At 44.4% G+C, this 139986-nt stretch overlaps 7 protein-coding genes and 2 pseudogenes across 17 annotated transcripts; 1 reads left to right on the forward strand and 8 right to left on the reverse strand.

Moving 5' to 3' along the window:
* Positions 1–875: 875 nt before the first annotated feature.
* Positions 876–35606, forward strand: TAF15 (TATA-box binding protein associated factor 15). Of its 2 annotated transcripts, none has more exons than XM_027625993.2 (16): positions 876–990; positions 7994–8033; positions 9385–9436; positions 9521–9605; positions 9688–9790; positions 13323–13516; positions 15679–15799; positions 22341–22375; positions 23000–23032; positions 24253–24362; positions 25344–25473; positions 27368–27460; positions 33032–33113; positions 33232–33320; positions 33428–33956; positions 35271–35606. In XM_027625993.2, the coding sequence occupies exons 1-16, from the start codon at positions 984–986 to the stop codon at positions 35308–35310; spliced, it is 1743 nt and encodes a 580-aa protein (XP_027481794.1). In that variant the 5' UTR covers positions 876–983; the 3' UTR covers positions 35311–35606. The 2 variants fall into 2 exon arrangements, with proteins under 2 accessions (XP_027481794.1, XP_027481795.1); XM_027625994.2 differs by having other exon boundaries at positions 15679–15700.
* A 6966-nt stretch (positions 35607–42572) lies between these two features.
* HEATR9 (HEAT repeat containing 9) lies at positions 42573–55488 on the reverse strand. 9 transcript variants are annotated; one of them, XM_027626485.1, is made up of 17 exons: positions 55271–55488; positions 55112–55195; positions 54316–54365; positions 52679–52860; positions 52294–52420; positions 52029–52085; positions 51788–51844; positions 50857–50914; positions 50357–50487; positions 46890–47072; positions 46391–46483; positions 46166–46285; positions 44991–45064; positions 44452–44503; positions 43925–44011; positions 43449–43681; positions 42573–42738 (listed from the first exon to the last, which is right to left on the reverse strand). In XM_027626485.1, exons 1-17 carry the CDS (start codon positions 55356–55358, stop codon positions 42672–42674), a joined length of 1743 nt encoding a protein of 580 aa, XP_027482286.1. In that variant the 5' UTR covers positions 55359–55488; the 3' UTR covers positions 42573–42671. The 9 variants fall into 9 exon arrangements, with proteins under 9 accessions (XP_027482286.1, XP_027482285.1, XP_027482288.1 ...); XM_027626484.1 differs by lacking the exon at positions 42573–42738 and having other exon boundaries at positions 43208–43681; XM_027626487.1 differs by lacking the exons at positions 42573–42738; positions 55112–55195 and having other exon boundaries at positions 43208–43681.
* A 642-nt stretch (positions 55489–56130) lies between these two features.
* On the reverse strand, positions 56131–63103 carry CCL5 (C-C motif chemokine ligand 5). The gene is made up of 4 exons (XM_027624676.1): positions 62973–63103; positions 62670–62808; positions 61188–61393; positions 56131–57103 (listed from the first exon to the last, which is right to left on the reverse strand). The coding sequence occupies exons 1-4, from the start codon at positions 63101–63103 to the stop codon at positions 57016–57018; spliced, it is 564 nt and encodes a 187-aa protein (XP_027480477.1). The 3' UTR covers positions 56131–57015.
* A 29710-nt stretch (positions 63104–92813) lies between these two features.
* On the reverse strand, positions 92814–96597 carry CCL16 (C-C motif chemokine ligand 16). The gene is made up of 3 exons (XM_027626395.1): positions 96440–96597; positions 93732–93852; positions 92814–93323 (listed from the first exon to the last, which is right to left on the reverse strand). The coding sequence occupies exons 1-3, from the start codon at positions 96510–96512 to the stop codon at positions 93191–93193; spliced, it is 327 nt and encodes a 108-aa protein (XP_027482196.1). The 5' UTR covers positions 96513–96597; the 3' UTR covers positions 92814–93190.
* Positions 96598–98553: 1956 nt separating this feature from the next.
* On the reverse strand, positions 98554–101273 carry CCL14 (C-C motif chemokine ligand 14). Its single transcript, XM_027626394.2, has 3 exons — positions 101059–101273; positions 99229–99343; positions 98554–98783 (listed from the first exon to the last, which is right to left on the reverse strand). Exons 1-3 carry the CDS (start codon positions 101255–101257, stop codon positions 98693–98695), a joined length of 405 nt encoding a protein of 134 aa, XP_027482195.1. The 5' UTR covers positions 101258–101273; the 3' UTR covers positions 98554–98692.
* Positions 101274–105018: 3745 nt separating this feature from the next.
* LOC113939092 lies at positions 105019–106173 on the reverse strand (annotated as a pseudogene).
* Positions 106174–114553: 8380 nt separating this feature from the next.
* LOC113939044 lies at positions 114554–114749 on the reverse strand (annotated as a pseudogene).
* A 3826-nt stretch (positions 114750–118575) lies between these two features.
* LOC113939709 (C-C motif chemokine 15-like) lies at positions 118576–123105 on the reverse strand. 2 transcript variants are annotated; one of them, XM_027626209.2, is made up of 4 exons: positions 122871–123105; positions 119820–119867; positions 119232–119340; positions 118576–118859 (listed from the first exon to the last, which is right to left on the reverse strand). In XM_027626209.2, the coding sequence occupies exons 1-4, from the start codon at positions 122944–122946 to the stop codon at positions 118757–118759; spliced, it is 336 nt and encodes a 111-aa protein (XP_027482010.1). In that variant the 5' UTR covers positions 122947–123105; the 3' UTR covers positions 118576–118756. The 2 variants fall into 2 exon arrangements, with proteins under 2 accessions (XP_027482010.1, XP_027482009.1); XM_027626208.1 differs by having other exon boundaries at positions 119232–119343; positions 122871–123097.
* On the reverse strand, positions 120588–122298 carry LOC113939710 (UPF0729 protein C18orf32 homolog). Its single transcript, XM_035724658.1, has one exon. The coding sequence runs from the start codon at positions 122167–122169 to the stop codon at positions 121939–121941; it is 231 nt and encodes a 76-aa protein (XP_035580551.1). The 5' UTR covers positions 122170–122298; the 3' UTR covers positions 120588–121938.
* Positions 123106–139986: the final 16881 nt, after the last annotated feature.

A 139986-nucleotide genomic window follows, 5' to 3' on the forward strand; every position in this document is an offset into this window, starting at 1 on the left:
CAAAATGTCCTTGTATGCTCTCTGAGCTTTCACAGCCTCATTTCATCCTCTAGAGCTCCGGGCCCCACTAGGCAATGCAGCATAAGGGTTAAACCTCACAGACAATGGTTGGTATCTGGTTACTAGGATTCGAATTCCACGTTGGCCATTTACTAGTTGTGCGACCTAGGGCAAGTGAATAATCACGGCCGTAACGTCGGGATATTATTTCATCAGTGTGTTGTGAGAATTAAATGAGATGATGCAAGGTGCCTGATAATTAGAGTTGGCCGTTACAACAGCACTTAAAACCAAAGCTCGACCTCCCACCCACTATATTCTCAAGGCCGGGTTTGTGTGTGGTTTCGTTTTAATGCACACGTTTGTTCCAGTATCACCTTGTAGCCTCTGTTTTACTTGACAAGATAGTTAGACCGGGAGGCGATCACGACTTTCTGTCCCCGAGCTCGGCGACACCCAACGCCCCCAGGTGGCTTCAGCTGTCTGCAACCAAAGCTGAGCGAACTAGGGCATACCACTCGAAATCTTAGGGGAAGAAAGGCCTTTTCTAACCAAATGGTCTGTGTTTATAAGGCCTCCCCTCTTTCGTTTCCTAACCTTTAATTCTATCGGACACGATAAAAGTCAGAAATAGGACTGTAATTGGGACCGAGAAAGTAGGCTCAGCTTCCTCCCCCATGCTAATGGCGGCATTGGTACTTTCTCTTCTCCATTCCCTCTCAATAATGGTACCGTTCGCGGAGGGGAGAACAGAGAGGGGTTCTGAAGACTTCAGGTTTCAGAGGCTGGTACTCGTACAGGAACCACCCCTCGCGCCGTGGCGCGGTGGTACCGCCCACTGTCCTCTGATTGGCTGCCGAGGCCCCGCAGTCGGGCTCAGCCCGCCGCGCCGCCCTCAGTACAGCTCCGGCCGCCGCGCCGCCTGGCTCTCGTATCGCTTGTTCTCGGCGGGCTCTGGGGGCTCCGCGCTGCGGCCGTTAGTCATGTCGGGTAGGTGACTCCTTCAGCGAGCAGCGGCAGCGGCTAGAAGGGGCCTGGCGGGGTTGGGCCGTCTTCCCGCCCACCGGAGGGCCCCGAGGGAGAGCCTCCGGCCCTGAGGGAGGCTTGGGGTGGGGGGGGCGGCCGTGGCCGCCGCCATGTTGGACTGAAGGGACGCACGCTCCCAACGCTCTCCGTCTGCAAATCTCGGCGGGAGTGCTTCGGGCCCCCTTTTTTTTGACCCTGTCCTTGGAACCTGAGGAGACGTGCCGCTCCCGGGGAGGGTGTGTGAGTTGGTGGGGGGGGGGGGCGGAGGCCGTCTACGCCATCACGGGGGCGGGGGGAGCCCGTGATTAGAGCATCCGCTGAGAGAATCGGTGCTTCTGGTTCTCCGCTCCGCCTCAGATCTTTCAGCGAGGCCTCGGGCCACTCGTCTCGCCGCCTCGTACCTCAGTTTCCCCATCTGTGAAGTGGACTGGGCCTTCCTGACTCACCCATTCATCAGGTGGGGGTCTTGACGCTCTGGGAGCCCTTTCAGAGGACGTTGCCTTGCACGAAATCCTACTTACCGTCATTCCCTCTACCGTCACCGCCCGGATTCGAATGAGGGTGTTTGCATATAATTCAGTTTTCTCCTCACCCTGCTCTCATTTTTCTCCCTTCTCCAGTTTATCTCCTGCAAGAGCCCTGAAAGTGAGCCTTTTCTATTCCGGATAGACTCCTGTAGGTACATGTGGCATTTACCTCAAAGCATACAGGCCAAAGGAAAGGCAGTCTTACACGAAACATTTAAAGTGATAGACACTTCCACCCCCTCCTTTGTGTGGAAGAGGGGAGAAAAAAAAAAGGTCGATCTTTAGGACAGTCAGTTTAGGTCCTGCTAATAAACCCGGGTATAGAGTCTGGGACACGAATGTTCTCTAGACTTAGCAGTCCTAGCTAACCACGCAAGGTCCCCTGTTGTGGGTCCCTCACAGGCTGCAAAGACCCAGCTTTCCACTTGCTGGAAAACATGAGACATCACATTTCATGTGGAAAAGCAGAACATTTCCTTGAAGACATATGATGGGGATCAAAGTGATGGCTGGCACAGTCTTTCACATTTTTTAAGGGAGTTGGGACTTAAAAAACAAACACAGCACCCCCTCCCCCAGTGCGGTCTTGCAGAAGGATGGAAATGTGTGACAAAAAGCAAGTAGCAGGCTGAGATGAGGCCAAATTAACAAGACTGGCTGGACAGGAGAATAATAAACCTTCCTTAGATTAACCTTAATATTAAGTCTGAATATTGACCTTTTGTGGAACGGGGCACCTACCTGATGGAAGAGGCTGTTAACTGCACAGGATTTCTCTCTTGCTTCTTTCAGTATTTAATCCTTGCTCCAAGGAAAAATAATTTCTTACTCCAAGTAGACATTGGTACATCTTTTACCAGGTGCATAATTTGGAATGAAGTCTGGTGAAGCTCCACAGAAGTATGTAGAAGTAGGTCCTTAGGAGGTGTGTAACCCATCCATGGTTTAGATTCTCCTACCCTCATGGGGAAATTTACCATTTCAACGGACATTAAAAACTATTGGCGTTGTCTTGAATTTTACCGTCTTTATTGGTGTAAAACAATGGCTGTTTTTACAGGACTGCGTAGCTTTTATGGAAGATTAAATTTTAGAGGTTACCATCTGTAAAATCCAGGATTTTCAGTGTGTCGTATTAGTGTGTGAGCTGGTTTATCCATTAGTACTGATCTTCAAAGTACCAAGACACTAGATTAATTTGTCACTTTGTAAGTTAAGTTTTTTAAATATCAAGATTGGCTTTCACATGTGAAAAGAACTTTATATAATTGTTTCTAAATTAAATCCATTAAAGCGAGAATCTTTAAGTTCTACTTAGCGTTATATGCTGTTTATGCATTTTGTAAAATGTGTATAAAAATATTTTTGATTTTGTATAAAAATAGTATGCTTTTGACTTGTTTTTTGGTGAATGTTTCAATTAATAAATATAACAGTAAACCCCCCTAAACAGCTGATTGCATTAAGTTTAGTTAAATCCTTTAAACATTCCAAACTCAACCACTCCAGATGCCTGATAAAGCAGACTTATAAACTTAATAAAATATAAGTGCTTATATAGTCAATAAATAAGTAAAAACTGTAAATATTTTAAATCAAACTCATTCAAATACTGTTTACAATTGTGAGTTATCTGACACCTTCAAGTTAGAATCAAACGTATCAGTTATACATACAAAAATCAAAGTTAAGATACTTCTCATTTTGGCAGTATGGAAGACCAAAATAAATTGAAAGTCCTCTATCTACAAACACCAGAAATGCAAGAATTTACAAAAAAAGGGCAAGACCTAACCACCAGAAATGAAGTAGAAGCCAGCATAGGGCTAACTTGACAGTTGCCCTGAAGAGGCAGGTATAGGTCTCATCATTTAGAGACTTGGGGTTTTTGTTTGTTTTTTAAGATTTTATTTGAGAGAGGACAAGCAGGGGTTGGGGGGGGGCGCAGAGGGAGTAGAAGGCCCCCTGCTGAGCAGGGAGCCTGACTTGGGGCTCGTTCCCAGGACTCTGGGATCAAGGCCCCCTGCTGAAGACACACACTTAACTGAGCCACCCAGGTGCTCCGAGACTGGGGTTTTATTACCCAAGTACCCAAGGAGATGAAGCCTTGAGACTATTAGAGCCAGATAATGGGAACTGAGACCTTATATAAAACCTCCTAGATGTTTGGGGCACCTGGGTGGCTCAGCTGTTAAGCGTCGGCCTTCCGGCTCAGGTCATGATCCCAGGGTCCTGGGATCTAGCCCCGCATGGGGCTCCCTGCTCCGCGGGAGGCCTGCTTCTCCCTCTCCCACTCCCCCTGCTTGTGTTCCCTCTCTTGCAGTGCCTGTCTCTGTCAAATAAATAAAATCTTAAAAAACAAAAACAAAAACCTAGATGTTTGAAAGATTGTCTTCGGTGAAAAAGTGAACTAGAAAAAAACCTTTGTATCAGCATAACAGATAACAAGGAAGCTTGGGCCCTGAGTGAAAAAGGTCTGTCCTGAGAATTTGTAACCTGGGAACTGCTTCATACAATTTGGGTGTACATTTAGGCTAATTATGGGGGTCCAGGAAAACTTAAGCCAAGAAATTAACATAAAAATTGGTTCTGGGCTGGTAATAACCTTGGGGCTCCTGGTAGAAACAAATGAACAACCTTTTTTGGAGGAAATTTCACAGCCTAGGTCACAGGAATCTTCTAGAAAAAATAGGCCTTGCAAAAGGTAGATTCACATTAAAAAATTGTAGAACTCGGGGAGACAGTTCACCAAAATGAGTTTGTGACAAATGGGGTTAGAACCCCTGATAGGTAATCTGAAAGCAAGTAAGTTTGAAATTACTAAAAACCTGAAGGAAGGAATCAACCCTAAGACCAAGATGTTACGAATAAGTTTGAAAGTACCAAAAACCTAAAGGAAGGAATCAACCCTAAGACCAAGATGTTACGAAGAAAGGCCATATAGATTTACAAAGAACCTAGTATGAGATAGAAACAGTGGTTAAGTTGAATTGCAGACCCAGCAGAAGAAATAATTAGTGAAGTGGAAGACAGATACAGTTACAATTCAATTCAGAAGGAGATGAAAAGCAAGATTTAGAAACAGATGCAGAAGTCCTCTTATACATCTAATATATATATAATATGTCTCCTAAGAAAATGTGGGAGGAATCAGGATTATAGTTGAGATTTTTCCAAGATTGATGAATATTTTGGATCAAAAAACAGTTTCAAACATGAGATACCATGTTCAGTTCATCCTAGATAGATTGATATGAAACTGCAGATTATGAAATACCGATTACCTACCAGAGGAAAATAGGGAAATGGTAAGATTGGTAGACTTAAAAATTCTAAGAAGTTGGAAAATAATGAAATGATATCGAGTCTAAAGATTTAAGAGTACCACTTTCAGGCCTTTGCCAAAAGAGCTAAAAAATGTAAATCCAGAAAGGATGCAAAAAATAGAAGGAGCAAACAGTAAATAAAAAGCAAATACTAACAGTATGGAACATCGAAGATTAAAGTGATTACATTTGGAAGTTAAAAAATGGAAGCAAAAACAAAAATTGAATGTTTTACTTCTAAAGCAATAGGGGAAAAGGGAGTAAAGAAAATCCAGTAGGAGGCAGAAAAGGAGTTAAAAGGAAGAAACCCTAGTAAGTAGAAAAATATAATATAGGCTTGTAGGAATAAATGAAAAGTAGTAAAAATGTGAAAACGCCAATTGAAATAGTTTCACATTGGGAAAAGAAATTATCTCTATGTTGTTCAGAAATTAGATACCTGAAACGTAAGATTAAGAAATGTTGGAAGTATAGAGATAGAAGAAGATGAACCGGACAAACACCAAAAGCAAGATTGATTGTTTAGTTGTTACCAGTCAAAATAAAGTTTGGACATTTTTAATCATAATGTAATGTTAAAAGAGGATTCATCATGAATATATAAATCTGTACTTTTGTGTGCCTAACAAAATAGCCTCAAAATAGAGAAACCAAAAAAATATAATTGACAAGTCTGGTCAAATGGAGTTTTTTTTAGCACACCTTTCTGTGTGATTAATAGATGGGGCAGACCAAATGTTAGAGTATGAATGGTGTAACCAGGTATCATCTAGACGTACGGAATTTACTCAACATTTAGGAAATACACAGTTCTGGGGTGCCTGGGTGGCACAGTCGTTAAGTGTCGGCCTTTGGCTCAGGTCATGGTCCCAGCCAGGGTCCTGGGATCTAGCCCCGCATTGGGCTCCCTGCCCAGCGGGAAGCCTGCTTCTCCCTCTCCCACTCCCCCTGCTTGTGTTCCCTCTCGCTATGTCTCTGTCAAATAAATAAGTAAAATCTTAAAAAAAAATAGTTCTTTTCAAGCACATAAGGGGTGTTTATGCAAGTAAAATATTTACCAAGGGGAAAAGCAAAAAACAGCAAATCCTAATAAGTACCAGGAATAATAGAGAAAATACCTTTTCTCTATTTTCTGGCTGCAATGGAATATAATTAGGAAACAATAGAATCAAAACCCTATACACTTGGAAATGAAACATTTCTAAATCATGGATTCAGACAAGGCTCAAGTGTCAAGTACTCGTAATGAGCAGTAGTTTGAAATGCCATAAATTTACAAACTCATTTTCTCTGAGTATAAAATGTTTGTACTTAAATATATTTACACTAAGGGCCGTACTTATTGGTCAATATTCTATCTTGTAGAGTTTTAATGTCAGCCAACTAAAGTCAGATTTATAATTTCAGAGAACCAAAGTGACTGGGTTAAATTACGGACTCATTCATATAGAGTTGAACCAGGGTCACATGACCTATATGCTGTGTACTACTATAATTTTGCTTGAGCGAAAGGGAAATAAACAGGTCTTGGACTCCACTCTCAGTGGGAGAACCCCCATCCATGCCTTGGGATATTGAAGCTAAAGCTTCATTTATCCCCAGGATACTTTTTTACTCATACATCCCCCCGCCCTTCATAATCCTTTTCAGTTTCTGATTTAGTTGAAGCTAATTTCCTTTCTCATTTGGTAGATGTATCTAATCTCTTTGTGGTCCAGTTAGATTCTGTGTGCTTTTCATATTTTATTTGGTTATTAGTGATAAATCTGTGGTCATTTTTTCATGGGTATGGTAGTGATACACAATTTTTTCTTCATCTTAGCCTTATGTTCTTCACATTCATAGAAGTAGTCAGGATTTCATTCAATATTCTTATGATTAAGGATTTAAAAAAATCTTGTTCAGTCTGATTGTAGATCTCTGCTGCAGAAAAGTGGCAAATCTGATGTTATCTACTTATACTGCCAATGGTGATGTTTTTATATTGTAGCTTTATGTGAATTGAATGCAAATGTCACCAATTTGATTTCTGGTGGGTTTTCAGAACTGTTTGACAGCAAATGATTTTGTTTCATGTTGGATGAGATTGGGCCTAATGGTCAGCTGTTTCAGATGGAGTTATTTTTTGCAGTTGAAAGAATATTTCATATAATATTACTCTTATTCATCACTAATAAACTTTGAGTAGAAACCCAAAGGATAGAGCCTCTTCAAAAGTTTTTGATATAACTGATGTTTTGAGGTGTTGAGAAAAGCTCATAGTTTAAAAAAAAAATTTTTTTTAAAGATTTTATTTATTTATTTGACGGAGACAAAGCGACAGAAGGAACACAAGCAGGGGGAGTGGGAGAGGGAGAAGTAGGCTTCCTGCTGAGCAGGGAGCCCGATGTGGGGCTCCATCCCAGGACCCCGAGATCATGTCCTGAGCCCATGACCTGAGCCGAAGGCCAATGCTTAATGACTAAGCCACCCAGGCGCCCCTAAAAATTTTTTTTTGACATTATTTAATTCATGCCTTCCTTGGTAGTTTTTATTGCCGAAAAGGAAGCTGGAAGTAGGTCTTGCTGAGTTGGTATGCCGATTGGCCAAGTCCCTGGAACCTTGGTAAAGTTGGAGATAAACAACTAACTTAGCTGCTTTTACCAAAGTCTTCAGAGATCTGTTTGTTGCTGCTGATGGCCAGAGTGGTCCAGTTACAGGGGAATGGTGTGTATGTTGGACTGGTGAGGATTTGCAAGTCAGTGTAATCCTGGGGGTTTATCTTGTCAAGAGTATATGTCTTCCCCCCCCTTTTTAGTCTTGATTAGTTTCACTAGCTGCCTTTTTGTATGTAAAGGTAACTTGAGTTTTTGTTAAAAGGATGGATTTTTCACTGATTGTTTTATGCTTGTTCACTTGGTTCTTGTGACCATCAGGACACATTTGTAAAGTAGTTGTTTTTCAAAGACGTAGTTACTGTAAACAAATCCTTGCACAGTAATTTTAACTAGTTTTTTTTTCTGTAGGTAGTTTTTATTACATTTTCTTACCGCATTCCATCTGTAAAAGCTAAAGTCAGCCTTTGAGGGAAGCATAATTTTAAATAAGATTTAAAATTCTTTTTATGTGTTTTAGATTCTGGAGCTTACGGTCAGTCTGGGGGTGAGCAGCAAAGGTAAAGTATACGTACACTTTAATGATACCATGTAAGACTAGAACTGAGGGAAAAAAAGATGAATTGAGTCAAGCGTTCCTTTTGAGATTTGGTATCTGGATTTCTTAGAGTTAAATGTTAGCTTGTCAAGGGGGGAAGGCCTGTGTACATACTGAAACATTTTTTCCTTTTTTTAAAAAGCCTCCTTGAATCAGTAAATACAGATGCCCCCTAGAGATTAAAACAAATCTCATAGGTATTTTAAAGAATGTTTTCTTTAAGAAATTTTTTAAATGAAACTATTAAAAGGATTTAGACAATTGAACTATAGAACAGGTTTTTAGAGAAAGCATTTAAAGTTTTGATTGTATATAATATGCTATTTTTTTCAGAGCGGATTTTCTTTAAGCACTATAATAGAAATGCTTAGCATTTTAAAAAGACTCCTTACCATGCTTACAATAAAAAGAAAAATCTGTTTTTATGTGACTGAATACAAGGAATAGGGTTCTCTTACTTGCCAGAAACATAGCCTTTAACTTACACTATAAACGTTTGCAGCTCAATGTGAGATACTCAGAATAGCATCTCAGGTATCTTCTGTCTTTAGGTTTTAAGCTTCATGAAAACAAAACTGGTTTGACTTTTCTATTCTCATAGGGTAGTGCTAACTTCATAATAGGCAACTAGCAAATGTTTATTCAGTGAAATATATAAAGTTAAAGTCTGTTAGCACTTGATAGCTCTAGAATAATAAAAATGTTTTTTTTTTTTTTGCAAGTACTTTTTGGGGGGCATATATTCAGAAAGTTTGTTTCTGACTTGTTAGAATTTACATGCTATTATATATTGAATTAAGGTTCAAATCTGAGAGAGGTACATTTATTCAGTCAACGAACTATATGCCAGGCTGTGCTGTTACGGGGATATAATATAATTATTAAAGGCAGATTTAGGGCAGACGGTAGGAAGAAATTAATCTGTCAAAACATAGCTAATTTGATTAAAGTGCTAACTTAAAAAGTTATTTTTCTGTCTCAAATTTTTATTATGGGTCTTACTTCCATGTAGTCACTCCCCACACCCAAGTATAATTCTCTTGAGATTTTCTAGTTCTACTCAAGTTTTATTTGTGTGAGATTGTCAAAGCTAAACTTTTGGGGCTTGTTTGGTATTTAAGAGGTCTGGGAGTGACTTCATTTATGTCTTAACGGTCTTTGGTCATCACCTTTCAATTTAGACTCTTAAGAAACAGGCAGTTGGCAATTTCTCAGAAGAGAAGCTTGACGGGTTTGAAAGTTGAAGACAGGGTTTTTTTTAAGCTTTTAAATTCTAGCATATCTCTTTCAAGGAGTACATTTTTCTTTTACAGTTATTCTTCCTATGGAAATCAAGGCAGCCAAGGTTATGGACAAGCACCACAAGTAGGTTAAAATATAAATCGTGCTTTTTGTAAATATTTATTTTTATCAAGTAGGTGATAAAACTTGTATTTACCTAAATTCCAGAGCTATCCTGGCTATGGACAAACTACTGATTCCTCGTATGGACAGAACTATGGCGGCTACTCGGGCTATGGACAAAGCCAATCAGGTTGGACTGGTTTGTTAATTTGCTATTTTAGAAATTAAAAAATGAGAATATTTACTAAATGGTATATCCATCCAATCTTTAGGTTATTCACAATCCTACAGTGGTTATGAGAATCAAAAGCAGAGCTCATACGGCCAGCAGCCTTACAATAACCAGGGACAGCAAAACACGGAATCATCAGGAGGGTAAGGAATCAGTAAAAGCACAGAGATTGTGTTGGGTAGTGGAAATAACACTTTGAGTATTAAATAGATTTCACCATCAAATCCTAGCTTTACACATTTTTTTTTCAGAAAAGTTTTGAAGGATGAATTTCATAGTTCTGTGTTAGGAAGAATGTGGAAATTATTAGCATTGTCATTTGATTCTTATGATGTGTTATTTGTAATATTACTGTTTAGCTGTATGAATGCAAATGATTTATTTTTAAAGATTTTATTTATTTGAGAGAGAGAGAGAGCAAGTGAGCAAGCATGAGCAGCAGGGAGGGGCAGAGGGAGAAGCAGACTCCCTGCTGAGCAGGGAGCCCGATGCGGGGCTCGATCCCAGGACCCTGGGATCATGACCTTAGCTGAAGGCAGATGCTTAAGCTACGGAGGCACCTAGGCACCCTGCAGCACGTGATTTAAATGTTAAAAAAACATTTGGAGCTCTGCTTTATACCTGAGATTAAATAAGAACCTAGCTATAAAAGGAGACTTTCAGTACTTGCTTTTATTTCCGTTTTATTTTTTAGCCATTTTTTAATGTATTACCTTTTCAGGGACAAAAATATTAAAAAGTACCAAAACTATCCACACATTTCAGATACTCTAAATATGTTTTATTTGTTAACATAGGTAGATGAATATTTACCAACAAGTTTACAGGTATTATAGCTTGTTTTTTTTTTTTTTTAATTTTTGTTTTGGTTTTATAGTTTTTTTGAAGTTTCAGATGTGAGGAGCTTGTTCTTGTTACTAATTTTAATAATAGCAACTTAATTTTTTTAAATTGTGCTTTACATTTTGTGAAATGCTTTTGCATTCTCGAATTGATCCTTAGCCATTATGAGAGAGTGTCAGTAATTATCCCCAGTTTGTAGAGGTAAAGAGAAATTAAGATTATGTAGCCTGTTAAGTTACATAGCTAAAAAAGTACGCAAAAACTGAGATCACAAGTATTCTCTCTGCAGTGAAAAAAATTATTCTAAGTGAAATTCGGTTAAATAAAACCACTGGGGAAAGATTTGTGAGGTCACATTGTCAGTCTTATAGATATGAGAGTGTTTTGAAAAGTAGAAACTGGAGTACACATGTAGGAATAATTTTCAGAAAGCATGTTACATTAGAAGGAAGAACTCTTTTAAGTCCTGTTGGTTAGTTTTAAAATTAGGAGAAGGATGAATTTTTGGAAGCATGAGGTATAAATGCAGACCAAAGAAAAGTGTTAGATTTGGTTTGATAACCATTTTATTTTTTTTATTTTAACTTTTTATTATTTTATTATTTTTAAATTTGTAAAAATTTATTTGAGACACAGAGCACATGGGCATGTGTGCACGTAGGGGGGAGGGGCAGAGAGAGAGGGAGAGAGAATCTCAAGCTGACTCCCCGCTGAGTGTGGAGCCCAACGTGAGGCTCCATCCCATGACCGTGAGATGCTTAACTGACTGAGCCACCCAGGTGCCCCTAATTTTTTTTTTGACAACAATTTTAAGATTTTATTTATTTATTTGAGAGAGAGAGTGAGAGCCAGAGAGCACGAGAGGGAAGAGGATCAGAGGGAGAAGCAGGCTCCCCGCCGAGCAGGGAGCCCGATGCGGGACTCGATCCCGGGACTCCAGGATCATGACCTGAGCCCAAGGCAGTCGCTTCACCAACTGAGCCACCCAGGCGCCCGACAACAATTTTAAAGTGAGGCACTAGAGTTCTGACTGTTGATGTGATGTGCTTTGGGTAAGGAGTTGGAGGAACATACTGAACTTTATTATTTATTAGATTGCTTTGGTCATCTGATGGAGAATAAGGTGTGACTATTAAGTTATGAGACTTTTTGTTCCCTTTTTAAAACATTAGAACTCAAATCCAATTAAATATTCCTTTCAACATTCCCATCCTGAGAACAGGTAATTAATAGTCATATTGCTTAGAACATACTTAGAAATTTCTTTTTAATTGCCAGAGATAATAAAGCAGTCTCACTTTTTTGTAGACTAGTTTCAGATAAATGGCATCACAAAGCAAGTTCCTTCCTCTAAAAATCCGATTTACTATTGTTGTCTTTTTTTGGTAAGATTCTATTTTTTAAGTAATCTCTAAACCCACAACTCTGAGATCAAAGTCACATACTCCACTGACTAAGCCAGCTAGGCGCCCCTTACTGTTTTCTGAAACTTATCTTTGAAGATATTTAGGAGAATGTACTATAGGTTCTAAAGATAATTATAAGAAAATAGTACCCTGGGGTGCCTTGGGTGGCTCAGTCAGTTGGGCGTCTGCCTTTGGCTCAGGTCATGATCCCAGGGTCCTGGGATTGAGCCCCGCATCGGGCTCCCCACTCAGTGGGAAGTCTTGTTCTCCCTCTGCCACTCCCCCTGCTTGTGTTCCCTCTCTCACTGTGTCTCTCTCTGTCAAAAAGGTAAAATCTTAAAAAAAAAGAAAGAAAATAGTAGTACCCAAAATATTATGAGATAACATTGTTAAACTTAAGTAATAGAGAGCCTTTTAACGTACCTTAAAAAGACTCAGCACTTGGGGCACTTGGGTGCCTTAGTCGGTTAAGTGTCTACATTTGGCTCAGGTCATGATCCCAGGGTCCTGGGATTGAACCCCATATCGGGCTCCCTGCTTGTTGGGGAGTCTGCTTTTCCTTCTCCCTCTCCCCCAGCTCGTGTTCCCTCTCTCCCTCTTCTCTCAAATAAATAAAATCTTTTTTTTAAAAGATTTTATTTATTTATTTGACAGAGGGAGACACAGCGAGAGAAGGAACACAAGCAGGGGAGGCGGGGGAGGGAGAAGCTGGCTTCCCGTGGAGCAGGGAGCCCGATGTGGGGCTCCATCCAATGACCCTGGGATCGTGATCTGAGCAGAAGGCAGACGTTTAACGACTGAGCCACCCAGGTGCCCCAATAAATAAAATCTTTAAAAAAAAAGAATACCCAACACTGGTTGTGATATATTTGTTAAAGAATGAGACATATTACTGTATTTTGTGGCACCTTTAATTTTTTTTTTAAGTTCAAGGGGATGGCAAAAGCCATAGTAACTTTTTGTTTCACTAATGTCTTCAAAGGTGTGTGTGGTTTTTCTCATAATATGGCACCTCTTCAGTGATAGTGAATTCCATTGCTGATCAGGAGATTTTGTAGATAAGATAACTAAATGATTTGCACCAGAAAGTGGGGGTAGGGCTGTCTGGATGGCTCAGTCAGTCAAGCGTCCGACTCTTGATTTTGGCTCAGGTCCTAATCTCAGGGTCATGAGATCGAGCCCTGTGTTGGGCTCGGGGCTCTGTGCTCACTGGGGGAAGTCTGCTTGAGATTCTCTCCCTCTGCCCATCCCCTCTGCATTCTCTCTCTTTCTTTCTCTCTCTAGCAAATAAATAAATCTTAAAAAAAAAAAGTAAGTAGTAGTAAATATGGTTGAGGTCTATCTGGTCAGGCCTCTCAGTCTCAGTCAGTTTACTACAGTGAACATAATCCTTCTATAAAATTTCAAATTCTTGATTTCTGTTTAGCCAAGGTGGAAGAGCGCCTTCATATGACCAGTCAGACTATGGTCAACAAGATTCGTATGACCAACAGTCAGGCTATGATCAACATCAAGGTTCATATGATGAGCAGTCAAATTATGGTCAGCAGCATGATTCCTATAATCAAAATCAACAGTCCTACCATTCACAAAGGGAGAATTACAGCCACCACACACAAGGTATGATATATTGACCTATTATTTTTCTTTTTTCGCCTCATAGGATTATATTGAATTTTGGATTAAAAGACCTACGTAGGATTTCAACTGTTTGTAAAAATTCAGAGTGACCTTGAATATACATGCTTCTCTCTCATGGCCATCAAAGCTAGTTTATTAGATTTCTGTTTCTGAACTTCTCAGACTCCCAAATGGTCATGTGACTTTTTGATGGCTGATGACATGAATTTCCTTTGTAGTGTCACTTAACTCTGATCATTTGACAATGCTGCTGCCGCCAGTTGTATTGATAGTGTTGGTATACTTGATTGAGGGAAATTATCCTATATTAGCCTTTTCACTTCATCTAAGAAGGAGTAGCCATTCTTTCACTTGTTCTCTTACAGCATTTGGAATATACTACTGATACTTAGGAATCGGTCTGTGCCATGGACATGAATACTTCAAGGGCACAAGTCTTGTTTTACTCATTTATACTCTCATTGCCTAGTATAGGGCCTGGGTCATAGTGAGTGCTTGATAAATATTTGTTGAATAATTGAATGAATGAATAAGTGAATGAGTAAACATGGAAGCTCATTCAATGAATATCTTCAGTGAATATAGTCACTGAATATGTCTCAGTTTGAAAATCCAGTTATTTCACCCAAAGAACAAATAATCCAATCAAGAAATGGGCAGAAGACATGAACAGACATTTTTCCAAAGAAGACATCCAAATGGCCAACAGGCACATGAAAAAGTGCTCTACATCGCTCGGCATCAGGGAAATCCAAATCAAAACCTCAATGAGATACCACCTCACACCAGTCAGAATGGCTAAAATTAACAAGTCAGGGAACGACAGATGTTGGCGGGGATGTGGAGAAAGGGGAACCCTCCTACACTGTTGGTGGGAATGCAAACTGGTGCAACCACTCTGGAAAACAGTATGGAGGTTCCTCAAACAGTTGAAAATAGAGCTACCATTTGATCCAGCAATTGCACTACTGGGTATTTACCACAAAGATACAAATGTAGGGACCCGAAGGGGTACGTGCACTGCAATGTTTATAGCAGCAATGTGCACAATAGCCAAACTGTGGAAAGAGCCAAGATGTCCATTGACAGATGAATGGATAAAGAAGAAGTGGTATATATACACAATGGAATATTATGCAGCCATCAAAAGGAATGAGATCTTGCCATTTGCAACGACGTGGATGGAACTGGAGGGTGTTATGCTGAGTGAAATAAGTCAATCAGAGAAAGACATGTATCATATTACCTCACTGATATGAGGAATTCTTAATCTCAGGAACAAACTGAGTGTTACTGGAGTGGTGGGGGGTGGGAGGGATGGGGTGGCTGGGTGATAGACATTGGGGAGGGTATGTGCTACGGTGAGCGCTCTGAATTGTGCAAGACTGTTGAATCACAGATCTGTACTTCTGAAACAAATAACGCAACATATTTTAAGAAAAAAGAAAAAGAAGAAGATAACAGGAGAGGAAGAAAAGGGGAGTATGTCAGAGGGGGAGACGAACCATGAGAGATGATGGACTCTGAAAAACAAACTGAGGGTTCTAGAGGGGAGGGGGGTAGGGGGATGGGTTAGCCTGGTGATGGGTATTAAAGAGGGCACATTCTGCATGGAGCACTGGGTGTTATGCACAAACAATGAATCATGGAACACTACATCAAAAACAAATGATGTAATATATGGTGATTAACATAACAATAAAAAATTAAAAAAAAAAGAAAATCCAGTTATTTCTTGTCCGTGCTTGATTCACATTTAAGTATTTTTGAGGTAAAGAAATAACTTGTAAGGTTAGGGTTATGCTTTTCATCTAATTATTAAGATTCTGTACCTAATATTGTACTGTAATTCAAACTGTTCTTTATCACCATCACATCAAATGGTTATATCCCTGTCACCATTTTGCTTTCTGACTATAGCAGAGTGGAATTTGACACAGATATAATTCTCAAACATATTTAATTCCAGATAGTTTTATGATAACTTGGCATTTGAGTTCACATTGAGTGTACATGTGCCATTTTCCAAAGGACAAGTGTGTGACCCAAAGAGCCATTTAAGTTTATATTATGGGAAGCCTTTATCAGAAATGACAATGGTTATTTATTCATGTATATATTCTTTCCTTTTTTTTTTGTAGATGACCGTCGTGATGTGAGTAGGTATGGAGAAGATAATAGAGGATATGGCGGGTCACAGGGAGGAGGTAGAGGGCGTGGGGGATATGACAAGGATGGAAGAGGTCCTATGACAGGATCAAGGTAAGTATTTAGGTATAGGTGTCTACATTTCTTCTCTATCTCTTTTTTTAATTTTAAAAAAGTTTTTGTTGTTTTACTTAGCTGGTTTGATTCCAGCATCTGATTTAGGTAAGATGCTTAAATAGATTATGTTGTAGAGAAGGCAGAAATTCAAAATTTATTTTCAGTCTTAAGATGTCAGTAAATTACCTCAGAATAGGCTATGTTAGCAGTTAGTTTATGTGGTGTATATCAAACACCAGTGGAGAAAATTCCCCTATTATGGTTGTGATTAAACCATTTAACTATGTTTTTCCTGCCAGAGCTATAGAGTCTAAACTCCTTTAAAAGATGACTCTGAGAAATCCAAGTATATTATATGTAAAACATAAAAGGTAAGTTAATTTTAGATTGGAGTGCAGAGAGGCTGTTCCTTAATCTTGAATCCCCTTGGGAAGGGAAAATATTAGGAGGCGATAGCAGAGTATATAAAGGTGGGGTTGGCAAATGAGAAAGATTTTATGTAATTTAACTATTGGGTCTTCCTTCTTAAGTGAATAATTATTGAAATAATTAGTGCAACATCCCCTGTCATTGCATATTTTGTTCAGACTAAGCTGTGGAGAAGATGACTTTTTAATTCAGCCTTTCTTTTCCCCATTGCTAGTATTATCAGGTTTTGGTACTTAATTTTGGCATATGTTAAGAAAGCTGGTTATAAAATTACTTTTAAATATATCTGTAAATTTAGCACTTTGGCCCTAAAAACAAGAATGAAAAAATAACTGACATTTGTTGTCCTCAGTTGAGGTTTGCAGGTTGCAAATTTATGTGTAAAATACACAGGCCTAAAAGATAATTTGTGTTCCTTGGGAACTGAAATTGTTAGTGGCCTGTTAACTTAATAACATACCAGTACCAGTTCACTCTTCTGCTCCTTAGGGGCTCTTGTTCCCTGAGGTGACCTGAGAGACAAAACTAGTTACATACAGCACTGTTAACTTCTTCAAGTGAGCCAGGAATTTGATCACCGACTTGTATTTCTCTGTGTTTAGTGTACAGTACTTCGATATTAGGGCAAAACTAAAGCCTAAACATATTTGATGAACTTTTATAAGACTGAACATTAAGTCTTCCGATTGATAGCCAAAGTCAGTTTACAATATATAAATATATTATTGTATGCTCTTCATTATCAAAGTGAGCAGCCTGCCATCATGTGGATATAAATGAACAATGTAAAATGACATGGTGCTTACTTTCTACCTAATAGCCTCCTTCCCATCTCAAACAGAATCCCAAACAAGATAGCCAATACGTATATTTAATTTTCCAGTTAATATGTTTTAGATAATTGGCTTCTTTGGAATAATGTATGTTATAGAGTATATCGTACGTTTAATTTTCTTCATAAGGAAGTTATATCCTATACATTACTTATTAAACTATGACAATGTGTGAGAATGATAGAATCCCACTTTTTAGGAGGAGGAGGGTAGGGAAATCTTTAAAAATGTGTTTTCATCTTGGAGAGATGACTCATCTTAGAGATTTGAAAGGACCGTGAATGAATCTCCTAATAAAACAGGGGAGCACCATACCTTAACCATCTTGAGAGTCCCATTTTAAATAATTTTTATAACCTCCTTGGCATCATATTTCAATATGATTTTTGGTCCAGGTACTTGATCTGGACCAAAGTTTTTGATTTTCATATGGTTTTATTTAGCCTTAGAACCTCTTTACACACTATCTTTTGCAGAAACCCACTATAATTAGGTCAGAATGATACTGATCTGGTTCAAGGTAGGATTGGGGGAGGGGGTTCTTGCCCAGTTGCTGTCTATACCCTGCTCTGCCCCCTCCCCCCAGCCAATAAATGGGATGTGCACGAAAGGCCTTTTTTAGGAATCCATGTGGATGATGATGATTCTGTATATTGGTTTGGTAAAGTTTTTATGTGAAAGGCCATGTAAGAAATATTTCAGGCTTTTTGGGCCATATGGTTTCTTTTATAACTGTTCACCTCTGCCCTTGTAGCACCAAAGCAGCCATAGACAATGTATAAATAAATATGGTTGTGTTCCAGTAAAACTTCATTTATGGGTATGGAAATTTGAAGTTCATACAATTTTCATGTGTCACAATATCTTACTCAAGATGTGCTTTTTAGCTTATTTATAGGGGTAAAGTATTTTGAATTAGAGTAAAAATGCCCAGTTTCAGGATATTTTTTTCACACTTGGTTTTACATTTAAGTACCAAAAATATCCAAACATTTTTTGTTAGTCTTTCTCAGTACTCCTATTTGTGTTTCTAATCATCTTACTTAAAAAATTATATCAAGGTTGAAAATACGATCTTTTCAGGGCTGTTTGAAGAATATCTGGCGTTAGTTAGGTTTTTATTTAAAGAAGAAGGGGCATAGTTTGTGGGTGAGTGTGGGATAAGTGGTAAAGGTTGGGACATTCTTAGACTCAAGTCGTATGATTGCTTGGCTGGAGGAAGAATACAGACCAAAAGGAAGCTGCCAGCTTTCCAAATATGGAAGAAAAACGTGTGAAAATTATAGGGACTTTAGGAACCAATGTTTTTCTTTGAAAAAGCAGTTATAGCAAAAAAGATTGAATTTCTGATTGTCATCTAAAATTGATCACTGACTTAGTGGTCTAGAAGCTTAAGGCTGTAAGTTCTCTCAGTGTTTTTAACTTCAGCATTGTGATGAATACATCGCAAAATTGCCAGAACTTTATAGATAACCATTTTTCATGATTAAGTCATCAAGTTATGTAGCTTTTTCCAGGCTTTAATATCTCAAGCCTAAAAAAGTCATCTTGAATTTTGACTGTCGTCTTAGAAGAGTTTTTGAGTAGTTCCCTTTGAATTGTGCATATGTTCTGGTGATAGTCTAGAATAGCCCAATAGAAATGTAATATGGGTCACAAATGTGAGCCACATATGTAATTTTAAATTTTGTAGTAGGCACATTAAAAATAACGTAGGCAGTTAAAATTAATTTTAATAATATATTTTATTTAATATACCCCAAATATTTTATCATATAATCAGTATAAAATTACTGAATATTGTATATTGCGTTTTTCATACTAAGACTTTGAAATCCATTTTGCATTTTATATTTCGAGTACATCTTAATTTAGACTGTCCACATGTCAAATGGTCAACAGCCACGTGTGGCTAGTGAATACTGTATTGGACATGTGGCTCTAGAATGAGAGATTCTTGGCTTCTTGAAATGTGGGTAAATGCTGAATCCAGAGAGCCTTTTTACCACACATACAAGACATGGGAGGAATTAAAACATAAGTACAGCTACTGTTGAGAATATATTTAAATCCATTGAGTCATTTACATTTGGAATTCATGTTAGTCTTCTTCACACCCAAAAAAATTGTATTTTGGATTTACTATGAAAATTCAAGCATAGCACAGTTTGTTTTTTAACTAATCTTTTCTAATTTTTAGCTGAGTCCCTTTTTCTCTCTAGATAATGGATTTTCTGGAAACAAAGATTCCTGTATTGTCCTTTTACTTTTTGTCAGTTTAAGTCCTTGAATAGATATATTTAGATTTTCTTAAAATGAAAGATTTGGAGTAGAGATTCTGTCAAAGAACTTTTTCTTGACAAGCACCTGAAATTAAATGACCTTCAAGTTAAATGACCGTCTTCTCCTCTACATATGTAATACTGTAACAATGAAAGAACCCTCAGTCTACCTTAGGGTAGGCTGTTCATTGTGGTTTTGAACTTGGGACAACAATTTCCATAGTTGAGTCAAGAATATATAGTTGGTTTTCTTATGCAGGGGACACTCAGCCATACATTTGAGGATGTTTAATCTCTACTCTAAATACCTCTACTACTTTACCTTCAGATGTCCTTACTTCAGGAATTCTTTATGTGTACACATTTGCTGCTTTTTCTGGGAGGAAGACAAATTGTTGTGGCAACATCTTGACCCAGATGTTCCCGTATCTTCATTGTCTTAATTGACTAGTGAAGCCTCAACTTGGTTTATGGAAAAGGGACTTGTAACCTGACTGCAGGTTTGAAAGATTCTTAACCACAGGCCCATGTTTTGTTAAATATTTAATAGTGAGTACTATTTGAGGTTTATTTAGTGTATTTAATATAATAAATTTACTTATAAGGGATTGTAATATAACTAGTTCATATGGAATTTCTTAGTAAGTGAAGAGAAAAATAATTGAAACATTTGAACTTGAAAGAAAGCTTCATGTAGGATTGTAGATCATCTAGACTGGTGCTTCCCAAACTTTACATACGAACTCCTTGGGGATCTTATTAAAATGCAGATTCTGATTCAGTAGGTATGGGGTGAGGCCTGCCATCCTGCTTTTCTGAGTTGCTCTCAGGCTCTGCCTGTGCTGCTATTCCCTGGACCACCCTCTGAGTAGCAGCAATGTAAACCCTTATTTTGTGAAGGAGGAAACTGAAGCCTAGGGAGAATTACTGACTTGTCCAAATTTTCAAGATTGATTAGTGATAGTAAAGAGTATACCCTGAGTCTCTTAGTTTGAAGACTAGTACTTTTTCAAATGCACTGTGATTTTTTCATATTTATGGCCATTGTGTTGAAATCTTCAGCTGCCGTATTTTCAAAGGAAATGCTCAATGAAGGTGATTTAAGTTAAAATGTCATTATGTGGAGAAATAGGAAATAATAAACGTATTAAAATGTCATTTGTTTTATAGCACTTTTATTTTGCAGTGGTATATCCTTTTTTTAAAGTTCAAAGTTATATTGCTGGCCAGAATAGAAAATACAAGAATTAGCTGTTGTATGTAGTTGCATATTTTCTCTCCACTGTGGCCAGATAAACAGTTTGGTACTTGGTTTAAGATGACAGCAAAATAAATAAGAGGTATCTCTTAGAGCACTTACTTGTGAAAATTTCCTATTTAAAGAATCTACTTTATCCTGGGGACTTTAACCTCCTGACAGGAATGCGGGCTTAATATTTTCACTGGTTCTTTCCTCTTTTTTTTTTTTTTTTTGTTTTTTTTTTTGAGTTCTCATGATCATCTTTGAAGAAACCTGAGATATCTTGGTTTCTAATAATAAGATTTTTAGCAGATGAATCTCAAGAACTCTGTTGGCTTTCCTTTCTTAGAAGAGTTAAGCAGTGATATACAGGTCAGTTAGAAGTGTAGGAAGGACTTGGGTACTGTTCTGAAAAGAGGGGTCTTAGAGACTGAATAGGAGACTATATGTATATAAAGTGGACCTGAGCTTTATATTGTCGATGTAGCCTTGAAATAGCCTTATTCTCCTTATAGTCTTCCTGGAAATTACATAAAATTAATAACGAATTAAGATGCATGTGTCTCTCCCTAACCTGGTTGCAAGGGGAGATTTTACATCAAGGTAGTAGAATAGACTTAAAAAGAAGACTGCTTTCTCATTTAGTTAGAGTGGTTTTTCTCAGGATGGCTCAGAAAAACCATCTATCTAGAGGCTAGAGGGGGCAGTGTTATCATTATAGGAGAAGCTTTTAAGCATTGAAGAGACCTTAGTGTATTGGATTAGTTTCTTGGATTATAGTAGAAGATGATTAATAGTAGTAAAATACTAGATGTCACCATCTGAAAACTGGGTGTTTTTATTTCCATGACAGCATGTGAATCTTAGAGGATTACTTAGTTCAGGCGAGAGAAACAAGCTTTTAATGTATGAGTATGTAAACAGTTTCTTCATGAGAGAGATCTTAGATTTCTTACATAGATTTATGCACACAAGGACCATTGATTTATCTGTCACTGGAAATTTGCCTAGTCATTTTCTTGTGGGCAGCTGCGATGTTGGAGTATGTTGCATTCGGTCTCTGATAACGGTCTACTGATCGGTGTACAGAGCATTTGGCATTGGTATATTAGAGTGGGTATAGAGTAAGAGAGCAGTTTTAAGTTATGCTTTCTTTTAGTGTTCATTTTTTCAGATTTCTGAATGATTTGAGATTTTTTAAGACTACTTTCATTCAGGCTCACTTTTATGTATATTTGTACCTCGCTTTTTTTCTTCATCTCATAAAACCCACAATTTGATATCAAAATAGAACATACTACTGAAATTTTTATCTCCCATTCTGCTATCAGAATCTTAACCTAGCTTTATATTGTTCTTCTAGTCTTTTTCCTTTTTTCTCATATTTAAAAAAATATCCCCCTTGGAAAGAATGTTTGCTCCAGTTTAGCATTCTTCATTCTGTGCCTCTAGCTTTTAAGTTACGATATGAATAGTATCCCTTTGGCTTGGGGTTGGGAAGATTTTAAAAGAAGAGTATATGAGATACATTCTGTAATAAGCTTGAAAAGGCAACCTTGTGGAAATAGATCCTTGGGAAAACACCTAGGTGAAAACAACATTTTGGAGTCTATGAAATGGAATTTACTGGAAAGTTAGAGGTGCTACTGTTTCCCTAGGCGCTCTACTTGTGACAGTTAAGTGTAGATTGAGCCCAGGGCTCAGCACATTAGAGACTTAAGGAAGAAATCATTTCTTCAATTTTTCCTCTGCAGTGGTGGTGACCGCGGTGGCTTCAAAAATTTTGGTGGTAAGTGCTGAGTATCCCAAAATGTTTCAGTGGAAATGCTATATAAATCTAAAAGCCACCAATATCCCGCAGACGCAGTCTAAGCCCTTTCTTACCCTGTTGAGGCTGGTGTGTGTTGTGTGCTTTAAAAAAAATTATGTATATATACATATATATATCAAAGAAAACATTTTAAAAAGCCAAAGTTGATCTCAAACAGTCCAATGGGTTTCTACACAGTGAATTTGCATGAAAGAGTCTGTGGTGACCAATGAATGAGACTTTCACTGGATTTTGACAATACATTTTTTTAATAAAGGTAGCTGACATGGTGTTGTTAAATTATTAGGGTTTTCCAATCAGCCTTCACAACCAGAGCTTAACAAAAGTGATACTAGCATAATGCCAAAGTGGCGGGTACCGTCTGGGACAAATTTAAGGAAATAATTGACTTTCATCTTGATTTCTTAAACTTAATAAAACTTAATTTATATATTTACTTTGTAAATCTGTGATGGTTGACTTTCAAGGATTTTGGAAGTATTGACTTTCATGCCTTGGTTTTTATTACTATTTTTTCATGATTTCTAATGAGTTGCCTTCAATAGCTTTTTTTCTTTTTCTTTTTCTTTTCTTTTCCCTTAGGTCACAGGGATTATGGACCCAGACCAGATGCTGGTAAGGTTTATGGTAGTTTGTGACTTTGCCATTGAGAGAATATTAGTTTTCCAACTTTTCAAGGGAAAAGTGTGTCTGTTTGGAGGAGTTAGGGCAGTAGGAAGATTTAATTTGATAGTGTTTCCAGAATTGGGGAGCTTCACTTCTAAAAACATACCAGAAAGAAAAATTCAGGGAAATTGGAAAGTTTGCTGGGGAAAATTGCTATGTTTGTGGTTTCCTATGCTCTGCTTTTTCTTTTGTGAAAAAAATACTTGATCTTGTATTGCTAATTAACATTACTTATTTAAATAACTACAAATCAGATTTGAGAGAGTTGGTATCATTGGGAATTTGAAGTAGAAAATCTATGTTTAAGAAAATTTTACATCGGATTGGTAGTCCCCTTAGTGGGCCTAAGAAACCTGAACTCATACATGGGGAGAATTGTCTTACTCTGGGCAGAGGTCACTCACTTCATGTGGCTTTTATTTTTAAAATGAAATTCAAGGCTACCTGGAGCCTTTTGGAAGTTATAACTTAGATATTAAAAATCTATTTGAGCCAAAAAATTTTAATATATATTGAAATCAGAACTTTTGTTTTTATTAAGATGCCAAAGTATTCTATATGGATGGCAATTTCTGAATTATCCCTTGATGGACTGAATTTTTGTACATCTTTCTTACTTTGTTGTACTAATCCAAAAGTGTGCGTGTAAGGTAAGGTGTGTGTCAAGGTGCCCCTACCCTCTGGTATATACAAAGCTTATTGCAATGACCGGGAAACCAGCAGTTATGCTTGGCTTGCTTGGAAGTCCAAAGTGTCAGATTTGGGGAATTTTCTACTGAGAGCCTTAAAAGTACTGATTAGCCATAAAGGGTTAAAGCTCTCCAAAGAAAGGAATGCTAATTAATACTAGCTGTCTTCATCTCTTCATGAGCTTCAGCCCTGTATCTGAATCTAAAGAGTAAGATATCTAAGATCTCCCTTAATTGGTTTTTCACATAGTGTGGACTTGATCCACTTTAACTGAAGTTTAGTTGTAAGGATTGATCTACTACCAAATAACTATGGTGACCACTTTGCATGTGGATACAAGATTTTTTGTATATTGGTCCTTTTTCCTTTTGGTCATAGAAGCAGTTGAATATTGGACAATAAATTATTGCTCTTGATTACTGAACAGGATGTAAAACCAAGGAATATGTAAAATTAACCATAATTTTTTTCCCCCTTAGATTCAGAATCTGATAATTCAGATAACAACACAATCTTTGTGCAAGGACTTGGGGAGGGTGTGTCTACAGATCAAGTGGGGGAGTTCTTTAAACAAATAGGAATTATCAAGGTGAGTAGAAACTATGGCTTATGTTGAAAATCTTCTAATTATTAACATATTATAGTTAAGATACATAGATTACATAAGATTATATCTCTTAAAATTCCCTGATACACATGCCCAGCCATGTCTGTAGGCCTTTTGCTAAATTTGCTAAATACATGAAAATTTTATTCCTTGCTTGTTTATCTTTCCACAGCCTTCTACAGCTTTAGCTTTCAGTCTTCGGCTCTAAAAATAGTCTCTGCCTAGCTCCTAAGATTGTGAGAACCAAATGAGATTGTGAGAATATTTTATAGATTCTGAAAGGCCATTATATGCAAACTGCGTTACATATCAGCCCAGTATCGGATGCTTTATTTCATAATTGTGTTGTTTATTGTGTATTTAACGTGTATCCTGCACCATTTGTTTCATGCATGGCTGAATTCAGCAGGGCTGAATATTTCTGTGAATTTAATATTTCTCCTCTCTTAACTTGGAAAGCAGCAGTTAGAGTAGTGTTAGTAGATTGTAGCATTTACCTGAAATCAGTTTGCAGTTGTCCTTATTTTGGTGCCTGTGGAATTACTCATTTACCCATGATATGTAAAAAATTCATACAGTTCTGAAGAGTAGACATTCTTATTTGTCTTCCACTCCCATCTCAGCCAGCTGCAGTGTGTATACCTTAGTGGTAATCTGTTAATTTGCCTGGTGTACATTCTTCCTGACTTTTTTTTTTATGTTTTACAAGGTATATATTTACATGAAGCATTATCTAAAAGAAATTATACATAGATAAAACAGTATACTATGTATCATTTTCATAGCTTGGGTTTACTTAATATATCTTAAGAGAATTTTCAGAACCTATAGATAACTTAATTTTTATATTAGGTACATAATATTTGTAGTACGGATATGTGAATTCCTTTAAAAAATCCTTAATTGTGTGGTTTATGATCACTTTTTTTAAAAAAAGCTAATACCAACTTGTTTGTTCCTCAGACAAATAAGAAGACGGGAAAACCAATGATAAATCTGTATACAGACAAGGACACAGGGAAGCCAAAAGGAGAGGCAACAGTGTCATTTGATGACCCTCCTTCAGCTAAGGCAGCCATTGACTGGTTTGATGGTATATCTTATTCATACAGTTTCAATATGCAGTTTGGATAAATGTTTTCTAGTCTTGAAGTCAAAATATATTCTGGTAGACTGGTTATTTTCATGTTTACTTTTGTGGATATTTTATTAAAAATAAAGGCTAGAGTTTTTACATACCTTTAGAAATGAAGTAGAGAGCTCCCTCGTTTGTCCTCAATATTTCCTTATTATTCTACCTTGTGTTTGAAGCCACCCTGATGGAGATTTCGAGGGTTGGCCTGCTTAACTCTCTTTGTAAATTTAGATTAATTTCCCTTCAACTACAAAGCTAATACATATTTGGAAGAAATATTAAGACATTCCCCCCCCAAAAATGAAAAAATATGGGAAAGTAGAAGAAAGCAGTAAAGCTTCCATAGTCCTCTACTCAGAAATAACCATTGATAATATTTTTTATTAAATTTAACTCCACTCTTTTAAAAGCATTTTAAAAAGTTTGTCATTATATTCCGAATCTAGTTTTGTCTCATGCTTTTTTCACTTAACATTTTTACAGTCATTTCCCCACGTTATTAGAAATTCATTGTTTTGTATTCTAACAAAAACCAACACTTATTGCATGTTTACTGTGGTTTATAGGCTAGGCATAGTTGTAAAAGCTTTATATGCATTAATTCAGTTTGATCCTCATAGTAACCCTATGAGACAGCCTATTATTACTGTTTTTTAGATGTTGAAACTGAGGCACAGAGAAGCTGTATAATTTTCAGGATCGTAGCATAACTGGTAGAGTCAGGATTCAAACTCAGGCAGTCTGGATCCACAGTCTCTAAAGGACTTAACCATGCTAGATTAGATTGACAGACACTTGAGGTCCCTTCTGGTTCTGAGATTATTGTACCTGTGTCTTTAAAACATAATTGCATTTCTTCAAAAATGAGATTGTGGTACTCTGTCCTCACCTTCATATTCTTTACTTTTTTTGCATTATTCTGTCAGGCCTCATCACCTTGCTCTTGAAGGCTAGGTCCTTTCTTCCTCACTTTTCTGTGAATTAAAAAACAATCTCTTTTGCTCATATGTTCTAAAATAATTGTGCTTTTTGCCCACAGGTCATATGAGCCTCTTAAACCTAACTCCATAGTTAAGGTCATTCTACAGCTTTGAAAATACTGATCCATGAGTGGCTTCCTAGGTCCTACTGTCTGATACTCTGGAAAGTTGCCAGCCATTATAATAAGCGCTTTGATTAGGGAGCTAAGGCTCCTGGAATTGTGACCATTTTATGAATCCTTTTGTTTAATATAAACTAAAAAGATTAGTTCCTGTCTCTAAGGCCCTGGGGCTGCAGAATACAGGTGTGTGTGCATGTGTGTAAGTAATCACATATGCTTTCATTTTCCTGGCATTTATTTTTAAAGATACTACCTTGCATATAGTAAAAGAGTTTCAAACTGTACCAGAAGTATAGAATAAAAAATGAGCTTTCTTTTACTTTTGACCCCCAGTGATCTCTTTTCCCCTCCTGAGAGTTGAGCATGATAGGCAGTGTATATGTAGCATGTAAGTGCATGTAAAGGCACGTGTGCACACCCACACACTCATTCCCTTTATAAAGCAGAAGTGGTGACATACTACACACATGGTTCTGCACTTGGCTCTTTTCATATTACAAATAGATGTGGGGTTTTTTTTTCTTAGTAAGAAGTAACTGCATCCCAGTGACAGATCTGCTCTATTCAATAGATTGTATCATGTTTGAGCACTGTTACTTTGACTTCTTAGGGAACACTGGTGTGTTTGAATTTGTGTGAGGATGTCTGTTACTGCTCTGAAACTGAAAATTTTCAGGACAGTTTTATATTTTTGTTGTGAGGTGGAGATGTGGAGTAGCATTTTTTCAAAACTTCTTTTTTTCTTCTTAGGAAAAGAATTCCATGGCAACATCATTAAAGTGTCCTTTGCTACCAGAAGACCTGAATTCATGAGAGGGGGTGGAAGTGGAGGTGGGCGACGAGGTAAGACACTTGTTGCTCACAGGCCTGGATATTGTACAAAGGGTTTGATTTTGAGTCTATGTTCTGTCTCTGTTGTGTGAACTACTACCTCTTTCTCCCCCTGGGTTTTTTTCCTTCTATCTTTTTTTTTTTAATTTTTATTGTTATGTTAATCACCATATATTACATCATTTGTTTTTGATGTAGTGTTCCATGATTCATTGTTTGTGCATAACACCCAGTGCTCCATGCAGAATGTGCCCTCTTTAATACCCATCACCAGGCTAACCCATCCACCTACCTCCTCCCCTCTAGAACCCTCAGTTTGTTTTTCAGAGTCCATCGTCTCTCATGGTTCTTCTCCCCCTCTGACTTACTCCCCTTCATTCTTCCCCTCCTGCTATCTTCTTCTTTTTCTTTTTTCTTAACATATGTTGTGTTATTTGTTTCAGAAGTACAGATCTGTGATTCAACAGTCTTGCACAATTCACAGCGCTCACCATAGCACATACCCTCCCCAATGTCTATCACCCAGCCGCCCCATCCCTCCCACCCCCCACCACTCTAGCAACCCTCAGTTTGTTCCTGAGATTAAGAATTCCTCATATCAGTGAGGTCCTATGATACATGTTTTTCTCTGATTGACTTATTTCACTCAGCATAACACCCTCCAGTTCCATCCACGTCGTTGCAAATGGCAAGATCTCATTCCTTTTGATGGCTGCATAATATTCCATTGTGTATATATACCACATCTTCTTTATCCATTCATCTGTCGATGGACATCTTGGCTCTTTCCACAGTTTGGCTATTGTGCACATTGCTGCTATAAACATTGGGGTGCACGTACCCCTTCGGATCCCTACATATGTATCTTTGTGGTAAATACCCAGTAGTGCAATTGCTGGATCGTGTGGTAGCTCTACTTTCAACTGCTTGAGGAACCTCCATACTGTTTTCCAGAGGGGTTGCACCAGCTTGTGTTCCCACCAACAGTGTAGGAGGGTTCCCCTTTCTCCACATCCCAGCCAACGTCTGTCGTTTCCTGACTTGTTAATTTTAGCCATTCTGACGGGTGTGAGGTGGTATCTCATGGAGGTTTTGATTTGGATTTCCCTGATGCCGAGCGATGTTGAGCACTTTTTCATGTGTCTATTGGCCATTTGGATGTCTTCTTTGGAAAAATGTCTGTTCATGTCTTCTGCCCATTTCTTGATTGGATTATTTGTTCTTTGGGTGTTGAGTTTGATAAGTTCTTTCTAGATTTTGGAGATTAGCCCTTTATCTGATATGTCATTTGCAAATATTTTCTCCCATTCTGTCGGTTGTCTTTTGGTTTTGTGGACTGTTTCTTTTGCTGTGCAAAAGCTTTTTATCCTGATGAAATCCCAATAGTTCATTTTTGCCCTTGCTTCCCTTGCCTTTGGCAATGTTTCTAGGAAGAAGTTGCTGTGGCTGAGGTCGAAGAGGTAGCTACCTGTGTTCTCCTTTAGGATTTTGATGGACTCCTGTCTCACATTTAGGTCTTTCAACCATTTGGAGTCTATTTTTGTGTGTGGTGTAAGGAAATGGTCCAGTTTCATTCTTCTGCATGTGGCTGTCCAATTTTCCCAACACCATTTGTTGAAGAGACTGGCTTTTTGCCATTGGACATTCTTTCCTGCTTTGTCAAAGATGAGTTGACCATAGAGTTGAGGGTCCATTTCTGGGCTCTATTCTGTTCCATTGATTTATGTGTCTGTTTTTGTGCCAGTACCATACTGTCTTGATGATGACAGCTTTGTAATAGAGCTAGAAGTCCGGAATTATGATGCCGCCAGCTTTGCTTTTCTTTTTCAACATTCCTCTGGCTATTCGGGGTCTCTTCTGGTTCCATACAAATTTTAGGATTATTTGTTCCATTTCTTTGAAAAAAGTGGATGGTATTTTGATGGGGATTGCATTGAATGTGTAGATTGCCCTAGGTAGCATTGACATCTTCACAATGTTGGTTCTCCCAATCCATGAGCATGGAGCGTTTTTCCATTTCTTTGTGTCTTCTTCAATTTCTTTCATGAGTATTTTATAGTTTTCTGAGTACAGATCCTTTGCCTCTTTGGTTAAATTTATTCCTAGGTATCTTATGGTTTTGGGTGCAGTTGTAAATGGGATCGACTCCTTGATTTGTCTCTCTTCTGTCTTGTTGTTGGTGTATAGGAATGCCACTGATTTCTGTGCATTGATTTTATATCCTGCTACTTTACTGAATTCCTGTATGAGTTCTAGCAGTTTTGGGGTGGAGTCTTTTGGGTTTTCCACATACAGTATCATATCATCTGCAAAGAGTGAGAGTTTGACTTCCTCTTTGCCGATTTGGATGCCTTTGATTTCTTTTTGTTGTCTGATTGCTGTGGCTAGGAGTTCTAATACTATGTTGAATAGCAGTGGTGAGAGTGGACATCCCTGCCACGTTCCTGACCTTAGGGGAAAAGCTTTCAGCTTTTCCCCATTGAGAATGATATTCGCTGTAGGTTTTCATAGATGGCTTTTATGATATTGAGGTATGTGCCCTCTATCCCTATACTCTGAAGAGTTTTGATCAAGAAAGGATGCTGTACTTTGTCAAATGCTTTTTCTGCGTCTATTGAGAGGATCATATGACTCTTGTTCTTTCTTTTTTTAATGTATTGTATCACGTTGATTGATTTGCGGATGTTGAACCAGCCTTGCAGCCCAGGGATAAATCCCACTTGGTCGTGGTGAATAATCCTTTTAACGTACTGTTGGATTCTATTGGCTAGTATTTTGGTGAGAATTTTTGCATCCATGTTCATCAAGGATATTGGTCTGTAATTCTCCTTTTTGATGGGGTCTTTGGTTTTGGGATCAAGGTAATGCTGGCCTCATAAAATGAGTTTGGAAGTTTTCCTTCCATTTCTATATTTTGGAACAGTTTCAGGAGAATAGGTATTAATTCTTCTTTGAATGTCTGATAGAATTCCCCTGGGAAGCCATCTGGCCCCGGGCTTTTGTTTGTTGGGAGATTTTTGATGACTGCTTCAGTTTCTTTAGTGGTTATAGGTCTGTTCAGGTTTTCTATTTCTTCCTGGTTCAATTTTGGTAGTTGATACATCTCTAGGAATGCACCCATTTCTTCCAGGTTATCTAATTTGCTGGCATAGAGTTGTTCATAATATGTTCTTATAATTGTTTGTATTTCTTTGGTGTTGGTTGTGATCGCTCCTGTTTCATTCATGATTTTGTTGATTTGGATCATTTCTCTTTTTTTTTTGATAAGTCTGGCCAGGGGTTTATCAATCTTGTTAATTCTTTCACAGAACCAGCTCCTAGTTTCGTTGATCTGTTCTACTGTTATTTTGGTTTCTAGTTCATTGATTTCTGCTCTGATCTTTATTATTTCCCTTCTCCTGCTGGGTTTAGGCTTTATTTGCTGTTCTTTCTCCAGCTTCTTTAGGTGTAGGGTTAGGTTGTGTATTTGAGACCTTTCTTGTTTCTTGAGGAAGGCTTGTATTGCTATATACTTTCCTCTCAGGACTGCCTTTGCTGTATCCCAAAGATTCTGAACAGTTGTGTTTTCATTTTCATTGGTTTCCATGAATTTTTTTAATTCTTTAATTTCCTGGTTGACCCATTCATTCTTTAGTAGGATGCTCTTTAGCCTCCATGTATTTGAGTTCTTTCCGACTTTCTTCTTGTGATTGAGTTCTAGTTTCAAAGCATTGTGGTCTGAAAATATGCAGGGAATAATCCCAATCTTTTGGTACCGGTTGAGACCCGATTTGTGACCTAGGATGTGATCAATTCTGGAGAATGTTCCATGGGCACTAGAGAAGAATGTGTATTCTGTTGCTTTGGGATGGAATGTTCTGAATATGTCTGTGAAGTCCATTTGGTCCAGTGTGTCATTTAAAGTCTTTATTTCCTTGTTGATCTTTTGCTTAGATGATCTGTCCATTTCAGTCAGGGGGGTGTTAAAGTCCCCCACTATTACTGTATTTCTTTGCTTTTGTTATTAATTGCCTTGTATAATTGGCTGCTCCCACATTAGGGGCATAGATATTTACAATTGTTAGATCTTCTTGTTGGATAGACCCTTTAAGTAAGATATAGTGTCCTTCCTCATCTCTTATTACAGTCTTTGTTTTAAAATCTAATTTGTCTGATATAAGGATTGCCACCCCAGCTTTCTTTTGGTGTCCATTTGCATGGTAAATCGTTTTCCACCCCCTCACTTTCAATCTGGGGGTGTCTTTGGGTCTAAAATGAGTCTCTTGCAGACAGCATATTGATGGGTGTTGTTTTTTAATCCAATCTGATAGCCTGTGTCTTTTGATTGGGGCATTTAGCCCATTTACATTCAGGGTAACTATTGAAAGGTATGAATTTAGTGCCTGTATGGCCTGGAAGGTGACTGTTATACTGTATGTTGTCTGTGTTCCTTTCTGATCTATGCTGCTTTTAGGCTCTCTCTTTGCTTAGAGGACCCCTTTCAATATTTCTTGGAGGGCTGGTTTCGTGTTTGCAAATTCCTTTAGTTTTTGTTTGTCCTGGAAGCTTTTTCTCTCTCCTTCTATTTTCAATGACAGCCTAGCTGGATATAGTATTCTTGGCTGCCTATTTTTCTCATTTAGTGCTCTGAAGATATCTTGCCAGTCCTTTCTGGCCTGCCAGGTCTCTGTGGATAGGTCTGTTGCCAATCTAATGTTTCTACCATTGTAGGTTACATAACTCTTCTCCCGAGCTGCTTTCAGGATTTTCTCTTTGTCTCTGAGACTCGTAAGTTTTATTATTAGATGTCGGGGTGTTGACCTATTATTATTGATTTTGAGAGGGGTTCTCTGTGCCTCCTGGATTTTGATGCCTGTTTCCTTCCTCACATTAGGGAAGTTCTCTGCTATTATTTGCTCCAATATGCCTTCTGCCCCTCTCTCTCTTTCTTCTTCTGGGATCCCAATTATTCTAATGTTTCGTCTTATCGTATCACTTATCTCTTGAATTCTGCCCTCGTGATCCTGTAGTTGTTTATCTTTTTCCTTCTATCTTAAAGTGAGAGTGGGTACTGAAAGGAGATTGGGTAAATAAGGTGTCATAATAGCTAAGAAAGTAGTTGGAAGAAGGTTCTAGAGATCCCTTTGGAAAGCTTCGTGGCAGTTTGTTATTCACCTGGAGATCAGGAGGCAGTTGCTTAAATGATACCTATTTAGGTAATCTGACCAGTTTGTAAGTTCTCTGATACAGTTGCTGCCGCCTTGTTCATTTCTATTGTGTTTAGTTCCTTAAATTTGAAATATGTCTTCTCTACCTTTATCATTGAGATCCTTAAACCAGGGAGAATATTATAATAGAAAGTGGACTTTGGAAGTTTTTTAGTGCATTGTTTGCACTTTAATATGTGCCTGGGATCTTTTCCCACATTTTTTGGATTTACTAAGTAAAGCCTCAAATAAAAGAATCAGAGTTCTTGGGGTTAATTTTGGGGGTGGCCACCCAGTTATTGATGGTTACTTGCTCTTAATTCTTTCATCTGGTGCTTTTCTTCTGCTGTGTTAATGTCGGCTGCTGATTTTTCTCTCCCACCTTTCTTAACCCCAGGCCGTGGAGGATATAGAGGTCGTGGAGGCTTTCAGGGGAGAGGTGGAGACCCCAAAAGTGGGGACTGGGTTTGCCCTAATCCGTAAGTATCCTTATTAACTCTGGCGGTAGTAGGAGTTGGGATTGGGGTTGGAGGATGCAAGAGGGGGTTCTGATTCAGTTGGAAACTATTGAACATTTTTATTTTCCTCCTTTCTCAGGTCATGTGGAAATATGAACTTTGCTCGAAGGAATTCCTGCAACCAGTGTAATGAGCCCAGACCAGAGGACTCTCGTCCCTCAGGAGGAGGTGGGTTGCTTTTTAACAGCATCTGCATGGCATTTATCTTCTGACTAGCATTAAGGGTGGTTTATGTTATCCTGTTGGCCTCACTGGTTTGCATCTCTACCTTGCAGACTTCCGGGGAAGAGGCTACGGTGGAGAGAGGGGCTACAGAGGTCGTGGGGGCAGAGGTGGAGACCGAGGTGGCTACGGAGGAGACAGAAGTGGTGGCGGCGGCTACGGAGGAGACAGAAGTGGCAGCGGCAGCTACGGAGGAGATAGAAGTGGGGGTGGCTATGGTGGAGACAGAAGTGGGGGCGGCTATGGTGGGGACCGAGGAGGCGGTTACGGTGGGGACCGAGGAGGCGGTTATGGAGGAGACCGAGGCGGAGGCTACGGTGGCGACCGAGGAGGCGGTTATGGAGGAGACCGAGGAGGTGGCTACGGTGGCGACCGAGGAGGAGGCTACGGTGGCGACCGAGGAGGAGGCTACGGTGGCGACCGAGGCGGCTATGGAGGAGACCGCAGTGGGGGGGGCTATGGAGGAGACCGTGGTGGCGGCGGGGCCTACGGTGGAGACCGAGGTGGCGGCTATGGAGGTGACAGGAGTGGGGGCGGCTATGGAGGAGACCGAGGCGGCTATGGAGGCAAAATGGGAGGAAGGTGAGTATTAGAATGTACTTGTTAACCATTTTACATCACCGCTCCTAGGCTTTAGGATCTGAACCCTTTTTGTCACATTTTCTTAAGGTCCGGTTTTTTGGAACTTGAATTTTTCATCGGAAGCGTTCTCAGTGAGGATGGGGAAGATTCATTTAGTTTCCCATTTAGAAATTTCTAAAACTCATTGTGTTTTGGAAATTTTGTTTCAAAATCTTTATATTGGTGTGAATGTGTGTATATGAATATGTGTTATTCTTCCTCATGGCTAAAGATAATTGAGAGATAATTTAAAATTATATGTAAACCAGAGGTTCTTAATTTAAGTGAGGGGGAGCACACATTTCATGGGGGTAGGGGTGTGTTTTCTGAAATCTTATGTGTTGTGCCACCCTGTAGTTACTTCTCTGGAGATTCTGGTAATACCTTTTCCAGATGAAAATCACTGATGGTACTGATGGGAATGTGTTGTGCATGTGAATGGTGTAGAGGCAGAAAAAGTTGAACCAGTTATTACACTAAGCATCTGTATGCCAGAGACATTATAAGGTATGAGAATTAGTATAGCATGGAGTTCAGAGATAAGACTTCTCTGGGTTCAAATTCTGGCTCCACCATTTACTATGTGACCTTAGGCAAGTTACTTAACCTTATGGAGCATCAGTGTTCTCATCTATAAAATGGAGCCAGTAATACCTCCTTCGAGGAGTCAAATTAGATTACTACACTATGGCAGTTCCTGGCCCATGGTAAATGCTATATAATTGTTAGCTCTTAGTAATTATTATCTTTTGAACCCTTCTTACTGTGTGGCAAATCCTGTGGAAGTATCTGTATTCTTTAGTTCTAGTCCTTCTCTCAACCCCATGAAGTAGATGTATTTCGCATTTTATGGAGTAAGAAACACTGAGTAACTTTTCCAAGGTCACATAGTAAGTGGCAGATCCAGAATTCTTACATGACAATGTTTGCTTGCTTAATTCTGTTACGCCACTCTTTTGTTTAGAGAGCTGGAATTGGCACAGTCTCTGACCTCCTGAAATACCACAGTGGTTTGGAGTCCTTATTCTAGATGGGAAGTTTTTAAGAGAGTTAATGATAGCAAAAAACTTCTTCTAGGAACTTTGTGAGTCTTAAAGCTGTTAAATTAGACCTTTATTAAGCACCTTCTAGGAGTAGAGAAATAAATTAGGTATGGTGTCATTCTTACAGAAATTGTCAAACAGACGCCATTCGCCAGCACCCTGAGGAAGTGTCTGATGCTCTCCCTTGGTAGAAAATTAGAATTTAGTCTGGCTCTTTATTTTTCATTCCTAGAAACGACTACAGAAATGATCAGCGCAACCGACCATACTGATGACTGTTTTGAATGTTCCTTTGTCTCTGACATGATCCATAGTGAAATTGCCAGAGTTTTGCCTGCTGCTTTCCTCGTGGCCTCTTCTTGGGTAGTGAAATTAAGTGACATTTGGATTTTTATTTGGGTGGGAGGGCTGGGACAATTTTTCTTTTAGAAATGTCCATTGAAATTTTCCCGTTTAGTTTCCAACCTCCTTTCCAACCCTTGAAGCTAAGTGCGTTGTAAAATATTGCCAAAATGGAAAGTGTTTTGTATTACTGCAATAAAGGCTGCTTGTTTTGTGGACTCTTGTACATTAGTGCATTGTTCTGTCACACTCAGGATTCAGCTACAGCAGACTCTAACCCTAAAGAATTAAGAGATGCATTGTTTCATGAACTGATAATGTTACTTTCAACAATACTGAACTCCTACTCTGTTTAGAGTAGTAGTTTGCAAGAATGACTGCATGTCAGAATTACCTGAGGAGGTTGTCAAAATTACAGATTCCTAGACCTCACCCCAGGTCTAATCAGAACTTGTTAGGTGTGGGAAGCTAGGCCTAGGAATCTATATCAAGTTTACCAGGTGGTTTTGATACAGTCCGTTTAATTGCAGTTTATAGTTGTGAACCATTTATTTAGGGCAGTGTTGTAGATGCTAGGAATGTGAGGTCTAAGGGCTAGGTAGGAAGAGTAAGGATTTGACAAGCCGAGGTCCAGATACCAGTGTGCATGGTATGTTACTTAAAGAACTACCTCTCCTACCCTTAACCAAGGGTGAGGCATTGCATGAGATGCTGGATGTGTTGCCCATCAGGCAAACAGTATACAGTCTGACAAGTACTCCAAGAGGAATAAGTACAAGTTGTTTGGAAGGCTGATTGAAAGGACACTTAATCCAGTCACATGGGGTCAAGAAGGCTTGGTAAGTCTTGAGGGAAGAGTAGGAGTTGGCCAAGTATGAAGGCTGGGTGAGGAAATGGTGTTCCCAGCAGAAAACGAACGACATGAACAAATAAGTCAGGAATTAAGAGAAGAAAGAGTGAAGAACAAGCTCTGCGTTTGAGAATTGTATGTAGTGCATTGTGATTAGAGGGAGGAGTTCAAGGAGGGCCTGCAAAAGGTAAGACTGGAGCAAGCTTGGTGAGAAGGTCCTTGCATTTCATTTTTACTCTGCCTCCGAAAAGGGAGCTATTAAAAGATTTTAATCAGGGGAGTGGCCTGACCTGAGTGGCGTCAACTGAAAGATGCTTATGGCTGCCTTGTGGAGACGCTGGATTGGAAACAGAATGGTGAGCCAGGTGAGAGAGATTCTGGTCTGAGCTCAGACAGTGACTGGATGAGGAGGAGAGAACTAAATTGATTTGAGAAATGAGGGAGGGACATTTGACAGGATTTGGCTAGATGTCAGAAATTGTGGGGAGAGAAGCCAGGTTTCTGGCCTGGTAATGGGTAGATGTGCTATTCGTTTAAATAGGAGACACTGGGAAAAGGAACAGGTTTGGGAGCAAGATGAGGGGAGTGATTTCAGTAGGCAGCTGGGTGTGTAAATCTGCAGCTTAGAAAACAGTGGCACTCAACATTATGCACCCTGATTTTTTTTCTTTACTGACTTCTGTCTCCTTTGCTAATTTCTCTACTTGACCTTCACATGTTGGAAGTTTCTCAGGGCTTGTTCTGATCACCTTTGTCTTTCTGTTTACACCCATTTTTATCCTGGAAGAATTCATTCAGACTGTGGCTTTAAATACCATCTAATATAGTGATGACTACCAAATTTAAGTCTCTAGTCTTGACCTCTGCCCTTAACTCTGGATTATATTCACCTTCCTACTTGACCTAGTCTTTTTTTTTTTTAATTTTTTTTTTTTATTTGAGAGGGAGCGCATGTGCACATGCATAAGTTGGGAGGGGCAGAGGGAGAAGCAGACTCCCCCTGAGCAGGAGCTGGACATGGGGCTTGACCCCGGGATTCCAGGATCATGATCTGAGCTGAAGGCAGACACTTAACCAACTGATCCACCTAAGTGCCCCTCTGCTTGACCTTTTCATTAGGATGTACTGAACAGAACATTCTTTTTTTCTTTTGGTGACTGCCGGACTAACTAGAACTTTTGATCTCCCTTTCCAGATCAGTTTCTCTTTTCCTAGGTTTCCTCATCTCAGTAAAAGTCTTCACTGTCCTCCCAGACCAGAAAGAAAACTTAAGAGTTTACACTTGATTTCTCCTTCATTCATCCTATACCTGCAGGTCTTTTTAATTCAATCTCCAAAATATATCCCGAAACCATCTTTATATTCTTGGTTACAATCCTGGTACGAACTATAATTCTTTCTCTCCTGTACAGTTGCAAAGCCTATTAATAGGTCCCCCTACACAATCTTGTTCCTCTGAAATCTGTTTTTCCCACAGCAGCCAAATGATACTGTAAAGATGTGAACTGAATGACTGTGTCGTGCCTTCTTAAAAGCCTTTCGCTGACTTTTTTTTTTAAATTTTTATTTTAAGTAGTCTCCATGCCCAATGTGGGACTTAAATTCACGACCCTGAGATTGAGAGTCACATGCTCTACCGACTGAACCAGCTAGGCACCCCATTGACTTTTATTACATGTAGGCTATGTAGGCTATAAATTCCTTACCCTGGCTTGCAAAGCCCTTATGATCTGGCCTCTGTCTCCCTCTCCAACCTTATTATGTAACATTTATCCATACTTACCTTGCTTTAACCACACTGGTCATATTCTTAATGGTACCAAATATGCTTCTGCTTCAGTATCTTTGCACACTAGGATTCTCCTTCCTCAAATATTCACATGGCTGATTCCTTTTCACTGCAATGTTGGGTCAGATTCCAGCCCCTGTCCTTGGCCTTCCTATTTTTTTTTTTTTAAGATTTTATTTATTTATTTGACAGAGACAGAGAGGGAACACAAGCAGGGGGAGTGGGAGAGGATGAAGCAGGCTTCCCGTGGAGCAGGGAGCCCGATGTGGGGCTTGATCATGACCTGAGCTGAAGGCAGACGCTTAAGGACTGAGCCACCCAGGCACCCCCATCCCTGGCCTTCCTATTTAAAACACTGCCTCTCTCTCAAAAAAAAAAAAAAAAAAAAAACTGCCTCTCTCCAGTGACTCTCATATCTCCTCTTATAATGTCATCACAGTATCTATCACTATTTGGAATCATCTTTTTGTGGTTGTCAATTTCTCTCTTCTCCATTAGAATATAAACTCCAGGAGAGTAGGGAACCTTGTCTGTCTTTCACTGTTCTACCCTACTGCCTAGAACAGTGTTAGGCACAAGAGTAGGTACTCAATGAATATTGACTAAATAAATGAATCTGTTATAGATAGAGATTTGAGATTAATGAGAGCTATTAACATATAAATGGTAAAGTGCCGAGTGGATATAATTACAGTAAGACTGTCTAGAGTACTGTTCACCATCCAAGCTGTATATTAGAATTAGTGAGGAAGTTTTTTAAAACACAAGGATGCTGGGTTCCACTCCAAGACAGTGAAATCTGTTAGGCCTGGGCATTTAAAAAAATAAAAGAGCCTCAGTTGATTTTAATGGTTTGGGGAGATAGTATGTAGAGAGAGAAGAGCCTAGGACAGGACCCTGAGAAATGCTAATACTTGAGATAATAGAAGAGGATCCTGAGATAGAGACTGGGAATGTCCAGTGAGGAATTGATAGAACCCAAAGGAAGAGTGGATTTTAAGGAGGGAGAAGCTAGTGGTGTCAAGTGCTCAAGCCAGGCCAAGTCTGTTAAAAAGGATAGAAAGCAGTCATATTTAGTGATAATGGAGGTTGTAAATTATCTTGCCACAGAGTTTCTCAACCTTGGTACTACTGACATTTGGATTGGATAATTCTTTGCTGTGGGGGGCTGCCCTGTGCATTGTAGGATGTTTAGCAGCATCCCTGACCTCTACCACAAGACACCAGTAGCAGCCCCCAGTTGTGACGATTAAAAATGTCTCCCAACATTGCCGAATGTCCTTTTGGGGGCAAAATTGCCCCTTTTGAGAACCGCTGCCTATCAAAAGCCTTTTTGGTAGAGAATTGAATTCTGAACTCAAAATGTAGTGGGATGGTAAGTAAAAGAAATTAGAGAAATGGAGACCAGTAATATGGGCAACTAAGAATCTTGATTATGAAGGGTGGTTAGAGGGGGGGTGAGTTAAGAGGAGGAGGCATCTAGGCAGGGATGTGGGTTTGTGGGAGATTATTTTTTAAGATGGGTGAGTATTAAGCATGTTTATATACTCCTTGCAAGGAAATGGGGATAATTAATATTCACATCCCTTGAAGGAATGGTGACCAGAGCACTGGTGAAGGATTTGCCTTAGAAGAGGAGAATGCTTCTTGCATTGTTACTGGAGGTAAGGATAGTTGCAGATGCTGGTAATAATGGTAACAGATGATTAACATCTATTGGGAGGTTACCATGTGCCAGGCACTGTTACAAGCAATCTGTGTGTTAACTAATTCGCACAACAATGCTGTGAACCAAGGAGGTAAAGGGAACATTTCAGGGAAGGAGGTGAATGGTATAAATGATTTTGATTGTCACTTGGAAGGGGTTTTCCTAGGGTACAGTGAGGAACAGAGGCACTGAGGCTAAGCAACTTGCTGAGGATCACATCTCTAGTGTATGGCAGAGTCAGGATTCTAATCCAAGGATCTGGCCCTGTGCTCTTTACTATGTAGAAGGATGCTTATAAAAGAGGTGGCAGGAAGTTGAGGTAATTCCATCTGATGTCTTTTTCCCTTCCAAGTATAGTAAAGTGTAATGGTCTGCTGAGAGTTGCGGAATATGATAGAAGGTTTGAAGAGAATGTAGTAAATGTGAGGCTAGCAGAGAAGACTTGAAACAACCTACAATTTCCTATTGTAGGAAATAGGAAAGTATGGAACCCATAAAATTGGCAGGCAACAATACAAGCTCAGTTAACATAGGGAACAAGTGTTCTGTGGGTACAGTCTGTGTGGATATGTGACTTTTCTCCATCTTTAATCAGCAACCTGCTTATAGGAACAGAGGCAGTTTGATCCAGGGTTAAGGATATTACTAGTCAGAAACTAGTAATCTGAATAAAAATTTCAAATTTGTCTCATACCTACTAGAGGTATGAGAAGAGTGAGGATAGTGGTTGATGGATGAAGTCCAGGCTTGAGTAGGAAGAAAAAAAGGAAGTTAATGAAGAATGTAGGGACATTAAGAGCATAGTGTTATTGATGAGGTTCAAAGAACTGGTAGTGGGGATAAAAAGAGCTGCATAGACAGCTTTGGGTCCGCAAGTAGATGTTCAGGATTTTGGAGATGAAGTAATTCCCGGGGATGACAGGGGCTAGGTGTGGTCATGGAAGTGGGTGGCTGAAGTGAATGGAAGGGAGGAACCTTTGTAGTTGAGATCAAGAACTGAGGAGATGGGGTATTGGATGGTTGTTACCATCATGGTGATAGGAACACTAAGGTCCAGGCGATGAATGAGAGCAAACGAGAAGTGGACCAGAGGGTGGGATAACTGGAGATCCAAGACCCTCAGAGAAGCAGTGATTTTTATATGAAGGCATAGGGCAATGGCGACATTGAAAGGAATGGAGGAGGTTGAGCAACACCTAAGACTTTGGGAAGAGGCTAGTTCAAGGGAGAGCACCAGATTTCAGTTATAGCACAGAGATGGATGAGAATGTTGGAAGAGGAGGAGGGTGTATATGCCTTTTGTTGTTTCTGCTGCCATCGGAAAGTGTATTCAGAGGTTTCATTAGAAAGAGAGGAGGAGAGAGAAGGGGGGGGAACTTATATTTTGGATGGTGTCCAAAGAGCAATACCAACAGATTCTGTTGGCTGAGAGAAGTGGGCTTTCAGGCTTCAGAGAGAAACTGGCCACAGCGTGGATTAAGCATTTTGGTCAGAGTGTTGAATCTAGGTGGCTTTGTTACTGGGAATGCTCTAGTACATTGGTGGTGTACCAGATGGTGGGTGCTCTCTGCAGAGCTTTTTTTTTTTTTTTATTGTTATGTTAATCACCATACATTACATTAGTTTTTGATGTAGTGTTCCATGATTCATTGTGCATAACACCCAGTGCTCCACACAGAACGTGCCCTCTTTCATACCCATCACCAGGCTAACCCATCCCCCACCCCCCTCCCCTCTAGAACCCTGTTTGTTTTTCAGAATCCATCGTCTCTCATGGTTTGTCTCCCCCTCTGATTCCCCCCCTTCATTCTTCCCCTCCTGCTATCTTCTTTTCTTTGTTTCTTAGCGTATATTGCATTATTTGTTTCAGAGGTACAGATCTGTGATTCATCAGTCTTGTACAATTCACAGCGCTCACCATAGCACATACCCTCCCCAATGTCTATCACCCAGCCACCCCATCCCTCCCACCCCCCACCACTCCAGCAACCCTCAGTTTGTTTCCTGAGATTAAGAATTCCTCATATCAGTGAGGTCATATGATACATGTCTGCAAAGCTTTATGTTCAGTGCTGTCTTAAATCTTCTGATATGAGGATTGGTGAAACTAGGATTGAGGTGTTGAGCAGAGACTGGTATCTGGTCAAGTAATAAGACCATCCTCTAGAGAGCCAGAAATACGGAGGAGGAGGAGCAGGGGTTGGAGATCTGTGGGCAGGATTTTGCAGGAGTTGAGAGCCTGAATTATGTAGTTATTAAGCCCTTGTTTGTACCCACAGGCTGTTAAGGCCCAGGGAAATTTGGGTTAGATTGTTCATTGGCCCAAAGGTGCAGAGTGGGCAAGAGAGGAAGATCATTTTTACCATCTTTGGGCTTTGTGCCACACTAGTGGAGGCAATGTTGCTTATACTCCAGAATAGTTTCACTACTCTTTTGGTTTTTACTTACGTTTCTATGAGGCAAAACATGTATCTGGAAGTGGTGGGGTAGGTAGGAAGATACATCTGAGTGACACATATCATGTTGGATTCAGAAGAACTGGACTACTCTAGAACCTGGAGTGTGGAGAAATGGAAAGGAGCATCTATTTTACTTTGACCTTTTTCTGCTTAATGGGAAGAAGTTGACCTCACATTAGATCACTTCAGTCAGATTGGGGGAATTAATAGGGGTGGCGGGACGTTTTTAACCTCTGGTGGTCATAGGCTTACATGACAACACTGAAGAGAGGAAAAGAGAGAAAAGCAGCTCACATTTGAGTGCTTACTATGTGATGCTAGGCACTCTATTAGGATTTATATTGTTTACTCCTCAGAAGAGCTCTCTGAAGTAGTGTACATTACTCTCATTTTATTATAGGTGAGGAAACAGAAAGATTAACTTGTCCAAAGTCAAAGTTCAAGAAAGTGATGGACCCTAGGATTTAGACTTCAGATTTTTCTGACTACACAAAGTCTGGGCTTTTTCTTTTTGATGGAGGATGTAGATTGTTGGGATTGGTGTGGCAGGTCCTATTGGCAAAGGGAAACAAGCCTTTAGAACAAACAAGGGAGAAAAACTGAAGCAGTTTTAGAGTGTAAATAGGGCCTGTCACAGGGCATGGCCCTGAGGAAGGCAGAAAGCAGGTGGTGAAGAGACAGCAGAGATGGTTGGTCTTGAGTATAATCTCGTTACCTCCTGACTACTGGGAAGTGGTAGTGAGGGGCAACATGTTAGAGGAAATGGTCTAAGAGCCAAGCTTTCCAGGATTTTCTCCTACTTTCCCTTCTGTAGCCCACTCTGGGCAGAGGCTCATCAAATTCTGGGCATAAACAAGGGCTTGATTTAGGGAGGCAGGTTGGCCACTGGAGCAGCTCTGGCTCTTTCCCTTTGTGAAAAGGATATGTGGCTTGAGTGAATTAACACTCAACCAGGAGTGAGGAGACCTGAGTTTCCATGCAGCCTCTGACAAAGGGACCAGCAGTGATAGGTAGAGTGATATTTATTTATGGAAGATAGGTATAGATTGTTTTCTCGGGGGAGCCTGAGACGCAACCTCAGGGAGAGAGTGGGGACTTGGGCCGAAGAACTGAGCTATTGGGAGGTTTTAGCAAGAATCTGGAGCTGCTTCCTGATCCTTGGCACCCAGGGCCCTGTGGCTGGTTCCTTGTGTGTTGGTTTAGAGAAACAGGGTGGGAAGGAAGAGGTGAGGTAGAAGGCAGAATCTCTCTGGGCACTCAGCTTTTTCTGTTGGTCTGATGTGGCTCTGGACTTTGCAATAAACAAGGGGTTCAGCTGTGCAAGTTGAAAGTCTTGGATAGTTAACTCTTCTGGGTTCTCAGGCTCTTTCCGGAACCTTGTAGGCCCTTCCTCCTCATTAGTCTTAAGTGCCTCATATACAAAGAGAACCTTGTTCTTCAGCTTGTTTTGGATCCAGGGATCAGTTGAGGCCAAGAGAGTTAATGTTTCTTGTAGCTGCATTGAAACAAAGGTCCCATGGCTGGCTCACTTCAGGCTAAGGCTAGGAGCGGAGGGGGTGCCTCAGGGAGGGAATGCTCTGGCCACAGGCCACTATGGCCCCAAGTAATGAAGTCAAGGGATAATGTCCGAGGTTCATTCCCCTTTCCTCCCTCCTGACAAAGAGGAAGTGGTGAGGATGGGTGGGAGAGGCTTAGAGGAGGGGTAGGAAAGTGGAGGAGGTGGGCGGGAATGCCTTACGCTTTTCTTCACAGCCTGGCTCTTTTCTGTGTCTAGCATGTCCAGGAGCAAGTGGAACACTTGTGGGTTGCGGATCCCCAGGACGCCCTGGCAGAGGCAGAATGAGAGTGACTAAGTAGCCAGCCTAGGAAGATGCACATCTGTGCTCTTTTTCATTCTAGTCCCCCTCTGATAACCCTGTGGCCTGGAGAGAGGGGGCGTTATGGCTCCCCAGCTGAGGTATCCCTTTCTTTCCCTTTTGGGGCCACTGCATTGGGTTCCAGCGCATACTGTTCACCAGGAAGAGTCAAGACAATTCCTGCAAATTCTAAGCAACGTCTCTTATACCCATCTCCTGTCCCTTATCCCACCTACCTCCAATCCTGAAGAAGAGGTTACCCCTGAATTCCTGGTAGGGCCGGAATTCTAAAACAAGCCAGCAAACCTCCCCAAACTTTATAGCCCTTTCTGCCGCTAAGTAATTGTGCTCAGCTGCCTACTCCGCTGGCCACCAACACGTCTGGCCAGAGAAGCAGAGCTGGCCTTACCAAAGAGATGACTGCTTCCTGGCGTGCAGTGGCATTTGAGTTCATCAGTTGCCTATGTAGAAGGGAATGAGTGTGTTATCCAATTAGAGGGTAGGGGAGAAAGGCTGGTTGTTTCTTCTTGCAGCCCAGAGTGAGTCAGGCTTAAGGCCAATGAGTGATGCTAATTTCATCAATTGCTCCCTCTTGTTACTTAGGTCAGGAAAGGGGCGAGGAAGGGAAAGGCAGGTACTGCAGTTTGCCAGGAGGCACTGAATGACAATTAGGACTCACATCTGTCCAGAATTCTACTTTTTATAGATTCCTTTCGTGTCCTCATCTTAATTTGAGCTCTTATATTTTATAGCAACCCTGAGTGGTAGGTATTATTGGCCCCCTTTTACAGATAAAGAAAAATCCTAGGGGTCAAAGAGTGACTTGGCCAGGGGCATAGGCAAGTGAGAAGTAAGAACTGGGATCAGATTCTCAGCTCTTTCCGACCCTGTGCCCCTTTCCCACAGCCTAGGATTTGGCTCTGGGAGCTCCCAGCCTGAGCCACTCACGCCTCCAGCAAGTTCATCATTGTAGGCTTCATCTTGAGCTCTTCCACCGTTTCAGCCACAGCCTGCCTCATAGCCTGAAGGGGGATTAAGGTGGGACAACAGAGAAAGAATACAGGAGTGTACCTTGAAGTGCTCACCAACCTTTACCGAATGTTGACCTTTGTGCTACATACGGTCCTTGTCTTGAGGGGCTCATGGTCTGGTAGGGGAAGCAGACGAGTAGGCCGTCACACTACCGTTTTAAGCGTTACAACTGAACTAACTATAGGGTGAACACAGGAGGGTCTCCTTAGTCCAAGTATCAGCAAGATTTGCTGGAAGAAGTGATGCCTCAGCTGAAGCCTGAAAGGTGGATAGCAGTTAACCAGTAGAGGGCTGGGGGCGGGATGACTTTTTGGGCAGAGTGGAGGGCATGTACAAAAGCTTAGAGGCAGGAGAGAGCACACAGAGGTTGGGGAACAAAATATTTCAGTTTAGCTAGGTGACCACAGTGAGACCCTTCAAAGTGGGGTACTCTGAGGAATTACACTGGGATAACAGGTATAAATGAGGACAAGGTCATTTTTAAGCTTAGCTGGTGTGTGGCCCTGAGCAGGAGTGGGGAGAGAGAGATGAAGCTAGAGAGGGAAGCAGGCCTTGAGTGGTAAAGGGCAATGTAAGCCTTCCTGAGGGCGTTGGGGAGCTACTGAAAAGTTTTATGCAGAGGTGAGACACAATCTGATTTACATTTTAGAAAAATGTCTTTAGAAGTTCTGTGGCTGGTTCTGTAACAAGCTACAAAAAGATGAAAGCAAAGGAGCACAGAGGAAAGCAGGATTCATTCTGTTGGAGGTGATTTGGGAAAGGTTCCCATAGAAGGTGGACTGGCCTTGCAGGAGCAATCACTGTGACAGGGCAGAAGGAGGGAGGCGTGAATAATAGCATGAGGCAATTTTTACCTTGCAGAGGGAGGGAGGGATGACTTGGCACTTTGCGCTGAGAGAACTGCCTGAGCAAAAGCAAGGTGGCTTGAAAACATGCGCAGTATTAGAGGAACAGGGAGTGCTTTAGTGCCTTAGAGTGAATATGATACTTTGTGGGGCAGTGTGGTGGGAGCCAAGCTGTGGGAGGTCGTCAGAGAAGAGAAAGGAGGAGGGTTTGGGCTGCCTGGGCTTGGGAGCTTTGGTCTCACTTACAAGGAAAGGTTCATTATATGTCTTCCTCCAGAGCAGGTCAAATGTGAATCCCTCCAGCTCTTGTGCCTGGATCTTTTCCAGCCCAATGGCCTTGAGCATCTGGGTGGCTTCAAAGCGGTGCTGAGAGCAGAGGTGGGAAGGTATAAAGGGTAGACTCTCTTCCTTATCCCTCACCCCTGTGCTAGTGCTGGAGAAAGAAGGGTCCTAGGCAGTTGGAGAGCTTACCTCCAGGACACTAGAATAGCACAGCTGGTCTAGAATGGCCCTGGTGACTGTGGCTGTGTGTACATGCATCATCTTGACCAGCATCCTGAGTGCCTGTGGGGGGCAGGCAGGGTAGGGTGGGGTGTACAGGGCCAAGAGGCATCTGGGTGGCCAGGTAGGCTTGAGGGCTGAGCCTAAAACTCATGGGGAACAGATGGGGTCTGTCTCCTGCCTCCTCGCCTTTTGAGTGAGAACCTCAGTTCATGTGGGCACATACGTGCACATTTATAAATGAACGTTCATACAAATCAAATATATACAGACACATGGACACTCACACATCTATGTGACCCCGTACTCATGCATATACATATTCATAGACACACAGGGCCCCGCAGTGCTCCCTGCTGAGACTTCTTTTCTCTGGTTGAGTATGACGGGGTCCAGACTATACCAAAGTCAGCACTGGCCTCTGGTTCCCCAGTGCTCCCCAGGGAGCCCAGCCTCCTGCCCTTCACACCTTCATCTGCTGGGCTTTGGACCCTTGGCTCAGGCACTGCAACAAGAACTCTTGAGCTGTGTTGCTGCAGGGCCTCAGGAAACCCAAGCACAGGGCTGCCTCCACAGCTGCTTCGTCCGATGACTTATGTATCAGCATCTGCAGCACAGGTACCAACTTCTCTTCATCCCCGACCTGAGTCCTCTGAGGGAGACAAGAAGTGAAATGGGCAGGGGGACTATGTCTTTAGCCAGGCTTTGTTAAGAGGGCAATTCACTGCCATTTCCACAGCATTGTCCCTCCTCCCCAGAATGAATCTCATGTCCTCAGATTATTTTACCCACTTCCCCTTATTTTTGTTGTCCTCTACTTGCTCCTAGGTCTTATCTCATTTCTCTACGACTTTATCTTGTGGACGGATGAATGTCACTCTCGAGCACTTCTGCTATCTTAATTCCTGACATTTAAAAAAATACACACGTCATTGCTCCTTCTGTTCTCCAATAATCTTGTCCTTGTCCTCCATTCTATGTCAACCATTAATTTTCACAGAGAGGTTTTTATCATTATCTCTTACTGTGACTTCTCCATGATCTCCGTTTCATGGATCCCACTCTCTGACCATCACCTCCTATCTTTCCAGCTCCTATCTTGCCAATAATTATTGGACTTCCACAAGGATTAACAGTCCACTGAGCACCTTTTCATTGCTCCTCATTTTCTTCCCTCTCTACCCAGCTTAAACTCCATGGTCCTACTATAGTCACTTGCTTGCCTTACTCAACTCCTTTACTGCCTCTTGCTTCATTGTAGTCAACTCTCGACTTACTCTGTGCCTGCACCTCCTGGATAAAAGCACACGGTTATGATGACTGATCTCGCTTTGAATGTGTGAACACAAACCTCGTGTAGACCCTTAGTGCTACCTAGTAACCATACTGTTTTTCCATGGGCAGTTCTTTTTCCCGCGCTCCTGATTCACACCCTGTCCTCTGGAACCTCCAACACTTCTTCCTCCATTCTTAACTCTCAGCTGATGACCTTGTTTCCTACTTTATTGAGCAAATATAAGCAACTGGAAAAGAAGTTCCAGAGGCACCTACCACCATTTCTGTCCAACACCTGCAGCCATATATTCTTCCCTCCTCTTATTAGTATAGACTGTGGCCATCTCCACTTGTGTGTTAGACCTCATCTCTTTATACCTAATCACAACTCTTTATTCTCTCTTCCAAGTTATCATTTTTCTAACTACTGGACCATAGAAACATGCTATTATTTTTCTTTTTTCTTAAATCAACCCCTGGTGCCAGCTACAGTCCTTGCCAGCAAAACTTGGAAAGTTGTCCATTCTTGCCATCTCTAATTTCTTTCCTCCCGTTCACTCTTAAACTCCTTCTGTCAGACCTACACTGCCATGACCCCACCAGACTTGTTAAGATAATCAAGGATTCCTACATTGTTAATCTGTGTATCAGTTCTCAGTCCTTATATTATTTGATGTGGTTGATTTGTTTCCTTTCCTTGATATATGTTCTTCACCTGATTTTCAGAATACCATACTCTTGGGTTGTCTTCCTACCTGATGGCCTGCTGTCATTATTTACTGGTTTTTCCTCTTCTCCCTGAGCTCTTAATATTGGGATGCCCCAAGATTTCCTACTTGGTCCTTAGTGATCTCATCTAATTGAATGACATTAAAGGCTGTCTATATGCCAACAACTCATAAATTCCTTTCTCTGGTTCAGACTTCTAAACTCAAAATCGTGTGCTCGCTTTGGCAGCACATATACTAAACTCAAAACTGTACATACAACTCTACCTGCTGTCTCCGTTGGAGGTCCAGTAACATCTTGAACATAACTTGTCCAAAACTGGACTTCTGATATTACCTCCAAACCTGTTCCACTTGCAACTTTATCCATCTTGGTTAATAACAACTCCACCCTTTCAGCCACTAGGCCAAAAACCTTGGCTTCATCCTTGTTTCCTCACTGGCTTTTGTAGCTCACATTCAACCTGTCAAGAGTTTTACTAATCCCACTACGACCACCGTGATCCATGCCACCATTATATCTCACCAGGATTGCTTCAGTAGCCCCTAATTGGTCCACCTGCTTCCACCTGATGCCCCACCCCCACCTCCCATCTTTTCTCAGCACAGCAGAGTGAACCTTTTGAAATGTAAGTTAGATTATGTCACTGCTTTGTTCCTTACTTCAGACAAAGTAGAAGTCCAAGTACTTGAAGTTGTCCAGAAAGCAATGATTTAGTATGATTTAGTCGATCTAGATCTAGTATAATTGAGTCTCCTGTTAACTACTTTGACCTACCTTCATTTTTACTACTTTCTCTATTTCCACTCCGCTGCAACCACTCTGGCCTCCTTGCTGTCCCTGGACCAATGCCAAGCACCCTCCTGCCTTAGAGCCTTTGCACCGATTGGCCCTTCTGCTGGGAATGCCTTCTCTCAGATATCTGCAAGGCTAACACCTTCACCTTCTTCGGGTCTTTGCTCACATGACACCTTCTAAATGAAGCCTTCCCTCCCTTCTGTGTTTAAAACTGCAGCTTAGTCCCATCCCCACTTGGCATTCCTGATCATCCTCACCCTGCTACCTAATTTTTCCACTGCACTTGTCACCTCTAACATACTATATAATTAAGTTTACTGGTTATTATATGTCTCCCCAACTAGAAGGTAAGCTCCACAAGAGCAGGGGATCTTAGTCTGTTTGGTTCACTGATGTATCTTAAGGGCCTGGGACAGTGCCTGGCATGTGATAGCTGATTTAAAATATGTATTTTTGTTGAGTAAATGGATGAATGATGACTTCTATTTCACACGGAACAGTGATGGGCTCAGAGTAAGAGGACCCTAAAAGGGAAAAAATTTGAGTAGTGTTGCAGACTCTCTTGATCCCTTTCCCCTCTTGAGAGAGGTTTTTTCTTTAGTAGGTTATTTTAAGGATGATAATGGTTACCATTTAAAAAGCACAGGCATTGAACGAAGTGCTTTACATACATTATCTCATTTAATCTTAACAATGCTATAATTACTATCCATTTTGTTTAATCTGTTGATGAATTTTTATTGAAAAATAGAAAAATTTATTGAAAAATTTTATTGAAAAATAGCTTGTTGTATCAGTATAGTTAACGTACAGCGTTCTGTTAGTTTCAATTCAGTGATTTAGCAGTTCTGTACATTACTCAGTGCTCATCCTGATGAGTGTGACTCTCCCCCATTTTGGAAATGAACAGACCGCGGCACTGAGAGCTGGCTTGTCAGGGGTTGTGTGACTCCTACGTGGCCCTGCCAGCGCTTCTATTCAGGGAAACTGTTCCACAGGGAACTCCACGAGGGCAGTGTCTTCTCCCATCAGGGCTAGGAGCTAGGGATTACCTTCTCCCTGACCTAACCCCAGCCAGCACCATCAATTACCTTGTCCTACCCTGCCCCAGTTACTGACTCTTCTCCCAATCACCTTGTCTTTGGGGACAGCAGCCCAGGAGTTCAGAGCCTCTCGTAGCCCTGTCAGAGAATCCATCCTTTGCCCCTCATTTTGCCCCTTCAGCTGTGTGATGAGAACCTGGATCACGTGCTTACTCAGGCAGCCTGGACAAGGGAGGTCCTTGGGTCAGGGCAGAGCCTCAGGGACTGTTCCTCTCTGCCAGGACCTATTTGACTCCACTGTGCCCTCGAGACAGAAGTTCTAAGTACTGGATCCCCGCGTGTTGCCCGTCCTCCCAGGACACTGGTGCAGCTGGCTGAGCATGGCTGGAGTTCCAGGGACCCACCCACTCCCTCCCAATCTCTTCTCCTTTTCACCCCACTTTCCTCTCTCTGCCCACAGTACTAGGCTAGCTCCCAGATCCTGCCAAATGCTAGGTAGAAGTGGGGTGTCCTTACCCAAAGGGGAAAGGGGCTGCACTGCTTCCTTTCTCACTTTCTCCCACTTGCCCCTCAGGGAGGGGACATACTCACCCAGCATGGCCAGGCTTCGACAGGCCTCATACTTGACTTTCTCTGGACCGGTTTGGGCCTGATTTAAGAGGCAGGTGGTGGAGATACGCCATAAGGTGATGGAATGTCAGAGCGTTAAGAATCATCTCAGCTTTTCATTTACAAGTGAGGAAACCAAGGCCTAGAGAGTGACCTTCTAAGCTCAAACAGAGTACAACAGGCAGGATGGTGCAGTGGAAGGAACACAGCTCGGGAGTAAGACTTTTGTTCCGATCCCTATCTGGTATCTAGTAGCCATGGGACCTTGGGCAAGTCGCTTGGCTCACTCTCAGAGCTTCCATTTTTTTGTTTTAAGTTTTTTTTTTTTTTTTTGACAGAGAGAGAGGGAACACAAGCAGAGGGAGTGGGAGAGGGAGAAGCAGGCTTCCCGCTGAGCAGGGAGCCTGATGTGGGGCTCGATCCCAAGACCCTGGGATCACGACCTGAGCCGAAGGCAGATGCTTAACAACTGAGCCACCCAGGCGCCCCACAGAGCTTCCATTTTATCATTAGAAAAATACAGACACAAATGTCTATTCCCAGTTTGTAAGATTTAAATGAGGATATGGATAAGAACGCATGTTCCCCATTATAAGTTGGCCTATAAGCACGGGGCATTGATTCAGTTAAGGTAGAGAATGGACTCAGTCCCAGTTCTTTTCTGCTTTTCAGTTGAGGATCTTTTCTGTTCAACAGAGGGGAACTTCAGATTCCCCTAGCCCCACCAAGCTGCCCTTCAAGAAAGCCAAGGGCATGAGATGGGGCATGCTGCACACTGGCAGCTCTCTCCTCACTGCATCTGACCCAGCATCCTTGCACCTTGGCGAGCCTTGTCTGTGCCCCTGTGCCCATGCTCCACATACCTCAGACCCCGTTTCCTCCTCTCATGAGCTCCATGCAGCCCTAGACTCACCACCTGCCGTAGTGCCTCTATGACAAACTTGTCACTGACACCCAGGCATCCCAGAGCCTGCAAGAACAGGGGGTGGAAGAAAGGGAAGAGAGCTCAGATACCACCCCCATGAGTTTCAGCCTCTGGACACAGCTGGAGTTTTGTCTTGGAATGCACCTCCCCCACCCCAAGCATCTTTCTGCTCCCCAGCTCAGCCAACTCCTACCTGTGGCCATGCTCCACCACCCTTGCTGCCTCTCACCTGTGCTGCATAGAACTGCTCATGCTCTCTGGGAGATTCTAGGCTTTTGGTGAGTTCCTGCCCATCCAAGGGAGCCAGTGGAGAGGAAGAAAGGGATAAATACAGTTGTAGAACTTCAAACAGAGAGGAGCTCATCCAATCCCTTTTCCTTTCCTCCCTCCATTTTGTAGGCAGGGACTGAGGGCTGAAGGATAATGTGAGCCCAAGGTAAGGGCACCCACAGAAAGGGAGTCTCCCCAGTCTCCCTCCCACCGTGGTCCCTGACCTTTAATCTTTGCCACTTCAGGGGGTTCCCAGTAGGGTCTGAGGGCTTGGATGCCATCCGAGATTTTATAGTCAACTTGCTCATAGGGAGATGGAATTTTTGGATGGGCGTGCCCTCTTTGAGTTGCCTGTGTGAGAAATTGCACAGGCAGCCTTGGTCCCCTTGTTCCCTCCCTCGTACTTCACAAACTTTCCTCTGCCCTTGGTCCTCAGCCCAGCTCAGAGATGGGACCATCGGAAGACAGATGCACCGCCTCCTACCCCAGGCTCCTCTCTGGGATCTGTAAGCTGGATTTGCCCCACCCCCTACCCCACTCCTTCCTTCTCCTTCCTCTCTTTCCTAGAAGGTATGAAGGGTGTGGAGAATAGGGAGGAGCAAAGCACACCTAGGGTGATCTCTCATTTTCCACAACATTTTCTGGGCATCCCGTTCTTGTCGCTGATCATACAGAGTGTGCCAGTGTGTGTAGATCTCAGGCTTCTTGAAGTAGCAGTAAGGCACTGAATGTGGCTTGCTCGGGTGCTGCCTCCAGCGCTCTGGGCTTGGGGGAAACTCTTCCTTTGGCATCTGGGGGGTGTGAATGGCACAGCAGTGGGAGGGGATATTCCTCAGCCAGGAAAAAGACCAGGATAAGAAGGGACTAGGTGAGAGGGATGCCCTTTAGTCTCTCAGCTAGAGTCAGAGACCTCCTACCCATTGTGTGACTTGGGCAAGTGACTTCACCCACCAAGATCTCAGTCTTCTTCTCATCTGCAGAATGGAGCTAATAATCCTTGTTTTTTTCTGTAGCCCTTGTTGCGAAGAACAAATGAGATCAAGATTGTGAAGCCCTTGTTGATCTGTAAGCCAATCCGAGTACACTGGTTATTTGAGGATTTCGAAGCACTTTGAAAAGGCTCTGGGTGGCTCTGTCGGTTACGCGTCTGCCTTCGACTCAGGTCATGATCCCAGGGTCCTGGGATCGAGTCCCTCATCGGGCTCCTTGCTAGGCAAAGGAGCCTGCTTCTCCCTCTGCCTGCCGCTCCCCCTGCTTGTGCTCTCTCTCTCTCTCTCTCTGACAAAATAAATAAATCTTAAAAAAAAAAAGAAAAGGCAAGGGGTGAGGGAGATGTGAAGAGGGGAAAGACAGGCTATTCATTCAGGCATGCAGCAGATACTCACCGAGCACCTGCTAAGTGCCAAGCACTGTGCTAGGTGCTGGGGAGGCAGTTATCATCCCTGCCCTTCGTGGAACGTCACAGTTTAGTTGGAAAAGCAGAATTTCCTTAAACAACCTATCTCTTAAACGGTCGTGAAACTGCAGCTGTGATTGTAGTGGAGGGTGGTGGGTGGGTCAGGGGACTTTCTCCACAGATTTGGCTAGAATTCCCTCCTATCTCTGCCCCAGCCTTTGTCAGAGTCAGTTCTCTGAGCAACAAGAGGGGCTCCAGCCAGTGTTTTTCCCTGTGGTGATGGAGAAGATCATAGTAAAGGTTGTCAGATGACTGCCATGATTTCAGAAAGTGGAGTATTGACTCGTAATGAGTAGGGATGTCAATGATTTAGTGAGAACCAAGCAAATAAAAAACAAAACAAAACAGGACGCCCAGGTAAATTTAGATTTTAGGTATTGGATACCATATTTGGGACATATTTATACAAGAAGTTACTTATCTGAAATTCAAATTTAGTTGGGCATCCAGTATTCTATCTGGCAACTCTAACTATGAGGATCCCCGCATTAATGAATAAAAATGACTCCTTATTAAGCACTGCCTGCGTTAAGCCCAGGCCTTACAGATAGTAGCTCATAGCATCTCCACGAATGGAGCGGGATGGGGGTTGGCCTGTGACTGAGGAAGCTCCTGAGGCCCCGGGGGCGGGGGGCAAGTGACTTGTCCAAGGTCACACAGAACTAGCGGCAATCCCAAGGATGAGTGTAAGGGTTCTGTGACCTGGCCTTAGAGGAAAGGGGCAGTCTGCTGCCCCTCCCACTTTAACAAAGCTTCCGGGGCGGGGAGGGGCAAAAGTTAGGGGTCTTACCTGGTAGCAGGACAAGGGCAGGTGAACAGGAGCTGTGACTTTTCTGAGTTCTGTGGTACAAATGGTGGGCTAAGAATCATCCAGTCAGGCATTCATTTATTCAGCATTTAGTGAATGCTGCATGTTAGAATTATTTGGGGGAACTTTTAACCTGCCTTGGCCCTACATCAGACTAATTGAATCTGATGCTCTGGGGATAGGGCCTAGGCCTTTCAGAAAGCTCCCCAGAGGATTCTAATGTGCAGCTGATGGTGACAACCAGTGGTCTCGTTCAGTGGTTCTCAGACTTGAGTGTGTTGTAGGATCACCTGGAGAGCTTCCTTTTTTTTTTTGTTATGTTAATCACATTCCCCTGGAGAGCTTCTTAAAACCAATTTCTGGCACTCATCCTGAGTATAGATTCAGCAGATCTGGGGTGGGGGCTGGGGATTTGCCTTTCTAACAAGATACTGATGCTGTTCATCCTGGGACCGCACTCTGAAAACCACAGATCTAGCTGGTGAGACAGAATTGTTTACTAGTGATTAACAAAGGGAGACAAATGTGAGGATACGGGCACAGGTGGTACAAATGAGGCCCCTAACCTGGCTGGGAGGATCAGGGAAGGTTTCCCAGAGGCTCAGTCTTTAATCCACGTTGGGGTTAGCCCGATAGATAAGGGGGAAGAGCGCTAGACACGAGGAATGACTTCTTTCAAAGACCGGGAGGTGGGGAGTTGGGTAGAGAGCAGGGTGCAGATGTGGGAGCGGAAGCTAGAGAGACAGATGTCCCATCTTTGCGGGTCGTGGAGACTTACCTTGAAGGCCTTGGGGAGGCACCAAGTGTCCAGTGGCCTGCCCTGACCCTTCCTGTGGGTTTGCTGCACTCACCAGACCCCTGTCTTGGGAAAGGGAGCCAGGGAGCTTTTCTTTTCAGGCCCCACCCTTGACTTTGTTCCTGTCTGTTCCAGCCTCACCTTTGGTCCTTTCTGGGTATTCCAGCCATGGGTACTTGAACATGGACCTGGAGATGTCAAAGATATCAGTTGATTTTTCATAGGCCATCCTCCTCTTCTTCTGGTGAGGCCAGAGGGAACCTAGGTGGGGCCATGCAGGGCTGTTGGGAGCGTGGGGGCACAGCTGGGGGAGACCTGTCCTCTGTGGCACAAGGGGAACTGGTGAGGGACTGGGGCTTCTGCGGGTAGAATCTTCTGAGTGTTGAGCAACCAGATCTCCTAGGTAAATGGAAGACTCCAGTTCCATTCTTGAGCCCCGCCCCCCCCAGCCCCCACCCCTGGGGTCTCCTGGCCTGTGGCCTTGAGCTAGTCACCTGACCTCCGGGAGCTTCCGTTTCCTCATCTGAAAAGTGGGAAAGTCATGCCTGTCTGGGAGCCAGAGGGGCTGTGGTGAGGCATGCACGGGAAAGAAAGTCAAAGCATTTGGTGAACTGTCGAGCGCACATCAGCCCATGGGAGGGGCAGGGATGGTTCTTAGGATTAGTCATCAGGAAAATGGCAGGAGCGGGAAAACCCCGTTTGTACACACACGTCCCTGCCTGGCTGCAAGAGACTGAGCTCTTCCCTGTGTGGTGAGGGAGCTGCCTTCCGTACCTCCTACTTTTACATATGCTGTTCCCTCTACCTGTCAGGCCTTTCCTACCTGCTAAACTGTTTCTCCAATCTTCCAAACCTCATTTAAATGCTGTCTCATCTCTGACATCTCTTTTCTCCCCCAGGCACCCTGCCTCACCTCCTTCAGTGGTGTCATCCCCCCCCCGCCCCTCCCACTCCCAGTGTGACCACAGCTTTTTGAACCGTTGCTTCCCTTTAGGTGTTTATCATATGTTTAATCTGCCTAAAGTTAAAGATTGTGGCTTGTGGCTCATTCATCTCTCTACCCGCCAACCTCCCATGCCTGACATAGTGCCTGTCACACATCAGCGAGCTCGCTGTGGCAAGAAAATCTGGACCGTCAGGCCATCAGACTCAACATCACCAGTAAACCAACATGTACCCTGATGTGCTGCACTGAGAAACCCAGTGTCACCCATGTGGTGTCCCTGCCAGAAATGTTTAACCCGAATCCAATTATAAGGAAACAACCAGGCAAATCCAAACTTAGGGAACAGTCTACAAAGATTTTATATGAACTCCTAATAAAATACTTGAAGTCACACAAAAAAAGTCTGCTAACGAACACTAAAAAAGGCAAGACAGTTAAATTCAATATGTAGCGAATTGCTTAATGCTCACGAGGAAGGAGAGTTCCCGAGGAGGCAGTCAAATCAGGATCCAGCTTGGTAACTGCATGGAGAATTTTAACGGGAAGCTGATTTCTCACATTTTGCCAGTCAGCCCTTCCCAGTGAGGGGCTGAGAGAGGAGCTGTGGCTGCAGGACTTTACCGAAGGAGCCCAGTCTTCCTCCCTTCTTCGCCTCCAGAGGCAAGCCGACTTCCTTTCTGATTGCAGAGCCGGGGCCAAGAAGCCAAGGGGCCTAAATGAAGCTCAGAGCCGAGAGACTGTGTGCACAAGGCAGAGCCTCAGGAGCCTTGGGAGCTTTAGGCGGAGGAGGCTTTTATAGCTGCTGCTGGCTGGTGGAATCTGTGCCCTCCCAGGAGGGAGCGGGAGCAGGGGTTTGTGGGGAGTCTCCCAAGCTGGTTAGGACAAGAACAAGAAGCACTAGGGAAGTTTGCATGAGTTCAGGTTCAAGACACCCTCCATCCTAACTCATCTCCAAAGAGCTGATGTGGTCCCGCACCCATTTCTTCTGTGGGTTGGCACACACCTGGCGGTGCCTCTGGGTGCTTCTCCTACAGAGAAGAGGACAGGGTGAGACCTGGTCAGCACCCAGACCAGCCAGTTTGGGGGATGAGGCGGACTGAGCCACAACGGCATGAAGACGATGGTACCGGGGTGGGGCATTCTTGGAGCTCCATAAGGTTGGATTTGTAGCTTTTAAGGAAAAGGCTCTTCTCCTCTTCTGTTGGGTCATAGGGCTCCAAACCAAAAGCAGATCTGTGTGCATGTTAACCCCCACACAGACCCATGCAACCTGGAGAGCTAAGGGCACATGGACCCTGAGGAGTCTAGGATCGCGCTGGTCAACCACTAGCTTTCCTCAGCGCATCTCGGTTTCAGACTCTATGCTGGGTGCTCAAGGTACAGAGAAAAAGAGGCGTCTTCTAGGAACTGAGTCAGGGTTGACTAAGTGAGAGATAAGAAGTGGTAAAAAAAAACAAAACAAAAAAATAAACAAAGGCACGATTTGGCTTTAGATCATACAGTGCCTGGCACAGGGTAGACACTCAACAAATGAATACATCTATGCATGTGTGCATCAGTGACAGAAGGACGTGAACTTGAGTCTTGATTTCACTACTCATTAGTGGATTCACCCTGGCAAATCACTTCAGGCCTCTGAATCTAATTTGTTTACCTCTAAAATAGAGATAGAAATAATTCCTACTTTGCACCGTTGTTGTGAGACTCAAATGAGATAGTATTATGGAGGTATGGAAAATACCACACACGTATTGTTAATTGGGATGTTATGGGATTCTTCTTTGGGAGGGATCAGAGCCACATGACAAAGGTCCTGGTACTGGGTATCAGTGCCCAGCGAGGTCGAAGGCCCCGAGGTATAGCTGTTGTCAAAGCACTTCTACCAATGAACCCCGCCAGAACGTGGAGGCCTCTGGGAGGGAGAGGCCTTATTTCCACAGGTGTTGATGGTAGGCATTGGAGGTATAAAAGCCTGCAGGGCACGGCCTCAGTCCAGCTGCCTGCCTCGCCTGTTTGCTAGGAGACTGGCTCTATCTGGGGGAGACCGTGGGTGTAGTGAGCGGTGCTGTGCATTAACATGTTCCTTTTGGGCCAGCCCTGTCTACTTGGACCTATCTCCTTTCAGCTTCTTTAGGATGTTTTCCTGCACCTTTATGAGCCTAAAGTTTTTCAGACAAAGTGAGGACTTAGGTCGTCTGGTGAGAATGAGGGTTTCTCGGTTTCTTTTCAGGTTCTATCCTGGATAGTGTTTGCTCTCGAAGAAGCTGCCTCCCCTTTTCTGAAACTCAGAGCCACTCGACCATCTCTCTTTCTTCCATTCTAGTGTGCAGAGGAGAGAAAGGGAGCAGATGGAGTATTCTGGGCTCTCATGCCTCCTAGTGTTTGTTTGCTTATTTGGGGTGGTGAGGGAGCTTCATACCAAGCCCCTGTCCTTGTTCAGCCACGAGTCAGACAGGAAATCCTACAGACTTGCTATCCTCTCTCCTCGGCCCCCCTCAGCCTGTGGCCAGGAAACCAAAAGGGCAGGAAACGAATATCTAGAGTGAGGGTTTCTCAGGCCTCCATTTCCTCCTGAAGAACGTGAGACTGAGGAACAACCCCTCCTGGCTAAGCTAAGCTTCTCTCCCTGCCCCCATTTTGGGGACCCCCTACTTGCCTGACTCCCCTCCTGCCTCTCTTCCTGCCTGTTCTCTTGGGAGCAACCTCCTCCGCCTGCCCCTTGAGAGCAGGTGTTCTCAGAATTGCTGCCCTTTTCTGTTTTTCTCCCAAGTCTCTGGCCCTCGGTCTGGCACAGTGCGGGGGCTTAATGGGTGTTTATTGAATGAGGTAGTGAATGAACTGCATTCACTCATCAAGTTTTACTTGTCACTTCTGTGTATATAATAGTACATTTGGAGAAGGAGGAGGAGGAGAAGTTAACACTTATCAGGCACCAACTGTGTGCCAGGATATATTCCAATTTCGTTTTTCATTTCCTTGTTCTCCCTTTGAGCCAGTGAGGGAAGTACTTCTTTTTCACTCCACTTCGCAGATGAAGAAATGGAGGCTCAGAGAGGTTAACTGCTGGGTCCAAGCTCCTGCCACTGCCAATTCTAACCAAGGTTGACTAGCTCTGGGGCCGTTGTTCACCAAGACTCTGCTAAAGATTGCCACTCTCATCTCAGAAGACCCTTTCGTCCTATAAAAGAATGTCCTGTCTCTAGCCCCAACGCTCTTTTCTAGCTACCAACACCCCTTCTCACGCTCCCTGCTGGACATTGCCACAGGGTTTTCATGCTGGCACTTTGGCTCTTTCCTCTTTAAACAGCTCTTCCTTGAGACTTGCGGGGCGGAGGTGGGGGGGGGGGGGGTGTCTGTACTTCTCCAGCCGTCTGTGTAGAAACCTGTCATTTAACCCCCCTCTCGTCCTTGCTCCTGACCTCACCTCACCTGCCAGGGCTTGCTGACTCCACCTGTGACTTTTTCCTACCCCATCTCTCCTTCCCTTCCCCTTCAGGTCGTTTAGCCTCAAAACTGCTCACATAGATAACCGTACCAGCCTCTTAACTGGGTCTGATCTTTCTAGGCTTTCCCGGTGCCAGCTCATCTCACTCGCTCTAACGCTTTTTTTTCATTGTGCTGACACTTGAGGCCCTCATTGCTTTTCTACATGGGGACGCTGCATCAACCAAAGGAGAGTCCTGGTGACATTCGCTCTGCCTAGTGTACCCAGTCCCTCAGGCTTTTCTCAAACACCTTTTGCAGCAAACTTCCCCTTACCCCCGAGGCTGGATGTGCTCCCTCTCTCCTTTTGTAATTTTTTTTTTATGCAGTGTTACTCCAGTCATTCTGCATCTGTCTTTTCCTTGTATCAGACTGTGAGTCCCATGAGGGCAGGGATTGTGGTTTATTCATCTCTGCCTGCCCACAACAGGTGCTCAGAGAAGGATTTTTTTCTTTTGAAAAATATTTGTTTTCAGAGATAAAATTAGTAGTGCTAAATATTACCACTATACTTTGAAGGACTCACCAGAACAAAAGGTAATTCTGAATACCTATAGCTTTGCAAGTGTCACAGGAATTTCTGGATTAAAAAAAACTTCAAAGGATGCCTGCGTGGCTCAGTTGGTTAGGTGTCTGCCTTCGGCTCAGGTCACGATCCCAGGGTCCTGGGATCGAGCGCTGCATCGGGCTCCTTGCTCAGTGGGGACCCTGCTTCTCTCTCTGCCTGCTGCTCCCCCTGCTTGTGCTCTCTCTCTCTCTCACAAATAAATAAAATCTTTAAAAAAATTTTAAAAACTTCGTTATATAGGAAACTTCATGATTACCCCATTTTCATTCTTTAAGTCTCTTATCATCTTAAATTTCAACCATCATTGTTGACCTTTCTGTAGTAGAAAGAGGAAGCCCCAAACACAGGCTCTATCCCTCGCTTACTGTGCATCCTTGGGCAAGTCACCAAACCTCTCTGGGTCTCAGGTTCATTATCTGAAACATGGAGAGAATTATGCATACCTGTAAGGGTTGTTATGATGAAATTTAGGGGTAATCCATGTAAGACATTTGATACACAGTAGGCACTTTCTAGGTAGTAGACTTAATTTTTTCAAATATATTAGTTCACATATTTAAAGGAGAATCTCATGTCATTATTTCTTCACCACTTGATAATTTTCTTTTAAATACACTTGACTATAACTAGGGCTCTGGCCTCTGACCTCTTCCCCTTAGATCCTCTGAGGTTGTAAGTGGATTCAATTGGGTGTGGGATATGGGGGAATGTGGGGTTCTTAGTTGGAGAGAGATGACTGTGTTGATCTTTTCTCCATGCAGGAGCATTGTAGGTCACGTTAAAGTAAAAGTCATACTCGTAAAGATCAGAGACCTGACCCAGTTTGACTGAGTGGGGAGAACCGCCCCGGGAGCCCCTTGTCTAATCTACGTGATAGCAGGTGGGGGGGGGTCTGAAGCTACAGAAGGAGGGACTATGGCTAATTGAGCAGCCGGAAGATGGGTAGGAGTGGATAGGGTGCCCTCTTAGAGGGCTCCTGTGGGGGGCTGGCTCTGGGACAAGAGGTGTCCCTTCCTCACTCCCCCTGCCCCCATTAGAAGGTCCACAGGGCTGGGACTCACACGACGGCTGGCATGGAGCACTTGCTGCTGGTGTAGAAATACTGCTGGATGTGGGTGAAGGGCAGTCGGCGGGAGATGTAGGCAAAGCAGCAGGGTGTGGTGTCCGAGGAGAAAACCAGGAGACCCCCGTATTCATTGCTATTGCACACGGGGTATTGGGCTGCGTACGTTATCTTGGATAGACTCTTATCCTCCTTTAGCTGAAACTGAAGCTCAGAGAGGTAAAGTCACTTGGCCGTGGACACACAGTAGCAGAGTGGGGGATTCCAACAGAGGATGGAGACGATCTCTGCAATCCTTCATCTAATCCTCGAGTCTTGCTTGTATCCTTCCCTCTACACTATAACCCTTTGCCTTTGGCTCTACGGATATTCTGGGCTTCCTCCTAGCTCGTCTTGGGCCCCTTGCCCTTATTCTTGCCCTCCCGGAATCCTCAATGGATTCAGAACTTTGTGTCTTTGAGACCTACAGTGGGTTGGGGGAGGCTTCCAAAACTCAGACTTCATGGCTCAGCCTCAACCCTCAAGAGGGGCCTGAAGATGTGTATTGCATCCTGGGAGACTCTGGCTGAGGCATGATAAGGGCTCTGAACAGAGAAGGACTCTTTGTTGCTCAGTTAATTCAGGATGACCCTGGAAAGTGTCAGTTGCCACTTCCCAGTAAAGTAGGAGTGTTAAAAGCCGGATAGAACTGAGTTTGAACACCAGTGTCCCTATACTCCCTGTGTGACCTCCGGCAAGTTACTTAACTCTGCTCTGTTAAGTCAAGCTCAGCAACTCTAAGAGTAGTGGCAAGTATTAATTGACATGGTACATGCAGAGCAGTCAGCATGATACTTGATACACACTAGGCTTTTAAAAATCCTCTCCCGGGGCACCTGGGTGGCTCAGTTGGTTAAGCGTCCCACTGTGGATTTCAGCTCAGGTCATGATCTCCGGGTGGTGGGATCGAGCCCTGAGTCAGGCTCGTTGCTCAGTGGGAGTTGGCTGGAGATTTTCTCTTTCCCTCTCTCTCTCCACCCCTCCCACTCTCTCTCTCTCTCTTCCCAAATATATCTTAAGAAAAATTAAAATAAAAAAAATTAAAATCCTCTCCCAAGCCCCACTTCTTCCATCTATGAAATGGGGAGAATATCACTGTCCCAAACTTAGAAGTTTCTTAGGAACCCTACTGGTGATAGGCATAAGTTAGCTGTGTTTCAAGGTCAGTTCAAGGCTGCCTCTGCCTGCTAATATCCCCAGCATCGGTCCGCACTCAGGACCTGGAGGGCTTGGGTGTACATCTTGAGGACAGAAAACTTGAGCAGAGAGGGTCCCTGCCATGAAGTGGCTCCAGGGACAGCTGGACATCTGGGTAAAGCAATATCTAGAAATATAAATCACTGGGTTCCGACAGCATAAATGCTGCAGCTGGAAAGGAGGGCAAAGTCTGGGCCAGTGTGAGGGTCTGGCCCCAGGCGGCGGTGGTCAGGACCTGACTTACATGGGGAGGCAGAGGCAGGAGCGCAGATGGCGACGGTGGCCAGGAGGATTGCAAAGGTAGCTGCGGGTGGAGGCTCCGGGAGAGCCACCTGCTGTCTTGGGATCCTCTGCAGGGATCCTCTGCTGCCGAGAGGCTGGCTCTTTATAGTCAGGCCAATAGAAGGGGCGCCCCCCCCCAAGGGGAGTTTCCAAAACAGCAGCCACGGACTGCTTGATATCATAAGTGAAATTGCACAAAACGGAAAAGAAAACTGAAATAGCCTCCGGAAATTTGAGTCTCTTTCTCTCTCTCTCTCCTCCTCACCGCCTCTGGTCCAGAGTGAGCTCATCGGTTCCTTCTTTGCCCTCCAGAAGAGCTAATATAGGCACTGGTGGTGGAAAACCTCCTCCTCTGATGGCATCTTCAACTTCCTCTTCTGGGGCAGGGGTGCTCATGAGAGGTCAGGATGCTGCTTCCCTGGGGGCAGAGGAGGGCAGTTAGGATGGATTAGAAATAAACCCAGTGTTTATTTGGTTGCTTTCAACGTTCTTGCTCGTGCATTACAGATCCGTATTTCCCCTCTCATCCATGGAAGGGAGGGTTCTCTGACATATAGCCCCCAAAGGAGGTGAGAACACCCACCCGATGGTACCAACCACTATTCTAAAGGTTTTACAAGCCAAGTCATTTACTGTTATTATGTTCATCCCCCCCCCCATTTTACAGATGAGGAAATTCAGTAAATGCTGGGATCCCCTCTCCTTTCTCAAATCTTCTTGGATACAAAAGTTACAGAATTTGAAAGCTGCAGAGGACCCTAGGAATCATTTCTTCCATGTCCTTCAATTGCAGAGGAGGAAACTGAGGCCCAGAGAGCAGAAATGACTTGCTAAGAACACACAGCAAATGAACGATGGGATCAGAACCTGGGTGCCCTGGTTCCTGCTTCAGTGCCCTGTCCACTCAGTACTACCTACCATGAAAATGTTCGTGGTTGGGGACATCCGTGAACTGAACCCATGTGGGGTCTTGATTAGAGACAAGTTCCTTACTCCATTCCAATGACTTGGGTTCAGTAAATCTTCATCCATTCCTTTTGTTGTTGTTGTTGTTAAAGATTTATTTATTTATTTTTGAGAGAGCAAGCGAGCATGAGCTAGAGGGGAGGGGGGAGAGGGGGCAGAGGGAGAAGCAGACTCCTCGCAGAGCAGGGAGCCCGAGGCGGGGCTCCATCCCAGGACCCTGGGTCATGACCTGAGCCGAAGGCAGATGCCTAACCAACTGAGCCACCCAGGCGCCCTCTTCATCCATTCCAATTCGGATAATTCAGAATAGTGACAGTTTGGCCTGGGCTGGGCTGGACTGAGGTTGAAATCTGAATTATCTAAGAGAAAATTATCTATGGACAGTGACAAGAGCAAACACATTTAAAAAGAAAAGTAACTTTAAAAAAATCTTCTACCACGAATATTTTCTTGCTAGCTCTTGTGACAAACGTAACTTGGGGGCTGAGGGTGACTGAATGACCTAGAATGGGAAGACCTCTCGTTTCTCCTCACAGGGACTTGAGGAAGGGTGGTTATTCTCATTTCACAGAAGAGGTCATTAAGATCCTCAGAGTCATGTGGCTGATCAGTGGGATTGACCCGAAGTGCTTCTGATGACCAGGCTCAAGTCTTTTCCACTGAGTCACATCAGTCAGGCAGTTAGCCGTCACTGTATCCTGTCTAGGTGCCGGTGGCTGTTCTAAGCCTGTCCTTGGAAGACTCTCCTCCCTGCCTCATGACTCATTCACCCATTTACAATAGAAACGCAATTTTGAAAACCATGGCCATCTCATTTAAAGAAACACATGGAAGCACTTTTGAAACATTCATCTATCCACACAAAAATGGTCTGCCTGTTTTAATTGTTCCCCTCACACAGTCAGTCCCCTTAGTTACCAAACATGTGGGAGGCCGTGTAGCCTGGTGGCCAAGAGCAGGGGCTTTGGTGTTTTTCCTGTTTATTAGACAGCCTTTGGCCAGATACTTAATCTCTCTGGCTTTAGTTCCCTCATCTCTAAATCAGGGGTAATAATAATGGTCCTCCCCACAGCTGTTGAGACAGTTAAGTTCCTATGAATGTGTTCGTGTGCCTAATGCATGTTAAGTACTTAATAACGTTAGCTATTGTTATCATGTTATTATAATGGCAGTCCCTTTAGGGATATTCTCTACTTAGGCTTTTCAGCAGTCTAGATCAGACTGCCAATTAATATGGATTAGTGAGCTTTATCACAAAAAGTGTTTGTTTTTAAGCAGACGGGTCGGTTAAGGTGTAGGGTAAGCGACTTGCTGAGGTCGCATAGCCCACAGTGGTAGAGCTCGACCTTGAACCCAAGTCTGTCTGGGTTCATAGACTTCCTACCACACCGCATCGTTTCTAGAGAAATCCTGAAACTTCTGCTAAGATTCAGTTTGTCCATGTGAGCTCTATTTCTGTTTCCTTTCTCTGATCTCAGTTTCCCTCTTTGAGGAAGAAAGCAAAGTATTTTCCTAGATACCAAATATGCTGAGTTGGGACACTAGCTGAGGTAAGAAGTGAGATGGACCAACATGATCCTCATCCTTAAACCCTTTCTGCTGTGTGTGTGTGTGTGTGTGTGTGTGTGTGTGTGTGTGTGTGTGTAGGCGGTAGTGGGAATGGGGTGTAGGTAGGATGGTGGTGTTGCTGAGCAGGAGTAGGCAACGAGTATAGGCAACAGGAGTATATTTCGTCCCTTTTGGTGATTCCAGTGGATTTTGGGAACCAGAGAGAGGGTAGACCCTAACTGTAATTCCATTTCTACCCCTCATTACCTCCTGTGCAAAATCCGGTCCGGACTCATGGAATCAGTATATTCTCTGGTTTTAAGGTACTGATTCCATGAGGAAATCAAAGTGCAGGTTCGATGAATGACAACTATCCTTATGATTCACCCAGCGTTTTATGTCCCTGAAAATGAGGGATGCCTGTCTGTGTGACCCACGCACGGATGGTTGAAAGAATCAAGGAGAGTAATGACTGTGGACGTGCTTAGGGGACTGTAAGGTGAGGTACGAACATCAAGAAGCCCTCTCTGCCCTTCCCCCACCTCCCGCCAGTGCGTTTGGTCTACACCCACTCAGTCCTTGTTCACCTGCAAACTATTCCTGTGGATTGCTGTGAGCCAGGTACTGTTGTGGGTGCTGCAGATGCCATGGTGAGCAAGTCAACCACCTGCCCCCTGGAGCATGCGCTTGTGTGTGTGTGTGTGCATGTGGTGGGCGGAGAACTGGACGGTAACAAGTAAAAATATGCTTCATTGTGAGTCACCTTTGCACTGGTCTTGTCTTAACTACCTGGAAAAAATAACAATGTCCTATGGTTTTTCTTTTCCAGTTGCTTTTTGTATTCTCCCCCTGCTTTCCACCAAAATCTTGGACACGATAGATGCTGAATTCATGCTGGTTTAATCTGAATAACTTTTTTAAAAAAAGATTTTATTTATTTATTTGACAGAAAGACACAGCAAGAGAGGGAACACAGGCAGAGGGAGTGGGAGAGGGAGAACAGGCTTCCCGTGGAGCAGGGAGCCCGATGCGGGGCTCAATCCCAGGACCCTGGCATCATGACCTGAACCGAAGGCAGACTCTTAACGACTGAGCCACCCAGGTGCCCCTAATCTGAATAACTTCTTACAGCATCTTGAGTAAGTACATGGGCTCTTTAGAGTCGGACTCCTAGGTTAGCACATGGCTCTGTTACTTATCAGTGCCAACCTGAGCAGATTGCTCACCTTCTCTGGGCCTCAGTTTTGTCTGTGAAGTGAGAGATTGCTTCCAACCCATTTTGGACAATGGAGCCCTTTAAGAATCTGAAGAGAGCTGTGAACGCTTTCCACAAACACTTGGAGGCCCACACAGACACATGTAATTTTGTGTCAATGAGGTTCACAGACCCAGCAGGCTCATTGACAGGCCTCTTGAGTCCACAGGGCTGGTTGTCATCAGCACCCCCTCCTCCTGGATGTGAGTACATTCCTCGCTAGAGCTAGACGCACTCTTTCCAGCCTAGCTCAGGCCCTCCCTTGCCCTCCTGGCCCAGTCTCCCTTTTCCTCTTTCATTCCTTCCCTGAGCTCAGCTGGCTGCCTGCCCAGCCTCACACTGTGATGTTAGGAAACCAAAGGCCGGCAAAGAAAGCGAAACCTCATTCCCTCTGAGTTCCAAAGCTTTGCTCAGACCCGGAGTTCCCCTCACGATCGTGTGGGGAATAGCTTTGTTTTTTCTGGGTGCTTTAAAAAAAAAAAAAAAATGTCCAAAGCAGGGAAAGTCCCTCCATTCTCTAGGAATGCCAGTCTGGGCCCCAAGAGAAGCCTGAGGCAAAGCTGTTCCTCCTGAGGAGCCTTGATTTTCTCCATCTGCAAATTGGAGAGCTGCTCTCTGGCTGCGTCCCTCCTCTGTCCTCGTTTACAAATATAAGTATTTCTCCCAGGAGCCAGCTAGCTGGTCTCTCACCCCTGTGTCCACAGGGCCCTGCCTGGGGTAGGTGCTCTAGCAGTGCTGTTGGAGGGTCTGAAGGGGTAGCAACATGGAGGAATTGCCCAGCTGGAGGCAGGATTCAAACCCCTATCCGGATAGGACTCTTTCTGCTGCACCTTGTCTTTCCTTTTGGTCTGGTTTGTTCTTTCTCTGCCATTCTATCCTGCGCCTCTGCGTGCACCCCCCACATGCACCTCCTGTGCATTTCACCAGGTCAGGGGGACTAACTGTGACAACTGCTTTATAGTTTCAACCACATTCGGGCTGGAAGGCTGCAGCTCGGCCTGCCCCCACGCTTCTCACCTTCGCCACACGGGACAGTCAGCTGTGTACACCCGCTTGTTTTCTGCAGCCTGTGGTGTGTTTGTTGATACGCTCACCGCCTCAGGTTACTGGAGGAGCCCGCCACAAGATGCCTTGGGGATGGGGCAGCCCTGGGAGTGGGGCCCGGGGAGAAGCATCCGTTCTTACAGATTTGCTGAGTTGACAGCTGATCTCAGATGCGCTCCTCCTGATACTTTGGAGTCTGTTTTTTGTTTTTGTTTCCCTCAGCATGTTTGCCAGAAGCAGCCCTTTTCTTTGCTCCTACTTCCAGAACATAACCGCCCCCTCCTCTGAAACAAATAATGCAATATATGTTAAGAAAAAAAAAGAAGAAGATAGCAGGAGGGGAAGAATGAAGGGAGCGAAATCGGAGGGGGAGATGAACCATGAGAGACGATGGACTCTGAAAAACAAACTGAGGGTTCTAGAGGGGAGGGGGGTGGGGGGATGGGTTAGCCTGGTGATGGGTATTAAAGAGGGCACGGTCTGCGTGGAGCACTGGGTGTTATGCAGAAACAATGAATCATGGAACAGTACATCAAAAACTAATGATGTAATGTATGGTGATTAACATAACAATAAAAAATTTTAAAAAGGCAGTCAACTGCCCAACACCATTCCCTGCACAAACAGAGGCAGGGATAACAGTTCCTTCCCTTTCTTCCTCCAGGGCTTCTCTACTCCATGTCTTCTTCCCCGCCCCCCTCGCCCCCACACTCCTGAGTGGGGTGTTCATCTCAGCTCCGTGTTAAGGATCATGGGGACGGGTGAACCGATTTTAGGGGCAACAGGACACCTATCCTGTTGCCCGTGGGGGAGTTGACTGTGTTTTCCATTAGCTGTTAGGCACCGTGCTGGACACGTTAGGCATTATTTCACTTATTAGGAAGAAAACATGTAGAAAACGGTGATGACTCAGGCCTGCCCTAAGCTTTCCCACCCTCTGTGTCTCGGACTTCAGAGACTCGGCCTCCATGCTCTGTCCTTCACTGGATTTGTCTCTCGCTCCAAGCTTGGCTGTGGAGTGACATGTGGTCCCCCCTTTTCCCTTCCTGGCTGTGCCCGCAGCCAGCATGCAGACCCTTTTACAAAGAGTTTCACAGACAGGCTTACAAAGGAAGTGACACAAGTTTCAGAATCTTACAGGACTCTTGTGGTTGTGGTCTGGATTCTGCCCCTCTTTTGAGCTGGCCTTGGGAAGCCCCTTCTTGCCCTGCATCCATTCTCAGGGATGGGGGTCCCCAGTCTCTTGCTTCTCCTCTATGCTGCTTCCCCAAACCCCTCCACCAACCCCCCTCAGCACAGAGGTCTGCAGAACATTCAGGTTACAGTAGGGGCCTCAGAACTTCCTGAGGCATTGACATTTTTGAGGACCTTCAGCCTGGGTGAGGAAGTCCCCTTGGGGAATTTCATCAAAATGGAATTTGGAAATTCTGCACCTTAGTCATTCCTCATAGAGGCAGCTTTCATGAGGCAGTGAAAACAGCAAGGGACTGGGAATTAGGACCTGAGTTTTAGTCCCAGCCCAGCCTGAAACCTAGTTGTACGATTTTAGGGAATCATTTTCCCTTTGTGGGCCTCAGTTTCCTAATCTAGGAAATGGAGGCATGACAGTATTTCTGAAGGCTTTTCAGTCAAAAGATGCAAGACTAAAGGAGGACATTTGGGGATAGGTGTCCTGTTGTCCCTAAAATCGGTTCACATCACTCCCCCTGCAGGCGAGGTTGAAGGGTCATCATGCCTCCTCTCCCATCCTTCCAAGGCCTGGGACTCAACACTTAGTTCATCAAGTCCTTCCCCAGGCAGTGCTGCATTTATCCACATGCTCACCTCTACCCTTTTACTCCTCCACGTTCTCATCTCTTTCCGTTCCTCCACCCATCCACCCATCTCTTCATCCACTCATTCATCTCTGCAACTGTGCCATTTAAAAGTCATTGTTAAGTGCAGAAAACAACTTTGGCTCATGTAAGCAGGAAGGTAATATACTGGGGGTACGATTGAGTAGCTTGTAGAATGGATAGAGCATTGGAGAGCCTGACTTGGAAAAAGAGTAGTAAGAAACCAGAAAAGCTCTGGGTGTTTGGGCAGCAGGTGCTACCTGACAATCTCATCAGGGTACCACTTCTGAAATAAACATACTCCAGCCATTTTTCCTATCCACATCCCCGTCTACTAAGGATTCATAGTCCTAGGGGAGAGAGGATGTCAAGGTGATATTTGGAAGGGGTAATGGATGCTGTGTAGAAAAATAAAAACATAAATAATCAAAGAAACAAATTCAACCAATACTCCATCCACCCATTCACCCATCCATCCACCGACCCATCTGTCCTTTCAGCCAACAGAGCAATGCACCTTTGTGGAGCACCCGTCATATTCCCTAGGCTGTCCAGACACTTAGATATAGTGCAAATCTGCCCATCAGAAACACCCCAAGAGTCTCCTTAAAAGGATGTATCTATGGAGCCGGAACAAAGATGAGAATCCAGGGAAAGGAATTCATGTATATCCATGCATTGCAGGGTCCCAGACCACATTGCTAGGGGACACAGTGACTCGTTCTGGACGTGGGCAGATAAGGGATGGTTTTTGCAGGTGCTTCATCTGCCAGGAGGTTGCTTATCATGGGGGCAGAATAGTCTGTGGCCAGATTAGACACCAGAAAGCCTGGGTCTGCCTCTAGTCTCTGCTCCTCCAGAGCAGTAGGCAAGTCCTACCCCCTTTTCCTTATCTCTGAAATGGGAGGAATGAATGTAAGAATCCCTGCCTTGCTGAACCCAGAGAACTATGAGTAAATATGAGGTAAAATGAGTAAATAGATGTGGAGGTAAAATGAGTTAATAGATGTGAAGGTTCTTTCTAAGTACAGAGGCGGAGTACTGTTTTCACCATGCTTGCTTCTATTTCCAGAGTGACTGATGATACCACCCTCGACTCATGTGTGACCCTCACTTCCGTCATGCCCTCACTGTCCACCACCAAGCAGGAACCATGGAGAGGGTCTGTTGAGTTTTTTCAGTTCCTTAGGCTGGTGGATGAATGTCCACCCCAGAGAAGTAGAAGTTCAAGGCTCCGTGGGCCCCAAGTAGGCTGGAAACAGCAGCTGGGTGAGTGGGTATGTGTGGGAACAGGTCCTGGTTTCCTGTGGGTGGGAATGAAATGACAAGTGGAAGCCCAAACCATGTGGATGGCCCAATTATTTTCAGCTCACAATAGGAAGGCTTATGTAGTTCAAGTCAACACAGGAGACCACAGCTGCGACCAGAGGGAAGGAAGCATGCGTGGGCTGGGGAAATGGGCCCTGGACTGATGGGGTTCCAGGCCATGACCCTGGGTGAGGCATGTCAGCTCTCCGAGCATGTTTTCTCATCTGTGAAATGGGTGGCTTGCGTGCAGGGAGCAGCCTGTTGGTGGTGCTGGCTCATTTTTGTCACTTGCTGTCCTGGGACAAATATCTGGGCGAGGCGCTGGCTTGCCTGCCTGCTCCTCAGCTCATCTCTTCCAGCTAAAAGTCTTTTCTTCATATAGAAATCACTCCTTGTGCTGCCCTTCATTGGCAGGGGATGACACATTGCTACAACCTTTATGGAGGAAGGGCAGTTTGGCAAGATCTATTAAACACCTAAAAGCACATATTGTATTTAATAAGCTCTATCTAGCAATGCTACATCTAGGGATTTATCTTACACAAATACTCGCATGTATGACATGATAAGTACAAGATATTCATGGTTTGATAATAATGAAGATTAGAGACAATCTCATTGGCCATCAGTAAGGGACTTATTAATTCTGGTACTTCCATATAATAGAATGTCAGGCAGCTGCTAAAAAGAGTGAAGCAACTTCCTACATGCAGGAATGGAATGATCTCTAAGACATACTAAGTAAAAGAAGCAAGGGACAGAATGGCTTATGTAGTATGCTACCCATATGTGTAAAAAAAAAAAAAAGACTCAGCTATGCTTATAAATGCCTAGATGCTCATTTGGAGGTTCATAAGAAACTACTAACAGTTACTTTCCTTTCTGGTTAGGAAGGATAATGGGGGGCCGTGGGGGACAGGGGTAGGAGGCAGACTTCTTTTTCATTGCATATTTTTTGTATCTTTAGCATTTTATATCCTGTGCATTTCTGATCTGTTTATAGAGAGTAATCTGGCAGGCCATGCCCAGATGTTGGGGGACAATCCCCATGGAGTTTCCAGCCCCAGTCTTAGAGCCTCTTTTATCCCTCAGTCCAGTGAGAGTACCAGGCCTCTTCGTGCTATTCTCTGAGGTGGGTTGACTCACCCAAGGGCTCCTCTCTGCACCTGCCTCACCCCAACCCCCACGACACCCTTCACCCCATCAGGGAAGTGGGTTTTAGAATCACATGTTGACACTGAGAATACAGCCTTCCGTGCCTTTCCCCCAAAAGGGGTGACATTTGATCCCTGGAAAAGGAGAGTAGATCATTATCTCCCCTGACTGAGGGTGTCTCCTAGTGGAAACAGCAGGGGCCTTGTTATTGCTCAAGCTTTGGTTCGAATTTCAGCTTCTGCTTCTTGCACTATGGAAGCTCAAGGAACTGCCATGATCTTGCTAGATGGTTCTCTCCTCTGTGAAATGGGCTGACTGCTACTGAACTGAGGGGATGGGGGAGAGGAGATGAGCTCATTGTGTAGAATGCCTGGCATGCAGCGGGTGCTCAGGAAATGGTCAAAGTGAAGTGACCTCACTGTCACTGAGGTCCCTTCAACCAGCTGGGCACCTTACCGTGAAAGAGGGAAGAAACTGTAATGGTTGGAACCAGGCCTAGTTCAGCAAACACTGATGGCCCCTCTGGGGTTGGCCCCTTGCCTAGTAAAGGTGGAAAAGGTACAGTGGTGTCTTCCAGGGGTGCATGTCGATCAGAGAGATGGTCTGGGAGAGTCTCAAGTTTGCAGCTTGGGAGAGAGAGAGCCTGTCTGCAGGTCTGAGGTCTGGAGACAGTGAGGTCTGCCCCAAGGTGACTGTTTACCGGAGGGACTTGGCACTGGGGTTGGCAGTGGGGGCTCTCTCGTCAGGGAAGAGGCTGACTTGGGAAGGAGCAGAGGTCCTGGAGGATGGGACCTCGGACCAGTAGGGACCCTGAGAGCAGCCTCCCCCGCTGTCAAGGGTTCACACCTCCTGGCTCCACAGATGACCTCGCAGCATGGGAATTGTTCGTGCCTGCCACAGAGGAATTGTTCTGAAGATGGGTTCACCTCCCAGCTGTGGAAACATAGCCTTTCTCCCAGGATGAGCAGTGGTGGGGAGCATGGGCCTTTAGAATAAGGCAGGCCCGGGGCTAAATTCTTACCTGGTTATTGATTCACTCAGTCTTGGGAAGAAAATCAGGCTGGGGGAGATGAATTCCTTCTGTCAGAGAATGGCCAGTGGATTTTTGAGGCAGGGATTTTTATGGCTAATAACCTAGTTCAAGTACTCATCTAAATTATTCTGTGCTACATTCATGCTACATCTTCTTCAGAACCAACCCATCCTATGCCCAGATTTCCAGTGAATATCTGTTGACACCCAATAGACTTACATCAGTGTTCTTTTGGGGGAATGAAGGAACCAGGGCCCTGACCTGCATGGGGTGAGGCAGCACGTGAAGAAATGGAGAATCAGCGGAGGTGGACATTGGAGGAAGGGGTACCAGGATAGAACACTGGCCTTCAGTTCTCCTTGTGGATGTGGATAGGGTCTAACTCATAACTGCTTGCACCATCTGAGATGGGGAATGGAGCAAGTGTTTTTGATATTCTGGTGAGGTTCCCGATGACCCCATCACAGAGGCGGCCAAATGGGTGGCTTAAAAAACGTGGAGGACATGCTGAGACTTAGGTCGATGAGGACTGCATGGGGCTGAGGCAGCAAGGGAGGGACCACGGGCCCCACCACCCCCAGAGAACAGACCACCGGTTCCCCTAGCTGTAGCACTGTGGCAGTCAGGAGGGTTCAGGGGCAAGGCGAGATGAGCCACACACACCATTGCACATCAACCGAAGCCAGCAGGATGAGAACCACTCACCCGCAACCGGGGCCACAAGGCAGCTTCAGTGCCCCCTGCATCCTGAAGCCGTCTTGGGAGGTACAAAACAGCCCTGATGAGGAGTCTGAACTTCACACTGGCCGTGACTATTTCCCTGAAGCACACCTGCTCTATTCAGGGGAAATGGTTTCCCTTGATTGTCATTGCTTAAGTGTTTCTTCCACCATGCCAGTGTGATCAGTTACTGAAAATAATGAGAACAACTTTCTTTTTTTAAGGATATGTAAGTTGTAACATGTACATTTTTGACACCACCACATGATTGATACTGAAGAAGCGCCACCACCACCACATAAACACACACCACCTTCCCGCCAAGAAACCACCCTCTCATCTCGCAGACTCTGGCTGATTTCTAGCCTCAGCACTGCAGACACTCAGACCCCCATGATCTCTCTTCAAACCCTGTTCACGCTTCTGAAAACAAGGGGGAATCTCTGACAGCCGTGACTCTCCCTTTGGTGTCCTACGGCTGTCCTTTGATTGCTTCAAACCTCCTGAGGAGGCTTGATTTCTCTCCAGGGACCAGGCAGGAAATGCTCAGAAAGTAGGACGTGGAACTGTTTTCTTAGGGGGAAAAAAAAAAATCAGAAGAAGTGGAACACACAGAAGCTGAGTCACAGTGAGGAAGGGCTGGAGCCCGGTCCATGGGTGGGGGGTCCCACTGGCTGGATTGGCTCTTTGTTGTTCTATAGAACTTGTCCTTCCCCACTTCTGTTAAATGGGCATAACTTCAGACAATCCTTCCCCCAAGGCTTGTGGGAAGTGTAAATGGGATGACCTAAAGAATTTACCAGTGCCCAGCACATTGTCAGCTCAGTACAAAATAGCTCTTATTATTTTGATTATTCTCTCCTGCGCTCTGTACCTTTTCCCCCCCTCTTGCATTCACTTTCTCCATCAGTGAGAAGGTGAATAATAGGGCTATTAAGGGTCTCTACTCTACTGTTAGGAAATGGAAACTTTCCCATTGGAAGTGAGGGGCTGGCACATGGAAGCAGGGATCCTTATGAGTAACACATTTTGGGCAGCCAAATGTCAAAGCAGCATGACCTTTCTACCTCTCCTACCCCCTGCCCCTTGAAAACCAGCTCTGCCACTTTCTAGCTGTCTGACCCCGGGCAAACGGCTTTACTCTTCCGAGTGTGTTTCCTTATTGGTAATATGGGGATGGAGATGGTGGTACGACGTAATGTGGCGGGGAGAATTAATTGGCATACTGTGGGTAATGGGCCCTGCAGAATGCTTGGCCCATGGCAAACACACAATACATGTAGCCACTTCCGCTAAAATAATGAAGCTTGACTGGTCAGGCCAGCAACCTAGGAGTCAGGAGTCATTCTCGACTTTCCTTCCTCTCACACCTTTCTTAGGTCAGGATTCCCCAGAAGTGGCCATGAAATAAGGATGTGAGGGCAAGTAGTTTATTGGGAGGTGATTCCAGGAAGTTCCAGTAGGAAAAGCTGCAGCCAAAGAAGACCCTGAGGCAGAGTTGCATGAGGTTGCAATAGAGGGCTTGGCCAGGAGTTATGTGGCCCTAGATGAAAACGATGACCTGGGCCAATTAGATTCCTCTGTTGGGGCCTTGGAAATCGGCAATCAGAGAGACTGGGCAGTGGGGGCATGGGACCCCTAGACGCTGAGATGGGGGTGTAGATTCTAGGAAGATAGCCCCCAGGGCCCGAGGGGAGGGGTGGATCAGGCACTGGCAGGTCCCATTTGGGGGTTTGGAGTCAGACACAGACTTGAATTCTGGCTTGTTCACTTGCCAGTGGTGTGAGCTGAAGCAAGTTAACAAACTCCCTGAGCAACCCCTGGTTTTCTCCTATGTCTCATATGGCTATAATCCCTGGCCTGCAAGGTGGAAATTAGGGTTAAGGTGACACGTGTAGCCCACTGGACACGTAAAGGATGGCCAGTGAGTGTTTTCTTTTTCATTTCCAACCACCTCACCTCTTGCTCTTTAAAGCTGGACAGTGACAGGGTTACAGGGTCAGAAATGAGTTTGGGAACAGATGTTCTTCAGGAAGTGATAGGGAGAACTCCAGCTAGAAAAAGGGAAGCAGAGGCCCTTCTCTGACTCAGAACGTCCACTTTGGGGTTCCGAGGCAGGATTGGGAGGACAGCTCCCTGCCACTGTGAGATGTAAGCAGACAAGCTCAGAACTTGCACTCAGGAGGGCGGGGGATTTCTGGAGAGCAAAAGTCTCCTCTTCCCCCAGAGGCTGGCAGGGATTCTGTTCTGCAGTTAGGTAAGAAAGGAAGTGAGTAGGCATCCTACCAGTCCTGCGGCCAGCAGCCAGGCGGGAGGCAGCTAGAGGTCCCACTGTGGTTCAGCCTCCGGATGGGGTGTGGGCTGTCTGTAGTCAGACCAGAGTCACAGGGAAGCCACAGTGGGAACACTCTCAGCTGAGTACTGCCTCCCTCCTAGGTTTCCACTCCAGGGACACAGGGTAACAAACACTTAATGAGGATTATGCAAGGAAAACACTAACCTAGAGAAGATTCAAATCATAACAGAGTCAATTAATGCAGAAGTATCCAGAATTGTAGCTGGAATCAAAGTCTACAAACTCAGGTTTATAGGTAAGAAAACTTTACTCCTGTAACTTAATTTAATGTAACTTTGTATCCTGCCCTTTTGCTGGCCTGGTGGGAAACTTTAACCTCAGACTTTCTGGGGTGCACCTGGGTGTTTGGAGAGTGCATGGGTTACTGCTGAGCCTTCCTACCTGGGGTTAGTATGGTCTGTGGGTCTGATGGCATGCTGAAGGTTTGGGGTCACGTTTGAAGACCCGGAGAACTTCCCCAGGGCTGCTGTGGTCCACCTGCCTGGACATTGTCCATAGCCCTTTCTCTTGGGGTCTCCCTGCTTCCTGGCTGTGCTGCTGGGATGCCCATCCCTCCAGACCAAACCAGGACTCTCTTTGGCTGGGAAGAAATCCACAGTCCTTAATAACTCTGGTGAAGACATTTAAAAAAGTTTACTTTGAATCCTCCTTTATCCTTTCTGCAAAGGGCTTAGGCTTTTAGAACACACAAGCCAAAGAGACTCATAGTTTTTTTTTTTTTCCCCCAAAGATTTTATTTATTAGAGAGAGACACAGCGAGAGAGGGAACACAAGCAGGGGGAGTGGGAGAGGGAGAAGCAAGGCTTCTTGCAGAGCAGGGAGCACGATGCGGGGCTCGATCCCAGGACCCTGGGACCACGACCTGAGCTGAAGGCAGATGCTTAACGACTGAGCCACCCAGGCGCCCTGAGACTCATAGACTCACTGTCCTGTGTCATGTGTCCCCTGAGATGGGTGGATGAGCTGCATGGTATGGATGATCTGCCTGAATGAGAAAAGGGAAGAGGAGATGAAAATAGGAAAATACCTCAAAAATGTCCAGAGAATAAAACTTGGAAGCCCGTCTTCCAGCAGTACTCCCTTAGCCAGTGGAAATGTCTATGAGCAATTTGTCCCGCATTCCCATGCATAAATATTTGGTTCTCTGAGTTAGCATCTAAGGTTGTAATGCCCTCTGCACCCAGGGGGATTTCTCTACCTCCTCCCCAATACCCATTTGACCATTTTAAAAATGCCATGCTAGGGAGCAGTAGAGGATAGCCTGACAGGTCTAACCAGCCTAACAGGTCAGCCCCCTCTGCACAACCCTGGCTTTTTCCTGAGAGACATGCAGTTCCCAAGGGAGCAGCATAAAATTACTATCTCTGCTTTGCCACACCCTCAGTCATCCAAACCTCAAGGTCCTTATTAAAACAAAACAAAACAAAACTGGGGTGCCTGGATGGCTCAGTCAGTTAAGCACCTGACTCTCGATCTCAGCTCAGGTCTTGATCTCAGGGTTGTGAGTTCAAGTCCTGCGCTGGGCTGCACACTGGGTGTGGAGCCTACTTAAACAAACAAACAAACAAACAAAAAACTATTAAGGTATAACATATAGAATAAAATGTACACATCTTATAGCTCGATGAGTTTTTTTTTAAAGATTTATTCATTTATTTTAGAGAGAGAGCACGAGGGGGAGGGGCAGAGGGAGAGAGAATCCTAAGCTGACTCTACACTGAGCACAGAGCCCAATGGAAGGCTCAGTCTCATGACCCTGAGACCAGGACCTGAGTGGAAACCCGGAGTTGGACGCTCAGCCGACCGAGCCACCCAGTTGGCCCTAGCTTGATGAGTTTTTAACAGACATGTATATACTCATGTAGCCATCACTCTGATGCAGATAAAGGGCGTGTTCATCTCAGAAGTTTCCTTCATGTTCTCTTGTAGTGAATATCCATCACCCAGAGGTAACCACTGTTTGATGTCTATGACTGTTGTGATTCCCCTGAATTTCATATACAGTATGTACTCTTTTGGGTCTGACTCTTTCGCTCCAAATCATAATTATGAAATTCACTCATATTGTGTTTATTGGTGGTTTGCTCTTTTTCATTGCTGTGTAATATTCCACTGTTTGGGATACACCACAATTACTAAAGCTGAGTGCAATCATCTCTGATTTCAAGTTTCCCTCCAATCTCTTTGTTGAAGAGAGAATTTCATGGCACATTGCTATCTGCTTGTTTGGCCTGAGCCCTGCCCTCTGTCTTCTGCCTACTCCTCTGGGGGTAGAAGGGGCAGGGTTTCATTTCTCTACCTGGCTCTCCATTATATCTTCCTCCTTCTAAGGAGGCACTGGCCCTGCCTTCTTTCCTGGGGCCATCTAACGAGGGGTAGCTTACTGGGGAGGGGCTCCAGCAAAGTGAGGCCTGCTGCTGAATTTGTGTGGGACTCCTGACTGGTCCGGGAGGCTGGAGAGAGAGAGAGAGAGAGAGAGAGAGAGAAAACCGGCCAAAGGAACAGGAGGAAATCTTGGGAGGGGCTCTGGACTTTCACAATGCTGTGGTATTGGGATTGCACCAAGTTTAACCAGATCTCCAGGGTCTGTGGACCTAGAGCTGGAGTCTTGATTATGTCCAAGGATGCCCAAAGACAGGAGTCATTTTGATTCTTAGCTCAGTTCAAAGCAGGGCAAGCAGGATTCACTTGGAAAGGATTTGGAAAGGGCTGGCTGGACTAGCTGGGAAAGCAGACCCTGCTGCTGGACTGGAGAATAGGACTTTACTTGGGAGGTCCCTGTCCCTAGGAGGCCCTAGCCAGAGGGTGCCTGACAAGCTCCATGGCCCTCTGGGGCATTAGGGAGCTTCTGAGGATCCTAGAACAGCAGACCACTATTTGTGGACCCTACTTACCAGTGGGACACACTCTACTGATACCTCCCAGGTGATACTGGGGAGGGAGGAGTTTGTCTGCAGAGGCTGGGATAAGAACTGGATTGTGGCGGGAATGGGTACCTCTCCTCTCCAAAACTTTCTGCTTCCAGGCCTCCTCGTTCAAGTGCCCAATTCAAGCCTAACCTCTCCAGGAAATCGCCCCACAGTCCATAATTACTACTCTCATCTATTTTTCAAAACTTTCCTTCTCTCAGGATGGTGTGAATGAACAACAGAATAAATGTATTAGCTTCCTAAACTTGCTTGCATTTCAAAACATTTAGAGAGAGGAGGCTTGACATTGTACGTAGAGTCGGGCACAAGGTCACGAATGCATCTTAAGGAAACATGCCTATACATGAATTGCATGTTATGTAAATGAGGCTTGTGCTCCTCCCTGGGCAGAGATTTTAGTATTATAATGAGGTGAAGGTAACCATGGGTTGCTTCCAACTTCTGTGTGTAAGTCTTCCTGACAAATTGTACAAACTCTGATATTCGAGCCTGGCCTGACAGGGTCAATGGCTTGGTCTTTGGTTTTCCTGAAAAGGTTTTTAGGGTGAGCAGCTGCGCTTGACATCAAACCTAAACCACAAAAATTAGGAACTCACTCCACGCCTGTAGCCAACTCCAATTTCTAACCTCCAAAACCTGCCGGCTTTTGTACAGTCTCTTGTGCTCTCAACTGTATTTTAAACATTTTGTCTGGAGTTTATAGCTTTTATGATCATAGAATGATCAGTTTACTAGATGTGTTTGGTATGCCGTCCTCTGGGCGGCAAGCAGAGCCTAAGATGCCTAAGTGCCATTTGCACTCCTCACTGTTACTTTTACTCGGCTTTGTTCTTTGTAGAATTTATCACTGCCCGATGTGTATATTTGTGTACGATCTCTCTTTCTCCCCGCTAACATGTAAGCTCTATGACAGTAGGATCTTTATCTGTTCTGCCTAGGTGGGGACCGAGAGCCTCAGCTCCCTGCACAAGGGGAGAAATCAGGGAGGTGGGAAGGCATAGGCACCAGAAGGAGCCATCTCAGCACCTGGGTTTATGCATTATGCATAAGCTGATCTTGCTTCTTGGACACAACCACGTGTGTGAGCCCTTTAAGGAATCAGAGAGTCTAGTCATTGTCGTTCTCAACCACTGGGTGGCACTGCCCACTAATTTTCCTAAGATCAAGTCAGACTAGACCAGCTTCGCAGTGGCTGCAAACCCTCACCCTCCAGGACCCAACTTAACATGCCATCTCCGCGGTGACACTTTCTGACCTGACCCCCTGACTCACAGCCTAAAGGGCTCATCACATTGAGCCCTTTAGGGCTCAGAGTAATTCTGGATTGTGGGGGGATTTCCTGGAGAGGTCAGGCTTGAATTGGGCACTTGAACGAGGAGGCCCAGAAGCAGGTTCTGAACACACCTTCTGTCCAGCCAGCCCGAGGCCTTTGTGTGAATTTCATGCATAGACGTTTAGTGAAGCCTACTAGGTGCAAAGGGTAAATTCAAAGTGTTGGTCCCTGCCTCCAAGGCAGCCTTTTTTTTAACTGAGTTTGTTCAAAGACCTGCATTGGATATAATGGATTGACTTCTCTCCTTTGCATCTAGGATGGTGCTAGGTATGCATCCTTGGGAGAATTGAGAAAATACTCCCTCAAATCGTCTGTGTTCTGTGGTTCAGATGAGAAGCCCCATGTTACAGAGTCTGGAGGGGAAGTCTCCTTTTTGGGGAGAACGCAAGGGGAAGGGAGAGGGAAGTTCTGAGTGTGTGTTTAGGGTGAAAGCCGCTGTGCTCACAAATGACTTCTTGATCCTGCCATTCACGACGTGGTTCCTTTCCCCCCAGCTATTCCTCTGCTGTAAAGGGCCATGTGGAAACTGAGAACCGTCCTCTTTCCTTTACCAGTGAGAACTTGCTGGGTGCAAGCATTCTTTCTCTGGCATGGGAGCCTTAAGTGCTGACCCTGCTGTGAACCAGGCACAGGACTGGACACTTTGCATATGTTAACCGGTGTGATTCTCCTAATAACCTACAGTTGTAGGTGCTTGTTTTGGTCTCTGATTTATAGCACAGGAAACTGAAGCTCAGAGAGGTTGAATACTTTGCACCTTCACACCCAGACACACTCTAAATTCCCACATTAAAAAAAAAAAAAAATCCTCCCTTAAGCCCATTCCTGCTTCTGGCTCCAACCCTAAATTCTGTTTCCCTTCCCAAAATAGCTGTTAGAAGAGTTACCTATGTAGAGTCCTGATCCCCACTTTTATAGCCCCATTCTCTCACCCCCTTTGATTGGGCTTCTGTCCATGCTTGTCCAGGTCACTGGACATTCATGGATCAAATCCAATGGCCATTTCTCTATTCCTCTTTTACTCTTGGCTGCACTCATCACGTTAGACTCCTCCCTCTTTCTTGAATTATTTTCTTCTCTTGGCCAGCAGGTCACCACACTGTCTTGGATTTCCTGCTATCTTACTGGCTACTCCTCCCTCCCATTTCTGTGTGGCTCGTGCTCTGTTCTATCTCTAAGAGTGCTCCAGAGCCCATTGCTCATCCCCTTCCTGCCTGACCCCATCTGGTCCCATGGCTTTACATCTCCAGCCTGACCTTTCTCTGGCATTCCAGATTCACAACCAACTCCCTGCTCAGGATGGCTACATAGACGCCTAACAAGTGGGAGACTTTCAAAATTGTCATGTCCCTATCCTGATTCCATTCCCTAACTTGCTTCCCCCCCCGCCAGGCTTCCCCATTTCTAGAACTTGTGCCAACATCCACCTAGTTGCTCAAGCCCAAATCTTTCTCAGTATTTCTTTTCAATTCTGTCCCCCAAACCGTTCCCTAATCTCCTTTTCATCTACCTTCACCACTTCCTCCCTGGCCCCAGCCACCCTCACCTGTGACCTGGATCGTTGCGGGGTTGTCTGGACGGGTCTCCCTCGCCTCCAGGAATCCATGTCTGCACAGCAGCCAGCTTTCTTTAAACAGGTGGATCAGATGATGCTACTTGGCTGCTTAACACCATCATCCCTAATGGCTTCCCACCTCCCCTGACATAAATCCCACACCCCTCACTCTGGCTTACAAGGTACCCCTGTCCTGCTCATGCCTTCCTGGTTCCTCATCCGCTCTCCCGGCCATATACTCCAGCCACACTGCTCCCGCGCCCCAACCTAGTTCCTGCTCAGCGTTTTGCACTGGTGGTGTCCCCTGCCCCGAAAGTTCTCTTCCTCACGTGGCTGTCACTGAGCTGTTGGGTTGCACGTCCCCTCCTTGGTGAGGCCTTTCCTCGCCACCCAGTCTGAAGTAGCTATGCTGGGCATGTCCCTGGATCTTGAGAACTGCTTGGGAGCCTTTTTAACCGCCCCCCGCCAAGTTCTACCATCTAGGGCAATCCAAAATTTCTGCAAGACTTCTGTGACTTTCCAAGGACTGACTTCACATTTCTCAATCTCTAATTCCCTGTTCTGGGGCACTGGCCCTGTCTCACATCCATATGAACCTCAGCGGGGAGTGATCCCCCTTGTCACTTCCCCCCAAACCACTCACATCAAGTATTCGGGGAGCTGCATAATTGATGGGACTCTTGAGGGCTTCAGGGAAGAGGAAGGTCCCAGTGTTGCCTGCACTGGCTCTAGCCACTCCCCTGCTGCTCTCCGCAGCCATCTCTGGCTCTCAAAGGCAACGCAGTCCTTCCTCTTGGTTCACCCCTTCCCCTGGTCTGGGCCCCAGTTTGTAGGCCTGTCCTGGGGGACTTTCTGGCCTTAACATTTTCTTTTTTTTTTTTTATTAGTAATGTAATTTTCTATTTTATTTTATTTTTTTAAATAATTTTTCATTGTTATGTTAATCACCATACATTACATCATTAGTTTTGGATGTAGTGTTCCATGATTCATTGTTTGTGCATAACACCCAGTGCTCCACGCAGAATGTGCCCTCTTTAATACCCATCACCAGGCTAACCCATCCCCCCACCCCCCTCCCCTCTAGAACCCTCAGTTTGTTTTTCAGAGTCCATCGTCTCCCCCTCCGACTTACTCCCCTTCATTCTTCCCCTCCTGCTATCTTCTTCTTTTTTTTTCTTAACATATATTGCATTATTTGTTTCAGAAGTACAGATCCGTGATTCATCAGTCTTGTACAATTCACAGCGCTCACCATAGCACATACCCTCCCCAATGTCTATCACCCAGCCACCCCATCCTTCCCACCCCCCACCACTTCAGCAACCCTCAGTTTGTTTCCTGAGATTAAGAATTCCTCATATCAGTGAGGTCCTATGATACATGTCTTTCTCTGATTGACTTATTTCACTCAGCATAACACCCTCCAGTTCCATCCACGTCGTTGCAAATGGCAAGATCTCATTCCTTTTGATGGCTGCATAATATTCCACTGTGTATATATACCACTTCTTCTTTATCCATTCATCTGTCGATGGACATCTTGGCTCTTTCCACAGTTTGGCTATTGTGGACATTGCTGCTATAAACATTGGGGTGCACGTACCCCTTCGGATCCCTACATTTGTATCTTTGGGGTAAATACCCAGTAGTGCAATTGCTGGATTGTATGGTAGCTCTATTTTCAACTGTTTGAGGAACCTCCATACTGTTTTCCAGAGGGGTTGCACCAGCTTGCATTCCCACCAACAGTGTAGGAGGGTTTCCCTTTCTCCACATCCCCGCCAACATCTGTCGTTTCCTGACTTGTTAATTTTAGCCATTCTGACGGGTGTGAGGTGGTATCTCATTGAGGTTTTGATTTGGATTTCCCTGATGCCGAGCAATGTTGAGCACTTTTTCATGTGCCTGTTGGCCATTTGGATGTCTTCTTTGGAAAAATGTCTGTTCATGTCTTCTGCCCATTTCTTGATTGGATTATTTGTTCTTTGGGTGTTGAGTTTGATAAATTCTTTCTAGACTTTGGAGACTAGCCCTTTATCTGAGATGTCATTTGCAAATATTTTCTCCCATTCTGTCGGTTGTCTTTTGGTTTTGTGGACTGTTTCTTTTGCTGTGCAAAAGCTTTTCATCTTGATGAAATCCCAATAGTTCATTTTTGCCCTGGCTTCCCTTGCCTTTGGCGATGTTTCTAGGAAGAAGTTGCTGTGGCTGAGGTGGAAGAGGTTGCTGCCTGTGTTCTCCTTTAGGATTGTGATGGACTCCTGTCTCACGTTTAGGTCTTTCAACCATTTGGAGTCTATTTTTGTGTGTGGTGTAAGGAAATGGTCCAGTTTCATTCTTCTGCATGTGCTGTCCAATTTTCCCAGCACCATTTGTTGAAGAGACTGTCTTTTTGCCATTGGACATTCTTTCCTGCTTTGTCAAAGATGAGTTGACCGTAGAGTTGAGGGTCCATTTCTGGGCTCTCGATTCTGTTCCATTGATCTATGTGTCTGTTTTTGTGCGAGTACCATACTGTCTTGATGATGACAGCTTTGTAATAGACCTGGAAGTCCGGAATCGTGATGCCGCCAGCTTTGGTTTGCTTTTTCAACATTCCTCTGGCTATTCGGGGTCTCTTCTGGTTCCATACAAATTTTAGGATGATTTGTTCCATTTCTTTGAAAAAGGTGGATGGTATTTTGATGGGGATTGCATTGAAGGTGTAGATTGCTCTAGGTACCACTGACATCTTCACAATGTTTGTTCTTCCAACCCACGAGCATGGAACGTTTTTCCATTTCTTTGTGTCTTCTTCAATTTCTTTCATGAGTATTTTATAGTTTTCTGAGTACAGATCCTTTGCCTCTTTGGTTAGATTTATTCCTAGGTATCTTATGGTTTTGGGTGCAATTGTAAATGGGATCGACTCCTTGATTTGACTCTCTTCTGTCTTGTTGTTGGTGTATAGGAATGCCACTGATTTCTTTGCATTGATTTTATAGCCTGCCACTTTACTGAATTCCTGTATGAGTTCTAGCAGTTTTGGGGTGGAGTCTTTTGCGTTGTCCACATACAGTATCATATCATCTGTAAGGAGTGAGAGTTTGACTTCCTCTTTGCCGATTTGGATGCCTTTGATTTCTTTTTGTTGTCTGACTGCTGTGGCTAGGACTTCTAATACTATGTTGAATAGCAGTGGTGAGAGTGGACATCCCTGCCGCGTTCCTGACCTAAGGGGAAAAGCTCTCAGCTTTTCCCCATTGAGAATGATATTCGCTGTAGGTTTTTCATAGATGGCTTTTATGATATTGAGGTATGTGCCCTCTATCCCTATACACTGAAGAGTTTTGATCAAGAAAGGATGCTGTACTTTGTCAAATGCTTTTTCTGCATCTATTGAGAGGATCATATGACTCTTGTTCTTTCTTTTGTTAATGTATTGTATCACGTTGATTGATTTGCGGATGTTGAACCAGCCTTGCAGCCCAGGGATAAATCCCACTTGGTCACGGTGAATAATCCTTTTAATGTACTGTTGGATCCTATTGGCTAGTTTTTGGTGAGAATTTTTGCATCCATGTTCATCAAGGATATTGGTCTGTAATTCTCCTTTTTGATGGGGCCTTGTCTGGTTTTGGGATCAAGGTAATGGTGGCCTCATAAAATGAGTTTGGAAGTTTTCCTCCCATTTCTATTTTTTGGAACAGTTTCAGGAGAATAGGTATTAATTCTTCTTTGAATGTCTGATAGAATTCCCCTGGGAAGCCATCTGGCCCTGGGCTTTTGTTTGTTGGGAGATTTTTGATGACTGCTTCAATTTCCTTAGTGGTTATAGTTCTGTTCAGGTTTTCTATTTCTTCCTGGTTCAATTTTGGTAGTTGATACATCTCTAGGAATGCACCCATTTCTTCCAGGTTATCTAATTTGCTGGCATAGAGTTGCTCATAATATGTTCTTATAATTGTTTGTATTTCTTTGGTGTTGGTTGTGATCTCTCCTCTTTCATTCATGATTTTGTTGATTTGGGTCATTTCTTTTCTTTTTGATAAGTCTGGCCAGGGGTTTATCAATCTTGTTAATTCTTTCAAAGAACCAGCTCCTAGTTTCGTTAATCTGTTCTACTGTTCTTTTGGTTTCTATTTCATTGATTTCTGCTCTGATCTTTATTATTTCTCTTTTCCTGCTGGGTTTAGGCTTTATTTGCTGTTCTTTCTCTAGCTCCTTTAGGTGTAGGGTTAGGTTGTATATTTGAGACCTTTCTTGTTTCTTGAGAAAGGCTTGTATTGCTATATATTTTCCTCTCAGGACTGCCTTTGCTGTATCCCAAAGATTTTGAACAGTTGTGTTTTCATTTTTATTGGTTTCCATGAATTTTTTTAATTCTTCTTTAATTTTCTGGTTGACCCATTCATTCTTTAGTAGGATGCTCTTTAGCCTCCATGTATTTGAGTTCTTTCCGACTTTCCTCTTGTGATTGAGTTCTAGTTTCAAAGCATTGTGGTCTGAAAATATGCAGGGAATGATCCCAATCTTTTGGTACCGGTTGAGACCTGATTTGTGACCTAGGATGTGATCAATTCTGGAGAATGTTCCCTGGGCACTAGAGAAGAATGTGTATTCTGTTGCTTTGGAATGGAATGTTCTGAATATGTCTGTAAAGTCCATTTGGTCCAGTGTTTCATTTAAAGTCTTTATTTCCTTGTTGATCTTTTGCTTAGATGATCTGTCCATTTCAGTTAGGAGGGTGTTAAAGTCCCCCACTATTATTGTATTGTTGTCAATGTGTTTCTTTGCTTTTGTTATTAATTGCCTTATATAATTGGCTGCTCCCACGTTAGGGGCATAGATATTTACAATTGTTAGATCTTCTTGTTGGATAGACCCTTTAAGTAGGATATAGTGTCCTTCTTCATCTCTTATTACAGTCTTTGTTTTAAAATCTAATTTGTCTGATATAAGGATTGCCAACCCCAGCTTTCTTTTGGTGTCCATTAGCATGGTAAATCATTTTCCACTGCCTCACTTTCAATCTGGGGGTGTCTTTGGGTCTAAAATGGGTCTCTTGCAGACAGCATATTGATGGGTGTTGTTTTTTAATCCAATCTGATAGCCTGTGTCTTTTGATTGGGGCATTTAGCCCATTTACATTCAGGGTAACTATTGAAAGGTATGAATTTAGTGCCATTGTATTGTCTGTAAGGTGACTGTGACTGTTTATTGTCTGTGTTCCTTTCTGATCTATGCTGCTTTTAGGCTCTCTTTTTGCTTAGAGGACCTCTTTCAATATTTCTTGGAGGGCTGGTTTTGTGTTTGCAAATTCCTTTAGTTTTTGTTTGTCCTGGAAGCTTTTGATCTCTCCTTCTATTTTCAATGACAGCCTAGTTGGATATAGTATTCTTGGCTGCATATTTTTCTTGTTTAGTGCTCTGAAGATATCATGCCAGTCCTTTCTGGCCTGCTAGGTCTCTGTGGATAGGTCTGTTGCCAATCTAATGTTTCTACCATTGTAGGTTACATATCTCTTCTCCCGAGCTGCTTTCAGGATTTTCTCTTTGTCTCTGAGACTTGTAAGTTTTACTATTAGATGTCGGGGTGTTGACCTATTTTTATTGATTTTGAGAGGGGTTCTCTGTGCCTCCTGGATTTTGATGCCTGTTTCCTTCCCCATATTAGGGAAGTTCTCTGCTATTATTTGCTCCAATATACCTTCTGCCCCCCTCTCTCTTTCTTCTTCTTCTGGGATCCCAATTATTCTAATGTTGTTTCATCTTATGGTATCGCTTATCTCTCGAATTCTGCCCTCGTGATCCTGTAGTTGTTTATCTCTCTTTTTCTCAGCCTCTTTATTTTCCATCATTTGGTCTTCTATATTGCTGATTGTTCTGCCTCATTGATCCTAGCAGTTAGTGCCCCCATTTTTGATTGCACCTCATTAATAGCCTTTATGATTTCAACTTGGTTGGATTTTAGTTCTTTAATTTCTCCAGAAACGGTTTCTCTAATAACTTCCACACTTTTTTCAAGCCCAGCTAGTATCTTTAAAGTCATGATTCTGAACTCTAGGTCCGACATCGTACTAATGTCCGTATTGAGTAGGTCCCTGGCCGACGGTACTACCTCTTGTTCTTTTTGCTGAGGTGATTTTTTTCATCTTGTCATTTTGTCCAGAGGAGAACAGATGCATGAGAGAACAGAATGCTAACAGTTTAACAACGTCCCCAGCAAATATACTCTATACAAATCAGAAAAGACCTGAAACCAGGGGACAAGAAAGGGAAAGAAAGAAGAGGAAAAAAAAAGGAAAAAGAAAAAGATAAAAACAAACAAAAACAGAACAAAACAAAAAAAACAGAATATGATCAAATATGATCAGGCTAGTGCATAGATCAGTGCCACACACTAGCTTTTGGGCATATTTTGGTCTGTTAGAAGAAAGTGCCCGCTAAAATTTTAAAGGAAGAAAGACTTATATATGTACAAAAGAAGGGTTGATACAATGAAGGGATGGCAGATGACTGTAAAGATGAAAATTATAAAAGATTTTATAAAAGGAATTGGTAAGATAAGAAGTTGTTTTTAAAAAGAAAGAAGAAGATTTAAAAAGAAAAAGAAAAAAGAAAAAAAAGAAAAAAAAAGGGAGAGAATGTGATCAGGCAGGAGAATAGAACAAAGCCATACACTAGTGATTTAGGGTATATTTTGATCTGTTAGAAGAAATTGTATCTCAAAACTTTAAAGAGAGAACAACTTATATATATATGCCAAAAATAAGGGTAACTACTATGAAGGGATAAAATATGACTCTAAAAATGAAAAATAAAAAATGTTTTTTTTTAAAAAAGGGATTGATAAGATGTTGTTTGAAAAACGGAAAAAGAAAAATTAAAAAAAACAGTTAAAAAATTAACTTTGAAAAACTAATGAATTATGGTAAAAAAGCCATGAATTCTATGTGCAGTATTCCCCTAGCGCTGGAGTTCTCCCGTTCTCCTTGATCGGTAAACTTGGTTTTGGCTTGCTGGCTGTTCGTGCTGATCTTCTGGGGGAGGGGCCTGTTGCCGTGGTTCCCAAATGTCTTTGCCGGAGGCGGAATTGCCCCGCCCTTGTGAGTCCGGGCTAAGCAAGCTGCTCCGGTTTGCTCTCAGGAGTTTTTGTTCCCTGCAAGCTCTCAGTACAGCTTTGGAGGACAAGGGTGAAAATGGTGGCCTCCCAATCTCCGCCCGGAGGAGCTGAGAACTCAGGGCCCCGCTCCTCAGTGTGCCCCCAGAGAAAAGCAGTCACTCCCATCTCCCTGGTCTCTGGCCGCACTCCGTGCTCACCCGGCCTGTGACCGTGCGTTTCTATCTCTGGCACCCGACCCCGTGTGGAGTCTCCAAACCCAGCAGATCCCTGCGGTGCGCTTCCGCGCCGCTCCTCCCACGGGGAGGAAGGGGAGTCTCCCCGGCTCTGCCGCTTGTTGGGTCCCTGCTGGAGGAGCAGTGGCCCGACTGGGCCGCGGATCACAGTTTATGGCAACCCCGAGCTGAGAGCCCGCGCCTCAGCTCCATCTCTGCAGCCGGCTTCCCTGCTCCGATACCTGGGAGCTCTGCCGCACTCAGGCACCCCCAGTCTTTCTGTGACCCCGAGGGTCCTGAGACCACACTGTCCCGCGAGGGTTCCACCCCCCGCTTAGCCACTGGAGCGACGTCCCTCCGCGGAGCCGACTTCTAAAAGTTCCGATTTTGTGCTCCGCGGCTCTATCACTTGCCAGAAGCGGCCGACGGAGGCCCCCTCCCCCGCCGTCTATCCTCCCGAATATCGCCTCGGATTCACTTCTCCGCACGTCCTACCTTCCAGAAAGTGGTCGCTTTTCTGTTCAGAGTGTTGTTACTCTTATCTTCGATCTCCTGTTGAGTTCGTAGGAGTTCAGAATGGTTTGATCCCTATTCAGCTGAATTCCTGAGACCAGACCAAACCCAGGTCTCCTACGCCTCCACCATCTTGCTCTGCAACCCCCCCGCGCCTTAACATTTTCTTAACAGAGGTTGTTTCCTACATGAAAGGGATTCTTTCTCTAGCTGCTAAGAGAATAACAACATTTTCCATTTTATTATAGTGCTTGTTCCAGACCCTGCTGTTGGGGATTGTCACAACAGCCCTGTAAGGGGTCAGCTCCATTTTGCAGACGAGGAAACTTGGCTCAAAGAGGAAAAGGCCATCACTGGTAAACACCAGGCTCTGGAATGATACAGCGTCCCTCCCTGTGTCTGCCCGTTTCTTCCTCAAAATCTCCTTGGCAGCAATCACAGGATAGCCACATGGAGGTCAGGGGCTCGGGAGCCCAGATCACGGGAAAGGAGGCTCTCAGGCCTTGAGCTATTGCTTTCTTTGTGGGGTGGATCCAGTTTTCCCCATACTCACACAATCCTCAGCCTCATGGAGACCAGAAGCTTCTTCTGTTTAAAATATGGCCCCCAGTTCTAATGCCAGATCTGCCGATGACTCATAGGGTGGCCTGGGGCAAGTCACTGTTCCTTCTCTGAACGGTGGTTCCCTTATCTCACAATGAGAGAAAGCTCCTTTCTGTCCCACATTCTACAGTCTTAAAGAAAAGTCAGATGCCGACATAATAAGGCTCATTTACTGAGCACTCGCTCTGTGCTAAGCATTCTCCTACTCCTCTCCACATCTGGAGGTAGGTCCTGTTATTTGACCTATTTTATAAATGTCGAAACCACTAAATCCTTAGAAGGATTTAGTAGTTGCCCAAGGTATCCTAGTAAATGGCAGAGTTGGGATTTGAACCTAGATTTTGCCTTTCTGAATTTGGAGCATTTAAACCATTGCATCAGCCCTGTCCCGCTAATGCTAGATCTGGCTGCTGACGACTCTCCACTGGTCACTCACACACGCGCATGGACATATGTCCTCTCTTGTGGGGAAAAGGCATGTTCACCTGGCCTATCTTCGAAGGCCACCCTGGAGGCCACCCAGCATTTCTTACTGGCCTGCCGAAGCTAGCCTCAGGACATCCATCATCTGGTCCAAATCCTCATGGTGCAGGAAATGACTGCACGGAGAGGGACACGTGGCCAGACCTCTTCCCTGCATGTGAGTTCTCTTTGTACTACACACGGTTGCTTCCCCGTGTTCGTGCCCTCCTGTGCTACCCACTGGTCTCCCCATGTTGCTGTGTGTGGTCTTCACCTGTCCTGAGGCGAAGGCCTTTCTCGGACCTAGCAGTGAAAGTGACCCACTATTCTAGGCCTTATTTTCCACCCCCCACCTCCCAATCAATCCCCCCTGCCCCACCCTGACCCACAAGGCTGACAGTCATGTGAGCTGGTTTGGTTTATGTGGGTGAGGTGTTTGCTTTAGGATGATCAGGGCTGGCAGACCGCTGTGTGTCCCAGGGAGGGGGTCCTGTGTGTGTGTGTGTGTGTGTGTGTGTGTGTGTGTGTGTGTGTGTGTGTGTGTGTGAGAGAGAGAGAGAGAGAGAGAGTTTAAGGCCAGGCATATATCTACTTTGAAAAGACTAGGAATAGCTCTCTTTAAAAACAATTGGAAACTCCAGAGGAAAGTATTTCCAGTGTTAAACCATTGGGAGTTTCTGGCAAGCTTTATACGATGTGCTAGGATGGGACTTTGACTTTGTAGATAGACCTTCAATTAGGTTTTCAGACTGACCTCTCACCTCTGAACTCTGATGGACCCAGAGAAAGAGAGAGAGAGATAACAAACAACATTTCCTGTCCAGCTTGTCAGCATCCTGGCCTTGGCCTCTGTTTCCTGTTTTCAGCCCCATCCCCACCCTGTCCTTTAGGCTTTTAAACTCTGGTTCCCTGATTTTGACCCTGGTGCTGGCTCAGGACTTAGAAACTTCCTGCTGCCTTGGGTGTACATGCTGAACTTGTTTTGGCTCCTGTGTCAGTCTGAGCCCTGCTACCCCTCCGTGTCCGCTCTGGCCTCTGCAAGCAAAGGTCCGGGCCTGACTGTATCGTATTTGTTAGTGACTCTGGCATCCCTGGGCTGTGAGCTACTAGAGGGAGGCGTTTGATCATATTCAGCCGTAACACCTCAGCTCTGATAGCAGGGAGGGTAGAGAGAAACCCCTGGATCAAGGAGCAGGAACTCCCAGTCCAGGAGGTTCTAATGCAAGCTCCCCGTGAAGGGACAGGAGCAGGAAGCATGTGGGTCAGAGCCTCAGACCCTTACCTGCCTCTGAGCCCCTAGCTGGAGACTGATGAGTCACCGTACAAGTTAAAGTGCTTTGGGCACAAGTAATAGAAACCAAGATCCACTAACCCTGGCTAATGTAAAGGAAAAGGGTATGGACACCGGGACGTCCACCAATGGATGAATGGGTAGACAAAATGTGGTACATACACACGATGAACCATTATTCGGCCTTAAGAAGGAATGAAGCCCCTGACAGTGCTGCAACCTGGGTAAGCCCTGGAGACATGACGCTGTGTGACACATACCAGTGGCTCAGCGTGGGAGCTGAGATCCCTACTTCTCTCCGTTCCAGCCCCGCCTGGGGAAGACCACAGAGCTGCATATCGGAGGATCTAGCAAAACCTCTGTGGCAAGGACAAAAACTATTAACATTATTAATAGTTATCATTATTTGCCCACTCTGACCTGCAAAAAAAAAAACCCAACTATGTTTCAAAAGAAAAGAAGAAGAAGAAGAGATCTAGTCAAGGGATAAAGATGGACAAGAAAAGTCAAGAATTCAAAAAGGAAGAAGAAGATAGCAGGAGGGGAAGAATGAAGGGGGGAAATCGGAGGGGGAGACGAACCATGAGAGACGATGGACTCTGAAAAACAAACGGAGGGTTCTAGAGGGGAGGGGGGTGGGGGATGGGTTAGCCTGGTGATGGGTATTCAAGGGGGCACATTCTGCATGGAGCACTGGGTGTTATGCACAAACAATGAATCATGGAACACTACATCAAAAACTAATGATGTAATGTACGGTGATTAACATAACAGTAAAAAATAAGCAAGAAAAAATTATTAGTACAAAATTGATCAAAACAGTGTAACTATAATAATTTTATTCATTATTAAATATACAAAGTAAAGTGTTAAAAAAAAAGTCAAGAATTCTGTGGGGCTTTTAATGAGTCAGAGGCCAGAGATGTTCTGGCTGGTTGGAAGCCGAGCATAATTATCTGGGACGGCTGGTGTGTGGGTGTGCGGTGAGGCACTGAAAGAGCGGGAAAAAGGATGTGAAATATGTATTTCTGTGTATTAAGAATGCATGTATCCCCGTCCCCCTTAACTTTGGCATTTCCTCCAGAGACTGAGAACATGTTTGAAATACATTTAATTAGCATCTCTGATTGCAACTGTCATTCAGACCACACGCCCCCCCCCGCTCCCCTGCATTTTCACAGGGCTGCACCTTTCTTTCCCGAACCTAGACTCCCACCGGGCCTGATGGTCATGGAGAGCTGTGATGTTGTGGCCTTCCTAAGGCCTAATGCTTTTGACCTGGGCCAAGTTCCTGGGAGGCAGCAAAGGTATATTGGGATCCTTGATGTACTCTTGGACCCATTCGTTTTGGGGGTTGGCGCAGATCTCTCGGTTCTTTTTGGTGACAAAGCTGTGGAGGCAGAGTTAGATGGTCAGTGGTCATGGAGTGGGGTGGGGGGTCCAGTCCATGCTTCCCCATTTCTAGCTCACCTGGGGCTCGCCTCATACTCTTCACTGCCTCCCCGGGCCTCCCCCACAGGAGTTCCCTCAGAAGGCCTCCCTGTCTGTGTTGTAGACCTCGTCATCCCGGTTTCAGCCTGTTCCCTGCTCAGCCGAGATGGCTGCCATTTATTGGGCCACACAGCTCTAAGTGGCAAAATCAAGAATTCAACCCAGGCCTTCCCTTTGAGAGTCAAAGCCTGAGTCCTTAATCATGACTCCTTTCCTTCTCCCATGGAGACTTCCTGGTTCTGTGCATCTCATCCCCGCCCCGGGTTCCCCTTCCGCCTCCACAGAAGTATCTGCAGGGAATGCTTACATGATTGCCGGCAGGTAACAGTTGAGGGCCTTTCTGTATCCCACCACCAGTTTCTTTGGAATTACTTTCTCATGGTACTTCAGGCAGCAGGTGTGAGAACTGTTCAACGACTCAGGACTTTCTGAGGGAATCACATTGAAAGCTGAGCCAAGTAGGTGTAGAGGGAGCCCATGGTTGCCTACCTTCATCCCCCATCCCTTGCATTCCCCGCCTCTGATGGCAAAGCCATCTGTTAGCAGGGGCTGATGATAGCTTGATGGGTAACAGAGAAAGTGAAAAAAGTGGGGGAGGACACATTCGTAGAACCTTCAGCCTCTGAACTGAGTTTCATCAAGTGCAAATGTCTCGGTTATTTCATTTGCTGGTGAACCAGGGCTTGGTTTGGCAAACACGTATTGGGCTCCTATTACATGCCACGCTCTAAGGGGGCAAAAAACACGAGGGAGACACAGTTGTTACTTTCGAGTATCTCCCAGTCTAGTCAGGGTGAAAAGGGAGAGTGAAAAATACTACAGTGGAATGTGGTCTGGGATAGAAGAGAATTTGGCACAAGGTGCTTTGGGAACAGCTTTGGGTGGCTGGGGAAGAAGTCCCATAGCACGCATGTGCATGCAAGTGCATGGCTTGATTCTTGAAGGCTGAGCAGAATTGAGACAAAGGGCTTGTAGGGCCTGGAAGAAACGAAGGTATGAAGGCTTAAAGGTGGCGGGAGCTGTCTGTGTTGGGGGAGCACTGAGCAGCTGCAGACGGCTGGAATGCAATGAGAGAAGAAAGATGTAAGAAGAGATGAGATTGGGGCTCCTGGGTGGCTCAGGTTAAGCATCTGCCTTCAGCTCAGGTCATGATCCGGGGTTCCTGGGATCGAGCCCTGAGTCAGGCTCCCTGCTCAGTGAGGAGTCTGCTTCTCCTCTCCCTCTGCCCCTTCTCCCCCCACCGCACTCGTATGCTCTCTCTCTCTCAAATAAATAATAATCTTTAAAAAAAAGAAAATAAAAAAGAAAATGAAAAAAAAAAGATGAAATTGGAGAGCGGGAGGGGGAGGACCAGCACACCTTCCTTGGAGGGGAGTGTGGACTCTATCCTAGAGGCATTAGAGGGGCTAGGGTCAGGGAGGAGGGCGAGATGAGCAATGAGCCAGAGAAGTTAGGGTGGGAAGAAAAGTGTTCTAATTTAGGCTTTAGGTCAGAGATCTTAAATAGGAATATTGACTAAATGATTTGAATCATGGGCAAATTTTAAAAATCTCTCTAGGTCTCCTCATCTATGAAATGAGGGTAAAAAATGCTTATGTCCGAGGATCGGGGTGAGGGTTGGCGGAGAAAATGCTGGTTAAGCCCTCAATTCAGAGCCTGGCCCATAGAAAGGCTCAGTCACCAGTTGTTATCATTAAGAGCAGGTGGTAGGAATGACCATTCTTCTTGCCCAGAAATGCCACTTGCCCGCCTCTCTTTGATGCTGACAGAATGCTGGCCTCGGTTGTTAGCACTGTTTCCCTTGAGCTCCCCTGACTGCTCATCAGTTGGGGATATCACACAGGAGGGCAGGCAGAGACCTCCCCCAGCCCCCAAAACTGCAGAGTGCAAATCCCTCTGCAGCCTGACCCTTACTTCCAGCTGGTGGCCAAGACTGGAATATCTCGAGAGTACAATTTGGCCGATCCATGCTTCGGGTGGGCCATTTTCTCTTTTTGGAAGACTGAACCCACTGCAGTGGTCTGTTTGACCTTCCCTAAGGGCATTGTTGCCTCCTGCCACCCACCAGATGCAGCTCTGCTCATAGTGATGGCCATGACCCCGGTACTCCAAGCAGAGTTTACAAAGTTCAGGGGCATTTTGAGAGTGTGTGGGCAGATTACATGGTGTGTGGGTGGCCCTTGCTCCCCTGAGAGTTTATACAGGCAGAGTCCAGCCAGACCAGGTGCCCGGGGTAGCTTTAGAGAGAAAAGAAGGGCTGGGACACCACACCCTGGGGTGGGTATGTGGTGTCTTTCATAAATGGTGGTTGAGTTGGGGGTAGAAAAAGGGTTAAACCAACCTTTTTCTCCATAGGTCCCAAGCATCCTGTGGCTCCACAACCTTTCAACCCCTTTCCTCTTTTCCTCTTTTCTATGGACTTTTCCTTTTTCTATGTGGACTTTTTCTATGGACTTTATCCCCATTCCCCAGACCTGGGCTGGGGAATGGGGATAGAGGCCATGAAATTCTCATATGCACACCTGGGCATCCCACTGGGCCTTCTTTTGGCTGCCACGATAGTCCCAGCAATCTGTGCCAGACACCACAAGGAAGGGGTGTCTAGGTTTAGAGTCCCCACCCCTGGGCTTAGCCGCCTCCCCAACGCTTTTTGTCCTGCTCTCCCAGAGCATCTGCAGCACCTGTCTTGCTCTCCTTTCATTGCTCATGTTTATTATCATCTCTTCTGTTACTTCCTTGGCTCCCCCTAAATGATCATTCCTGTTCTCCAACCTCGGGACCCCTGACGTGACCTTGACCCAGCTTCCTGAAACTGCCTGATGACCCCAGAAGGGGTTGGGACCCCAGCCCAGCTCTACTTGCGAAGGGGAGAGTTTGCGGACAGCAGGTGTGCCTGCAGGAGGGGAGAGGCCCTGCGGCTGATGACAGAGACCTGACAGGGCTCTTGGTGTCACCCCACTGCCAGCTACCTTGTCCCCCTTCTCTTTCCTGCTCTACAGGGACAGGTGGACTCACTTGACTGGCCGTGCAAAGCAGGAGTGGTGAGGATGAGAATGAGGAGAAAGAGGGCAGCCCCGGAGACCTTCATCCTCTCAGGGGGGCCCTTCAGCTTCAGGGGAAAAGCTGGTTGTCCACTCTGACTTCACGGCCTTCTGGACTCTGACCACTTCGGAGCATGTGGCAGAGAGAGGAGCGGCCTCCCTCAGTGTTTGCTGAAAGGGGGGGCGGGGCCTGGCGCAGGTGAATTAATATGATTTAAGTTCAGGAGGAGGGGAGTGGAGAAGGGAGTGAGTGATTCGTGTGCGCTGGGTGTCCGCCACCTTGTATGCCCTGTTTTACTTAATCCTTGCAGGAGTGAAGCGGAGATTATGACTCTGTTTTATAAATGAGGCCACCGAGGCTTGGAGAGGTTAAAGAAATTCTCCCTAAGGAAGGAGGCAGGCAGTTCTGAAAACCGGATCCGTGTGATTTCACCACCTTACGGGCCAGCCATCTCTATTTTGGGGGAGGTGGAGGGAGGGTGGAACCTCCCCAGTTCCCCCAGGTGATCCGTCATTGGGAAGGTGAACATAAGGCAGGATTAGAGAGTGCACAGACTGGGGCAAGGGGTAGGGTTTAGGCCTCTGAAAACAATGTCCCCCATCCCCCGTCTGACACATGACTGAGCTCAGAATTTTTCCTGTCACAGATTATGTTACTAATACATCGAGAAAAACAATGTGCTGATCCTTGGGTCCTCATTTATTGCTGAGGTGTTTGGCTTGTTTGTTGATTTTTTTTTTTTTTTTTAATATCTTTGGACCTTGGACTCTGAACCAGTTTTAGGTCTAGTTGGCCATCCCTTTTGCGTCCCCGCGGTATGGGTTCCTCCAACCTGCCGCTGTGGCCAATCATGGCCAGCAGAGGGCGCTCCAACCGCACACGCACCTGGCAACCCGCTTCTGTGTCCCACAGTTCCAGGTTCCGGGTCCCCGGCCTTGACCAGGGCTAACCTGTCCCTCAGCATCTTCTCTCTTCAGACTGCCTCAGGACCCCATTCCTGGGGTTGAAGGCAGAGTTCAGAGAAGAGATGGAAGATACGGGATTTTGCTGTGGATGGACTGTGAGCTCTAGAGGCAGAGGGGGGAACGTTTCAGTAAATGAAGAGTAGAGAGAGGCAGGGGCGGATTGAGACCCTTATGGGGCCTGCTGTTCGGCATGACTGCTCATAAATAAGGAAAAGTTGTATAATGTATTTAGTCCTGCTGGGTTCAAGGCAGTTAGTGGTGGGGAAGCTGTGGCTTTTTATGAGGGTAGGAAGGGTATGTCTGTGGGGTACCCCCTTGGCTGCTATTTATGGAGGCAGGGAGGTCTGGAGAAGCCTGGTTGTGCCTTTAGCATACAAGCCTCCTCTTGGCCCTGGTCTTGGGAGGCCTCCGGCCAGGGAAGGATGGCCACAGAGCCTACGCTGGGCATGCTCTTCTTCTGAGTACGCAGAGCTCCCCCTCAAACCCTGAAGATGGGTCTGAGAGCCTTTGGGGGCAGCTGGGTGTTATTCATGGAGCATAGCCTCCTCCTGATTCCTGCCTCATTCCAACCATCCATCCATCCATCCATCCATCCATCCATCCATCCATCCATTTCCTGAGCACCTGCTCTAGGCCAGGCTTTCTGTTAGGCCTTTTGGAGGGCACAGAAATGGCCCTAACAATAGAGTACAACCTGCTGTATGTAAGTGGAGGGGAAGGGTTGGATAAAATATGTCCACAAATCATTCTTACCCCAGATGGCTGGGAACAAGGGCCTTGGGAGCAGCTCGGAACAAAAGATTTTGAAGTATGGCTGCTATGAAAAAGTCTTTATGAAGATTTACCTGCAAAACCAGGTGATAACTCTTAGCTTTACACTTGTGTAGTTTATATAAGATAATACACACAGGCTACTTAGCAGACTGCTTGGAAGGTAGAAAGTGCTAAGACAATGGTATCTGTTCCCATCATGATGATGATTGTGTATCCCCATCACAGGCCCTGACCTGTTTTTTGTACCCAGGGCTGACCACACCTCTGCAGAACAAAGGCTGATGCCGATGGTACCACCCCGGCTGGGCTCCAATGAGTAGATTCAGTAGAAATGAGTGACGGCAGGGAGGGCATGAATTCAAGGTCTTTAATTCAAGGCAAGGCAGCTCCTGAGAGGCGGCTGGGGCTGAGAGTTGGAGCTGAGAGGGGGGGCCCTCTCATCTTCTCTTTAGGATGGTCAGCTGTACCCTTCTCCACTACTTCTGGGTCACTCATTTCTCCCCAGGTCCTTGATGTAGTCCTGGACCCAGTCATCACTGGGGTTGGCACATATGGAATGACCCTTTTTGGTGATGAAGCTGTGGAGCAAAAGGGAGAAGCGTTACCAACTGAGGCATCCAGCAGCTGGGAAGTGAAAGCTGGTCAGCCCTCCCGAGCAAACTCCTCACCCACCTAGGCTGTTTCTCCTTCCTCTGGTAGAGGCAGCCCAAGACCAGTCTCCTCTCTGAGACATACTCTCCAGCCCCTCAGGGCCCCCCTAGACCCATCTAGTCTCCGTGCTTCCCCTGCCCTTGGAAGTGCCCCCCCCCCCGCCCCATCTCCTTCCCTGATGCCTCCCCATCCACAGGGTCTGCTTCCTCCTGGCTTCCTGCAGGCTCAGCCAGGCCAGAAAGCCCCCAGTTTGCCCCTCTGGTTGCTGCACCTGGGAGGTGCTCTGGGAAGTCCCCATTCCAGGTCCTCCCTCCCCCACCCCCAGCCTTGCAGGCTCCCTGCCCCCCAGTAGGGTGTGCGGGTGCCACTTACACAACTCCAGGCCTCGAACACTGGCTGCTGGTATCATAATAATCTGTGATCCGGGGACGTGGAATTGCCTGGGCAATGTAGCTGATGCAACACTCGGTCGGGTGGTAAGGTCCTCCTGAGGAGACAGCAGGGAGCGAAGCTGAGCCTGGGCTCTTTGTTAGAGGCCAGACCTGCTGGCTGCTTCTGCATTACAGAGGGTGGAAGAGGGAAGGAAGGAGGGGGTGGCCCCGCTGAATTCGGACATAGGATTGTGCAGATTCTCTCCTCTTTCCCTCCTCCTGCATCAGCAATCACCTTCCTTCCTGTTCTTCAACCTCTTCTAGAAAGACTGGCTGATGACCTTCAGCTCTGGATTGAAGATTAGCAAAACCCAAGTCTTCTTAGTGAGTACACACCACCCCTGTGGGGCAGGCTCGCACAGATGTTCCACATAGGAGGAATATTTGGAAGAAATCTCCATGAGGGACAGGGACACATGCCAGTTGGCCGTGCAGACCCAGCCCCTCCCAATCCGCCCATTCCGCCTGTGTCCCCATGCAACCCCTGTCCTGCAAAGAGGGAAGGAAGCTGACACCAACGTCCAAGGACAGGGAGTCAGGACACCCAGATCCCAACCTCCCCTCGCCTTTCCTGGCTTTGTGCCCATGGCAACTTTATTCCCCTGTTAGTTTCCTCATCTGTCAATGAGGTTGTTGGACTGGATTGGTGGTTTTTATACTGAGCTTCCTGGGGGTCTTGGGGCTTTGGGGTCTCTTTCAGAGATACTGATGCATTAGGAGTAGAGTTTTGGAGATAGTATCCCTTTTGGCCCTTTTTGCTGTTTTACATATTAGGTTTCTGAGTAAGATTTTGCTTGAAGAAGGGTTCCACTGTCTAAAAAATGTTAAACATCACTGGATTAGGTGAGCTGTCCAGTTATTTTCTGATTCTGCAATTCCACGGCTCTCATTGGAGGTGTGGGAGGGGGACAGTGGAAATCACATGTTCAGTCAAGCTTGACTTATGGAGGTAGCAGGAAGGGCATTTCTGACCAAGGGCCCTGGAGAAACAAGAAGGCACCGTGGTCATGGAGTGGAGGGATGGGGGTGTGCACATTATGTGACCAACCTGGATAGGACTGGGAGTGTCCGGGCAGTGGCCTCCGAGGTCGCCAGGGGCGGCTGCATGCGTGGGTGGGAAGGGAAAGGCCTGGTCTTTTACCCAATTAGCATCCTCCCTCCCCAAAGGATGGGGTAAGGGGTCCGCTGGTCCCTGCCCAGATTCTCATTGACGTTAGACCAGCTTTATTTCAATAACCTCCTCTTTTTCCCTCCCAGTTTCTGAAAAGGAGACAAGGTAAAATTGAAGGGTGAGGCATAGTTTTGGTTGTGTGTGAAGGCAGCTCATCCTAAGGAATAAACTGGGAAAGGGTGGCGAGATGGGACCTGTACTGTCGTGGTTCCCCTCAGCGCACACTGAAGCAAGGCTGCCCTTGCGGGGTGGGTCTGACTCTGGAAGGAAGTGGCCCCAATCTCAGGAGGCAAGCGGACAAATGGCTTTGAGGGTCCCCCCAAACTGCTCCTCTATCTCCCTGCGGATAATGTCCCCCAGATGGGGTGGGCCACTCTTATTTAATGGCAGAGAGAGATGAACTGAGGGAGTGGAGAGGCAGGCCTCACTCCATGGCCTTGGTGGGCAGGCGGACTGGTCCTGGAGGGCGAGGACGAAACCAGTTTCAGAAGACCCCAGACCTCCTTCGAGAGCCCCTCATCCTTATTTCCCCAAAAACCTTACTCCTGGTTCTTTACCCACAGGGGCCAAATTGGAAGGAAGACAAGGTGTTGTACTCACGTGGGGAGAACCCAGCCTTGCGCCCCAGGGTGCAGGTGATGAGGAGGATGACGAAGAGGGAGATGGCTGCCATGGAGACTTTCATCCTCCTGGTGGGGGAGAACTTTATCCTCTTGGTGGGGAGCTGCTGCAGGAGGAGAGCTGCCCTGGTAGCGACTTCGGAGGATCCTGGGCTGAGGAGTTGTTGAGAAATGATCATCAAGGCAAAATATTTTTTTAAAATGAGGGAACTAAGATGACAAACGGAAGTAGGGAGTAACAATGCCTCAGCAATTTCAGATCCTGAACGTTTGTTGAGGGCGGAGCGAGGGAAGCCTGGAGAGCCAAGATTTCAGGGAGGACCTTGCCTTCCATCCCTAGTGGGAATAAATTTAACTCCTTGGATATAAGCCCTTCCTTTGGTGTAGGCCACAGCGCAGGGCCTGGGGGTACTGTTGTGCACTTAGTGCAAGACCTCAAGGCTGGGATGTGGCCTGTGCCCAATTCCAGTTCTGGGCCTGGAACAAGGCCACGTGGGGAGGTTCAGGATCGGTTTGTCTGGAGATCAGAGGGGATTTGGGGTACCAGGATGAGGCCTGGAGCCCCGCAAGTCCGGTCTTACTAATCTGGGGTAGGAACTCCTCACTTAAACACTTAGGCAGAACCTCTAGCTCCCAGCCTTATCACTACCCTCTCACCGTACCCTGGGGTGAAGAAGTGCCACGATGCTCAGTAGATAATTGATTTACCAAACATTACATAATGGTTATATGCCCTAGGCACTGTCCCAAATGTTTAAGGAATATTAGCCCATTTAATCTTTAAATCAGCAGTTGAGGAAACTGAGGCAGAGGGAGTATAAAAAACTCACCCAAGGTTTTTTTTTTTTAAAGATTTTATTTATTTATTTGAGAGAGAGAGAATGAGAGACAGAGAGCACGAGAGGGAAGAGGGTCAGAGGGAGAAGCAGACCCCCCGCTGAGCAGGGAGCCCGATGTGGGACTCGATCCTGGGACTCCAGGATCATGACCTGAGCCGAAGGCAGTCGCTTAACCAACTGAGCCACCCAGGCGCCCCAAACTCACCCAAGCTTTGACAGTTGATAAGTGGAATCAGTGTTCAAACCTGGGCAATCTCGTTTCCAAGTCTGTGTTCTTAACTGCTGTGGCCTGGGGAAACATGGGACCCCCCCGCCCTCCTTGCCCCAACGAAGCTGTCTCTGTAAGTGTCCTGGCTAGTGTGGCTTTTCTGCAAAGCCTTTAGTCTGAGCCCTTTCTGAGCTCAGGTGGATGCCTTTGGGACCCTTTCCTGGTTTCTGACTTTTGTAACAGAGAAGCTTGAGGGGTACCTAGAAAATGCCCTGTTCAGGGATGGTTAGTACACTTCCCTGATTCAGGGTGGACCAGAGTTCTGTGTTGGAGACCATTCTGAGGCCGTGTCCACACACCTCAGAGGGAGTGCTGTGGCTAACATGTGGTTCCTGCTAGGGTGCAGCTCACAGGCTATGTATTGCCATCCTTAGATTAGTCTAAACTGGCCATTTACGGAGGAGGAACTGGGGCTCAGGAAGGGCCAGGGGCTTGCTCATATTTACAGGATGACTAGGATGCAGAACAGATCCGCCTTAGTCCAGTGGCCTTTACCATGCTCTTCTTGGGGGCCCTTCGCCCATTTCGCTTGCTGCTGTGGCTGGAAGGCTGTTCATATCTTCTTTCCTTGACTGGACTCAACAGGGCAGGGAGCTTCTGTTCTTTATCTTTGCCCATTCACACACACCTGGCAGGGAGCAGGTAATTTATAAAGGCATGTTTTAGAAGAAGCATGAATAAATAAATTGAGCAGGTCAAAGTAGGTACATCTCACAGGAAACATGCTGGGGTTCCAAGATAGCCATTTGTTAGACATATTCTGTATTTGTTATCATCGCTAACAGTACTATTTAAACTCTTCAAATCAAATAACAATTGCCATTAGGAGCCATCTAAGGAAATAAGTTTTAGGGTGAACGTGAATTGGAAGGAAACAGTGTTTACTTTGTTTTCCTGGAGACTTAGCCTCCCTGCGAAGTTGTTGTTAGGAGCTTTACAGGAAATCCCTTTATTTTCTAAGAAATTATTAAGTTCCTATCTATGTTAATCTGTATATGCTAATTGCTATAATAAACAACCCCTAAATCTCAGGGGATTAATTAAATGAAGGCTTATTTCTTGCTCACGTCACAGTCCAATGTGTGTGAGCAGTAGGATGAGGGTGTGTGTGTTGGGGAAGGCTGTTCATGCACCTGTTCAGGGACTAAGGCTTCCTCTATCTGTGATTCCTGCAGTTTCAACACAAGGCCTCCAAGTTTGCTACAAATGGGAGAGGCAGAAGAGAGCTGAGAGATTTTCACGTACCAGTCCCAGAAATGATATAGATGACTTTCTTTTTTTTTTTTTTAAAGATTTTATTTATTTATTTGACAGAGAGAGACACAGCGAGAGAGGGAACACAAGCAGGGGGAGTGGGAGTGGGAGAAGCAGGCTTCCCGCCGAGCAGGGAGCCCGATGCGGGGCTCGATCCCAGGACCCTGGGATTATGACCTGAGCCGAAGGCAGACGCTTAACGACTGAGCCACCCAGGCACCCCTGATATAGATGACTTTCACTTAACACTCCATGGCCAGAATGAAGTTACCTGGCTCCAAGTTAATGACAAAATATGGAAAATATAGATCATCTGTGTGCCTAGGAGGAAAATGGAATGGGTTTATTGACTACATCACTTCTTTGCCACAAGACCAAATGCCAGGTACTGGGCTACGCTTGGAGGGTGGGAATGAAGATGACCCTGACCTCAGAGGACTCACAGCTTCAAGAGAGACTCAAAAAAGTAAATGAAAATTACAATACAGTGGGATGAATGGAATTTGTTAGCAACATGGAGACATTAAATATTCTGTTGCCCACCAGTAAGTATGTAGTACCTTTTTAAAAAATATTAAAAATGTTTTCCAAAGCAGCACATACACATGGATTTAAAAAAAATCAGAGAATACAGAAGGAGTGTGTGGGACATACATTTTTCTGAGTTCCTGCTTGTCTGAAGATGTCCTTACTCATCCCTCATGCTTGATGGATATTTTTGCTGGGTGTAGAATTCTACCTTGAGAGTAGAATTTTTGCGAGGGGGGACTCATATTTGTGTTTTTTCCCTGGTTTTTCATCTCTCTAGATATTTTTTTAAAGTTAATCGTCTTTTTATTGGAAAAAAAGACTAGCATTTACAACTTGGCATGGACATAAATTGTAATTTCTTGAACAGCAATGTTGATGGTGTTCCACAGCCTCAGCCTACTCTGCTGGCTCCAAGTCATGGTTCAGAAGGTTTTAAAAATGGAGTCCAAAGATAGTCCCTTCCTTTTTAAAACTTGGTGTGAATGGTGACAGCCACACCCACTTTGCTCTAGTACAACGAGGACAAGGCTAACCCAACACACGCAGCCCGCTACCAGGATGAGTGTCATCATCACCATGGGTCAAGGCACATGGAAGTATGAGAGGGCCATTCTGCTAAGTGGGGCTATGTTTAGACTATCCTTCATCCATTTTTCTGCACAGCATCCTGAGGTAAACCAATTTTAAATGTTTGTTTTCAGTAAACCGGCCATGACAGTTTATACTAACAAGTTGAACTAGAACACATTTGAATATGCTTTCAATCTGTTTTTTTCATTTATCATTTTTAACACAAATGTTTCTTGATCATTAAGATAGTACAAGTATTTATACTATAAAACTGATGGGAGCTTGATCTTTAAAGGACAGGACCACAAACCAATACATGCAGATTTTTGAGTGTGTGGACCTAAGGTAACTTTGACATTCAGTTTTGCTGTAGAGAAACAGAATGAAGAAACGAACTTTTTTTTTTTTTTTTGCAAGCAGGTAAGTAAAAGATTCAGTTGGATTCTTCTGGAGGGGAAAAGGAATTGAAAGTAGGTCTTCATTTTACAATCATCATCTATATGAATTCTTCATAGTCAACTTGTCCATCTCCATCAATATCTGGTTCTCTGACCATTTCATCGACTTCATCTGTTCGTTTTTCTCCCAAGTTTTTTATGACATGGGGTAGTTCTGCCACACTGATGCAACCAGGGCCATCCTTGTCAAAGACTGGGAATGCCTCGCAAATTTCTTCTTCACTGTTTGTATCTTTCATTTTTCCAGCCATCCTAGTCAAAAATTCTGGCTAGTCAATGGTGCCGTTACCATCGGCATCCACCTCGTTGATCATATCCTGCAGTTGGACTTCTGTTTGGTTCTGACCCAGTGACCTCACGACAGTTCCAAGTTCCTTTGTTGTGATGGTGCCATCACTGTGTTTGTCAAATAGGGAGAAAGCTTCCTTAAACTCAGCAATCAGCCATGCTGCGAGCTAAAGGAGGGGGAAGCAGAGGGAGCCAGGGGGGTTGCTCTAGTGCAGGGGCTGTGGTAGTGGGTTGCCCCCGCCACTGCCGCAGCTAAGGCACATTGTGCACTCAGCCTTGTGAGTAATGGCCCCCTGCCTGCGAGGCTCTCAGCACTACTGCCCCATTCTCTAGAAGATTTTAAGATTTCTGATTTATCCTTGTTTTTTTTGCTTTTTGGCAGAAAAAGATGATCCGAGGCTCATCTTATACTTTGCCCCAGCTCTAGAAATCAACCATTTCTCCAATGAGTCCTGGTTCCCATTAGTAAAGGATGGTTTTGAGAAATCTGGGTGCTTAGGGTGCTCACTGCTTATGGGAAGGGCATAGCTCTTAAGACTGAGCTCTTAGTGGACAGAACTAGGAAATATATCGAAGCATGTATGTGTGAATGTGTATGTAAATTTATATCTATTCTATTATATCAATCTTACACATTTATAGCAATTTCTATATCATCAGTCTCACTATATGAAAAACCAAAAGTTTATACCAATACATTCAATTCCAAATCAACACCACAGGGTTTATTTTAACCTTCCCTGTCTATGTGTTTCCCTCTCTACTTTATCAGTGAGAAATCTGGCTCCCATTAACCTCAATATGTTTACCTCTTTGCACTGTCCCCTGTATATACCAAATCCTCTGGCCGTACTGGCTGTATCACAGGTCACACTGGCCTCAACCATGTGGGTCATGCCCTCTGCCCCAGTCCTAGCTGAGTTCTCAGGTGAGCCCCGTGGTTCACAGCAAGAGAATGAATACATGAGGGGTGGGGGAAGGAGAAAAGGGAATGAGTTGTATATTTAAAATCTTCACTGTGGTTCTAAAAGTAGAAGAGTAAAAATGTGAATGTTCCCATTTGCTGTTTTATGTCTTGATGATTTCTGTTGCAGCTCTTTGAGGTTTTTGTTTTATTTTTTAAAGATTTATTTATTTGAGAAAGGGAGAGACCAAGAGAGTGAGCATGGGAGCATGGTGGGGAGGGGCAGAGAGAGAAGGAGAGAGAGAATCTCAAGCAGACTCCCCACCAAGCACAGAGCCCAAGGCAGGCTTGATCCCAGGACCCTGAGATCATGACCTGAGTGGAAATCAAGAGTTGGCTGTTTAGCCAAGTGAGCCACCCAGGTACCCTGTGTTTTTTTTTTTTTTAAAGAACTTTTAAACACAATTTTTCTAGCTATTTTGCACTACTCCCAAGATTTTTACTTCAAAAAAGATAAAATTTTTAAACTAACCTCTATATCCGATGTGAGGCTTGAACTCACAACCCCAAGATCAAGAGTTGCTCACTCTACTGACTGAACCAGACAGTGCCCCCCTAAGATTTTTGCTTTTAAAATTGAAAATTGGTTGCCAGACTTATTTAGCCATGTTTAAACTTTCCCCAATTGCATATTTCTTTTATAATTAAACAGCTCTGATAAGCTTCATCTTAAGAGAAATCAAATATCAACACAAGTCAAGAACTGGCTCATTTTGTTGTTTGTTCTTTTTTTTAAAATTTTTTATTGTTATGTTAATCACCATACATTACATCATTAGTTTTTGATGTAGTCTTCCATGATTCATTGTTTCTGCATAACACCTAGTACTCCACGCAGAACGTGCCCTCTTTAACACCCATCACCAGGCTAACCCATCCCCCCACCTCCCTCCCCTCTAGAACCCTCAGTTTGTTTTTCAGAGTCCATCGTCTCTCATGGTTTGTCTCCCCCTCCGACTTACTCCCTTTCATTCTTCCCCTCCTGCTATCTTTTTTTTTCTTAACATATATTGCATTATTTGTTTCAGAAGTACAGATCTGTGATTCAACAGTCTTGCACAATTCACAGCGCTCACCATAGCACATACCCTCCCCAATGTCTATCACCCAGCCACCCAATCCCTCCCACCCCCACCACTCCAGCAACCCCCAGTTTGTTTCCTGAAGTTAAAAATTCCTCATATCAGCGAGGTCATATGATACATGTCTTTCTCTGATTGACTTATTTCACTCAGCATAACACCCTCCAGTTCCATCCACGTTGCAAATGGCAAGATCTCATTCCCTTTGATGGCTGCATAATGTTCCGTTGTGTATATATACCACATCTTCTTTATCCATTCATCTGTCGATGGACATCTTGGCTCTTTCCACAGTTTGGCTATTGTGGACATTGTTGCTATAAACACTGGGGTGCAAGTACCCCTTCAGATCCCTACATTTGTATCTTTGGGGTAAATACCCAGTAGTGCAATTGCTGGATCGTATGGTAGCTCTATTTTCAACTGTTTGAGGAACCTCCATACTGTTTTCCAGAGTGGCTGCACCAGCTTGCATTCCCACCAACAGTGTGGGAGGGTTCCCCTTTCTCCACATCCCCGCCAACATCTGTCATTTCCTGACTTGTTAATTCTAGCCATTCTGATGGGTGTGAGGTGGTATCTCATTGAGGTTTTGATTTGGATTTCCCTGATGCCGAGCAATGTTGAGCACTTTTTCATGTGCCTGTTGGCCATTTGGATGTCTTCTTTGGAAAAATGTCTGTTCATGTCTTCTGCCCATTTCTTGATTGGATTATTTGTTCTTTGGGTGTTGAGTTTGATAAGTTCTTTCTAGATTTTGGAGACTAGCCCTTTATCTGAGATGTCATTTGCAAATATTTTCTCCCATTCTGTCGGTTGTCTTTTGGTTTTGTGGACTGTTTCTTTTGCTGTGCAAAAGCTTTTCATCTTGATGAAATCCCAATAGTTCATTTTTGCCCTGGCTTCCCTTGCCTTTGGCGATGTTTCTAGGAAGAAGTTGCTGTGGCTGAGGTGGAAGAGGTTGCTGCCTGTGTTCTCCTTTAGGATTGTGATGGACTCCTGTCTCACGTTTAGGTCTTTCAACCATTTGGAGTCTATTTTTGTGTGTGGTGTAAGGAAATGGTCCAGTTTCATTCTTCTGCATGTGCTGTCCAATTTTCCCAACACCATTTGTTGAAGAGACTGTCTTTTTGCCATTGGACATTCTTTCCTGCTTTGTCAAAGATGAGTTGACCGTAGAGTTGAGGGTCCATTTCTGGGCTCTCGATTCTGTTCCATTGATCTATGTGTCTGTTTTTGTGCCAGTACCATACTGTCTTGATGATGACAGCTTTGTAATAGACCTGGAAGTCCAGAATCGTGATGCCGTCAGCTTTGCTTTGCTTTTTCAATATTCCTCTGGCTATTCGGGGTCTCTTCTGGTTCCATACAAATTTTAGGATGATTTGTTCCATTTCTTTGAAAAAGGTGCATGGTATTTTGATGGGGATTGCATGGAATGTGTAGATTGCTCTAGGTACCACTGACATCTTCACAATGTTTGTTCTTCCAGTTCACGAGCATGGAACGTTTTTCCATTTCTTTGTGTCTTCTTCAATTTCTTTCATGAGTATTTTATAGTTTTCTGAGTACAGATCCTTTGCCTCTTTGGTTAGATTTATTCCTAGGTATCTTATGGTTTTGGGTGCAATTGTAAATGGGATCGACTCCTTGATTTGTCTCTCTTCTGTCTTGTTGTTGGTGTATAGGAATGCCACTGATTTCTTTGCATTGATTTTATATCCTGCCACTTTACTGAATTCCTGTATGAGTTCTAGCAGTTTTGGGGTGGAGTCTTTTGCGTTGTCCACATACAGTATCATATCATCTGTAAGGAGTGAGAGTTTGACTTCCTCTTTGCCGATTTGGATGCCTTTGATTTCTTTTTGTTGTCTGATTGCTGTGGCTAGGACTTCTAATACTATGTTGAATAGCAGTGGTGAGAGTGGACATCCCTGACACGTTCCTGACCTTAGGGGGAAAGCTCTCAGCTTTTCCCCATTGAGAATGATATTCGCTGTAGGTTTTTCATAGATGGCTTTTATGATATTGAGGTATGTACCCTCTATCCCTATACTCTGAAGAGTTTTGATCAAGAAAGGATGCTGTACTTTGTCAAATGCTTTTTCTGCATCTATTGAGAGGATCATATGACTCTTGTTCTTTCTTTTGTTAATGTATTGTATCACGTTGATTGATTTGCGGATGTTGAACCAACCTTGCAGCCCAGGGATAAACGAAGCAGCCCACTTGGTCGTGGTGAATAATCCTTTTAATGTACTGTTGGATCTTATTGGCTAGTATTTTGGTGAGAATTTTTGCATCCATGTTCATCAAGGATATTGGTCTGTAATTCTCCTTTTTGATGGGGTCTTTGTCTGGTTTTGGGATCAAGGTAATGCTGGCCTCATAAAATGAGTTTGGAAGTTTTCCTTCCATTTCTATTTTTTGGAACAGTTTCAGGAGAATAGGTATTAATTCTTCTTTGAATGTCTGATAGAATTCCCCTGGGAAGCCATCTGGCCCCGGGCTTTTGTTTGTTGGGAGATTTTTGATGACTGCTTCAATTTCCTTAGTGGTTATAGGTCTGTTCAGGTTTTCTATTTCTTCCTGGTTCAGTTTTGGTAGTTGATACATCTCTAGGAATGCACCCATTTCTTCCAGGTTATCTAATTTGCTGGCATAGAGTTGCTCATAATATGTTCTTATAATTATTTGTATTTCTTTGGTGTTGGTTGTGATCTCTCCTCTTTCATTCATGATTTTGTTGATTTGGATCGTTTCTCTTTTCTTTTTCATAAGTCTGGCCAGGGGTTTATCAATCTTGTTAATTCTTTCAAAGAACCAGCTCCTAGTTTCGTTAATCTGTTCTACTGTTCTTTTGGTTTCTATTTCATTGATTTCTGCTCTGATCTTTATTTTTTCTCTTTTCCTGCTGGGTTTAGGCTTTATTTGCTGTTCTTTCTCCAGCTCCTTTAGGTGTAGGGTTAGGTTGTGTATTTGAGACCTTTCTTGTTTCTTGAGAAAGGCTTGTATTGCTATATACTTTCCTCTCAGGACTGCCTTTGCTGTATCCCAAAGATTTTGAACAGTTGTGTTTTCATTTTCATTGGTTTCCATGAATTTTTTTAATTCTTCTTTAATTTTCTGGTTGACCCATTCATTCTTTAGTAGGATGCTCTTTAGCCTCCATGTATTTGAGGTCTTTCCGACTTTCCTCTTGTGATTGAGTTCTAGTTTCAAAGCATTGTGGTCTGAAAATATGCAGGGAACGATCCCAATCTTTTGGTACCAGGTGAGACCTGATTTGGGACCTAGGATGTGATCAATTCTGGAGAATGTTCGCTGGGCACTAGAGAAGAATGTGTATTCTGTTGCTTTGGGATGGAATGTTCTGAATATGTCTGTAAAGTCCATTTGGTCCAATGTTTCATTTAAAGTCTTTATTTCCTTGTTGATCTTTTGCTTAGATGATCTGTCCATTTCAGTCAGGGGGGTGTTAAAGTCCCCCAGTATTATTGTATTGTTGTCAATGTGTTTCTTCGCTTTTGTTATTAATTGCCTTATATAATTGGCTGCTCCCACGTTAGGGGCATAGATATTTACAATTGTTAGATCTTCTTGTTGGATAGACCCTTTAAGTAGGATATAGTGTCCTTCTTCATCTCTTATTATAATCTTTGTTTTAAAATCTAATTTGTCTGGTATAAGAATTGCCACCCCAGCTTTCTTTTGGTGTCCATTAGCATGGTAAATGGTTTTCCACCCCCTCACTTTCAATCTGGGGGCGTCTTTGGGTCTAAAATGAGTCTCTTGCAGACAGCATATGGATGGGTCTTGTTTTTTAATCCAATCTGATAGCCTGTGTCTTTTGATTGGGGCATTTAGCCCATTTACATTCAGGGTAACTATTGAAAGATATGAATTTAGTGCCATTGTATTTGCCTGTAAGGTGACTGTTACTGTATATTGTCTGTGTTCCTTTCTGATCTATGCTGCTTTTAGGCTCTCTCTTTGCTTAGAGGACCCCTTTTAATATTTCTTTTAGGGCTGGTTTTGTGTTTGCAAATTCCTTTAGTTTTTGTTTGTCCTGGAAGCTTTTTACCTCTCCTTCTATTTTCAATGACAGCCTAGCTGGATATAGTATTCTTGGCTGCATATTTTTCTCGTTTGGTGCTCTGAAGATATCTTGCCAGTCCTTTCTGGCCTGCCAGGTCTCTGTGGATAGGTCTGCTGCCAATCTAATATTTCTACCATTGTAGGTTACATATCTCTTCTCCCGAGCTGCTTTCAGGATTTTCTCTTTGTCTCTGAGACTCGTAAGTTTTACTATTAGATGTCGGGGTGTTGACCTATTTTTATTGATTTTGAGAGGGGTTCTCTGTGCTTCCTGGATTTTGATGCCTGTTTCCTTCCCCACATTAGGGAAGTTCTCTGCTATTATTTGCTCCAATATACCTTCTGCCCCTCTCTCTCTTTCTTCTTCTTCTGGGATCCCAATTATTCTAATGTTGTTTCATCTTATGGTATCGCTTATCTCTCGAATTCTGCCCTCGTGATCCTGTAGTTGTTTATCTCTCTTTTTCTCAGCCTCTTTATTTTCCATCATTCGGTCTTCTATATTGCTGATTCTCTCTTCTGCCTCATTTATGCTCGCAGTTAATGCCCCCATTATTCATTGCACCTCATTAATAGCCTTTTTGATTTCGACTTGGTTAGATTTTAGTTCTTTTATTTCTCCAGAAAGTGTTTCTCTAATAACTTCCACACTTTTTTCAAGCCCAGCTAGTATCTTTAAAGTGTTGATTCTGAACTCTAGGTCCGACATCGTACTAATGTCCGTATTGAGTAGGTCCCTGGCCGACGGTACTACCTCTTGTTCTTTTTGCTGAGGTGATTTTTTTCGTCCTGTCATTTTGTCCAGAGGAGAATAGATGAATGAGAGAACAGAATGCTAACAGGTTAACAACGTCCCCAGCAAATATACTCTATACAAATCAGAAAAGACCTGAAACCAGGGGAAAAGAAAGGGAAAGAAAGAAAAAAGAGGAAAAAAAAAAAAAAGAAAAAGAAAAGGATAAAAACAAAAACAGAGCAAAACAAAAAAAATCAGAATATGATCAAATATGATCAGGCTAGTGCATAGATCAGTGCCACACACTAGATTTTGGGCATATTTTGGTCTGTTAGAAGAAAGTACCTCCTAAAATTTTAAAGGAAGAAAGACATATATGTACAAAATAAGGGTTGATACAATGAAGGGATGGAAGATAACTGGAAAGATGAAAATTATAAAAGGTTTTACAAATGGAATTGATAAGAAGTTGTTTGAAAGAAGAAAGAAGAAGATTTAAAAAGAAAAAAGAAAAAAAAAGAAAAAAGGGAGAGACTGTGATCAGGCAGGAGACTAGAACAAAGCCATACACTAGTGATTTAGGGTATATTTTGATCTATTAGAAGAAACTGTATCTCAAAATTTTAAAGAGAGAACAACTTATATATATATATATGCCAAAAATAAGGGTAACTACTATGAAGGGATAAAATATGACTCTAAAAATGAAAAATAAAAAATGTTTTTTTTAAAAAAGGGATTGATAAGATGTTGGTTGAAAAAGGGAAAAAGAAAAATTCAAAAAAAACCCCCAAAAAACAGTTAAAAAAATTAACTTTGATGAACTAATGAATCATGGTAAAAAAAGCCATGAATTCTATGTGCAGTATTCCCCTAGCGCTGGAGTTCTCCCGTTCTCCTTGATCGGTAAACTTGGTCTTGGCTTGCTAGCTGTTCGTGCTGATCTTCTGGGGGAGGGACCTGTTGCGGTGGTTCCCAAATGTTGTTGCCGGAGGCAGAATTGCCCCGCCCTTGTCGGTCCGGGCTAAGCAAGCTGCTCGGGCTTGCTCTCGGGAGCTTTTGTTCCCTGCAAGCTCTGGTACAGCTTTGGAGGACAAGGGTGAAAATGGTGGCCTCCCAATCTCCGTCCGGAGGAGCTGAGAACTTGGGGCCCCGCTCCTCAGTGTGCCCCCAGAGAAAAGCAGTCAATCACTCCCGTGTCCCCGGTCTCCGGCCGCACTCCGTGCTCACCCGGCCTGTGACCGAGCGTTTCTATCTCTGGCACCCGATCCCGTGTGGAGTCTCCAAACCCAGCAGGTCCCTGCGGTGCGCTTCCGCGCCGCTCCTCCCGGGGGAGGAAGGGGAGTCTCCCCGGCTCTGCCGCTTGTTGGGTCCCTGCTGGAGGAGCAGTGGCCCGACTGGGCCGCGGACCACCGTTTATGGCAACCCCGAGCTGCGAGCCCGTGCCTCGGCTCCATCTCTGCAGCCGGCTTCCCCGCTCTGATACCTGGGATCTCTGCTGCACTCAGGCACCCCCGGTCTTTCTGTGACCCCGAGGGTCCTGAGACCACACTGTCCTGCGAGGGTTCCACCCCCCGCTTAGCCACTGCAGCGACGTCCCTCTGCGGAGCCGACTTCTAAAAGTTGTGATTTTGTGCTCCGCGACTCTAGCACTTGCCAGAAGCGGCCGACGGAGGCTCCTCCCCCGCCGTCTATCCTCCCGAATATCGCCTCGGATTCACTTCTCCGCACGTCCTACCTTCCAGTAAGTGGTTGCTTCTCTGTTCAGAGAGTTGTTGCTACTCTCTTCTTCGATCTCCTGTTGAGTTCGTAGGCATTCAGAATGGTTTGATCCCTATTCAGCTGAATTCCTGAGACCAGACGAAATCCAGGTCTCCTACTCCTCCGCCATCTTGCTCCACCTCTTGTTTGTTCTTAAGAAGACCATAAAGATTTATTTTTTTCAATTCTTTGAAATTGTGTTTTGGTTACTAAAGAAATGTGCTTTTTATAAAAGCTGCAAACAATGCTGAAATTACAAAGTCAAAAGTGAGAGTTCTTCAAATTTCCAGTCCACCCTGTAGCATCAGCATTACCTGGGAACTTGTTAGATATGCTGATTTTGGGGGGCTCCACTCAGTCCTACTGAATTAGAATTTCTGGGGATAGGATCCAGCAATCTGTTTTTAACAAGCCTTCCAGGTGTTTCTTTCTTTCTTTTTTTCACCTGCATGGTTAGTGTTTTATTCCAAGAATGGTTCTGAAACATTACACTAAGTCAGGCTGAAAGGTAAAGTTTAAAATAGTTTTATAAGGATATAACATATGACTGTTCATTCCCCAAATTTTGACCATAGAGCTTATGATACATCTAGCTGGCAGTAGCACCAGGTTTTTCCAAATAGTCATCATTTTTCTCTTGTATGCATAGACTTCTTCTCGCTAGCCGCCTTCTGCTTTTCGTTGCCTTATCTCAGAGTCCCTCTGCTTTCTCCAAGAGGTGGTCAAGCTATCCTCTTTTCTTTTTCCCCTGCTAATTTCCTGGGATCTCTTCATGTTTTTCTGGTGGGCACGTTCTTGCTAATTTCCCTACTCACGGGCCATGCCCACCTGGGACCGAGCCTGGAAGAGTGCCCTCCAGGTGATTCTTATGCATACTAAAGTTTCAGCTTCCTAACTGGTGTGCTTCAATATAGAGTTGACCCTTGAACAACACAGGCTTGAACTGGTGCAGGTCTACTTACATGTGGATTTTTAAAAAATAAATACAGTAAATGCTGTAATGTCTTTTCTATGCCTGATGATTTTTTTTCCTTCTCTTTAAATATTTCATTTGTTTGTTTGTCAGAGAAAGAGAGAGAACAAGCAGGGGGAGCGGCAGGCAGAGGGAGAAGCAGAGTCCCCACTGAGCAGGGAGCCCAATGTGGGGCTCAATCCCAGGACCCTGGGATCATGACCTGAGCTGAAGGCAGACACTTAACCGACTGAGCCACCCAGGTGCCCCTGCCTGATGATTTTACAAAATATGTGTGTTTTATGTTTATGTTATCAATGAGGCTTTGGCGATAGTAGGCTATTGGTAGTTAAGTTTTTAGAGAGTTATACTTGGATTTCTGACTGCGTGGAGGTCAGTGCCCTAAACCCTACGTTGTTCAAAGGGTCAGCTTCAGCCTTTGGGTAGCCGGCATGGGGCCTGGGGAGGTATATGACCCAGGCTGGTTGCCCCTCATATAAACGACCTCATTATTTTAACCCAGTGTTGCATAATAACTTGGAGATTTAGAGATGAATTATACATATGATTCTTGCACACAGAGGTCATATTTTATTCTTATTTTCAATCTTCTCTATATCCTGCCTACCACAATGTAAAACATAAAGTAGCCATTCAGTTGTTTGAGTGACAATAAATACCTGTTTCAGGATTCCAGAGAAAGGGGGGGTGGGTGCTCTGGATGGGATAGCAGGGGAAGGTTTTACAGGGACATCTAAGTTGAACCTTGCAGGCTGGGTTGAGTTTTGCTGAGAAGAGTTGTGAGGAGGAGCATTTGTGGCTGAGGCACCACAGAGAGCAAGGAAGCATAAAAGAACACGCGATTTTTGAGGAATTGTGAAAATAGAGTAATGTATTATGTAATTGACCTAGACATAACAAGCCATTGTCCACTCCAAGAATTCAAAGACCTTCTATGAGTGACCAGATGCTTGGTCAGAAAGGAACGTCTCAGTGTCCATCCCCCTTTCTGTTCAGCTGCCATTGTCATGACCCAAAGCCTTGCTGTGGAGATACCTGGTCCTCTGCTGTCCTGACGGTCCAGTGGTCTGAGCTCTCCATTTCATTCCATTGAGCTAACAACTTGGCCAGCCGGAGAAACCAGTGAAATCACACACCTTCCCCTTGGGTCTAGCACGGTTTCAATCCAACAACTTTTTGAGATTTTCACCGTGGCTCTGAAACAAAATCTCTACAGAGAAGCCAAAATTTGCTGTTTCCATCACTCAGTTCTCAGTGGGCTGGTGTTAACTCGAAGCTGCTGAATTTAACAGAATACAGTGAAGTGGATGAGAGCAACAGGAGAGATCAAAAATGGGTCATATTATAAGCCAGAACCCTGAGCATCTGTATTTGCCTCTTTTACCTCCCCAAATCCCATGGAAATGACTGGAAAAATATGAAAACAAAAATAAATTTGTAGTAGCAGAAGAAATCAGAAAAGATGACATCAGCTGACTGTAAGAAGAGAAATCTCTGTATAAAGGACATGGGTCAGCTTGATGGCAAAATAAGGAGGCTGCAAAACCTGTTTCCTCATATAGGTGAAGGAGAGATCATTGAAAAAATACTTTCTCAGCAGCACCCTAGGTAACACAAAGATCAGAGTCAGTGGTGTTGGGAGAAGAAGCTACGACCTTGCCAGTACCCACTTCAGGGCAGGGGGGTTTGGGGTTTGCCCCAGGATAAAGCTATAAGCACAGTTCTCTATGTAAGAAGTCTATCTGCATGGGAGTCTTCCACAAGGGATGATGGACCGGAGAGAGAGCTGGGCAGTACCCAGGACAACTTCTGGTCAAAGAAAAGAAAGAAGTCCCACCACCTCCGCCCCCTAGAAATGAAGCTCTCCGACAACCTCAGTGAAAGCCGGACCAGTCCCACCCCGCCTTCCTCCTCACCTACCAGAGCCAGTGCCCCCATCCTCGGAATCTGCATTCACAACCAGGGAACTAGGGATTCCCACTTCCGCTGGGAAAAAAGAGAGGAATCCCTGAAGGAATGAAATTTACCAAGGCACAGGTCCACCTGCTAGCCTGCCTACATTTTTCACCCACACCTCCTAAAATGGTGTCTCTAAGTGAGGTCCTTCCTAAGACCACCTGCATAAGAATTACCTGGAATGCTTGGCTAAACTGTGTACATCTGTGCCCTACCTTTTACTCCCCAGTCATCTTCTGTCTACCCCCTACTCCCAAATGATGAAGTGAAAGAAGCTTTTCTACACTGTACCTCCAAAGATGAACTATTCTTTGTGGAGAGAATAAGATGAGACAAAGTGTAAATGTGTATTTGATCCCTTTAGAGTTATAATAGTTCCCAGCTTTAATCATTGTCTCAGCTGTCTTCTAATAGTGTTTATGATTATGATGGATATTTGGTTATCAATCAGTTTTTTCCCTTACAACTCTTTATGGCAAATCACCCAAAAAGCAAGATAGGTTTTTTTTTTTTAAAGACTTTATTTGAGAGAGAGAGAGTGAGCATGAGCTGGGGGAGGGGCAGAGGGAGAGGGAGAAGCAGACTCCCCACCGAGCAGGGACTCGATCCCAGGACCCTGGGATCATGACCTGAGCCGAAGGCAGACGCTTAACCAACTGAGCCACTCAGGTTCCCTGAATGTAAAATTGATATTCACTCCAACTTTATTTTTTTTTAAAGATTTATTTATTTATTTGAGAGAGAGAGCACTCAGTGGGTTGAGGGGCAGAGGGAGAGGGAGAACATCAAGCAGACTTCCCGCTTGCGGGGCTCGATTTCACCACCCATGTTCGGTCCACCTTGACATGTTTTTCTTAATGTTGTTTAACTTTAGCCCCAATGCAGGGCTCGATCTCACCACCCGTGTTCGGTCTAACTTTAAATGTTTTTCTTAATGTCCTTTAACTTTAAAGAGGGGAACTTATGTCTGTTGAGGGAAAATATCCAAAATGTAGAAATAAGGCAGAAGGATGACTGCAGGCAGGTCCTCCAATGTCATTTGGAAGAGTGTCCACAAAGCCCACCCCAGAGTTCCTGTAGGGGAATGTTCTCTCCAGTGGTGGTCTACTTACTACTGATGGGGCCCCTGACTTTGTGAAATTATGTTAACTTGTAAATTTTTATCTAGCACAGATGTAAATGACTTTTGTCCAGTAGAAAAGATAATTACCAGGGGCACCTGGGTGGCTCACTTGGTTAAGTGTCGGACTCTTGATTTTGGCTCAGGTCATGATCTCAGGGTTGTGAGATTGAGTGCTGTGTTGGGCTCTGTACTGGGTGTGAAGTCTGCTTAAGATTCTCTCCCTCTGCCTCTGCCTCTACCTACCCTCTAAAAATGAAAAGAAAAAAAAAAAAGAAAAGATAATCCCCAGTGTTACAATTTTATTTTCCTATAGGATATTAATCTGTTTTTCTCTGATTTAACATTTCAGAATGCCATCCCCAGCTAACTGTATAAATCTCTGTTCCTCAGATGATCTTTGACTCAGTTTTCCCTCATTGAATGGGTTAAGTACATTTTGACACATATTCAATCTATGTTTGAATGAGTTTGAATGTTTTTAGCTTTTAAAAAATTCTATTATGACACATCATTTGGAAAAAAAAACCCACAGAATCCAAATTTCAGCAGTTCCTATAGTTTCTTTTTCCTTTTAAAATTCAAGGAAAGTTACATTGTTACATCAGATACTCTTTATTAATGCATTGCTTTTATGACCAGAACAGAAAGAACAGTAGTTGTTGCTTTTCGAAAAATAATTCAGGCCAAGAAAATCCCAGGAGGGAGTTGGGACAAACCAAGTGGAGGTGGGGTGAGTGGCCCCTGGTATTCCTTCTTCTCAAGCAAGCCTCCTCTTTCTCACATCTGCATTGTTAGGTTCTTCCTCAGGGACCTCATGCAATTCTGAACTTCCAAATCATGGGGGTCAGCACAGACAAGCCTCTCCTTCTTGGTGAGGAAGCTGGGGAGCAAGGCGGAGAAAGATTACAAACTAAGGAGCATTCAGCAAATGGGGATGGGGATCCCCATCCTCCCCGGCCCTGGGATTCCCCCACTTGGACCAGCCTGTTCTTTTCCTTCTCTGCTGCAGGGACTCAGGGCACCTCCTCTCTGAGACCCTGCCTCACTTAGCCTCTGAGACTGCCTAAGTGACTCATGTGTGTTTCCTCAAGCTTTCTTCTCTCTCCATCTGTCCCCAGTGTCCCTCTTCACTGGAACATCTCTTACCTGATGCCCTGCAGGATCCTAATGAGGTCGCAAGCCTCCCGGGACCTGGCAGGATCCAGACTGGTGGGACTTTTCCTAGACACCCCTCCCCAGATACGACACTTACATGACACCTGGCCGGGAGCACCCACTGCTTGTTTCAAAAAAATCTTTCATGTTTGCACATCGAATTTTTCGTTTGTAGTCAAGGCAGCAGTCAGTGGGACGGTGAAAGCCTGCTGCAAGGGGAACGAGACATTTAAGGACTGGGTCTCTTTTTAAGGGAGACTAGATCCTTTCCCCCTTGCCTCCAAAGTCCTGCGTAGGGTGAGCAGGCACAGAATTCCAGAGGGATGTTCTCCTCTGCCTGCACTTGCTTCGCTCTCCTCGGGGCTGAGCTCTATGTCGCAGGGCACCCAGGCAAGGCCACAACAGGGCCACAGCCGTTTCTGATAGAAGAGGGAGCGTCTCATGCCAGCAGGAGGCATCAAAGAGCACCTCTGCCCCCAGGTGAGCCAACTCGAGAGACAGTTGGGTGGAATAGAGGTGCCCTCTAACGGTCCATCCCGATCTTCCTGGGGACATTCGCCACCTTCGGGACCCTCCTCACCTGTCCCGTACCCCCGCCCTATAAATGAGGTGTTTTGAAGCCATTGAACAGATCTGTGCAGCTGCTACTTTCAAGCATATGCTATGATATAACATATAACTTTACCTTCCATCTGTATTAAGGGTTCATGCTGAAGTTTCGCCACCATGGGTTCTATTTGGGAGAAAAAGACAAAGAGGGGAGAGAAATCACTGAGGCAGCCTCGTCTCGCTGTCTCCACCGGTCTCATGCCTCAGCCCCATCCCCTGGTAGGGAGGTGATGATGCTGGACCACTGGACACCAGTCTGGGTTCTAGGTCTGCCTCCAGGCCCCTTTTCTCGTCTCAGGGCCCTGGGATGTTTCAGGGAACTTTGAAACTGTCTGAGACGTGAAACCATCCGATTGACTTTGAAATACAAAAAGCAAACTGTAAATCCGATATGAATAAATCAGTTGAATGGGTACATAATGTGATACATGCCACAATACTTTCTATACATTTCTGCAATCCACAACGGCTCAGGAAACAGAAGAATGTTTCGTTAACTGATTTGGTGGCACAAGGTCACCCAAAGTGAAGTGAGGCTATTCACAATCATTATTTATCCCAGTAGTATGATTATTTGTGGTTGCTGCAGAAATACTGCCCTGTTTGATTGAAGTACACTTCTCAGACTCTTCCAGTGACGTTAAGTAATGTCCAAGTATGTGTTACCTTTTTAAAAATGTCATTTATTTTCTTGAAAATGTAAAATATACATAATAAACACAACTGTAAGCACGTTTAAAAGCATACGGTTCAGTGGGACGAAGCACATTCACCTATTGTGCAACCATCACCACAATCCATCCACAGAACGTTTTTCATCTTGCAAAACTGAAACTCTGTACCTGTTAAGCAATAACTCCCGTTTTCCCTTCCCCCAACCCCCAAGCCACCACCATTCTTCTTTCTGAATTCGGCTAATTTAAGTGCCTCATAGCAGTGGAACCATGCAGAATTTGTCCTTTTGTTACTGGTTTATCTCACCTAACATAATGTCTTCAATGTTCATCCATTTTGTAGCACGTGTCAGAATTTCCTTCCTTTCTGAGGCTGAATAATATATCGTATGTATATGCCCCATTTAAAAAAACTCTATTCATTTGTTAATGGATACTTGGGTTGCTCTCACCTTTTGGCTATTATGAATAATGGTATGATTAGCATGGGTGTAAACATATCTCTTCATGTACCTGCTTTCAGTTCTTTTGGGTATATATCCAGAGTGGAACTGCTGGATCATATTGCATTACCTTTTTAAAAATTGAATACTTCCGCCTTCCAAAACACATCTAGCCCCAGAGTTTTGGATAAGGGATTGTGGACCTGCATTATGCTAATTAGGCAAAGACAACTGAACTTTTAGATCATTTCTTATAGAGTTACACATGAATTCTATTTAAGAAGGCGTGTGTGTATATTTGATATGCTTGCTGTGATGTGTGTGGGGCTTGCAAAATAAAATCTTAAGTGGCTTTGCCTTTCCATTGCAGCTTCCTAACCAGCTCCTACCCTCATTCCACCACTTAATAGCTATATGATCTTTTTTTTTCCTAAACTGAATATTTAATATACTTTGTAAGAACAGAAGAAATGCAACAAGGATTAGGATTTTATAATATACATTAGATATTTCTGTCAAAGGTATTCCATTTTTCAAAGGCGTTTCCCCGACTTCCCTGTCTTTTCTATTTTCCTCAGAGCAATAAGCAGGAATTACGACTCTCAGAAGTAGGCTGCTCCATTGTATCGGACAGTAATTACATCTTTAGGTTTCAAGTCCTCATCATCTCCCCAAACCCCTTTTCCTTTCACCGCACAGTCTCACCGCACTGCTTCACGGTAACATTGTACTCTGCTCAAATTCAAAGAGCCTGAACGAAAGCTAGAGGCCCAAGGATTTTTGAGTACTGGTTTAGTAGCAGTGTCTATTGGCACAAACCTTCTATTTATTCATAACTACGATAATAGAAATGGAAGCGACTTTAATGAAACAGGAACTCAGGAATGAGATCATTAAATATAACTAGACACATTTTAAATAGAAATACCATGTATTTCCTGATTAGTATCAGGTAACTATCTAAGCTATCTATCCCCTATTCTGGTCTCAGAGAAAAAGGTCAGAGACAATTACAAGCAAGGTGCTTCATATTATCAGGTCCATTTTTAAAACAATGAGATCCTTTGGGACAATCACTTTAGTCTTTCTTTTTATCAGAGATTTCCGTTGGTCCTTTTGTTGGTAATCCATTTATGTCTGCGTCCTTACAGTCTACCTTGCCTTTGTTTTTGTTGTGGGATTCTCGAAGAGCTTTTCTAGGCCACATACGACTAACAAAGGGGGAAATCAGAGGATACATGTATGGCTCCAGGAATTTTTTGTAGATCCAGAGCAGAATCGGAATGACGATGCAAGGAAGGCACACCATCTGGGATGCACATCTGCTGGAGTTCCTGAACCGCAACCACGGGTCCGAGTGTCTAGCTATATGATCTTGAACAAGTTGTCCAGGTGTTCTCTCATTTGTAAAATGAAAATAATAATATAATATGCAAAACTATACAAGTTGCTGCTAGTCTACCCCACAAGGTTGTTAGGAGGATCTAATGTATTGAGTCCATAAGACACTTAGAACAGTGCCTGCCTGCACGTAAGAAGTACTAGATATTTATTTGTTAAATAAATGGAATGGTTAGGTAGACTTGGGTGAGGCACTTTCCCGGCTTGTTACATTTCCTCTCCAAAATGATAGTTTTATACTAACATTGTAGAATTCTATGCTTCTTTCTGCAAATTTAGAATTTTACTATAGTTCTTTTGATTTAGCACATGACAGTCCTGTCAGCTAAGAGAAGTCATCAAATAATTCTGGTCATGAAAAGGGAGAGAGTTATTTCCCCAAGGGGGGGGGCAGTCATTTGCATACAGTTTTCCCCAGGGCCCAAGGCCTGCAGAGAGAGAGAGAGGTCTACAGCCTATTGCTGCTGCTTTTTAAACAAGTGCCGAATTCACATCCCTGTCTGAGACAGGGAACAGCCTCAGTAGGACAAAGGTATCCTTCTGCGTTTCCTCCCCAGCTCGCGAGTTACCGTGGACCTCGTCACCAGTGGGAAGGTTCACCGAACTCACCATGAAGGACGTGGACCCGGGATCCAAGGGCGGTAGCAAGAATGAGGAAGGGGAGGGCAGCCACGAAGAACTTCATCTTCCCAGTAGCAGGCAGAGCCGGTCTGAGGACTCCTGGCTTTCGGCTCTCTGACTCTGTGGGATCCCAGCTCTGCCCTCGTATTTATAAGAGAGGAGGATCAGGAAGTCACAGGGCAGAGGTTCAGAGTGCTGTTCTTTGGCTATACGATAGACAGCATGCTATTTCTGAAAGAGGGAACAAGGCTGGGAATGCAACAGGAAGTAGATGGTAAAGGAGACCTCATGCTTTCCCAACTGCCCAATGGATACAGGCAGAGAGGGAGACTATTTCATGAAGAACCCTTCCTCCAGGAGGTTAATTTCATCCCCTGGGTCAGAGTGTTTTCCTCAGGAGCTAAGCACCTTCCACTGCAGGAATAGCCTGTAAACCGTCGTGTGATTCCTCACACAGACTCCTGATCCTGACTACTCCTCCTCGCTTTGTTTCTCACCCCACATCCAATCCATTCATAAATACGGTTGGCTCTACTTGCAAAAATGTATCCAGAGTCTCATTATTCCTCACCATCTCTCTGCTGGGAGTTTTTTTGAAGAGGCTTATGAATGTATCTCAGAATATTTTGCCAGGGGGAAGAGAGGGGAAGCATTTATCTTTGGCTTTTATCCCTGTGGAACTTTTAAAATATCGCCACGGATTTTTTGACACTCCTGTCATCCAGTGGTGGAGTCTATGTTCTCTGCCCTAGAAATGGAGAGGGGCTTGTGGCTGGTTCAATCAATAGCATATGCCATGTGACCTTTGAGGCTAGGTTGTGAAAAGTCATGGACTTCAACGTCGGTCACTGGAACATTTACTCTTGCAGTCCTGAACCACCAGCTGAGAAGACTGACTAGCTTGAGGCTGCTAGGCAGTGAGGAAGCCCAAACCACAGGCAATGTTCTGGTCAGTGGTCCCAAATGAGCCTAGCCCTCAGGTCATCCCAGCCTAGGTGCCAGACATGGGTGTAAGGAAGCCTCCAGATCTGCACTGGTCAACCTAGCAACTACTCTCCACATGTGGCTACTGAGCACTTCAAATGGGGCTAGTCCACATTGGGATGTTCTGAAAGTATAAACTTCACACAAGGTTTTAAAGATTTAATTACATGCCCGCTGCCACGTAAAATATCTGGATAATTTTTTACATTGGTTACATGTTGACATGAAAATAGTTTGGATATATTGTGTTAAAGAAAATATATTATTACAGTTCATTTCATCTGTTGCTTTTTGCTTTCTTAACATGGCAACTAAAAATTTTTTTAGATTATGTATGTGACTTGCGTGGTGTCTCTATTGGACAGCAGTGTTCTAGACTCGAGTCCCTCCTTGCTATTTGTGTCTTCCCAGCTGAGATCTCAGGCATCACGGAGCAGAGACAGTCCATCCCTGCTCTGCCTTGTCTGAATTTCTGACCTGTAGAATTTGTGACTAGAGCAAAATAGTTGTCGTTTTATACCATTAAACCTTGAGTGGTTTGTGGCACAGCAACAGATGATGGGGACAACACTTCATTGGCCAACAGTGGACCACAGAGGTTTCCTTGCGCTTCTTGTTTGCTCTTGCGTGTGTGTTATGTCCTTGCAGGGCCTCCACGCCTCAGGATCAGAGAAGCCCCTGGTCAGGAAGCTAGCGTTCTCAAAGGCAGGCTGAGGCACACCTGCATGAAGCTTATGTAAATCTAGGAAAAGTGAGGGCTGAGCAGCGGCTGAAGTAAGCAGTGGGACAAAAGAACGTGAAGTAGTACAAGGTACAGTCCACCCTGTGCTTCCCTCCACTAGGTTTGTGGCTTTATTGTGTTGAATCCGTCACAAAGCCTCCTTCAAGGTGCTTGTATTTATTAATTCTTTCAGGTTCAGTGGAACCCACCCTGTGTACCCGTGCTAATGCATCTCCACTGCTTCCATCTTCCCCAGGATTCCTGCAAAGCTGAATCCAGTCTAACCCAGCAGAGCCTTATGTTGCAGGGATGGGAACCACGGAGAAATCAATAATCACCGGGAATCATGAAGAGAGGGGCTAATCCTACATCAGCCCCTTGGTTCCTACGTATTCTAGGTGTTGGGAACATACCATCATCTATCAGCATTTGGTTCAGCGGATATACTGCATTCTGGAGAGTCTCAACCCTGAGTTTGTCGTCCCCTTAGCAAAATCATTAACACCCCACCATTCTCCTGGTCTGGCTGCTTCTGCGTGATTATGTCTATGCTATTGCCAGTGGATCTCCTATGCCCACTGACTCACATTACCAGCTATAAAATGGATCCCTTGGCCCAAGGCAATGTTGTATAAATACTATCTCATCAGGCATTCTGTGAATCTTCGAATGTTTGTGATGCAGGCAGGTTGGGTCTGAGGACCCAGTGGGCTTCCTGCAGGACCAGGAAGAGAGTCCTTGGCTTCGCACAAGAGAGAAATCAAATGCAAGCCAAGAGGAAGTGAGAGCAGAGTTTGTTGAACACAGAGAGAGAGAGCAGATACAGAGTTCTTGGAGACTCAGGAAAGATGAATGAGTTTCATTCATCTTGGTGTCCAGGGTTTTTATGGAGGTTAATGGGCTGGTGTATGTGTCCTCTCAGGCATTTGGGAACTAGTCAAAACAAGGAGGAGTGCTCAGGCTTTAGCTCATCATGCCCTGGAGCCTGGGGTCTTGGTGTCAAGGTGTCTGGAGTCTTGGAAAACACACATGATGATCTCTCCCAGTAACTCCTTAGATGTTATCTATCATGCTGGAAGACTCCAACGAAATCATTAACTCCTTGACCTTTACAAGGAGGACATATATTATCTGAACTATAGGCACGTGTAAAGGGCAGGGGTGTAGGTCCTAGCAAAAATAGAAGCAGGACGAGGGATCTCTTGTTTCCATGTCTCAGTTGTGCTGGCAAAGGCGCTACTGGTACAGAAAGAAAATCCATATCTGGAGTCGGTGACGGTTCTGCTAAGGTCGGATTGTTCTGTCTTGCAGGATGGCAGGGGTCCAAGATAATCAACCGACATGTTACCATATGGCTGTATTTTTTCCTGGAGGGTCGGTGCCATATGGAACCTTGACTTCTAGATGTCAGCAGGATGGTAGCTGCTGGTCATGGGGGACTGACACTCACTGTCGAAGCGCCTCTTGCTCTGTCTCTTCTCTACATGAGTAAAGTGTCGTTCCAACTGGTACTGCGTAAATAGTGTTTCTCATGGCAGCCCTGACACCTACAAACCACGCAGGAGGTTGACTTCCTGGAACTGCTGCTCCTGATGGTAGCCAGCAGGTATCACTTGCTGAACATATCTCAACTTTCAAAGCTCCAAGATTGGTACTGCTTTTTAAGATGCAGGCAGGAGGGGACTGGGCCCTGGACCCCATGCTTTTGAGGATGCCTCATTCACAGACACACACAAAAGAAATTTGTCAGAGGACACAAAGATACCTCTGTCTCTTGGGAGGTGGTGCTCAGGGCTGGCCCAACATGGCCTGCCACTCTCCACATCCGTTCTTATGACACACACACACACACTTCATGGCTCAAGGTAAAATGATTCTCCACTTCTCTTGCCCTACATCCTTGAAATGGGACACTCCCGAATCTAAAGGCTACAAAGGCTTGTGGGCGGTGTCACTGCGAGCAAGGACACAGACACTCCCTTGGACTGTGGGAAGATTTCAGCTGTAGGAGCTTAAGGTCAGAGGAAAGATAAACCAATTAGCTTGTCAAAATCTTTCCTTTCAGCAGAAACGCCACCATACGCTTGCATTCCTGGGTTGTTCCCATGTGGTGTCTAGGGTTCATTTTCTTGCATCTTTTTGTGTTCCATCTGACAGATAAATGGCCAGATGAGGGCTGTATATGTAATAGTTTCACATGGTTGCAATATTAAGCAATTCATTTTATTTTTAAATTTTTTGTTAGCTCATTTATAATTTTAAATATTGGCATACCTGATGTGGGACCCTTCTTATGGATTCTTGCCTTGGGCCCTACAAATGTTAGGGGCAGTCCTGACCAGGACCCACAGGGACATGGTGGCTGGTGAGGTGACTGTGGACTACCCACCTTGCCCACGTCCTTACTGTAATTATCCGCGACTGGAAAGAATCTGTGTATGTCTCTTCCTTCCTTGTGTATGATCTTAAACATCCTCACTGTTGCATATGGAAAACCTTTCTCTTCAAGTAATAGGGAGAAAAACGGATCCTACCAACTCGTTTTGTGTCTCCCGCTGTCTGTTTTTAAGTCTGAGCCCAAGCTCTCCTTAGAGAGATAAAAATTTAAACAATAATATCCCTTTAGTGAGTCTCATAGTTAAAGTCTATTCTGTGTTGTAGAATTGAAACTGCTCCATGGTCACAGATGGTTTGATGTCCCTGAGATAGATACCTTCTGACCATTTCCTATATGCCTTGGTGATATCAAGTCAAGTAAAGAGATTTCAGTTGGGGACCAAGCACTTCAACAAATTCTAGCTCAGAGATTAGGTCTTGGTTTAAATATTTGACTTATTCCTTCCTTTAGTAGATTATTTACAAAAGTGGCTGTAATAATTCCTCCCATCCAATATGCATGCACTTGGAGAGTCCCTTTCCATTCTGACTCTGGTCTCGGCTCTGTGACTCACCTTGATAAGTGGAGTGATAGAAAATGTGATGCAGAGACTTGGAAAGTACTGGCACATTGAGGCTTGTGTGCCATTTTACTGCTGAGAGTCTTTATACTGTTGCATGTACCAGCCCATGCTAGCCCTTTGAAGGTTGAAAAACGTCATGGACAGAAGGATCCCCCGATATCACAGCGATCCCAGCTGAGAGGTCATCCTAGACTGCTGAACCCCAGCTAGGTTGGCTCAGGCCAGGAGAATTATCCACTTAACCCATAGAGTTGTGAGAAATAAAAAATGCTTGCTTTTAAAAAATTTTTTCATTTTTGGGGCGCCCGGGTGGCTCAGTCGTTAAGCTCAGTCGTTAAGCGTCTGCCTTCGGCTCAGGTCATGATCCCAGGGTCCTGGGATCGAGCCCCGCATCGGGCTCCCTGCTCTGCGGGAAGCCTGCTTCTCCCTCTCCCACTCCCCCTGCTTGTGTTCCCTCTCTCGCTGTGTCTCTCTCTCTGTCAAATAAATAAATGAAATCTTAAAAAATTTTTTCATTTTTTATTAAGACTTTACTTTTTAAAAGTAGATTTAGGTTCATAGCAAAACTGAGGGGCGTATAGAGATTTCCCATATACCTTCTGCCCCCACACATGCATAGCCTCCTCCATTATCAACACCTGCCACCAAAATGGGATATTTGTTACAATTGATGAACCTACACTGACACATCATCATCACCCACAGACCATCATTTACATTAGGGTTCACTCGTGGTACAGGACGTCCTATGGGTTTGGACAAATGTATAATCATGTATCCATGGTTCACTCTTGGTATAGTACGTTCTATAGGTTTGGACAAATGTATAATCGTATGTATCCACCATTATGGTATCATACAGAGTATTTTCATTGCCCTAAAAATCCCCTGTGCTCTGCCTATTGACCCCCTCTGCCCCCAACCTCTGGCAACTACTGATCATTTTATTGTCTCTTTAGTATTGCCCTTTCCAGAATGTCATACAGTTGGAATCATGCAGTATGTAGCCTTTTCAAATTGGCTTCTTCACTTAGTCATATGCATTTAAGTTTCCTCCTTTTCTTTTTCGTGGCTTGATAGCTCTTTTTTTTTTTTTTTTTTTTTTTTTTTAGTGTTGAATATTTCACTGTCTCGATCTACCACAGCTTATTTATCAATTTACCTACTGAAGGACATCTTGGTTGCTTCCAAGTTTTGGCAATTATGAATAAAGCTGCTATAAACATTTGTGTGCAAGTTTTCGGGTGGACAAAAGTTTTCAACTCCTTAGGTAAATACCAAGGAGAGCAATCGCTGGATCACACAGTAAGGGTATGTGTAGTTTTGTAAGAAACTGCCAAACTGTCTTCTGGAGTGGCTGAACCATTTTGTATTCCCGCTGGCAAATGTATGAGAGTTTCTGTTGCTCCACATCCTTGCTGTGCTTGATGTCAGTGTTCTGGATTTTGGTCCAGTCTCCTATAGGTGTGTGATGGTGTCTCGTTGTTAATGCTTGTTTTAATCTACTCAATTTTAGGGTGATTTGTGATGGAGCAAAAGCTAATTGATAATTTCTCCTTAGGGCTGTAAAGACTGCCTCATCTTCTTCAGACATTTGCCGAAATCAAGAGTAACAGTCCCTCATTCAAAAGGTGGCTTGCTGTTGTTACTGAGGCTAAGATCATGTGACATAATAGTAACCGTGTGCAATTAATTTAGCGGCTTCTAGTACATTCGCAATACGTGTAGCTATTGCCTCTATCTAGTACCAGCACATTTTCATCACCCCAGAAGGAGTCCCTGTACCCACGAAGTAGTCACCTTGATTCTCCCCTCCTCCGACCCCTGGCAACCACTAGTCTGCATTCCTTTCATGGATTTGCCTATTGTGAATGCTCCATATAAATGGAATCATACTGCATGTTACCTTTTGTGTTTGGATCCTTTCACTGAACATAACATTTTCAAGGTTCATCCATGTTGTAACAGGTATCAGTACTTCATTCCTTTCTATGGCTGAATAATATCCCATTTTATGGCTATACCACGTGGCGTTTATCCACTCATTAGCTGATGGACGTTTGGGTTGTTTGCAATTTGTAGATATTACGCACATGCTGCTATGAGCATTCATGTACAAGTTTTTTTGTGAACATATGTTCATATATCAGGGTAATGCTGGCTTCATCGGATAAGTTAGAAAGTACTACTTTCTCTTTTATTTTTTGGAAGAGTTTGTTATATTCATCCTTCCTTAAATATTTGGTACGTTTCATCGGTGAAGCTATCTGGCACAGAGCTTTGTTTTCTTTGTTGGGAGCTTTAGGTTTATTGCTTTTAATTATACTAGTACTTGTTAAGAAGGACTAGTGTAAGCATTAGTAAAGATGCTTTTATTCTAGTTGGGATAGAAATGGAGGGGACTGGAAGGTCCCTGCCATCCCGAGCTGTGGGGCCCTGGTGGCCCATGAGGATTTCAGAGGAAGAAGAGAGTGATCCTTTTGAATTAGGACGATGAGAAAAAGTCACGAAAGAGATAGCATTTGAAGGGGGTCTCAAAAATTTGGACCAAGACTCTATACCATTTTAAAATGCAGAGAAAGGAGGAGGAACATTCTAGTTAGAGGTAACTGCAAATAGTGTTAATAACCAGTAGGTGCAAGACATGAGCCACTTATTGTTTTAACTGTTTTGCAGATATTTTATCATTCTATTCTCCCTACACCAGGGTACAGACGCACAGAGCAGCGAAGTAATTTGTGCACACAGCTAGAAAGAGGCAAAGCTGGAATACAAATCCAGGTCTTCTGATACTAGAGCTCACCCTTTAGACAAAGGCATGGAAATGATAACATTTGGGGCATGTTTTGGGCATGTCCATACTACACGTGTAATGTATAAGTGAGCACAGACATTTACCATGGTAACAAATACTTTAAGACAATTCCTTAAAGTAAATCCATACTTTAAGACCAAGGGTTTTTGTTTTTTTTTTTTTTTAATAAAAAGCAAAGTAGGGGGTCACCTACTTTGATGTCAGTGTTCTGGATTTTGGTCCAGTCTCATAGGTGTGTGATGGTGTCTCGTTGTTAATGCTTGTTTTAATCTACTCAATTTTAGGGTGATTTGTGATGGAGCAAAAGCTAATTGATAATTTCTCCTTAGGTGGCTCAGTCAGTTCAGCATCTGCCTTCAGCAAAGGGTCCTGGGATGGAGCCTCACATTGTCCTCCCTGCTTAGCCAGGAGCCTGCTTCTCCCTCTGCCTCTGCCGTTCTCCCTGTTTGTGCTCTCTCACTCTCTCTCAAATAAATAAATAATAAATAAAATCTTAAAAAAAAGCAAAGTAAGGAGCTTCACATATATTTATTTTTTCCCACACCTTTCTTTCTTCTGCAAACTATGCCCCCCTTCTCTGAGGGAACTTCTCTGCCCATGCAGCTACGAGGTTCTCTGGGCTCAGTACACCCTTTGTCGCAGGTGCGGACCCACCCTCGCAAGCCTGGCAGGCGGGTCCTTCCCCAGTAGTTCTCTGCTTGTAAGGAAGGGGAGAGGCAGCCCCATCCTGCTGCACCTGCGGAAGAGCTGGGGAGTCCTTTGCCCTGGGGCCAGTTTTCCCTGAGCCACGCCCCCGGCATTTGTTCTTTTTAAGTACCTAAACCAAGAAACTATTTTTATTTTCCCATAGGACATTTTAAGTGGGCTCTCTATCACATGGGACTAAAAGTAAAGAAGCTTCCGTTCCCCACTCCTGGACTCTTTCTTGCTTTCTGCTCAAACAGAATTCTGTACAATGAGTAAGAGTGGAAAGAAACCGATATTGGGGTTAAATTTAGGGCAGGACAATTCCCAGGGGCTGGCAGAGGGGAGAGGGATGGGGTAGGAGATGGCCTCGGGCCTCTGCTCTTTGTGCATCCAGAGCTGAAATGCCCCAGCTGCATCGTGGTTATTTCGCTTTGAGCCCTAAGTTGAGGCCTGCTTCATGGGTGTGTGAGTTGTATGGCTGTAGAGCCCCACGCTCAGGGGGCCCTGTGCTTGGTTTTACGTTCTGAAATTGAATGGAAGTTCTTAATTTTTTTTTTAAGATATTACTATTTTTTAAATTAAAAAAAATTTTTTTTTAAGTAGACGCCACACCCACTATGGGGCTCAAATTCACGATCCTGAGATTAAGAGTCACATGCTCTACCAACCAAGTCAGCCAGGTGCCCACTTAATGGTTTTCGACCTGTTCCAGGTCATTGTGTAGTTGTGGATCCAGGCACCATAGGAGTTGGCCCAGATGCACTGGCTCTTTTGGATGATGAAGCTGAGGAATAAGAGGCAGAGGATTCGGAATGAAACTTCCCTTCAGCTATCTTCCTTATGGAATCCTGGAAACTTCTAGATTAGGGCCAGTCTCCTTTCCGGGGAATTGTCTTCTTCCCCAGGACCACCCTCCCGCCCCAAGACAGGGTCTTCCTCAGTGATTCATGTGTCCCTCAGCCAACTCCCCTCTTCCATCTTCTCCCTCCCGGACTCAGGCCCTCTCTACCTGCAACATCACACCATTACCGTGCCCAGGAGCTCAAGGCCCCATTCCCCCCTGCCCTCCCTTCCATCCTTCCTGGGTGGCTTGGGTGATCCAAATCCCAGAAACCACCAGCTGTTCCCCACCTCACATCTGATTCCCGATTTCTGGTTTGGGCCTTTCAAAACCTGTTAGAGCCTTGGTTAGTCATTCACACTTTAGTATGAAAAGAGACTCAGAGAGCTAATTTTAGGTTGCCACCAGAGGAGAATACAATTGAGGACACTGAGCAACTAAGGACTGAGGCTGTGGAGATGCCCCAAAGAGGCCCAAATGGGGAAGCTGAGAGACACAGAGACAGATTCTACTGATTTCCCGATTTTCACCTTTACTAGATTGGTAACTGCCCTCCTCTTTCCAAAAGATGTGAAAAAAAGATGGTAAATACCACTCATCTGGGCATGATGCCACCTTGATGCAGCTTCAACAAAGAAGGTTCATTGTAATTTTTAACCCTTGAACTCACATTGGAAGTATTAAAGTTGGGAGGGAGTGGGAGATTAGGGAAGAAGATTTCAGAGAGGCTGTGGTAATGCTGAAAATTCTACTTCTCATAGGGAAGGCTGGGGATATTTTATCTCTACACCTAATGTTGGAAAGAGGGGCTTCAACCAGATGACTCAGCAATTTGGGGGACACAGTGGACAGCTGCCTGACTCTTGTCTAGAAAATCTAGAGGAAGAGAGATAGAGGGTGGCGCAAGGGAGAGTTGTTACGTTGGACGACTTGTTTGGGGCGAAGAGTGTGCGTTTCCCATGGGCCAGGCGTAAGCCTTGAGCCAGAGGAAGGACCAGTGTGGGGTTTTCTCAGGTCCTGTCCAAGAGGACCACCTGGAAGGAAGAACAGCCCCTTACAAAGAGAAGGAATTAACATGGTATTTTTCAGGGCCGAGAAGGAAAAAGCATCCAGCCTAAACAAAGAAGCACTTGACTTGTGACCGGTCCCAGGGGTAGGTGGTGAGTAGTGGGCATTGTAAGAGAAAGAGTCAGCTTCAAATTCCTGCCGAGGCCAGAGCATCAAGGCTAGATGTCCAGGACAGAGCAGGCAAGTAGGAACCTCCTAGTTCCCCTTACCTTTTATTTCTATTGAGATAAAAAATCACATACCCTAAAATTCACCTTTTTAAATCCGGTGGTTTTTTATATATTCATAAGGTTGCGCAACCATCACCACTATCTATTTCTTGGACATTTTAATCACCTCTGTTGGGAGTAAAAGCTTTTCCTCTACCAACTTATGTCTGGTGATCGGGAGCCTGCGAATTAATTGACAAAAGACAGATTAACAGGGGAAAAATTTATTTCGCCTTTGGAAGTACTCTATATAGAGAGAAGCTCCCCTACACAGTTAGGGTAAAAGTTTACATACCAGCTTAAGGGGTAGGGGCAGGCTAGAGCTTCAGGGGATGGAAGTTCTAGTGATGGTTGTTTTTTTTAAGTGCTCCTGGAGGCGGGTTTTGGGGCCGCTGACTCCGAAAAAGCTCCGCTTTAGTCAGTAAAGGATGCTCAGATAAGATTTCTTTCTGCATCTGTTGTAGCTCAGATGTTTTAACTTTGAAGGAATCTTTTTAAAAAAAGATTTAATTAATTAATTAATTAAGAGTGCAAGTAGGGGGAGGGGCAGAGGGAGAGAGAGAGAATCCCAAGAGACTCCGTGCTAAGTGCAGAACCTGATTCTGGGGCCTGATCCCATGACCCCGGGATCAAGACCTGAGCTGAAATCAAGTCAGACGCCCAACTGACTGAGCCATCCAGGTGCCCCTGAAGTAATCTTTATTCCATTACTGGCAGGTCACTGGTCCTTTCTCCCCCCAAAGAAACCCTGTACTCATCAGCACTCACCTTCATTTCCCTTCCCCATGGCTCTCGGCAACCACTAATCTACTTTCTGTCTCTGTGGATTTGCCTCTTTGGGACATCTGATATAAATGAGACCCTATGAGGCCTCACCTTTCCTATCTTCCAGCGTCCCAACCCAGACAGGGTCGGAAATGCAAAGGCAGGGGACGTCCAAGGACTGGGTGGGGAAAGCCCTCTGTCCCTGACTGCAGGCTTTCTGCCTGCAAGGGGCCCAAGGGTGTCACGGAAGCGAGATCAAAGTGGAACTTTCACACGGGATTGTAAATTTTCTTCATTTATTTATATTGATACTGTGTTTTGTGACTTAAGTGACTGCAGAATGGTTGGTATTATTTGAGAGCCACTAGGAAAATTGTGGGGACTGCTGTGAGTTTTATCCAGGAGCAGAGGACAAACTAGCCCCCAGAATCCAAGACCGAGAAGGAGACTGTTGTGTAATTTGCTCCCCAAAGTTGTCCCCATCCAAGAGATCTGTGACACACAGGGGCTCTGATCTGTGTATATCACGGGACATCTGTCTCTTCCTGGGAGTGGTCAGCAGGTGCCTCCTCAAGGGCTGCTCCTGGGTATGCGCTGGACACAGATGCCCCTTCAACATCCCTGAGACCCTTCTCTGGGGCTTACTCGGGCCTCGGCACCACGTAAAGAGCCTCAAGCAGACCTGTTCGCTTCCCACCAACCTTTTTCTTACTGCCCCCTCCCTTCCCCCCTGATATCTGCCTCAGCACTTTCTGTTTTTGGACCTCTGGAGGCTCAGAGAGGAAGAGAGCAGTGTCCCTGACTCATCCAGCTCCATCCCTGCCCAGGAATTGGTTTTCTCTGAACTTTTGATAACACATCCTTCTACTTAAAAGTAACAAACCTCGCAACACGTAATTGGATCATTGCTTCTGCTTTTTGCAACGCTGTAGAGTAAAAGCCAAACCCCAGGGTCTAGAGAGGAGGGATGAAGTTGGATTTTATGATCCGGCCCCTTTCCCTTGGCAGCCAGGCAGGACTCAGGGGGAGGAGGACCCTGTTATAGAACAGCCACCCCACCCGGCGCTGGAGAGAGTGTGGTGACCATCTGGACACCCAGACGGGAGTCCCTGTGCCTGGTTTAACTTTAGTTGGGGTTAGAATTTACAAAACGTCCCTGAGTCTCCTCCATGTCGTCAGTGAAAGACAGATGACAGAATTACAACCCTTTGAGTCAGGTACCGTCACATTTTATAGGGAAAAGGACTGCAGCTTTGGGAGATTAACTTGCTCCTGATCCAAAAAGGGGAAAAAAAAAAAAAGTAAGTGGCATAGTTAAAACGACAAGCCAGGATGCCTGGCTCCTCAGCTTGTTACTTGAATTTCTCCAGTGCCATTACTAGCTGGGTGGCATGTGGCAAGTCACTTAACCTCTCTGAATCTCAGTTTCCATGCTCATACATGGGATAATAATTCCTGTTTTGGCAAATTGTTGAGGTAATCAAAGTAAAGTAGCCTGCACAGTGCCTTAATATGGTACTTGCTCACTGGAGGCTTTCTTAATACCATCACCGGGTGCCTTCTCCTAAGGCCCTCACTATGTGGTTTCCAGCAGGTAAAGAGCAGCCCAATGTCATGGCCTCTTCTCTTGCTTTCCCCCCAGTCCTTCTTGTGCTCATTCCTTTTCTCCTTGCCACAGACTCAGGGCACCATCCTTCACTCTCTATGTCTTGTCCAGCGTCATGTGACAGCATCAAACATTCCTGGCCGAGTCGGCTCCCGCCGTCACCAGCCTGCCCCTCTGCAGCCCTGGACCCCTCAGCTGGGAGGGATGTGAAGACTAGTACCCGAGGAGCTTGTTCCTTACACTTTATGGGAGGCGGGCAGACAGGGGCTCTCCCGTCGCCACTGCTTTGGAGGTGTCAAAGCAACTTAGGTCAGAGCACTAACAAGAAAAGTAGATATTGAATTTTCTCCCTTTCTTCCTTCTTCCCTCCCTCCCTTCTTCTTTTCCTTCCTTGCCTCCTTAAACATCCAAAGTTAACCCCGAGTTAATCCTGCCCCTGAATTCATGACCCCTCCCCGGCATCAGCTGAGTCCAGATCACTCTAGGATTTTATTGTTTTCCTTCTTTCTCCTACAAGTCTGTGCCCACTCTCCTTCTCCCATGGGCTCTCACTCTGATGTATTCAATGTGTACCTTTGTTTAGATGTGTATTCTTGAACACTCAATAATGCTTTGTGTGATTTTAATGTACGTAGATGGTGGAGTGTGATAAATTGCAATCTTTCTGTTCCCTTTTATTTTTATTTTTTATTTTATTTTTTTAAAGATTTTATTTATTTATTTGTCAGAGAGAGAGAGAGAGAGAGAGCACAAGCAGGGGGAGCGGCAGGCAGAGGGAGAAGCAGGCTCCCCGCTGAGCTAGGAGCCTGATGCGGGGCTCGATCCCAGGACCCCGGGATCATGACCTGAGCCGAAGGCAGACACTTAACCAACTGAGCCACCCAGGCATCCCGCCTCTGTCCCCTTTTAAATAACTCAGCAGCAACTACATAGAAATCTAGGGCATTGATCTGGATTGCTGCCCACTTTCCTTTGGATGCATACACTTTTCTGTTCTGGGTTGTTCCTAATTTCCTACCATCTCAAACCACATTTGATGACTCTCTGGGTGCAAGTGTGCTCTGGGACCTTTGGAAGAGTTTCTCAGGGATTTCGATGCAGAGATGGTCTTCTGGGACATCTAAATCCACTAAATGCCAATATACTTTCCAAAGTTTTCTTTTGTTCACTTTGATATTTTGTTTCAAAATTTCTCTCTAGAGAATTCTATAAAATTTCAATAAAAATACGGGCAAAATCAACTCCCCTTTCGTACTTAGTATTAAGGAAAGATTATATCAAAAAATGTCAAGGAAAATATATACCAAGCATTACTTTATCTGTGTAATTCAGGTTGATCCATTCCTAGAGGCCAATGGCATTAGTGTAAGGTCCAAACAGAAATCCCATTTGTTCAGAAGATTGTCTCTGGTGATGCTGTATTGGGAATGACGAGGCAGTGCATTCATCATCCACTGCCTGATATATTGAATCACTGACTTGTGTACGCTCAGCCATTCAGACATTGAACAGGTAGGTTCTGTGAACCCGCCATGCTGTGGATATGGTGCCCGGCAATGTGAGCCGGGGGGGAGGGGGTTGGTGGTGTTACACAATGCTATCTAACCTGGTGGATTATAAAAGCAGGGGGAGACAGACATTATACATATAACCACACAATCTTGCATGGCAAATTATTATATATGCTATAAAGGAAAATCAGGTCATGCTGCAAGCAGGGCTGGCTTCATGGGCATGCAATCTGTGTAGTTACACAGAGCCCTGTGGTCAGAAGGGCCCTGTGCTTGATTAAAGGCTTCGCTGTTGTCTTCTTAATCACCGTTGGACAAGGAGTGCTGTGTTTTCATTTTCTGCTGGTCCCCGCAAAGTATGTTGCTGGTCCTGGCTGTGAGAGGGTACGAAAGGAGACTTTGATTGGTTGGGGATGTCAGTGAGGGTGCCCTGATAAGCCCTCTCAGGTGGTTTCTGGAGGTGGGTGCAGACCGGAGGGGAGGGAGATTTAGTGGAGAAGTAACGTTCGTGAAGACCCTCAGTCCAGAGAGAACTTGATGTGTTTGAGGAACTCAGAGAAGGGTCCTGTGGTCAGATCACAGAGAGCAAGGAGCAGAGAGGCATCAGAAAGCCCGATGTGGATGGCAGGTGCCAAAATGCATAGGCTCCTGGGGGCTGGGCAAAGATGTTCCGCCCCCCTGTGTCTGTGAACCCTCATTCTTTTGTTCATATTTGGAAGGGTAGGTTGAGGGATCTGGCGTGGGCTTGCATCTGCTCAGATATAGGTAGGTCTACAGTCCTAGTAAGGTTCTCTTCCCAATGGGCGGGCCAACCGAGTGCTGAGTGCACCCAGGTGGGTCATGTTAGCTGGCAGGTGGGGGCAGGATGGGAAGCCTTCCCAAACTGCAGTGTGTGGGGCTTTACTAGGTTCTCAACCCCACTTGGAAGCCCTCACGTGCCCTTCAGTACAATTTAGTATAATTCTTAGGGATAAACTCTGACTGAGGTGACCTTAAATGTTTCCCTCAGCTTTACCAAATCTTGGGTTTCTTTCTGCCTCTAATCCCTGGCCTCCCCTTCTTAGAGCATTTACTTTAGAAAACTTGAAATTGTAAAGTCTTTCTCTGTCCCTTTGAAATACATAAAAATCTCCCAGACTTCTTGCCAGTTTTACAACCCAGGAAGGACCTGGTAGGACCAAGTCTCAAGGACCTGGAAGCCATCCATTTGAAATGTGATCTTCAAGGAAGACAGCACCCTTCTATCCCGGTCTCTGTGGGACAGTGGGAGCCTAACTTTAATAGGTGCCAATTAGCAAACACAGATGGCTTAATCACAGAAAAGCACCTCTACAAACTCAGGAATCACTTGATGTGCTGGGCACATCCTATAGATCCTTTGGTAATTTTCTCTTTTTTTAAAGATTTTATTTATTTATTTGAGAGGGAGAGAGGATGAGAGATAGCATGAGAGGGAAGAGGGTCAGAGGGAGAAGCAGACTCCCCGATGAGCAGGGAGCCCGATGCGGGACTCGATCCCGGGACTCCAGGATCATGACCCGAGCCGAAGGCAGTCGCTTAACCAACTGAGCCACCCAGGCGCCCCCTTTGGTAATTTTCTTAGCTCACCCCAGCCCTTACGGATCCTCCTGCCTGTTGTTGCAGTGGGGTTGAGCTCATTCTCTCTTCCCTATTACGACAGTCTTGAGTAAAGTCTTGCTTGTTTAGCTTTGTCTAGGGCAAGTTTTTACTTTGACACTGCTGGGAATGGGTAGGACAAAGGCATCTGCCTCTAGCTGCTTGTGATGGCATCATCAGAACTCCCACCCACATCTCACTCCAGCTCTCCCCACCTGCCACCCAGAGCCCAGAGCCTCCACTGCTGTTTCCTCCTGCGTGTGTCCTGGGTTCCAGCCTCCTTGGCTATGTTCAATCTGTTCATAGCACTCTGTTCATTTTCCATCTTCCAGAAATTCAGTGAAAACTCTAGACTATTGATCTTCCTGCCACGAACTCTTTCTCTTTGGTTTCTTCAAAATTATTTCAGTGGGGTTTGGACAGGAGGAATTCTAAAATTAGGAGTTCTACCTGCCACCTTGAGCTAAATGTGCCATTAATTTCCAACTTGGCTCCAAGTGTTCTTTCTCTTTGTAAAGAGCTCTTTGAGCCCAAATTCCTGCCCAGAGAATAGAGCCTCTCAAAAATTTCAGAAAAAACAAACAATTACCTACCTCTACAAGTAATGAAATAAACTCATAGCAAAAGAAAAGAACAGTGGGGAATTCAGTTTGCACTGCTCTTCTCAAAAAATGCCAATGTATTAACTTCCATAAAGCAAAAAGTAGTCCAAACCCTCAGTGCAATCCCGTTTGGTCTTCATTTGATGAGTCACTGGTGAAGTACTAGAGCCACCTGCAGGTCATTTACCCACTTATTTCTTCCTTCCTTAGTAGTTGTTAAGAGGGTGGGAAGACATATTGTATAGCAATAGGCTTATGGAGGAGAAACTTACAGCAACCCCCACCGACCTCCTTGTCCTATGGAAAAGCATTATTGGACCAGTCACCACTGGATGCACCATGGGGAGTGCTCCTGGATGGATATTCTGCTGCTGAGTTGCTTCACCAATTTATAGGGAAGTCAGGAGGGGGCAGGGAAAACCAACTGCGCCTGCACAATGGGAGCTGTTTGGACTGGTCTTGCTGGGGAGAAAAGCATCTGGGGCTTAGATACCAGTTGTCCAGGGACATTTGCTTCCTGGCATAGGTATCATCTTCTCCCAGAAAGTAAATGTTTTAAGTTTTGTGGGCCACACAAAGCCTCTGTCACATCTGTCCCAATGTAAATATATGGGCATGGCTGTGTTCCAATAAAACTTAATTTGCAAAAACAGGCAGCAGGCTGGATTTGACCGCTGACCCTTAACCTAGAATCCTGGTAGAATCCAGCTCATGTTTT

The sequence above is a fragment of the Zalophus californianus genome, chromosome 16, assembly GCF_009762305.2.
Source record: "Zalophus californianus isolate mZalCal1 chromosome 16, mZalCal1.pri.v2, whole genome shotgun sequence".
Classification (NCBI taxonomy): Eukaryota; Metazoa; Chordata; class Mammalia; order Carnivora; family Otariidae; genus Zalophus; species Zalophus californianus.

Excerpts from the sequence above, each read along its gene's own strand:
- TAF15 (XM_027625993.2), top strand. Across the intron at positions 9,437-9,520 it reads GTTATGGACAAGCACCACAA|AGCTATCCTGGCTATGGACA; the intron begins GTAGGTTAAAAT and ends CCTAAATTCCAG. Across the intron at positions 13,517-15,678 it reads TTACAGCCACCACACACAAG|ATGACCGTCGTGATGTGAGT; the intron begins GTATGATATATT and ends TTTTTTTTGTAG.
- HEATR9 (XM_027626484.1), bottom strand. The coding sequence starts at position 55,358 with ATGGCCTATGAAAAATCAACTGATATCTTTGACATCTCCAGGTCCATG. Across the intron at positions 52,086-52,293 it reads TGAAGTGGCAAAGATTAAAG|GAACTCACCAAAAGCCTAGA; the intron begins GTCAGGGACCAC and ends TTGGATGGGCAG. Across the intron at positions 43,682-43,924 it reads GCCAGGCTGTGAAGAAAAGC|CTACAAGAAACATTAACTCT; the intron begins GTAAGGCATTCC and ends GTTTCAATGCAG.
- CCL5 (XM_027624676.1), bottom strand. The coding sequence starts at position 63,103 with ATGAGCACCCCTGCCCCAGAAGAGGAAGTTGAAGATGCCATCAGAGGA. Across the intron at positions 61,394-62,669 it reads TCCTGCCTCTGCCTCCCCAT|TTTCAGCTAAAGGAGGATAA; the intron begins GTAAGTCAGGTC and ends TCTGAGCTTCAG. Across the intron at positions 57,104-61,187 it reads TGCTCCATGCCAGCCGTCGT|GAGAAGCACCCAGAGGCACC; the intron begins GTGAGTCCCAGC and ends TCTTCTCTGTAG.
- CCL16 (XM_027626395.1), bottom strand. The coding sequence starts at position 96,512 with ATGAAGGTCTCCGGGGCTGCCCTCTTTCTCCTCATTCTCATCCTCACC. Across the intron at positions 93,853-96,439 it reads TGCTTTGCACGGCCAGTCAA|AAAGTCCTGAGTCGTTGAAC; the intron begins GTGAGTCCACCT and ends TGATTCCCTCAG. Across the intron at positions 93,324-93,731 it reads TGTTACCTGCCGGCAATCAT|CTTTGTCACCAAAAAGAACC; the intron begins GTAAGCATTCCC and ends CTGCCTCCACAG.
- CCL14 (XM_027626394.2), bottom strand. The coding sequence starts at position 101,257 with ATGATCATTTCTCAACAACTCCTCAGCCCAGGATCCTCCGAAGTCGCT. Across the intron at positions 99,344-101,058 it reads CAAGGCTGGGTTCTCCCCAC|GAGGACCTTACCACCCGACC; the intron begins GTGAGTACAACA and ends CTGTCTCCTCAG. Across the intron at positions 98,784-99,228 it reads TGTTCGAGGCCTGGAGTTGT|CTTCATCACCAAAAAGGGTC; the intron begins GTAAGTGGCACC and ends TTTGCTCCACAG.
- LOC113939710 (XM_035724658.1), bottom strand. The coding sequence starts at position 122,169 with ATGGTGTGCCTTCCTTGCATCGTCATTCCGATTCTGCTCTGGATCTAC.
- LOC113939709 (XM_027626208.1), bottom strand. The coding sequence starts at position 122,946 with ATGAAGTTCTTCGTGGCTGCCCTCCCCTTCCTCATTCTTGCTACCGCC. Across the intron at positions 119,344-119,819 it reads ACCCTTAATACAGATGGAAG|CAGGCTTTCACCGTCCCACT; the intron begins GTAAAGTTATAT and ends TTCCCCTTGCAG. Across the intron at positions 118,860-119,231 it reads TGCTCCCGGCCAGGTGTCAT|CTTCCTCACCAAGAAGGAGA; the intron begins GTAAGTGTCGTA and ends CTTGCTCCCCAG.